At 42.7% G+C, this 132,609-nt stretch overlaps 3 protein-coding genes across 5 annotated transcripts; 2 read left to right on the forward strand and 1 right to left on the reverse strand.

Annotated features, from left to right (window-relative positions):
- The first annotated feature begins 3,393 nt into the window (after window positions 1–3,393).
- On the forward strand, window positions 3,394–80,608 carry dlc1 (DLC1 Rho GTPase activating protein). Of its 3 annotated transcripts, XM_070971169.1 has the most exons (18): window positions 3,394–3,484; window positions 4,255–6,256; window positions 10,359–10,493; window positions 10,841–10,954; window positions 23,295–23,328; window positions 64,104–64,175; window positions 65,801–65,882; window positions 67,056–67,119; window positions 69,624–71,299; window positions 72,049–72,228; window positions 73,770–73,929; window positions 75,010–75,217; window positions 75,733–75,949; window positions 76,334–76,448; window positions 77,492–77,707; window positions 78,505–78,722; window positions 78,836–79,009; window positions 79,101–80,608. In XM_070971169.1, exons 2-18 carry the CDS (start codon window positions 4,319–4,321, stop codon window positions 79,198–79,200), a joined length of 5,703 nt encoding a protein of 1,900 aa, XP_070827270.1. In that variant the 5' UTR covers window positions 3,394–3,484; window positions 4,255–4,318; the 3' UTR covers window positions 79,201–80,608. The 3 variants fall into 3 exon arrangements, with proteins under 3 accessions (XP_070827270.1, XP_070827278.1, XP_070827288.1); XM_070971177.1 differs by lacking the exons at window positions 3,394–3,484; window positions 4,255–6,256; window positions 10,359–10,493; window positions 10,841–10,954; window positions 23,295–23,328 and adding an exon at window positions 31,931–32,407; XM_070971187.1 differs by lacking the exons at window positions 3,394–3,484; window positions 4,255–6,256; window positions 10,359–10,493; window positions 10,841–10,954; window positions 23,295–23,328 and adding an exon at window positions 56,954–57,257.
- A 5,649-nt stretch (window positions 80,609–86,257) lies between these two features.
- lonrf1 (LON peptidase N-terminal domain and ring finger 1) lies at window positions 86,258–98,257 on the forward strand. The gene is made up of 12 exons (XM_070977785.1): window positions 86,258–86,999; window positions 89,761–89,879; window positions 90,570–90,692; window positions 92,490–92,687; window positions 92,810–93,023; window positions 93,324–93,429; window positions 93,524–93,638; window positions 93,770–93,891; window positions 93,979–94,137; window positions 94,358–94,520; window positions 94,663–94,815; window positions 96,727–98,257. Exons 1-12 carry the CDS (start codon window positions 86,393–86,395, stop codon window positions 96,883–96,885), a joined length of 2,238 nt encoding a protein of 745 aa, XP_070833886.1. The 5' UTR covers window positions 86,258–86,392; the 3' UTR covers window positions 96,886–98,257.
- A 614-nt stretch (window positions 98,258–98,871) lies between these two features.
- On the reverse strand, window positions 98,872–117,881 carry cabp4 (calcium binding protein 4). The gene is made up of 8 exons (XM_070978954.1): window positions 117,826–117,881; window positions 117,290–117,391; window positions 116,958–117,090; window positions 109,769–109,799; window positions 109,235–109,378; window positions 103,720–103,829; window positions 101,943–102,090; window positions 98,872–99,414 (listed from the first exon to the last, which is right to left on the reverse strand). Exons 1-8 carry the CDS (start codon window positions 117,879–117,881, stop codon window positions 99,386–99,388), a joined length of 753 nt encoding a protein of 250 aa, XP_070835055.1. The 3' UTR covers window positions 98,872–99,385.
- Between the last annotated feature and the right edge of the window lie 14,728 nt (window positions 117,882–132,609).

Raw genomic sequence — 132,609 nt, forward strand, 5'->3', positions numbered from 1 at the left:
ACTTCTTGCATTTTAGACCCACACAAGCAAAGCTAGTTAAAATCCACAGATGATTAAAGACCTTTTATTTTTTAATTAAGACAGCAATGGAGCCCTCAACTGGCTTTCTAAATGCTCTAGTTGCATCATCTACATTGGGGATGTTTCATTCAACAATATTGCGATTGCTCAAGTTCCCACCCAGGCCTCAAACGCTGTTATTTAAACCGGCGTGACTGTAGGCTTTTGAAAAGGAGTCATTAACCACAGGGCATAGCAAGTGACAGCAAAGGATTGCAAGGATCTTGGTGTGGTTGGTTGATGTTATTTTTAGAATTTCAGACGAGATTCTGGCATTTTGTTTAGTTTTATTTTGGTGTAAATGAACCCAAGATCTGTTTTTACAACTTCTCATAACTGCTAGGTAAGTATAGTAGAAAATGGTTATTTAAAGAAGCCTAAAGAAGGGTGCAGGAAAATCTTCTCAAAGCAGTCTTTGTGTATGCAAAGAGTCAAAATGACTCAGTTATAGGAGGGACAGGATTTTTTTTCCCCTGAAAGCGTCACCTACATTTTCCTACATGGGCAAACATTGTGTGTTCTTCAGTGCCCATGATTTAGACGGCTTATTTTTCCAATAATAAACTATATCAGTGAGGAATGTGAGGCTGTTTCCTTTGGGCCCTCACTGCTCCACTTAAGAAGTCGAGGGGTTGAACAGTGGGGGATTATAGGGTGAATCATGAATAGGTCTTTCTTAACCATGTATGCGACCGCTCCAGACATGTGACCAATGATTCTGCATGCCTGTGAGAATGTTCATGCTCATCCTGTGTGATGTGGGACTTAGAGTCTGGCTTGCAGCGATGACTCCTCAAGGCCAAATAAATACTCAAACTTATACACAGCAGATAGTCATTTAAACATATTCCAAAATGGACTCCACATATGTCCACGTAAATTAGCAGAAAAAAAAAAACACAGAATATTTCAGTTCATATTTCATATCAGTTTAGTTCATAGATCAGACTGTTTTGTGTAATCACAGCCAAACGTATGAAGCTTTATGTCAAAATGCTAATGACAAATAAGTAGCTCCCACAATGATATTACCATCAACATCAGTGCGTTAGCATTGCCTTTGTGAGCATATTAGCATGTTTGCATTTACCTCAAAGCACTACTGTGTCTCACAGAGCTGCTGGCGTGGCTGTACACTCTTGCTCAAGCTACATTTTGCTTTAATTCTCCAGTTTTAATGTGTAAGTTCTCTTGTAGCTAACACACATTCAGAGGCATTGCTCGTGGGCATGTGGTTTCGCACATGTTGATTTAACATGTGTTTGCACCTTATCACTGATTGTGACGTAGGACAGTTGCCCTGTGGCCGTGCAGGATGGTTGGATTGGCAGGGGGGAGGCTTAGCCTTTTAAATTACAGGCCCGTGTTGGATGTCTACATGAGGTAATGAATGGATAGCTTGAGTCATGCTCTGTGTCGGCCTCTGCACTTCAATCACCAGCATGTCCGTATGGATGCTACTGTGACTGAAAAGATCTGCATTTCGTTACACTGTACTCAGCGTAACCACAGAGCGCATCATGTGACATGCTGCAGAGAGTCTTGTTGAACTTTGATCTTTCCCCTTGAGTACGAACATCTGTGTCCCTGGAGAGTGAACTTTGATGGCAGTGTACAGTTTCCCACCGAGGCCCCTAAGAAAAGACTCATCCAGAGCCTCACCTCACATCTGGATGACCCAGAGGTTAGAGGCCAGGGTTGCAGGGATAGTTGGAGGGGGTTTCATTCCAGTTCTCTCTTGTGCTTGCATTGTCCCTGCTGCTTTGGTGCATTGCTCATTTTTTGCAACTGACCCTACTTAGAAAATAGTCTTGATAAAATTAGGAGACTTTATAGAATGCTTGAATGGAGACGCTACTATTATAATGTTACAAATTTCTAGTGCATTTTTGTGCTTATGGGACCCTTGAAGGTTTTAAGTGGTAATGGAAATCTGTGGAATATTTTATTTGTTTTACAATGTCTGTCTCAATGAAACTTTAAAGACAAAATGAGCTTATTAACATTTGTCTTGTGTGACGTGAAGTGTAAATATCTCTGGCTTTGCCTTTTCTTTCTGCTGAGTGCCTCTGACAAATGACTATATTAGGAAATGAATTACTGGCATTTGGGTGCTTTAGTGTTTTTTCTTCCATTAGGTCTACTATAAAACAAAGATATCAGGTTGACAGCACTTTTAACAGTATCCCCATCGCCATACAACATTTTGAATGTGATTTATATTTTCCAGATATTCTTACAGAATATTTAGAAAAATGCATTCTCAAAGCGTATATCTGTAAAGATATCATGCCTTGCTTTTGCTTTTATAGCCAGTGTGTTTGGTTAAGAATACTTGTAGAGTTACAAGATGACAAATTTCAAAAAAAGCATGCCTCAGAAATAACTGCCAAAACATGCAATCTCTGTTGGCCCACGGCCAGAGGTCTTACGAGGCAGCCTGTCTGTTACTAATCAAAACCAACTGGTGGGAGCTTTGCCTAGCTTAGTAAAATAGCAAGCCAGTCAGAACGAAGAAAAGTCCACTGAGGAGAGGGGAGAGACAGGTTTTGAAAGAAGAAGAAGCGGAGAGGAAGTTTCTAAAACAGTCAGGAGAGAAAGTACATTAGAGGAGGGTGGAGGGAATAAATGCGTATAGTGTGCTGGGTGAGTTGTGAGACGGGGGATGGGGCTCCTAGGATGTGACTCAGACTCCCTGTCAAAACCAGCGGGGAGGGGACCTGATGAGAAAAAGGATAGAACGGAGGAAAGCAGGGGTGGAGTGGGGGAAAGAAAACCCGGCCCCTCTTACACCACCCCGACTCTTCGGCATTCAGCGTCAGCAAAAACCTTAATGTGATCAAGATGGAAGTTGTCTTTGGACTTTTCTCTGCTCCCCGGCTTTCTGCCTGCCTTTGGGGGCTTCACTGCCTTTCCGACAGTTTTACAGCGGAGAAGCTCACTGGAGTCCAGAAAATGGCTTGCAGAAACCGAGACTAAGGACTGCTTATAAAATAGAACGTATGTCAAGTTCCTTGGAAAGAGATGGATTCATATTTCTCAAGTGTGGACGTATTCCTTTCAGTATATGAATGAAAAGGCAACTTGTGAAAAATCTCTGGATCACTGCACTCCCGCCAAATACTGGATTTCTAATCTATTTGTTGGATTATCACCTGGTGTTTAATTACTGTATTAACAGATACTGGTTTATATTGTGAAAAAAATGTTTCATCACTGGAGAATTTACAAAAAGGAAATTATAACACCTGAAATGTTTTGAGGTGTCTGTTTATGCTATTGTTTGAAGGCCAAGAAGGAGCCACCGCTTTTGGACATTTTTTGTAGCCTTCCGTACTTGACTGATAACCAGGTGCAAGTTCATACGAGAGAGGGTGCAGATGGCAGTTGGTACCATCCAGCTCTTCTCCTGAGGAAACAAAAGGTGAAAAGGTGGAGATAAAAACGCTTGTCATAAGTTTTGATGCAGATTTTAGTGCTCAAGTAACATTTATATGTTTTTCTTTAAGAAGCTGCTCAGTTGACTTTTCTGTCATCTTCAATTTAGTACATCTTTCTTTATGTATCCCTGTGTTCCTTTACTCCTGTACATTCTGACCTAAAATGACAGGAATAAAAAACAGAGCAGTATAGTTTGGTTTGATTCTTGTGATAAGACCCACAGTGTGTATTATGATAATGTTGACTCTGAATTTTACAAACCAGTGTATTTGTGGTGTAAATGACAAACTGGTTTGGTTATACTTCATCATGTAAAGATGTTAAAAGTAAACGAGGGGCATGTACATTTGTTGTTTATTTTGATATTTTAGAATCCAGGCAGCTTCGTTGGGTTTATTCCTGGAAGCTTCTTAACACTTCAGGCAAAAAAAAGCTGTTTCAGATCAAATACATTCAATGCAATTGGCATGCTTTAATATGAAATTTGGCACAGCTCTCCTTGAAAATATATCAGTTTTCAATGTTTGATTGGCATTACTGGGAATCCTGTCATTTTGTACAGATCCAGCAGAGTTTATACTTTCCAGGAAATTGTGACTGCAATATAATTGCACCCCTCTTGAACTTCCACTCACTACTCCCTAGCTGTTTACTTAAAGAGTGAAACATTATCGTCATCTGCACATTCAGTTACTGTAAACTCTTGGGAACACTGGACTTTCTTATCCCCATGTCTCCTCTCGATTGCAGCAGATCTGGTTCTCCATTTCCACCTGCCGTCAAAAGCAGCTGTATGGGATAGCACAGGCTGTCCACCATGCCAGTTGCCATACGGAAAAGAAGTTGGGAGGAGCACGTGACTCATGCTTCAGGATTACAGTACAGCTACGATGATCTGGATCTGGTCTGCTGTCGTGGGGTGGACAGCGAGGGGCCTTGGTTGGGAGCAGGGGCTTCCAAACAAGGTCGACGGACAAGGTGTGCCTCCATGCCAGAGGGATCCCACCAACTGCCCACAGAGGCCCTGGCTCAGACACGAGAGGTGACTCCTTCTGTCATGAATGATGAAACTGAATCAGAAGAGTTGAAGCTAAGGGAAAGCAATGCAAAAGTTCCTCCGGATTTGCAGGAGGAGTCAGTTCATGGCCCTTATGAGTTGGTGGATGCTGACATTTCCCAAAGGGCCTCTGAATCAGAGCATCTCCAAACCACAAACATTGGGAATTCTGGGGAGTCTCACTGTTACTCAAACAGCGGGATGTCTATTGCAAATACTTCTTGTGCAACTGACAACAGCAGTGAGAAAACTATCAATGGTGAAGGTGATGTTGGCACAGAGTGTAGCACGAGTCACAACATCTGCAGTGACGATAATGTCTTTAAAAGTCAGCATATCTCTCGAGAAAAGCAACAATGCATCTCTATCTCTTCAAACAATGGGCCTCCACTGTCTGAATCTGCTGGTGAACAGACTGGCAAACTTCCAAATCATCAGGAAACAAAGGAGAGCCATACAGAGGGTTACTGCAGACCTCCTGAAATCTCTGAGGTCACACTAGACCAGTCCTCTGCTGCTGAACTGGAACCTCAAGCTGACCTCCCACAAGTAGAGGAAGAGACGATTTCCACCTTCAGCTGTGCTGATGCAAGCGTAACCTTACCTGTTGACGTGCTGCACAGTTCAGTTAATATGATGGAGAGTGGTGATGTGATGTCACAGGCTAAGAAAACTGTGGAACCAGTTGTGACTTCAGTGGTTGAAGAAGTATGTGACAAAGGAGTAAGTGAAAGCCGGAGTGCAGATTCTGCTGACAAGCTGGATGGATTAAATGGCCCAGAAACTCTAAATGAAAATACAGGACTTAAACATCACTCAAGAGACACTCGAGGAGGAGGGCAGGATAATCACGACTGCACTGGGGTGTCGGATCAGGCTTGTGGTTGTGAAATATCCTACCAGACATTGTTGGAACAGCCTAATGTTGAAATGACAGCAATGAACGGGCCTCAGGGAGAGGAAAGTGCACTAGCAGAAAGTAGCGAGGAGGCCGCAGAAGTCAGGTATGGGCCAATCACATCGTCTGATATTTGTTTCAAAGGTCAGTGTTGCTCTTTGGCAGTTGAAAAACTGCATACAGGATATTCAGAACAAAACCCCATACAGAGGAGCATTACTCAGTGTGCAGACCAGGATCTGGAAACGACAACATCCGTAAGTGAACCAACGGAAAGCACAGTCGAAAGCTCAGTGTCCAAAGAGTTGGTTTGTTGTGAAGATCAAACTGTAGCTCAGCAGTTGGAAAATAGCTGTTCAAAGCTGGACACTATCCCAGAAGTTAGCCACGTTGAGCCAGATGACACCCCTGTACTGGATCCTCAAAAGAACTCCAATTTCACCCAAAATCCAGATGTTCAGCACTCTCTCATGGGTGATAAACATGCAGCTACTGATCAGCACACTGAAATCCTGCCACCATGCTCTGTAGAGGTCTACGACAAGCTCTCACCAGAGGGACTCTATGGCAACCAAGAGGCCTCTGGTTGTTACTTCAGTGAGTCACCTGCCTCTGAGGTGGCAGATGGTCAGAGGGAACACCGCAGACCAGCAGCAGCAGTCTCTAGTATGGCGGAGACAGATGAGGCTGCACACACGATTATTTATGGTGACACACAACTTGCCGGCCCAGTTTTAGATGGAGCGAATGAACCTGGAGATCAGAAAGAGGACAACACGGTCAGAGTGCGCATGAGAAAGGTAAGGCTACATCTAGTATACATGTGGAAGAGGTGCAGTTGATCATAAGTGATATTACTTTGAATTAAGTTGTCTTCAGCACATTGAAATTAAGTTCTTTTTCAGATCGAACTGACATAGACTGGGCATATACGGCCTACAAATAATTTTTGTCCCACACTCTGGCAAGCCGCTTGGAAAACAATGACTTCACTCTCACATGCTTACAGATCTGTGAGTGGGGGGATCTGTGAAATGTTTTACTCTTTCTCAACCGCTCGTTGCAAAACAAGGTCCTATAAGGGCATGAGACTATGAACACAGAGGGGGTTGAAGCTCAAGTAATCTCCAGGGTGAAAGGATGAAACTGTTTTCACCAGCAAATACTGTATGTTGTACTATTTACACTGTGCTAGCCAGGGTGCTCATTAGGTACAGTAACATGTTGAAAACTTGTTGGAACAAAGCAATGGCCTGAGAACTGACATGGTGTTTATTCACTACTGGTAGTTGCAGTGTTGGACTTTTTGGAATGACAACAAGAAATCCATTATGTACAATGCATGGTGCATTAAGCAGGCACGTTGTTTAGACAAATACCATATTGTAGAAAGTTAAATTCTTGTGATCCGTTCTCATTGAAGACGATCACCCGCTTGTAAGCAGCAACTCTAACAGAGTTTAATATGAAAATCCTGTGCTTGAGTTGTTTTCACAGTTGTATCTTCATACAGGTTTAATGTATTAGTTTTAAAAATTAGGCTGGATAGAAAAACAATGACCTTCAATAATATGATATATCTAATCCATATCTAATTTAAGTTTTGTCACTTATCAAAACACAGCTACGATGCCGAGTGAGTAATGTATGCGACCAGTCACAGCGCTTGCTTCATGAATCATACACTGACACTGGTCGAGTCATGTGATCCCAGAGATTTCCAACACAAATTATTATTGCAGGACTGTTTCGTTATTTCAACATAAATTCTGTGTTTGCGTAAAAACTTTGGTGGCCCTCTTAGTCATGACCAATGTTGACGTCACCCCATCAGCTGCCAAAAGTGAGGGATCACAGTCCAGTGGAGGGACATGGAAAACCAGTGCCGCATTTATTACCACTGGCTCCAGTTTCAATTTTAGGATGACTTTAAACCTTTGGATTAAATATCCAAAAAAACTGGCCCCTGGAACTCAAAAACAGTTCAGCCATAAAAGTGGAAGACACCAGGCAATCCATCTACCATATGGTGATGGCTTGCCTCCTCTTTGACTGCGCCTCAGTGTTTTCACTGTTGGGTGTATTTACATGCTGTATGAAGCCATTTTACTTAGAAATTGTGCTTTAGGGAAGGTTGTGAGAACAGAAAAAGGCAGTAAACATTGCCCCCAAGAAAGGTAACATACTGTATTCAGCATAAAGAAAACAGAGAGGAAGCTCTTGAGTAAATAAAATCACTGAACTGATGTAATTATATCTGATTGGACAACGGCGACAGCAACCTGGAATTATCTCTGAAAAGATATTATACTAACTAATGATTATGTCCCCAGTGAACCATGTTGTTGCAGATTCAGTTTGCAAAATGAAGCCATCTGGTTTGCATAATGGCTTCAGATTAACCTGATATTGGGCTTTGTGTTTATTTGTTTTAGCAACAAGGCCTTATTCTGACCTCAGGGCCAAACTGGCTCAACTGTCGTTTATCTTACAGCAGACGACTTGGCAACATCATCCTCTCAAAGCTTTCCCTGTCTCTTTTTCTGCCCTTCTGTCCTATATTAATCAAATGTTTGTTTTTTGCATGCTTTATGAATGAGATACCTACATCAAAAAAGTATGTAAGCAGTGTTTTGATGCATAATCGTCTGCACTCTGTTAGTGGACAGGTTTGAGAAATGGGATGCAGACCACCGGGTGTAAAAGGGTATTTGAAAAAGAGGAAAGGGGAAGGAGGGGTCTAAGATTTCAAACAGTGTGGGAACTGTCTCCCATCTCAAAAAAACAGGAAGTCGAGAGGAATGTAACAGAAACCTCAAAAGATGGGAAAGAGAGAAAAGAAACCTTCTGAGAACACCCAAACCACCAGAATGCCCCCTAAAAAAGTTTGCCTCTGAGGCGCCTGACATTGCACTGCACTTGTTTTTTACTCTGCCGTTTTGTGGTTGTTATTGCCATCTCGAGCCAGATGCTTTTGTTCATTCAGCGAGGCCTCGTAAAGATGTCATTGTTTTACCGCGACACAATGTTTCATTGTGATACTTTGCCGAGGAGAAAGAACGTAACGATGTGCGCTGCCACGAGTCCCAATGAATGCATCAGTGTGAGACACGTTTCCATGAGACACATGGCCCACGATGTCTGTTTGCTCCCTTAGCAAACCCAATAGGAACTGCTTTTGACAGACTAATGAGGCACTAACTGGAAAATAAATGTAAGCGCAAGTCATAAGACGTTATTAGGGATGGGAGCCAGGCGCAGGGTTGGAGCTGTAGCTTGTTTATCACGATGCAGGTTTTATCTAGGCTCCATAAGCCTGTCGACCTCACACACATTAGCATTAGTCACAGCTCAGCTCGTATGAATCTTGTCATCACAACACACCCATTGTAAACTTGACTAAAGCAAGATCGAGCCACATTTGCCACTTCACAGGATATGTTTATGATTTGTACAAAGCACTCGCTTAATCCTACATAACCCAGTAACATTTCTCTCTAATGTATCACATTATGAACATGAAACATGAAAACTACGCTCATATTCAACATGTCAACATGCCTCTATAACTTTGTACAGACATACAATCACAGTGGCTGTATGTCCCATGAGCTCACCCTCATAAAGTATTTACCAGGGTCTGTTAGCGGAGATTGTAATAAGGTTTGTTTGGGACTAATGAGCCAGCTGTGTGATGCAATTTCTTGGGGTTCTTCTCTGCAGAGAAGCTCAGACAGAGAGCCACACCCAGAGCCAGGATAAAAGACAGAGGCAGAGGGAAATGAAAGCATACTGTGTTAAGAACTCCAGAAAGGGATTTTACAAGTTTTTGAATTTGAGACAAGGGCTTATATTTCCTCAGACAAAACAGGATTAAGGGATAGCAACCAAGGACAGAGTGGTAGGTGGAGAGTGAAGGTGGGCTGGATTGTATGTCATTTAGCTTGTCTTACTGGAGACACACCACCTGAGGTCAGTGTGTGACCTGTTATCACAGCGTTAAATGGGCTAATTGAACGTTGCAGCTTAGAGGACTACAGGGAAAATATTTTAAGTCTTGAAGTCATATGATTAGAAATGGACCTGAGATTATACAAAGTTTAGAAACATTAAATGCACAGGGTATGTAGAAAAAGCAGAGGCAACAACTAAGACTATTTTAAGTGCAGAAAGGAGAAGGATGTAGAAGAGCAGAGGGTGAAAGTGTCAGGATAAGAGTTATAAAGAGTTGAAAAGGAAGAGGAAAGAGAGGTAAGGAGCGGGGAAAGAAGGATGTCCATAGCTGTTTACAGAATAGAACTCCTCGAATTGAGTTTAGATGGACATGGAACCCAACTAAATCAGTTTGGCATTAACTGATTGAGCTACGTCTAAATGTGAGCAAAATAGGGGAATAATGGCAGCGACAGTATGCCTGATGTTTGCCAGCAACATATGGCCTGAGCAGGAATTGCACTAAAATTTACTCCAATTCACGGATTTACTTTATCAGTGGTTAGACCATTCAACAGAAAATATAAAAACTTCAATGAATCCACTATAAACATCCTTTGTACAGATAAAGTACCTGAGTAATTTCCCCTGTCACAGTGACTGAGAAGGGAAGCTAATGGTAACTGGACTGCATTTATATGGCCCTTTTTATGCCTTAAAGGACAAAGGCCTTTACAATTTCCCTCTCATTCACGGCACTGATGACAGCAGAGCTGTCATGCAAGGCACTGGCCTAACTATTGGGAGCAATTTGGGTTCAGTGTCTCACTCAAGGATACTTTGACATGTGGACAGGAGGTGCTGGGGATCGAACCACCAACCCTGCCATTAATAGACGACCAAATGAGTTTCAGTATGAGCGCAGTGCAATGGTGATCTGTTTTTTCTCTGATTTGTATCTTTATTCAGCGCGAGCATGCTCGTCTGGACTCAATGGTGTTGCTGCTGATGAAGCTGGACCAGTTGGACCAGGAAATTGAAAATGCCCTCAGTGCCACCTCTTCCATGGACAGCACCCCGACCCTTCATCGACGACAACTCCTGGTACACACCTGACTGTTACCTTGCTGGATTTGGCTGAAGGTTCTCCTGCAACTGAAACAACTGTTTATTTAAAGCTGCTGTGAATGAATGGCAATCATTCATCCATTCTTTCATGTCTTCCCTCACCTGCTACAAGCTTATATATCCCCTAGTGGCTGGTATGAGGCATAGCCATGTCTGTAGACACTGGGGATCAGTCCTCTGCTGATGAACTGTATTGAGACCTTTGCATTTATAAAATTATGCTCTTGGTCACTTTTTGAAGACACACTGAAATAGAGAAGAATACTTCTCAATGCACAGCAATGTAATGCCTACATTGCCATCTTTGTCTTTTACCTGTGCAGGAGTTTGATTTAGGATCTGTGCCAGCAGCATCACAAAACCCTCCACATGCACAGGTTGCTGCTGTCTCCTCCTCAGGATCTGCAGCAGCCCTTGGAGCAAAACCTAAGAGTGGGGTAAGTCAGCTCTATCATATCAGTGTCAATATCAACCATAATCAGCAGGTCATGAGGTGACACATCTGCAAAGAATACCCATATCCATATATCAATATCTTAGACACACACACACTCACACACACTCTTTACCACTATCATGCTTCACCATTACTCTTCACTTCCTTTTTGGCCTCCTTTACTTTTCATTTGTGCTGTTTTTCTAAACTAAAATCAGCAGGTTTGTCTGTCTCTATTTTGAAGGCATGAATACTATTCGAACAATATTTACAGTTTTTCAAACGATCACAGAAATTTCCTGAGTAATTATAGGAATTCTAAACTTTAATGATGATTTTAAGACTGGAAACATCACTTGTGCATAGTTGTGGCCGTTTTATAGGTTTCTGGTTTTTCTTGATTGCCCATGATTAAAACATTTCAAATGATGTGCATTGTTTTTAGAGCATAGAGCTACTGTTAAACAGCTTTTATATGTCCAATAAAACAAACTTTTTTCTCTTGTGAAATAGCTGTGCAAAAGTTTGAATAAGCAAACACAGAGGACACACACACACACACACACACACACACACACACACACACACACACACACTTGAAGTGATTCTCCCAATTGTAGGAATGTCCCCCAGTACTAAGGGCTTAGCCAAGCGGACGTTAAAACTCTATAATTAGCCAGTTTCAAAGATCTAGACTGCTTCTCCCCAACAAAAGGGTCAGAAGAGGGGGCTGGGGGTGAAAAGTCACGCCAGGGGGGAGAGAGGGGTAGGGGGACACGCTTCAAGTGAGACGTGTGTCTTTAAACCCCTTGCTTGCTCACTTAATGACTTTGTCAGCCTTGCTTTGCTGTTGCCATCAGAATGAGGTCAAAGTGACCAGGCCAGTAGTCAGAAGACTGAGCACTCAAGCAAGCTTTCACAAGCAATCATTTGAATAGCAGTTCAAATATCTATCTATCTATCTATCTATCTATCTATCTATCTATCTATCTATCTATCTATCTATCTATCTATCTATCTATCTATCTATCTATCTATCTATCTATCTATCTATCTATCTATCTATCTATCTATTTGAACTGCGATGAGACAATTCTATCTCATGATGTAGTGATGTACAATGGGATAACCCTAAATGCCGAACAGGATGTTTCTTTTGCAAAATAGTCCTCTTATCTAGCTGCGACCTGTGGAAACATCAGAACTCCGTGATGAAAAGGATGTCTCACATTCCTGAATTATAGCTTTTTTTATTGTTGCATGTCACAACTCTTTTTGCTTTATTTCACTCACGTGACGGTTAATTTAAGGGTCACAGAACAACATAATCTGTGAGGTGTGATGTATTATGTCTGTGGCCAACTGTTTCCACAACCTCCATTCCTGCAGTAACCCAAGGTTACTCACTAAGCTTAGGTAAACAGTGCTTTCACTGCGCCTAATAGGAGGCTTTTTACAGTGGAGGCCCCGTGGTGTGATTGATTGAGGCCAAAGAGATGATGACCTCATGAAGGGGATTCTCACTGGTTACTAGTAGTAGGGGACTATTGAGTCCTTTCACACTCAATGTGTTGTGACGCCCCCTTAATCTTTTTAGCTAGACAATACAAATCCTTTAAATGATGTAAACACAAGGCAGATGTGAGGAAGAAGCAGGGTTTGGGTTAAAGCTTTCATTCAACCAGACATCACAGTTGTTTTACAGGATGACAACATATAGTACATAATATAATCACACAATAAAACAAGCACAGAATAATTACTATCATTTGTTATGGCATAAAAACACTACTCAGTTCTAAATAACAGGGAAGGTAATACTGAGAGTCGAAAACAAATGTCTAACAGTTGTTTCCCTTTAATGTGAGTGTAATCTCATATGTTATAATAGGAAATAATCTCATCCTTTCTTCAAGTATTAACCATTATACTGCAACCCTGAAAGCTTTTATAGATTATACATGGGACATTGTACATTGACAAAGGCTGAACATTACAAGCTTCAGAATAGTAGGACTTTTGGATCACATTAAATTGGAGGATTTCCCCTTTACTTTGTTCACCTCGTGTGCAGACACACCAAACAATCAAATCTCTGAAAACAAACTTTGTACTGTATACAGTCTGTTCAACCCCCCCAATCCAGGCTATATATATATATATACTTAAAATAGTCTTATATATATATATATATATATATATATATATATATATATATATATATATATATATATATATATATATATATATATATATATATATAAACCTCTTTTCAAACAAGAAAAATGCCAGATAAAATAAATAAATAAATAAATCTGACTCTACTACTACTACTGACTCTGTGCTAATTAACTTTTTCACTAGCATTTGCATACGTTGTCTTGAGTATTGACATAAATCCTTAAAAGAAGGTGTTTTCAAGTTTACACAGGACAGCAAACAACACATATTATTTAGCAAGCCAATGGTGAGTGCAGCCCGTTTCAGTATGTGGATCTATAAGAACAAAACCTTGATACTATAGATATAAAGCACTTTGGCTTTGAACCTCCATCTTGGCCATCAGTGAATGTTGGCACTTGGGGGGACTGAAGTCATTGCCACTGCTGAAAAAAGATGCTTATGGGTCATGCAAGTCAAGCACGAGGAACAGAACTGTTACTGGCTGATACAGTCGTATTCTTTGAACTCTGGATGACTACCAGATATGTATTACAAGGCATTAACAACAACAACAAGCAACATAGACCTCCAAAACGAGTCAGATCGCAGAAGAGTGGCCAATCTCGGAGCACATCGACTATCGTCTCATGATGATTTAGCCTCTTGGGTCTATGGCCAGCGTTTGTGGGCTTTTGATGTAACCAGCAGATATGCAGATAACGGATATCTGGGCCAAGACTCCCTTTTCCGTGTGCCAGTGATGGTTTACTATCCAATGAGTAACTTTCAATCTCAGTAACTGGGCATTTCAGCTCATCTCTCAACAGATATCTGCATATGAATGCAGATAAATACAAAAGCTAAGATGTCGTCGGATGGTAGCCAATGGGTTCCGAGATTGCATTTCAGCCAGTGCGCTCTCAAACATGATTGGTCAATGGACTTGGACTACCAACGGAAACCAGAAGCTTCTGATACCGGAATCTTGTCTCCTGCTTACAGATTCAGCATTCATATGCAGATACCTGTTTATAGATTTGAGGAGCGACTGTGTGTGAGTGTTTTGATATGAGTGATGTTTGGAGAGGATGCTGAAGTGTTTATCATTGTACGTTTGCCTTCCCTCCATCTTATGATGGATTATGCAAGAGGTAACTGATATTTGTGTTTTGCTGTTCCCTTGACACATCCTGACACTCAGTGCAACACTTTGGTGTGATTGTACAAAGCACGTACTCGTACTGCTCTGTCTTATATAACAGTGATAAAAGTGAAGTGGTTGTATGTGGCTGTGTACGATGGTGATGATTGGACATTCACTTGGTGTGCACATTGTCATTGTTGTGGATAAGGCATTGGGTTCAAGTGAATAGATTCTTGGCTCCTTGCTAGCATAGCTGGTGGCTATTGTTAGCCTTCAGCAGGTGGCTGTTACTCTTGCATCGAATATGGGGCTAACATGTAGCGGATGTTGGGCCACAGCAGGTGTTTTTCTCTCATGGTGGAGCTGCTATTCTTTGCCCAGAGTGTTTTTGTTGGCAGGTTTCTATTACTTGCTTAGTGTAGCAGGTGTCTTGCAATTTTATTTGTCTAGCATTGTTATGTTGCAACAGGTGTCTTTTATTTGGTTTATAGACTGGTGTGTATCTATTGACTTGGCTGTATATTATATTTAACAATTAACAGTTATTTTCAATGTTGATTAATCTACTGATTATGTTCTTGATTAATCGAATAATGTTAAGATATATTTATATATGTGAGAGTGACAGATTTCCTTCTTTGGTATAGTTACTACCAAACTTGAGTAGCACTAGCTTTAGTGATTTTGTTATGATTTTTTAAAGAATTTGTTTAATTGCTTGCCATAGCAGTATGAGCTGTCATTAATTTGTCATTACAAACATAATCTATAGTGACAAGCGTTAGCTACGCTTGGTGTGAGAGCCATTTGTTATGTGACTATTTTTAGAGCTCTGTGGCTGCAGAGGATGTGCCAAGCCACAGAGGCGGGTGGAGGCTGCTGACCCCTGACCACCTTCCTCTGAATGTTACAGTCGGAAACAACATATCAGTCACCCTCAGCACGGAGCGTTCCCACCAGAGAGACATACCCAGAATCCTCTAAAGACCTCAGCTACTGAACAAGGTGCAGACCGTGGCTGTCTGTTAAAGTTAGCACAGGAGTGTTTTACATGTCATGCATATGGTGACAGGTAAGGTGCTGCCCCATGCCTACCCTCATCTTGTCTGTCTTTGGTAGACAGTCCAGAACAGGGCAACCTTTGACCCTTTGTTTGGATCGGTATTCTGTACCCACAGCAACAGTGCTCCACACACAAATTCTGTCATCTCCTTTGGGGGTTTTGCTGCTATTTGACAGTGAAAGTACCAATTTCCAGTCTATTTATGTCTGGATTCAAGGGATTACTTTGGGAGTTGATTGAGTTAGAGATATTTTTATTTTGGAATGACGGAAAGACTTCATTGCCTGTCTGTTGGTTATGTATGTACATAGCTCTTTATCTGTCTGTGGTCTGGTGGACAATAGAAGTGCTGTGGTTTGCGTGCTAAGGTCACGAGCAGATCTCTGCTCTGTCCTTCCTCTGTGTTCCGGTTTGGCAGCCTCACAGTCCCCAAACATCCTTTATCCAAACCACACCTTCTTAGTGTCCCACTCAGATAAAAGACTCAATATTTTGCTGCTTTCACTGCCTTTAATTTATCTCTACATTCGCTCCCACCCTCTCTCGTTCCTGTCCTTGGTCAACAGTCAACACCATGCGTAGCGGGCATAATTATGTTTGCCAACATTCCATGCACATATTTGGCTTAAAGACTGTAGTAGGCCATAATGAGTCAGCGAGCTATGAAACCAACCGCCATTCAGTGTGACAAGGGGTGCCAGTAGTGGCTCTGGTCATGGCCACGCTAGCCGCTTTGTGTGGTGTCATTGTCCCCAAGGTCACTCCTCTGCTCTGCACAGCTGTAACAGGGAGACAAACACAGACCTGCTGTGGTTTAAAAAAAAGAGGGTAAGAAAAAAGAAAAGGCTTGTGTTTGGAACAGGATGTGGAAAATGAACTTCTCTCAACCCCCACAAGGAAATCATGTTTTTCCTGTCGATTCAAAGCTATAGCTATGGATAAAGCACTCCAAGAACTGGAGAGAGAAGAATATACTAAATGAATATAGTTTATATTTTTTGTGCTTGGCAGGGTATAATCAGAAAACAAATAAAATAAATAAACACAATCCAAAACAGCATGAAGCCAAAACATGCCATGATGAAATGTATTAAAACTCTCCACATGTATCAACCAGACTCAGTGTGCATACTGAACATTTTGTCAAAATCGATGTGAGCTATGATGTTCTTAATTGTTTCACAGAATGAGCTTTCTGTTTAGCATCTTTGTGGAAGTCACACATCACATAAATCTCTGTGTGTACACTCGTGTGCTCAATGACAACACACTGTGGGACGACGCCTAAATCACATCAGCTTAATCACTGGTGTGATTTATGGCCTCCATATGGTTTTTGGTACTTTTTTAAAAAGTTAAGTGAATCATGGTTTTTCATCCAACATGAAAACATCAGTCCACTGTGTTTGTTGCTAACGAGCACTAGTTGGTAGTGCTGAGGGCACGCACAGAGTCAATGAAGCGAAACGAACATCTATTACGTAAAGGAGACAGTAAAAAGAGCAGCGAATAGTTGCAGGATGATGGTACTTGTTGACAGTAAATCTTAAGGATGACTGGAAAATGCAGGCATCTGGAAACACCCCTGCAGCTTGCTGATAATGAAGAGCCATAAATCACAGAAGGAACAAACAAACTGAATGCACTCTGAGACACACACACACACACACACGCACACACACGCACACACACACACACACACACACACACACACACACACACACACACACACACACACACACACACACACACACAAATTCATAGATGCTGAAACATGTACACAGGAATTCATTGTAAAACCAGGTGCAATTTAGGTAACACTTATTCAGGCTTGTGATTTAGGGTTTTAATTGGGACATTTGGCTTAAGCATGTGTTCACATTTCTGTTTTGAATGTGTTTTCATTCATGGTTGCCTTGAAGTTACATTACCTCAGCCAGTATACACCTGAGTGCCTCATTCCATTATTCATCTTTGCCCTCAGTTTTAATGCCTAAGGAAAACGTGGGACCTACTCATTAAAGGGATTTTCAAAAAATATGTAGAGCTAAATATCTTATTGTGGCAGGTGAAAGTGTACCTGTGCACAATGTGTGTCAGCCAACGCTCTGTTGACCAGCTAAATGCCGTTCCCTGTAAAGGAGGCAGTGCATTCTTTAGTAAATGCTACAAAACTGTGACCCAGCGAGGTCTCGCCCACTGATCCTCCTGATAAGTCACTAAGATGTGTGTCTGCCGAGGGACTGCTGTGGGGCCGCCACAGTCTTCTGCAGAGGACTGTCTAATCCCTCTGTGTTGTTAACCCACTCTCCGCTCTCTCCCCAAAATGTCAGCGGCTAATCCACAGGCTAGCATTGTTGGTGCAGTTGGGACAATGAGTCTTATCCCTATTAACTCTGGTCCATAAACTGCAAATACAAACTGGTGGTGGGCAGGGAACAGGTGACACATTTTGTCTTTTAATCAAATATTCTATAATGGACGATAGTCTGATGCGTTCGTCTGTGTTTTTTTTTCTTGTGAAATTGTTTATATAGTGTAACATAACATATTTTACATCACATTTGTTGCTGTTTGATGAGTTTTCAGTCAGTGCTGAAATGATGTATTGTCCATATATTCTGGAATATATGGACCTACCAGAAGTAGAAAGACGTTATTTTAGCCACATTCAGCTGTCTTATTTATTGCAGGTGACGCTTTGTGCGCGATTCAGTCCAGATCAGACTTTACTGGGTGTATAGTTAGAACCACAGAGTCTCATTGAGGACTCTGGTCTTATGGTCCGCATGCATGTAAACATGAACGGTTTTCATTTATGAAAACCTGTAAGAGTGACATTTGGTGATGACCTGTTAGTTTGCTTTTTGGGAGGAAGTTAAGAGTTATTTTCTTGTCCAGTGACAGATTCCAGGGGCCAGTCAACAGTTCACAGTTTATGCTCCAGGGGCCCAGCACTAAATCCTACCAGACACTGCCTGAAACCAGAAGCCTGTTGCTTTGGCCTACTCTTGTAAACAAAGGCAAATGTGTGTGTGTGTGTGTGTGTGTGTGTGTGTGTGTGTGTGTGTGTGTGTGTGTGTGTGTGTGTGTGTGTGTGTGTGTGTGTGTGTGTGCGCGTGTGTGTGCGTGTGCGTGTGTGCGTATGCGCACATATCCACTTTTCTCACTCTTTCATTTAACATCACCCCATACAGAAATACAGAACATATCACATGACTTGAGGTTGAGTGAGAGAACGAGGCCTCAGCTGGCGGTCAGTGTGTGTGTGTGTGTGTGTGTGTGTGTGTGTGTGTGTGTGTGTGTGTGTGTGTGTGTGTGTGTGTGTGTGTGTGTGTGTGTGTGTGTGTGTGTGTGTGAGAGAGAGAGAGATTGAGTGCACAGTGGATACGGTAAAATCATTAACTTCGTAACAGCTGAAGACTGAAAGTGCATTGATTCATGTTGTAGATTTCACCTGAGCTTTTCATATCTTACTAGATGTCAGGACATGGAACTGAGATGTTTTCAAGTGTCACCAAATTTTTAAGGTTTTCTTTTCAAATAGCTGTTAAATCCAACATCTGGACACTAATATACATCTTCTGCAGGAAATGTTCCAACGCATCATTACACTAAGTCATCGCATCACTTCCTGTTGACACACTCCAAGTGTGACATATGGAAACTGTTAAAAATGTGGAAAGGGGGCACAGGGGAGAAAATATGAGGGTTTGGGGGGATAGGACATTTCCTCAAGGAGAAGGCTAAAATGAGATTGTTTCCCACGTTTCCTTGCACATGTGCACTCAGGGGTCGACAGAGCGTGCAGAATAAATTCTTTTATAAGTGCAGGGCAGAAAGAGCACATTCATGCCAGTCAAAAAACAGAAATGAGCTCCAGATAACATCTCCAAAGGCTCTGGACAGGCGTGTGCGTGCGCTCACACACACAAAACATCTTTCCTCCCTCTGTCACAGTTATATGTCTGGTGCTGGAGCCGCCAGTTTACCTGACCGTAAGGCATCTGCACCAATTTAGCCATTTGCGTTAAGTGGTGGAGAAAAAGGTTTGGGTTAGCCTGAGCTCCCTAATCCTTGGCCAGCACCGACCATGGGTGGTCACACACACACACACACACACACACACACCACACACACACACACACACACACACACACACACACACACACACACACTCACTCTCACACACACATACTGCAGCTGCAGCGCAGGAGGGGGCTGGGGATGAGAGGGTGGCGGTGGGGTTGAGAGAGGCATGGATTGCTCGGATTTGTTGTGCAAGAGCCACATGCCAATGGCTTGCTTAACATCTTTGACTAACTCACACAGAGAGGCTTGTGCGTGCAGCTGTACACAATGTAGGGTCCGTCACTGAAAAACAATTAAAAAATGATTTGTTAAAAGGGATGAGTATTGAACCTCACTGCTTTTTTTGGTCCCAACCAAAATGTGTCAGCAGCGCTGAGTGTCGAGAACTGCTACCAAATATTTAGTCAGTTTCACACTCTTCTTTACTTCTTCTGTGAGGGAGTCAAAACAAACTTATTCTGTGCAGTCAAAGTGTGTTCAAACCCTCAGAACATTATTTTAAATTTGAGTCCAAAGATACCAAATATGTTGCATGTGGTTTGCATCTGCAATGATGAGCAAGACATGTAGAACATTTCCATCAAAGAGATGTAATAGCCTCAAATGAAAAAGAATCTTGACGTCAAAGGTTTAGATCAAAATGTTTTGTCGAGAAATCACCTCCACAAAACCTTCTTATAATAAGCGTCAGTCTGTTGCTTGCTCATTTCTACGTACACATACAACATTGTGTTTTCAGGGTTTTTTTTTTCAAGATTTCTGAAACAAGTAAAAGCTTTTCAGTTGTAAACTGAAATGATTAGTTGTAAAACCTACTTTCCGAAGCTTCTTGCTACAATAATGACGATAATGACCCTGCAGCAATTTATCATGCAGGCACACATGCTTGCAGGCCACTACACACACACACACACACACACACACACACACACACACACACACACACACACACACACACACACACACACACACACACACACACACACACACACGTGTAAAGCAAACACATACCTCACCCCCTGTGCCCCCACACATCCCACTTCCAGTAAATTAGTGGCAGTAAATGAGGCAGCTGACGCTTGTGTGCGCCGCGGCCTACAGCTCCCCAGTGGACACCTGACACGGCCCGGACAACCCCACACAGGGACAACCTGCGCTGTGGCATGCCAGGGGGAGCGCAGGCAAACATCGGGAAACTATGCGAGCGTGGTGCTATGAAAACACTGGTACTAACTGGTACCCATTCATTCACATTCTTGTTAGGCTCTCTGGTCTCACACTCACATTTATTCAACTGTAATTGCTATTATGAGGGAAAACACTGCATTGTGTGAAGGTGAGATTTACACTGTGTATAAGTGACTTCATGGGTCATTGACAGGAACCCGTGGTGTGGTGTTTACACAACAGGAAGGGTGCACACTGGTGAACTGAATGTCTTGTTAAGCAGAGAACAGACCTCCCATATTGATTCCATTATTCAAGGCCAGTCTTCCTCCGACTTCTTATAAAAATACAGAAAGTTATAGATTTGTTTTTTTGTTGTTTTTTTATTAAACATCTCTGTGCCACAACATAAGATACAAAATATTTGGAACAAAGGCACACATGAATTGATCCAGTAATCTCTAAATATGTGATGACATATTTCAGTGTCAGGGCAGAATTAAAATTATTCTATAGTCTTGAATATATATATGACTGATAAATACAGAAAAACAAAAAAGTTGTCAGTGTTGTCTTTGGCAGAATCTCGCACTGTCAGCAGTGTTTTGCACACAGGGGAATGCAGCAAGGACACTGTTTTAAACAAAATAAAGCTAAAACTAAAGGTCTGTTTCTGCTGATGATTTAGTGACAAAAGAGTGAGTAGGGGTCTCTGGCTGTGGCTTCTCTGTGATTTGTCCACAGGGGGAATTTTACCCACTTTGCGTCTGAAACACCTGAAACCCACAAAGTGATTCAATTTTTTTTTTTTTTTTTTTTTTTCCCCCCACGCGTGCACAAATACACACTCACACATGGACAAATACACACTCACACATCAGACATATGTCTGAGTAGACAGCTCACCCACTTCTTCTAAGGAACCTGAGCAAGACAGATCGGGACCAAGACAACACTTTATCCAGCGTTAATCAGCCAACATGTTAGCAAAAGCAAACTCGCGTATGAGAGCAGGCATTGTATTCGCTCTCACCAGACTCTGTCACGCTTGTTGTAGTTCATCATAAGAGCCCCCTTGATATTTGAGAGGCTTTTTGCTGATTCATTCTGTTTGTTTCACATAGTACAACATGCTCTTATCGTGTAGACGTTAAAATGATTAATAATGACACTAATGCTCTTATCTTAAATATAGGTATGTTTACCACAGAATGTACATTAAAGAAGAAATTGCCTTGAGCTACAGAACTTCACCTTAATCAGATTTGAAAAGATTTGACTCTGCAAAACATAGGTATAAAAACATGTTGAAGTGTTGTTGGTGGTTATCCATCCATCCATAGACCAGGTTGCAGTGGGCCTGGACCGGATCTCAGGTGCTGGTCTGTTTCTTCTTCTGTGATATCCCAGAGCCTTGTTGTTACTGTGAGGTTTCTGGGCAACCAAAGGAGACTCCAAGGAAGCACAAAAACCCAGTACAATTAAAGAAATGAGATATAATCTGTTTTTATGAGCTGAGGTGCTGGTAGATGGATTTTAGTACCTTTGGAGAGAGCCAGGCTAGCTGCTAGTGGTAGCTTCATATTTACAATACAGTCATGGGAGTGGCATCAATCTCCCCACATAGATCTTGGCAAAGCAAGCAAATAAGTGCATTTTCCCAAATGTTGAAATGTTCCTTAAAGATGATTATCACTGTGGTTTTGGCTGTGTTGAATCTGCAGGGTAAGTAGCAGCCAAAGGGTAAGCAGGCTTTAAAGTAGTCACAGCAGGGCACAGCTAAATCATTTTAATTAGCCCTGAGGGGACAGAATAAACACAGAGGAGGAGGAGGCATTTATCTTAATAGGAATATCAGAAGATAAAGTAGATATTTACGCACTGAAGGCAATGTGGACAAAGGTGATACTTTTTATCGAGAATGTACCTTGTCCTCCTCGTCCTGTCTGATCTGTTCCAGGGGAGTGTGGATTAAAACAGGTCAGGGTGTTGAGGTCAGCCAAGGAACCTGAGGTCAAAAGTCAGAGGCAAGAGAGACCTCTGCATTCCAACTGACTGCCCCCCCCCCCCCCCCCCCACACACACACACACACTCACACACTTTACCAATGAAACAGCTGCTCTATTTTTACCAGAAACTCTGTGTTGATGCAGTTTCCCTAAATCCCACCACAAAGCCAAAGAAGGAAATCCTACGTGCACAGAATGCTGAGAATCTACTATGGCTACAGAAAGTGTTGTGATTTTATCAGTGATGTCTACGTGAGGGTTGGATCAACACTAGATCAGAGGAGAGTGTGCTGCGTGCTCTGACTTTAAATGATGTGATATTTGTTCAGAAGTCTCTGGCGGGTTAGTTATCTCTTCTGACTCTTTGTAACAACGTTTTCACATCAGAAAACTATGCTTATGGAGCTTTAGAAACCCCCTTCTTGATATGGCCAATGTGTGTTTCTATGATTGTTTTATTGGTGTCTTGTGCAAAGGGACTAAATAAGTAGCTCACACAACATCATTACACTGAATAAATACTGTTATTTGATATTTCCCATTAATGTTTCTTAATATTTTTCATCGCACAAACACATTGTTGAACATTTATTTAGGACTGTTTAAAGATTGCTGGATGGATGAAGAGATTTTACTGTATGAGTTGAAAACGCATCGAACCTAAGTTACCTCAGCTGATCCCTTTTCTCTTCTCTTTCCCAGAGCACCTCTACCGTTCCTGAGAAAGAAAAAGCTGGTGAGTCCTTGCTGTTTTTTCATCCTCGTGTTCAGTTTAGATCTCAACACTCTAGATAATAGCATTAGCTTGCTTTTAGCTTTATTTCTTTCTCATTTTTTTGTCATGTGTGCGTTTGGAAAAAGCGTGCGTCTGCAGTTGATATGTCTGTGTCTGGTCTGGTGTCATGTGAAGAGATTCTACGTGATGGTTTGTGATTGATAGCCTTGTCCGGTGTTCACAACATGAGGCAGGAGAGGAAGGAGGGAGGGGCTGAGTGGAGGAGGACAGGCTCTGCTTCCATGAGACACTGGATGCGAGTGTAGATAAGATCCTAGACTCATCTCCTAAACCATCAAGGCCAGTCGCCTTTCAAAGATAACAGCCAGACTGGATGTCGTGTCTGATGCCCCAAACTTTTGACCTGTACTTATTTACCCTTTGCCCCCATTTCTTACTTCTTTTGAGAATAAACAGCTAAATGCTTATAAATCCATCCAAATACACAGCATAGCACACATGCACTCTTGTGACTGTAATGTTTGTATACTATAGGCCTACAGTTATCAATCCTCATGACTTCCTCCTGATGAACAGCATCACAGTGTTGATATCACGTTATGTCATCACTTTGCAATGCTTGCCATCATCCACTTTGCACACTTTATTATGAATCGATCTTAAGAAGAAACTCAATCTGTAGTGACTGCCCCCTCCATGCTGGCTCCGACCTCTCTGTCAGCAGTCTGCCGGTAATGCACAGGGTCATCAGAAAACTATGGATGGACAGACCTACTTTCAGACAGCCTGCAGGGGAGCAGTGTTCATTAAACACCCCCCTGTGTCGTCAGTCCGCTGGTAAACAATACCAGCGAGGTGGTTCGATGTGGGGACGAGGCTTTCATATTGCCCCCCGCTGACTCAAAGCCCGCTGGGAGTCCTCACTCACTCTCGCTCTGTCTCTCCTTCTAATTACCGCCACTTGCTGAAAACCTTCCTTGGGAAATGTGCACAAACTGTCAGCATGTTTGTTCGTGTGTGTGTATGTGTGTGTGTGTGTGTGTGTGTGTGTGTGTGTGTGTGTGTGTGTGTGTGCATACATGAGCATGACTACTTTTTTGGCGAAAGGCCCACTCCAAATGTTTTTTACAAGGAGGCCAAAGCTTGCAAAAATGCACAGCACCAACTGCAAAGATGTCAAATGCTCTTGGTCATTTTTCTTTTTTTGAATCAGTCTGACTTCCTGTAATCAAGTTATGTAACCTCCATCTCTGGGTCTGTGTGATGGAACCCAGGACTCTGGAGGGGGGGTTGGGGTACAATGGGAGTTGGCGGAGTTTTGGGGGACTTGGTGGAGCACAAAGCCCAGTGTTCATTGTGACACTTCAAAGCCCCCTCTGTATGTCCACCATTTAAGCCCCTGGGAATGACACATTTGTGACAGTGTTACATCACACACCATGCCCTAAAGGCTCCTGCTGCACCGCCATGAAAGACAGCTCATTCATGGTTAATTTTACTATCTGTGTGACAACGGAAGCACACCAGCGATCAACAAGAAGTTTCCACAGGCCCGCGCTCTCTAACTGCACAGTTGATGACCTCCCTGTGGCGTCGGGTGTACCTTTAGTGAGTGGTCAGCGTCACGGCTTTCCTCTGCACAAAGAGGATGTGTCTAAATGCAGCAGAGTTACAACTGACAACCTGGTGTTTAGATGTGTTCTTTATGGGGCTCCTGTGGTGCTGCACAGCCTAGCCTGAGCTTCAGGGGGGTGTTTTTTCACAGAAATGATGCAAGTCATATCATACTGCATACCATCTGATGACGATAAGAACAGTCATGCAGCAAGTCATGCATGACTGTCCTTATCATCGGTTAAGCATGGTCTAGGAGATGATGCATGTGATGTGATGTCTTTGGTCTGTTGTTTAAAACAAACTCATGAAGCACTAAATGTGGCGTCAAGAAAGCCAAAAAAAAATCGATGTCATGCTTTCTGTGCATTGATTATGTGAATATTTTCAAGGATTAGGATCAATACGTAAAGGGAAAAAAACCCTTTTGTAAGCTTCTTATTTGAACATTCATAACATTTTTTTATGACGAATTGATTGATGAATTGTTGATATTTTATGACTATATTTACGTAGTTAGGTGTCTCAATATCACCCTCCTGGAGTCTGTTGTGGTCAAATCATGCCTGTTCATGTTGACTAAACAGACAATGGAGACGTCAGTTAGGCAAAAGTGGGGGTGGCTCATAATAGAGAAAGGCTTGACTATCACATGGAAGTTGGCCTCAGTCCACACAGGCATAAGAACAGGTGTGAATGAATAGTTCTTGTTGTTGTAGCTCTGCAGTTTTACACCGCATGATCATATCATCATAACAAACCAGAGTAGGCGTTTGAACTTTAAAATTGTGTGGTAACTGTCTTTTTCTCACCTGATAACATCATACATTCATTGTTCAGCTGTGTCCCTTAAGTAGGCACAAATACTATAGAATTTACTCTTTTACAAAAAAGAGAAATTGGTCCTTAAATGTAACACATATGGTGCTCTATAGACCAAGCACAGTGTTTTTTTAACCTGTCATCAACTTTACAATCATACAACTGTCTTGAATTGTCCAATAATCTGAACATGTTAAACTAATTTTTCTGCACATGGCTCTGGTTTTGCTCAAGCTACGGTCAGTGATTGACATCAACTTTTCAACTTCTGTATGCAGCAGAAGAATGCAGACCACTTCTCTCTCTCTCTCTCTCTCTCTCTCTCTCTCCCACCAGTGTTTGAGCTTGTCAACACCACACTTTAGAGATTCCTGGCTCTAAGAATGGTCTATCTTTTTGTGCCCTTGATTGTAGCTGAGTTGGAGGCACCTTGCTGTGCCTTCCTGATCTAAATATAAACCAGTGGGAATATATAAACAGAACACAATGATGGGCATCCAACCAACAGTAGGGTTAAATCCTGACCTTTTACCTGGACTCATAGACTCATAGTTTACAGCACTTGATGTAGGTGGAGGAAAGGAAAACCGAGGAAAGAGGAAGTGGTTTAGCTCCCTCAGTGGAGTCCTGTATGTGAGGGGCACTGTGACATCAGGGAGTTGGTGGTTCCTGTGAATAACTTGTCTCATCATTTCTGTCTGTCTGGCTCTCCTTTTTGTTTCCTTGTTTCTCTTACCTCCCTCGTTTCCTCTCCAGTCACCGTTCTTCCCTTCTTGGAACTCCAGTGACAAATTCATGTTACTGGTATTTAAAGCTGGTGATACTGGTAAATGCAGCTGTGTTTTTTTTACTCTTCTTCAATTGTGTCTGAGCGTTGACCTCTGGGGATCCCAGAATTTCTCATCATATTATCACAAACTGTGAAAAGTCCCCTCTGTTGCTGCATCCGTTTCACCGTTTCTTCAAAAGAAACAACACAATTTTTTGTACCCAAAAGACGTTGAGTCACCACATTTTGAGACATGCTTGTATTTGTTTCACTGTTGAGAGATAAGTGAGAAGACTCTTTCATGTCTGTTGGTAAATATAGAAGTAGAGCCAGCAGTTGATTTGTGCTGTTTAGCTTAAAAACTGGAAACAAGGGGATACAGCTAGCCTGCCCTCCTCCAAGTAAAAACTAAATGACCTACTAGCACCTCTACATTTTTCTAATATAAAATGTGTACCTCTACTATACCAGAGATGGAAAAATGACCTGTTATGGTGATAGCCAGGTTAGCTTTTCCCCCTTGCCAATCTAAGCTAATTGTCTGCTGACTCTAGCCTCATATGTAGGACAAAAAAAAAAAAGAGAATTTCCCAAAAAGTGAAACTATTCCTTGAATACAACTGGCATAGAGATGTGATTGCGTTGTGCTCTTCGGCATCTGACTTGATTATCAGGGTAAACGACTAACAGAGTCCTTTCAGCAGCAGCACAGATGGTGTCTGAAAATCCTTGCTCATCCACAGATCTTGTGATTGGGCTTTTTGGCTCTGACAGACCACATGTGCAGTCTGCAGAATGAGCGCGTTTCCACGCCAATTTTCACGTAGTTCAGAGAGCGTCACAGTGAAATCAGCTAGCATTCATTCTTGTATCCTTTGTACCCTGCAGCGACACGCTCTTTGAGGACATTGCTCTCATTTGAGAAGATGCTTTGACAGATGTAATAAAGCTCCCTTTGCCTGGAGCTGAGTCAATAATAGCTCCTGACTGATGTTCCTGTTTCTGTTGCTTGTTCCTGCTCTTTGATTGAGTCTGCCTTGTCCCACTTTTTTTGCCACCCCTCCATACACAGTACATGAGTGTTGTGCTGTGTTTGTGCAAGGTCACATTCCTGGCCTCCCCCCGTCAGTCTACTCCAGCTTCAACCCCCCCCCCCCCAAACAGCCCCTCCTCTCCCCTCCCATTTGACACACTCTGCCCGGCTTCCTGTGTGGAGACTGGTACTGTAACACGCTGGAGTCCATTCCATTTATATTTCACACTTCCAATTCAGCTGTGAAAGCAATTACAGGTGCAATCTGTTCCCCTTGGAAGAAGATAATTCTACTTTCTTATCTTAAATGTCATACATGCATGTACTTGATATTTTGGAATATTTTGGGGTTGACAGGTCTTTCTTTGGGAATCCATCTCCCTCTGAACAGGAAACCACTACATAAGGGGAATTTACAACAGGAAGTCAGCTTGCTGAACTCCCAGAGTAGCAAAAACAAAAGTCTCCCCTGTGCCAAAGAAAGAAACCTTTAGTCATTGCTCTTACTTTAGCTTTATTTTTCAGCAGATTGGTATGTGTTTCGTCACTCACTGTGCATGAAAGGCAGGTATTGCTTTTTATAGAAAATTGACCATTGTGCATTTTGTTTGCATATGGAAGCTGGTCAATTAGTAACTACACGGATGTTGAGAAAGTAGGAGTCAAAGCATTTTATGACAGCTGTATAGATAAGACAATAATATACTGAACACAAAAAGTTGTGGATTCTTACAGTTTTTATTCAGTTTTTATTTCCATCTGCAAGAAATGTCAGTCCCTTGTTTGTCATTGCAATATGGATTTCAGTACAATTTGATGGAAAGCAAGGTGATGGTTCATGGAATGGCTGAATCACTTTTTTGATAAAGATCCAGATGCAGATATGGGGATTTTTATTTTTTTTATTATTTTTTTTTTTTTACAAAGATTTCTTAACATGGCGAGATTTTTTACATTTTTGCTACTTCCTCATGAAATACTTTTCTATGCTGGCTGCTCCAGCTTTATCGCTACATGGGAATAAGATAAGATTAGGGAAAGATCATAGTTATGGTCCATAAAGCATGGTTAGGCAACAAGAACATTAGATTAATGTTAGGAAAAGATTGTGGTCGTGGTTAGAAAAGGGCAACTTTACTTGCAGGTCTACTGTGGGCTACATGCCTATCCAACACACAAACCTCCTCACCACATAAAGGACGCACTATTTCCTGCAGCGGTGCTGAGCATTGGCACAGGACTTAAATTGTAAGATGTGGAATCATCATATGGATGTAATTCCTCGGGATACGGGGCTGGAGGGCTTTGTAGTCAAACGCAATGCTGCACAAGAGATATACTAATGAGGCCTGTTCATACACATAGAGGCTTCCTTTAAAGTGATCAGTGCTGTCTCAAGAGTATTATTTTCCTGTACTTAGCCACAAATAGCTTTTGTCTCAGTATATCACACTCTGCAAATAAAAAGAAGAATGTGTCAGGAGCAAGCCAAGCAAACAAGGAGTGTTTTTCTGCACAGGTCCCTCCTCGTTCTCATGATTATCATTTTAACTTGGTTTTATTACTGACCTGTGCACATGCTTCTCCTGAAATGATCCAGCAAGAACTTTCATCCGTAACCAGGGGATTCTAAATCTCCCAGTGTCGATGGGGGGAGATGCCAGCGCTGTTTCCAGGCTAATGAATCAGTCCTGGCTCAGCAGGCTCTGTCTCTCCCTGGCTGGTTCATTCCCCTCGTCTGGGGATCGGGGGGAGAGACCATCTAGAACTTGCGGGGGGCTGACATGTCCACTGTTTGGATAAACTTCATGTGGGATATTTCGTTTTGATATCTTGAGGTGTCTGGTTGTATGATATCAAGGTGCGACGGTTTCAGGGAGTCAGGAGTTGTATGAAAGTAGGGCAGACAGTATGGCTGAGGGAGTGGAAGTTTGATAGCGGAGACCTCAAGCAGATGGTCACATCAAAGGGACGTGCACACAATTACAGTCACACTTGGGGCACACCCACACACACATGCTTCAACATACCGACACATTTTTGGCCGTGCTGTAAAGAATAGAGTATACTGCATTGTTTTTCACAGACGTTTTTGATGATAGACTCTCACACACTGTTTAGATACACTGTTTGAAGTCCTCCCAGAAACACCCCCTGTCCTCGTTTTTCACCTCCCCTGTCTCCATTTCTAGGTCAGTGTGTTGGCAGGTAACTCTCTACTGCCTCTGTTCTGTGGAGTTTAGATGTAGGTACAGACTCCTGGCACACTGTACACTTGTTTGACAGAGGGGGCATTTGGCAAGACTTTTCCTTCCTGAGGTATGAGAACTCCATTGTTTTCACCCTGTCCACCCCCCCCTCCTCCACCCTTCGGGACATTTTCCGTCATATCCAGGTTACAGTCTGTATATTGCCCCCTTATCACAGGTACAGAGACGGAGAGAAGGAAAGTTCACTGATATGTTGTTTTGATACAAAAACTGACCCAGATGGTTTGCATTTGTGCATCTTGGAGTACGCGCACACTCACGCATGCACGAAAATCCTAATTTGATTCAGATGTCATTTGATTCGAACAGGTGTGTGAGGGAGGATACTAAAAACGTGATACTTTTATAGGATGTTTGTTTTCCTGTATCCCATCCTAATCCTCATTTACAGCGTCGTTAAAGAGGTCATTCCTCAATTGCAGAATCACAGAGTAAAAGGTTGTGAAAAAGCAAAGACGTGGGAATCCAGCCTTATCAGTCACAGTAAACTTCAGGAGGCCGTAAAGTCACTTGGCCGTGATGAGCACAATGCTGTCAGCAGGCTGCAGTAAGCCAGTGTAGGGTACATTACCTTCACTTGCTGGAGCAATCAGCACAATTGGCTGACTTTCTCAAGTGTGAGCTTAGTGTGAAATACAATGGAGGGCAATCTGGAACTCATAATCTCGTACTGCTTACAGCTACATGCATATATAAACTCAGGTAATGAGTCACCTGCCATACCTCCTTCTTCGTCTTTTAAACAATTTCCCCTCGGGGATCAATAAAGGAATTCTGATTCTGATATCCATTAGCAGTCTAAAAGACACGCACAGTATTTTTAAGTATTATATTTTTAAGTTCAGAAAATTTCACTGAGTTTTCTGGCTGCTTGGCAGCACCTTATGAAACTGACATGGTGAGTGTGTTAGCACATCGTTGTCTATTTACTCACCCAGCAGACATCACCCAACAGATGTCCTTCTTGCTAATGTAAATTGCTCTAATTTGGTCTCCACCAACTCCTGAGAAACATAAAAAAGGAAAAAGGAACTGCAGAGTTGGCTGATAATTATCTTTGGTTCATCACCGCAAATGAGCTTCTCAAACTGCATCGTATGTGTATTCTTGTGTGTTTGACTTAATTTTGAGAAGCATGCACATAATGGCATTCATTTATCTTCTGAAAAGTCTTCTTAGTCCCCATCAGATGGTGTTGCAGTGTTACAACAGCTACTCTGCTGTTTATGAAAATGTCACCCACTAAGTCGCCGATGACTAAGCTTCTTCGCAGCCCCTGAGAGCTGTGCTTGCTTAATAGAAGCCAAATCAGCGTTATCCGATCAACTGCGGTCTAAGTAATGTATTCCATTGTGTTGTTTGTGTCCGTCTCAGTAGCTTAAGTTTTGTTACATAAGGTTTTACATTACATTCCTTTTTCTCAATAGCTCATGACATGACATGTTACTTGTGTTTGTTTGTGTTTGTGTGTGTTTGAATGTGTGCACTGCATACTCCCCACAATAATGCATTTACAGTAAAGTCATGTCATGCGTTGGGCCATTTCCCATGGCTGAATGGCTGAGGAATGTGATTATTGGCTGTGGGGAATAACTGAGAGGTTTCTGTGGTGCAGGAGGAACCAGTGAGAGCACAGTTTTAAATCTCAGCATTATTTTTTTTTTCACTCTTGACATCTCATGTCCTTTTGGGAAATCCCTCAAAAATAATTCATCATCAACCATTTCTGGGAATTGTGAATTGTCCTGCAGCTTTGTCTGAGTGACTCAAACATCATCCTGGACCCAATGTTTTTATCTGCTTCTGGACAAGGATAGGTGGATCTTTATAACAAGCAGGCTGCCTGGGCAGTGGGTTATATAACTGGCATTGATGCTCTGTGTCTAGACAGGAAAGGGCAGGTGTAAACAGAGTGGATGAGAGGAGGAAGGTGAAAGAAAAGTGAGGCAACAAAAAAAAGGATGCAAGATTTAAAAAAGGACTGGGAAGGAGAGATGCTAGTCGTGACTCTAAAGCACTCAGATATTCAGAGAGAGTGCTCGCGCTTGTGTCAGAAAGCACTTACTCACACTTACACACATATATATACTCACACACACACACACACTGGCAGAATAGGGTATGAGAGCATTGCAGCATTGGCTGGATGTGTCCCAGCAGTTACTGCACTAATGCTTGCTGCAGCAGACGGGAGCACACAGTCCTAGAACAGAGCAGAATGACAAAGAGGAGGCAGAAAGCAGACCAGTACAGAGGATAGAATAGAGAAACTAGTCAGATTGCTGCTGAATACTTGAACATAGATATCAGGCAAGATAACAAACAGGAGCAGTGAAAAGAAGTGGGATTGACAAGGCACACAAGCACAATAATCGACCCGATCAGGAGCAGGAACAGGTGTACGGACAAGGTAGGAGTCTGACGTTGATACGTTTCAGTGGATGCTAATCGGCATGTCTCGCTCCATGAGGCTGCTGCTGCTGCAGAGGTCCTTCAGTGACCACCTCAGGTCCTCTACCTCCAAAGCCCTAGATATGCTCAGCAAGACAGCTCGAGAGAGTCGACTGGCAGGTGAGTGACGAAGGCAGCGACTGACACAGCAGGTGTATGCATGTAGGAAAATTTGTGCGGTACGTGTACGTGTTTGTTTGCCTGTGATCTGGATGTGATTGCGTGCATGTTTTGTTCCAGATTTTCCTCCAAGCACGTGAAGTTTCAGACTCTTTAATAAGGTACACAACAGGATGGGAAAATTGCATTGTCATCGTCTCAGAGAGAAGACAGGATACACTGCGAGGCGTTTGTACAGTGAGCAGTGCTCCTCACGAACAGATCAATAGACAGCAGTTAATGGGGATGCTGCAGCACAGGGAAAGAGGTTCAGACGTTTCTCTGTCCATTTTATAAGATCGTGATTGTCAGGTTTGTGTCATATTAAGGTTTTTCTTGTGCTTTATGTGACAGCAGGTCTATTTGGGTTGGCGGATGTATGTGTGTGTGGATACATTTTCATTGCAGGACTTTGAGATAGCAGTGTTGGCGTTTTCCCTTTTACCTGCTTTCTGCTTGAAAACCGGGATTCATCCATGAATAACTAATGAGCTGGTTGTACACATGCATCAGAATAGACTCCCTCCTCCCTGGCAAGCTTGCTTCTAAATAATACAGATAGGCCTCTGTCATATAAGAGCAGCAGCAAAGAAAATGGATTAACAGAGGCGCTCTTGAGGAATGTTGGTTGACATCATATAAAAGTTCAGGCCACTTCAAAGTGTTTTTAAGAGAGGTGTGATCCTCTTCAAGGTCACGATTGACATGATTGGCTGCATCATCTTTGAAATCTCAACACCTTCCAAGTCAGTACAGGTGCTGGTGTGCCTCTTTCAAAGGGGGTAACACAATTTTCCCTCTGTATCCAGAGGTCACTGCCCTCTGGCCTAACCTCTCTATTGAAGTAGAGAGCACCAGGTGATAAATATCCACCAACAAACACTGTCCAGGTCACACTGTCATAACATAGCTCACTGTCCCACATGAAAGAGGGAAGACTTGAAAAGTGGGTCAAAGAATTATGGCAGGATCTGATTACAGCTCTCTTGACGAGCCACTAATTTCTCCTCTTTTAATTTTCCCTCTTTCTGCAAGATGTTGACAATGTTGTGGCTTTGACAGGAAATGCATGTGTGGTTAAACCATTATGACTGTGTGTGAATTCATACATGTGTGCATTCTTGGCCATAAAGTGCAGGAACATCATGTACTGTACCAAGAGAGCTCAAGATGTTCTTAGCCAGCATGTTTGTATTCACATGCCATCAACCTCTAATGAATCCGACAAAGCTTTCAGTGTGGAAGATGCCTTAAATTATGAATCGTAATCAAATTGCCTTTCCTCCATAACCTTTCATGATGGATGATTATAGCATATAATTCTACCAATTAAATATGACCCAGTTTGGCACCCTGTGAAAAATATTCCAAACCTAACTGACTTTTCTGGTGGCGAAATGGTCTTGCCTTGGAAAAATCAACTTGGACTTAATATTTCTGTACTATAACACACGAAGATGACATTATTGTGATATGTGATCCTTGATGACACATGTGCAAGAGGTACTGTAATAACACTCAGGGCATGCTTTCAAGGACTGCACGTCAGTTCTATGCAGCGTCACGCATCCTGAAACCCAATATCCTTGTTGACATTTCCCACCCTTGTCATCCCTATGATCACATCACATATTTAAAGCATGTTTATAGCTGAAGGGGACAACATGCGCCTGAGAACGCCAAGTTTATCCACTGACAAGATCCAGCTGTCACTCACGGCCTTTGTGAATGCTGTCCATCGGAGACGTCATCAAGACGATCACTGCTTTGTCACTCTATTGTCCTCCTCGGGAGCCCCCTTAAATCAGTCCCCTTTCAGGATGGAGCTTCTTCAGGCAGCAAAGGTGTATGAATGGAATTTTAAGGGGCCAGTGCTTCGAGCAGGCATCTTTTTCTGATCCCTCCCTTTAGGCCAAAGGTATGAAATTCCAACACGACAGTAACAGATACTGTAGCTTTGAGGCTGTACACAAGTGTGGACTTCCAGCCTTTTCATCAGCTCATGATTAATCGTTCTGAGAATTTCAGGTTACCATAGAAAAAGTCTCTTTCTGAAAATGCCTAAGCCTTTAGACGTGTTCTGTGATTCATATACCGCTGCTGCGAGATTCAATGCTTTACAACCTTGAACACAGGGATGTATTGATTTGCAGGAGGTAGGTCTAACATGGACATTTTGACGAGGATAGAGTGTGACATGAGTGGCATGCCTTCTGGTCTGTTTTCAATGGCTTTCGCTAAGATTCAGACAGGTCAAAGGGCCTCTGGATTCAGGCAGATAGCAAGAAAAAATAAGAAAAGAAACAACACAATCTGCCATCATACCTGCCTGCAAAATAGTCTCACTTGAAGACTCAAGTGAAATTCCAACTTTGCTGTCGTACAGATCTGAGATTAGGACGTTTAAGCTGAGGAGGTTGGTTTAAGTTGTACAGAGGAGAGCATCATGTAACTTGTGGTTTTAGTGTTTGTTCATGGAAATCCAGAACTGCAAGGACTGTACAAAGATTCAATCTTTCTGACATGTAGTGGAAAAAATGATTACAGGGTAATACAGTGCATCATAAAATGGACTGTTTCACAACAGTGTTCTTCAGGTATTACTCAATTCTGTGGGGCCCTATGATTTGCACAATGCACAAAACACAGAGAGAATTTGATCATAAAAATGGAAGCGTGTTCAAGCTGCATGTGGAGGGAAGATCAGTTTGATCAAACATAAGCTTGTGATACATTAAACGTATTGATAATCATTCAATTTTGAATATTTTGAATACATTTTATTCATCCACCACATGATTATTCATTCTTTATGATGACGAAATGTGCTGAAAGCATAAAACAGGACAGGAAACATGAAACTTGGGGAAAAATTCAAATGGACATCATAGGGCCCAAGATGATTAGGTTTTAATGAATGCACACAATAATAAACACAGTAGGAAATTCAGAAACAGGTAGATGAGCAGTGGGATTAGAGACAGCACAGAGTGCATTGTAACTGCTCACTGAATTATGTCAACACCACTCAGCACATGAATTATTTTTCTCTTTCGTGTTACTTATGCTGACATGTTCTGTTTTTCTCCCAGCTGGCATTTACATGTGTGCTCACCATCCTGCCTTTGCACTAAAACATTTCACCTGACCTGAATATTGTGTAATAGTCTCTCTAAATGTCATCTTTACAGAAAACGCACGCTTTGTGTCGAGTCTCATTTATAATGCAGTGCTGTTTCTGTAGGGTTGCGTTGTGTGATGTAATCATGGATTGTATCAAGGTGAAGGTTATATCCGGTCTCCTTTTACAGTCCTTTTGGCTGGCTACCTGAGAGGCCTAATTAGTTTATTATGCCTATCACAATGCTACCAGGCTAATGCTATTGCATAATAACCAGAGGTTTGTCAATCAATCCATTTTCCAAAGATCTGTGCAGGGAGGTAATAGGCCTATTATGTTGGTTAATTTCATCTTGGCTTGAAATGTTTCAGATAAATGTCTAGATATTACACTTCTGTAAACATGCCTTAGGCTAAATGCTCTGTTGAGAAAACGACTAAACCTGTTTTGTAGTCGTAGTTATGGAAAATACAGTAAGGAAATCTTCATTGGATTAGGGATTTGCACTAAACTTTGTCATGCTGCTTCGGTCTGGCTCAAGTTGAGGAATGTCAAATGAGTGTGAACATGCATACAGCTGCTGTTTTTATGTAATGCTGCACCAATATTCACGTGTATTGAGTTGCGGAGTTTGCACTGCTTTCCCTTTAGCATTAACACAGCAACCAAAAATATAAGTGGATTTTCTCTTAATATCAGCTGTTGATGCTGCTGCATGTTTATCCAGACATTGATCTTTTAATAGTGAGAAAAACAAGAGTTTGGCTCTATACCCTGGGTATAATAAGCAGAAACATCAAGCAGTTTCTTCCATGCCCTTTGAAAGCAGCTGCTTTGCTCTGTCGTGGGCTGTCAGTTCAGTTGGCTTCTCTCAAGAGGAAACTGATGTTATGTGGAGACTTTGAGGTGCAGTTATGCATTGTCTGCCGTGCTTGTTTGTGTGGTTCAATGACAGCCAGTGACAATCAAGTAACATTTTTACCATTCGCTCTCAGAGTGCACCAAGCATATAGTCCGAGTGGGTCATTTCAAAGTTTGCTGGTACAAGCAAATTGATAAAAATCCACAGTGTAATAAGGAAGTCTGACCCATGTCGAACTGGAAATGGAAGTCTATATTGTTAAACGTAATTAATGTCTCCTCAGGATGACAATATCCCTGCTATATTTCCGATTTACTTTCACTGTATAAACGAGGAAACAGTGCAAATAAGCCTACAAATTAGTAGGTATTTAATGTGTGAGCTTCCTAGTAGTCGTAGTAGTACTTCCACAGTAGTCTAACACATGCCATGTAATTGCAGTGTCTACGCTTCGAATCTAGCCAGGTATTTGTTGCAAAGTGCTTAACAAAAAGGTGTGCTGGTTGAGCAATTTGTAAGTGAAAGAAGTCAGCTTTCATTAAAGGGGTTTGCGTAACTTGACAGCGGCCTGTGTGTGGGCCTTCACCAACTGAAGCGAAACAAAGGACACAGACTGTCTGCATTTGCGCTTAGTCTTAGTGGAGCCACAATTTAATGCCAAAATGAATTCCAAAATTGCTCTGCGCTACCAAATCTGCATTACCACATCCCCTGATATACACCGCTCCATTCATCTTGGTAAGCACAGGTGGGTCCCTTTCAGACCACAGAAAGACTACGCAAGCACAGGCAGACAAAAACCTGCTTTGTACCAGATGAATTTGGCAATCTGCAAGCATGTAACTGACTGGATGTACGTGATTCGTACAAAAATGACTCACCAACCCCGAAACTACCTGACATTGCCATCCACAGAGCCTTGTGTGCCCCAGTAAGGTGAAAACTTGTGCTGGTTTGGTCAAGGTTTTTCAACATGTGCCTAAAACATCACTTTCAAACCTATACTGCAGCTGGGACAGACATGGGCATAAAACACTCTTTTGCCAAAGCATACACAGTAAATAAAATTAAAGGCCTCTGTGAAAACATATTTGTTATACCTGAGTGCCAGTGCTGGAGTGTGAGTGTGTATTTGCGTCCCTACTCCCTACTTGTGCATGAATGTGTTATTGTTAAGTGGCAACCAGGCTTTTGTGTTAGGCTTAAGGGTGGGCCAGTGGGAGGTCCATAGACGTGTTCCGGTCTACTCAAGCCCTGCCTACTGTTAAACCACACAGATGTCCTGGGTCCATTGTGGCCCTACAGGATTCTACAGGGACCCAGCAGGGCCATTTCATGCCTCAAGGACGCCCAAAGACGAAGTCAAAAAGGGCACACCACTGTGACATCAACAGAAATCTCTTTGAATGAAAACGCAGGAGGTGACCATGTGACAAATTAGCTTCAACAAGATACTTTCACCCCAAGAATCGACAGAGCTATTAAAGTTTGATCAGGGATTTAGTTTAAAAACATGAGAATTAACTGCATATAAACACAAATATGAGATGTGTGCGTCCTCTACATATCAGACTTGACTCTTTAACCACCCATGGCTGCCTTGCTGTGCTGTTGAGCTCCAACTCATTATCCTCAGCCTTCATCCGGGTTGCGACATATACATTTGTGGTCTCAGCAACAATTAAAGTGTTTGTGGTTTTGCTCCCAACATGTGTATCAAGTCTGCTGTAAGTTCTCACAGCACATCTGTCCCTTAAAAAGAAACATTTCCCATCTACATCCCGATGTGAACGTGAGCAAGTGAGACCATAACAGTCCAGTAATTATTGAATCTTTTCTTGTTTTCCACAACAGATCTCCTTAAGATGTTTTCATCGTGTTGATGTTCCAGTGCTTTAATTGGAGCTCAGTAAATCACTCATCAGGCACAGCTTGTGATGTTCCTTGTCGCCACCATTTCCCTTGTTGGCACGTTTCAGTATGTCTTCACATTCAGGTCAAGCTGCTCAAATTGTACATCTATAAATAGCACCCTCCTTATTATTTTATCAAGGCAGATGAACTGCTCCACTGTCTACTTTTGTGCCTGCATGCCATGCTAGTCATGTGGATATGAAAAGTAGGCCAAGAACAGTGTTTCCTGTCATCTCTGTTTGTGCCAGAGATTTTATTCAAGTCCATGTGTGCCTCATGAGTGAAGTGTGCCACGCTTGAACAACTGCAAGAGTCGTAAAAACAGTGTTTGCGTGTAAGTGAGTGTGAGTGATTCAGAGCATACCTAAAAGCATGCACAGACTCTTTTGCTGTGTTTGCATGCATACGTGTGCACTATAAGATTACAGTCAAGCTCGACTAGACATGACTATGGGATACGTGCCAGGGACGCACTGTGTCTTCTCTCTGTGCCTCATCGGCCTTTTCCTATCTCTGTCTGTTTTTCTATTTGTTTAGCGTTTTTTGAATCCACCACTTGACATCAAAAACATGTCAGTAAAAAGTAGGTGTTGAAATTATGTTCGTGGTTCAAAATCAAGACTTTATAAATACAGAAATTATGTGAAAAAATGAAAGGCACTATGTGTAACCATTACAGTACAGCATCGAAGTTCATTCTTGTCCTTGGCCATCGTATTTTGACTAAGCAGTACAAACTGAAAGTCTACTTACTACCTTTGCCACAGCCTTTAGTCATTTGACATTATCTTCATCAACAGATGAGTTTGCTCAGTTGACACGTGAGCTCAGTGGTTGATATTTCATCCATAGTGCTTCTTCTCAGCCATGCTGGCTTAACGTGAAAGTTAATTATTGGCTTATGGAACAATGCTTTGACAAAACAATCCCAACCCAAGGATCACTTACAAGCTTTTGCCCCAGTTTGTACCTATTTTGTACATTGTAGTCAAAATGTAGTACACCATTTAATCAATTTGTAAAGCGACAATTGACTTATTATGTTGACTAATACCTCACACAAAGCACAAACTCGCTTTGCTTTGTCTCATTTTTTTACGGCAATATGTAAAGAGTCAACTAGCTTTTAATCCACAGTCTCTGAGACGGCAGTTTGGCTCAGCCTGTACATGAGCGATGTGGGATGATGTGTTGACAGCTTTGGACTGTTTCATCTTTCCCAGAAATGTAGCTAGAAGTGATTTCTACATTAAGCACAGTCTATATCAACATAATAAATAAGGCTATATGACCTTTTGAGAAATGTAAGGTTTGTAATGTCTTCAGATTTCCTCAGTGCAATAAATTATCACATTGTTTTGTGTGTGTGTGTAGTGGAAAAAGACTTTACATCATTTCTGCTCCAGTGGGCTCATGTAAATTAACCATATTGTCCTCTTCCAGTTTATTAGCTTTGGCCAGATTCTTCTGACTGATTGTCCTGCTGTTCTATAGGTGACTGATAGTTGCTGAACTTAACATGTTGGTGTGACAGGGTGAACGCTTTTGAGATTTTTATGATTGAATTGGAGTCCTTCAACGCTGTTCCTGTTCACTGATTTAAAGCCCCCTTGTTTCTGCCCCTGGACACTCACAAGGCTGCTTGTTTCGAAGACTGTGGAATGTTTTGCTAAACCCAGTGACTCCAGCAAACTCACGCCAAACTTGTTTACTTTGCTTGTTCTGCCGCGCTCCCTCTCCTTCAGTCTTTTCTCACTTTCTCTTTTTAACACATGAACGCACTCAATGCGTCTTTTGACTCTCTCATTATAAAAACCCCCCTCTGTTTTATTGATCCAGCAATCTCTGATTTGTTTCGTCTTTAGTAAAAGTCTGACACTCAGAGAGATGTTTGATCCAGGCTCTGGAGCTTGCAACTTAAAAGCCACGTCGCCCAATTTTAGCATGAGATTCTAGCATTGCAACAAATAACCATCATTTATTTAATTTTTTTTTATAATTATTTTGATGTTGGTTTACTTTATTATGCGAAGAGAGAACAGCGTCAGGACCCGCAAAAGGCAGAAGAAGACACAGCAGAGGTCCTAAGCCAGATCTGAACCCTCATCATTATGATCATGTAGCTGCAGCCTGAGTCTGCTCATTCGTGAGCAGAATCCTAATCAGTCTGTTCTTTGATTTCTGTTTCTGTTCGCCCTAATCATCACTTGAGTGGGACGTCTAGCACTTTTCAGCAAGACCACGAGTAGACCACTTGATGCACGCTCTTGACTTCTCATTGTCCCATTCGCTGCCGCCGCTTTACTCCTGCAGCTGGAACGTGATGTGATTGTTCAGCACAGGACTTGGGCAAACACTCGTCTCCCTCACAGACCCAAACATCCAGATATAGCAGAGCTGGAAAAACTGGCCCTCTATTTCAAGTGTCCATTGACATTGTACAGAGACGAGGAGCAGTGAGCCGAAACTCACAGAAGTCCTGATCTGGCAAAGCTTGGGATTCCCAAAGTGGTGCGCGCAAATATTTGCACACATTGTGGAATTTGCTCCTGCCTCGGCGCTCGAGAATGTCTGATTTCACACCGCAGACTTCCAGGCCGGTCCACTCCTACACCTTTCCTCCCTCCGTCAGCAGAAATGCTGTGAGTGCTGTTGTGAGCAGTGCTGCTTTGTTGGCAGAGACAGAGCTGTCTTTATTACCTTGAGTTACTGTGTGTGGCGCGCCTCCCCTGCTTCAATCAGTGCTACTGGTCTGATTGGTGGTGCTGTAGCAGAAGAGAGTGTGAGAGGTTAACGATGTTCTCTCTTGCCAGCTCTACTCATCCACCGGTTCCCCTCAAAGTTGCTGTCTCTCCCCCCTTCTTTACATTGTGTACTCTAAAGAGTGCTCTAGCAGCTATAGGAACGGACAGGTTTTAAAGTTTGCCGATGGTTCTGTTTTAACGTTTCTACCGGCGTGATGACTTTTTTACAGACATGTCATTGAATCTGTTTTAACCTTCTGTATTAATACTTGGTTTCCAATAAGAATAGAGTTGGAAGTCTTGTCAGAATTGCCAGTAAGATTTCAGGGAGGTTTTTGGTCTTTTATAATAGGCAGGTCCTTTGGAGGCCTAAAGCTATATTGGACTGCCAGGACCACCCACTCCAGAGGGAGTTCGAGCTGTTCCCCTCAGGCTGCCATTTCAGGACACCTGTTCAGAGAGGACTAAACGACTCTATTCATCCCAAGTACTTTTGATAAGCTTAATAGCAATTAGCACCCAGGCTTTCTTTGCACTACCATGGTCCCTTTTGCTCAGTTGCACATTTGCACATACTTTGTTAAGGACTCGAGACACAGAAAGGCCAGGACCCAATATGCAGAGACAAGAAGCTTGGGTTTTTTAATTTCCAAACACAAAGTAACAAATAATACAAGGGGAAAAAGCTCCTAGGCAAAAGTAAAAGGCGACAGAACTAAAATCTCCACACGGGGAAAAAAATAGCACTAAACAAAGTTACAGCGACGAAGGCTGGACGAAGTAATCATCTGTCGACGAAGGGAGAGCGGAGCCAGCTTAAGAAGCCGCATGCTGATGAGCGCTGATGCGGCTCAGGTGCGTCTCGGCGGCGCGGCCGGAGAAAACTCAACCCAGCTCCCGTCTCGCTCTAAACTGCTGAGAAGAGAAGTGAGAGAGGAAACACAAGCGAAAACACAAAAAACAAAGTGACCAAAGAGCACAGCCGTAACATACCTGGTATGAATTTCCATTTTCTTGTTCTATTCATGTGATTTATTTTTGAAGCTGTTGTTGATGCTGTCCATTTATACTTACTCTGTCATTATGTGAACCCTCACTGCACAACAAATCTCCTCTCGTGCGACAATGAAGATAATCCTGGACTTTGAACCCTACACCTTAACTAGCTAAACTGCAGTATATGGGGGAAGCCACCCCTGAAAAAAGCATGTGGCAATTACGTAATTGGTATGCATTCATGTGTATCAGGACCTTAAGTGAAAATGCTGTCAACAAAAATCTAAATATGATCATTGTGTGGCATGATGAATTGTGCACCTGTTGGCACATCCTCCATGTACATCCTCACCTGTGAGGTTGAGATCAGAAGATGACATGGACAGACGTAAATCAGAATCAGAAATCAGAAAAGCCTTTATTGCCAAGTATGATTTTACACATACAAGGAATTTGCTTTGGTGTCCATATGGACTGCATAGAAGTTGTACAGGAAGATATTTCTGCATATTAAGACGCACCAAGCAACCACATTATATTAGCTGTCTTTTTTTAAGGCAGTCAAGCTCAGAGTTTCAGTACCTGATATGCTCGTGATGCAGTGTCTAGCAAGACTGGTGATGTGAGACAAGCAGAAGATGATGGCGTGACGACTCGTCACTGGTCATTAGTTGTAAAACAGCCACATTCCACAAGAATCCATTCCAGATGGGTACTTACAACAAGTTTTAGTGCCCCATTAAAATGGTCTCATCTCTGGTGACTTAACTGCCTCTTGGGGTGCCTGATCTCATGGTATGTTGTTTGTTTACTCTCCAGTGGGCCTTCATTTCCTGTGAGTCTGCTGCTTTTTGCGGCTCGACAAGGTCTCAGTGGGTTAGCCATCTTTAATTTACTCAGTCCACAGGGGATTTTGAGCTAATCCTGATGCTCTTGTTGGTATTTTTGACCCTTCAAATGCCATTGATTGGGGACATTCTCTTACAATTTTGGAGCAATGAGTCATGATGGAGTCTTCTGATTTAGAAAATAGAGCAAGTGCTAATGCTACGGAATGATACCAGTCTCAATATGGAAATTAAATCTTGCCAAATGAGAAAATAGAAAAACAAGATTTTCATGCAAGTTGCAGTCATGAGATTATCTTACAGATCGAGTAATAATAAGGAATACGAAATTCTAATTCTCTCAATTTAAAATAGTGCCATGTGATTCATAAACACTACCAGATGTCCCTCGCTGTGTGTCTGTCTATCAGTCAGGTGACAACGAGCTCAACTGCCAAAATATGAGAATTCCAGGAACCAAACAAGGATGGCTAATTATATTGACAGGGCAGTGTGACACCCGCAGCCTTCGCATGAAATGAAATCTACTTACATGTGATCATAGGTCAGGGTGTCATCCCAGTGACACACTGACCCATATTCTCACGTGTCATCACACAAGACACCCTGTGAGTGTCATCATCCAATCGTCCTTTCAGCTACATTTAAGCAAAACAGTTTCATTTAATGGGAGCACGTACACACAAGTTTTCCCCAAGCACAGACAAGTGAAATTCCACACAGCAGTCTTAACTTATCTGCACAGCTGATTCAAAATATTAATGGAGATTTTTATCTCATCCTCAGAATAGATGTCTTTGTTTCCAGTGCAGATCACAAGATTGCACGAGTCGCAGAAGCTGGAAAATATAACTTACACAGACAGTTGGGCTTGAATGCAGTCTTAATCAAAGGATCATGTTTTCCAGTAAAGTAAAAGTATTTGAAGTCCAGTCTTAAAACTCTTAATAACAACACTAATGACTGAAAACAATTTAGATAAAGGACAATAGGACTCATACTAATATGTTTTCTACCACTCATCCTGAGAGTGCAAATACAGAAGTTGCCACATCAGTGAAATGCTTTTGTGTATTTGTGCAGTCAGGGATGTGGCTGCATGCCTAGACCTCTCCTCACATATTGTTATTGTTCCCAGCACCGCACAGGTACTATAGTTTGAATTGTAGTGCAGTGCTCAATAACAAGACAAGAGTCTACAGCCATGGTAGCAGCTCTATGAGACTCTGCTTAAGCACAGTGATGCTTTGAGCTAAATGCCAATGTCAGCATGCTAACATGCTACCTTTTTATATTACAGTACTAACGATAAAGTGCTGAGTCTGGTGGGAAAATCATTAGTTGTGCAGGTGTTTGGTCTTAAACCAAAGTTCTGGACTAATTGAAATGTTGACCTGATGGTGACGTCAGTCAGGATTCATCCTCTGGGAGCTGTAATTCTTCATAATTTCATGGCAATATATCCAACTTTTGGGTTGCCAACAGATAGACTGACATTACCGTCTCAAGAACCATGCTGCTAGCCTGGCTAAAAATGGGATGATAAACATTGGCTATATGCAGATGGAAATGGGACTGTGGGTAAGCGAGATATGAAGAGTGAGTGGATGTGCCAAAAAAATTGGGAAGAAGTGATTACAGATGGGTTTCTGGAATCCTGCTTTGCAATCAGCTATCAGACCACGTCCATCTCCTGTCTGACCTGGTTCTTGACTCCTTATTTTCTCTGCACTGGAAAGTGACTGGTATTTTTATTTATGAGGTGGCTGACAGCCGCCCTGTGTCCTCGGGCAAAGACATTTTCCTTTTTCCATCTCCTTATACTTTCCACTCTGCATTTGTCATTGTGTTAGGCAGCGCTTGAAGATTCCTGACAGTTGAGACCATATTACAGACAAAAGCAGCAAGGCTAAGAGGACCATTTCCAAAGCGACCCCTTTAACCTCACTGTCCTCCAGGCATTTGGTAGATCTGATAGAGACTGTTGTAAATACTGTGGACAAAACCTTTGCTGGCAATTAGATGAGATAGTTACCGAAATGCGAGTCCGTCAGAGAATAGTCTGATCATCTGTAAGTACGAATTTGGTTAAAGGGCCAAGAAAAATGTGTCCACTGTTCTGGTGAGCTTCTGAGGAAGGAGTTATGGATGCCTTCGGGCCCCTGCTGATCCTTTTAAACGCCTTTACGAAGAATCTCAAAGGAAAAGCTTGTCAGGACAACATTGTGATCCATCACATGTTGTGTTCTAGACCACCACCAAATTGCATCAAGTTGATCATACTGCTGTATACGCATGAATCTGTTTCTGTGGCAACTTTTGAGGTAGCTAAGATGTTTATTTCCTATTTTAAAGAGTCATGAGATGAGTGTCTGGTCCAGTGCTGATAGGGCCAATCTTGATTTTGTGACTTGAACTGCTTATCCCAACAGAGACCTCCAAGAAGTTTCAACATAATCTCTCTTTAGACTGTCTTGAGACGCCCACTTAATGCCCTTTTCTCCGTCTGATCAAGAGTTGTTCTAGGTGACCTTTCACCTTGTAGTCACTTAGGGATCATAACCCCTTTGCCACCATGAATGGGTGAACACAAGGCCACAGGCTGAGTGTTGTCACCCTCCGCGTCCAGGCCAACCTTCAGTTTAACTCCTTACAGCTGGTATTAATACAACACCGGAGCACTTAGCATGAGCATGTTGAGTAGGTGACACTTTGACAACTTAATGTCTTTTGTGTGCACGTGTGTGGCTGAGGTCAGGGTCAGCGAACATAATGTTCGTCCAGCATTTCTTTCGCTAAAATGCCCTGACAGGTCACAAAGCTGCCGTCTAGTCCATCAAACCCAATGTTTTTCATCCATTGGTTGGAAAGCAAAGCAGCAGGTCCATAATGTTCTGAATAACAGATTCCTGTGTGTGCATCTGTTTCTTTCTCAAATAGCTTTCACCTGAAACATAATGAATGGTAAACAAGTTGAGTTTTTTTTTTTTTCCTCCTCACTTGTCTTTCTGCAGGGTCAACATAGCTGTCATGTGAACCACTTGAGTGGCTCTTACCAGTATGTGCACACTGAAACGTGAGCTAGAAAAGCCTGTCTGTCTGAAGCCTCATGAGCGTGACAGTTTTGAGGATCGAGTTCAAAACCTTCGGGTGAATAAAGCCAGAACACAGTAACACGGCAGCCGCTTCTCTTTATTTGCTTGTCCTGTGCTTGCCTCATTGCCTTAAAGCCAATAACACTAAAAGCAAGTATACAAAGGGGGATTTTGTCTTGTTTTTTTTTATGGTTTTTAAGGGCTGAAACATTTTTTCTTCAGACATCGACATGGTTTGATCTCTGTTGCAATATCATCTCTTCACAAGTAGAAAGACCGTGTTGTCGTCTGAGAACACAGAGGTCATTGTAAAATTTACAGTTGTTCGTGACTTGCATGAGCGTCATGTGACTTGACTGTGAATGCAGATACTAACATTTTTGTAATTTAACAGTGTTTTCCCTCCCTTTTTCCTTCGCTTTGTGCCATTTGTTGCAGTATCTTTTAGATATGATACATGGGATCAAGAAATTTGAACTGTTTCTTTAAATGCCCTCCTTTTTGTCACCATAGAATCAGCAATTGCTACTTTGACAACTAAAGAAAGCTTAAGTCCAATCCATATCCCAATCTATCTCAGCATGGATTAGTCATTTTAAAAAATGTAAACACATTTTTAGCCATGCTTGTGGTGCATATCCGAGGATGGAAATGTCAGTTGGTCGGTCAGTCTTTTCCAACTTGTCATCAAGCCTCAGCTAGCCCCTACTTAAGCAGACAGCCTCAAATTATCACAGCTGCTACCAGTGCACTTTAACACCATGGAGGTCTGGTCCATTGCTGTTCATTCTATCTATCAAGAACACAATATTTTATTCTCATGCATCTGTCCTGTGGATTTGAACCGCTAAACCATGAGAATTTCCTGTATTTCTGCTCGTTTCTGTTTTAAGTTTCCTGTCCACTCCTGTTCCTTCTTTCTCAGAAAGATGGGAGGGGGGGCTGGGTAAACAGATAAGGGTCAGCATGAGAGCCAGAGCCCAATCTGTTGGGCATATGGAGGTTCTGTCTCTGCTGCCAACCTCCAGCTGGACAGTATTAGTCCCCCCAGTTGCTCAGGGGTTGAGCTATCTTCCCCAGGGACCGATGAGGAACAGAGGGATGAGGGGGGAGTCGCAGGTCTGACTGCGGCTCCTGTTCATCACCCAGAGGTCCCACCCTCAAACACATCAGTGCTGTCCATTAGCTCCAAAAGTAAATAAACGTCTATATGTTTATGTGTAGGACACAGTGACAGAATGGGTGAATGAGGGTTCAGGGCATCAGGGCGAGTCACATAAAGTGTTAAGATGTTTTTGAGTGACCAGAGAGAGTAAGACTCAGACATTTAGCATTTCAGCACTTATGCTATTATCATTGATGCTTAAGAAGGAAACTCGCTGAACTAAACTGAAGGTGAAAAACAGAATAATTTCTCAGAACTAATAAATACTTCAAACAGCTAGTCAGTCATTTAATTTGACCCTTTAAATGCACAGACCTGAGTCCCAGTTTTCACATTTTCTCTTTTTAAGAAAAAGAAACGTGTCAGAGTCCATTTATAACAAGTTTCACTCCACTGCATACCTGCAGGGGTGCTGCCTTCTCCTTACACAGCTCAACACATACACTGACTTCCTTTGGTTTATTTATATTTGGCTAAATACACCAGATTCCTTAGATTCCTGCACAGTGGATTTGGGTCACCTGCGTATGCATAAAGACAAACATTTCAATTTTCCAACTGAAGTAAGGCTCTTCATAATCATATCAAAAACCTGCCTTGTTGGTCAGTGCTTACAGAAGCCTACCTTTAAAATATGTCAAGCATGCAGATAAACTTGGGTATATACCTCGCTTTGCTCAGCCACACACAAAAACCTATTTCAAGCCTAAATCTAATTCCTGCATGTGCGAGGCATTTGTCTCCTCAGTCTCATGTCCATCTCTGGTTTAGTAGGTCAAGGTTGTCAGATGAGAAATTAGTTAATATCCTCTGGCTGATGGTCGCCTTCCTGCTGTAATTTGTCAGCCTGGAGCTGAAGGGAAGAAAATTACTTGCACAGAAAGAAAAATGAGAGACAAAAAAAGTACTTTGATCTCAAGTGTTTTACCTGGAAGAAGAGATGACCAGCAGTCATTGAAAGTATTTAAGTGACACTATATTTCTCTTATTTTGTGAGGTATATAACCTAGCGAAGTGTGTCATGGGCCAACCTTTGCATTAAATGCTAACTGTGAGATTGCCACAGACACGTCACACTAATAGTCAAATAAATGGAATAATTATGAATAACATGAGCCACAGTTACCAAATGTATCCTGTTTTGTTCAACAGAAATCCATCCATCCATTTTCTATGCCGCTTATCCCTTTCGGGGTCGCGGGGGGGGCCGGAGCCTACGTATCTCGCCTGTCAACAGGCAAGAGGCGGCCGATCGCAGGGCACAGACACACACCATTGACACTCCCACTCACACCTAGGGGCAATTTAGAGTCACCAGTCAACCTAATGAGCATGTTTTAGGTCTGTGGGAGGAAGCCGGAGTGCCCGGAGAGAACCCACGCATGCACGGGAAGAACATGCAAACTTCACACAGAAAGGCCCGACCCGGGAATCGGGAATCGAACCTGCGACCTTCTTGCTGTGAGGCACGCGCACTACCTGCTGCGCCACCGTGCAGCCCATATCCAGAAATGTTTGATAAAATTTACCAGCAATGAATCAGAAATCGAATGTATTGAACAAATCAAGAAAACATGTTTTACATTGTCACAAGTAGATTTTAAGTGACTAGGTTTTTCATCCTGGCTCATGTAGTGTCAAAACACAGTTATTTCCAATCACTGGTAGTCTGATCAAGGTTTTGTGCAATGAAGACAAGATGAGAAATTGATTTTAGGCACTTGTCATATTTTTGGTTTAGGATAGCCACAGTGTGTCTGTATTTTATCCCTATCCCTCTTTGATCTGCAGTAGCACTCTCTCATCTTATCTTCTGTAAAATAACACAAGACACAGGAGCTGCACGAAGTTGGGAGCTGGAAGGAATCATTGAAAGCACAGCCTGCTCGGATGCACTTTTGCAAAAGAGCCCGTGGATCAGTGATAATCTCCCAGCTGAACCTGGTTTGTGTTTGTCATGACAGCCTAGATGTGTGCATGGTTTGTCACGTGGCTCACCGGAGGTCAGGGTTCAGAGGAGGTCACGGGTCACTGCAGGGAAGACTCAAGCATGAACTTCCTGCGTTACTCACTGACTGATTCTGCACAGAGAGAGAGAATGGACATATGGTACTTTGAAATTTGGTCTTCACTCCACACAACTCTGAGACTCCATGACAGGAATCCAAAACAGGAAAGAAAATAGAAAAGGGAAGAGAGTTCTGCACTTTCTATTGTCAAAGGTGTTATTGGACACCTCAGTATGGGCGTGCACATGGAGGCATATATTTAAAAGATAATAACACATCACTCACTTTGAAAAGACTGGCCTGCATCCACAAAAACATACACATCTGCACTAATTTTTTCACCCTGATGTCAAATCTCTCCCATCTCCTTGGCACGTCCAACATCCATCCACGCCCACCTTGTTCCTCATTACTACACACTTAAACCCTCCACAGTGTTGCTGCAGGGCTCGGCATCTCATTGCAGCTTAAATCTTACACCCAAGGCCCCCATGATTCATTGCTGCTGAAAGGTAGTTGGCATACATTTGACGCCCATGCCAGCTCCTCCAGTCGTATGCCAGCTCCGCCTTTACCCAGAACAATTCATCATGATGTCAGATGATATCACCAGACATTACATTCTTCACAGCTGCTGTCAGTACATTTTTGCCCAAGAAAAACTATTTGAAACTTGTCATCGCTTTAATGAAGTTATATCAGACACTAGAGTCCATAGGGATGCACATGAGTAGGGGAGATGTCATTGATGAAACAATCTTACCTCACGGTCTTTTTGCCAGGTGTGGGCTGAAGCCTTCGATCACACTGTATCACATGAGCTTCACCAGCAGAGATGTTCAAATTTCCATTTTTCCTCAGCACTTTCAGGATTTCTTGTCCATATTGGCTTAAAAAAGTAGATGTCCTTTAGATATTATACATGGGACCAAGAAATTTGAACTGTCCTGCATCTTTGTTGGTGTTTTGTGAACATTAAAGTCATGTAGGATAAATGTGACCTGATCTTGTCTTAATTATTCTGATGAAGTTGATGAGCCACAGTGTTCCGTTTGGAAAACCAGGCACTGTGGAGCACAGAATCAGTCCAAACAGTGATTATTAGACCTCTCTTGGTTTGGAATAGGAATTCTCGAAACTTCCAGGCATTACGGCACTCGTGTTCACTTCATGGCCATATGGTTGGCATCATTAACCACTCCCAAAGTATTCTCTTGGTTTCCCAAGCAGACCTCCACCCCTTGTAATTCTTACAAAATGCAGTCACACACACAGTAACTCTTTATGTGTTGAAATGCGATTTGTCCAGCGTTCGAGCCTGTAGCAATAAATCACCTTGTTTCATTCACTTTAGACCAGTAACATCTGCACTTTACCATGAAATGTTTTTGAGTCTTAGTGGTGGCGGAACACAAGTTCTACAGCATTTTGAAGTTGGAATAGAGATTTCCACTTATTTGGCATTTTACCTGTAACGTTGCTATTGTTTGCTGTGTGCCCTCTCAATCTAAGTCTCCTACCTGCTAGTTTTTTCTGCAATCTCCTTTATTGGACATGTATGACACTTCTCCCAACCTGTTTTACTCTGTTTTTATTTTTTTTTATCCTCTTTTAATGTTGCCTTTTTCTTTTCTGTCTTCTACCAAAACCTTTAACAATTGCCGTCTGGTTCTGCTCTTCCTCCCTCTCTCTCTCTCTCTCTCTCTCTCTCTCTCTCTCTCCCTACAGCAAACCATCACTAATCTGCTTTCCCCAGGCATGACTAATAGGAAAAATATGAGCAGTGATCTGGAGCAGTGTGTGTGTGTGTGTGTGTGTGTGTGTGTGTGTGTGTGTGTGTGTGTGTGTGTGTGTGTGTGTGTGTGTGTGTGTGTGTGTGTGTGTTTTAGTCTTTTTTTATCTTGATCAGCACATTAGAGATGGCTGCTGATCAGTGGATTCCCCTTCAGAAAAATGTCTTTAAGATGTGATGTACTGGATTAATATGATAAACTACAGTGTGTCTGCCACCACTACCACATGTTGTGTTCAGTATAGAGACGGTGATATCAAGAGCTCTCAGGTTTCTGTTTGATCACAGGTGTTAAAATGTCAAACAGTTGAACAGTGCTCTGAAGACTGAAAGACCACTGAGGATCTAAAAGACCTTGGACACACGTGTATTTAACATGTGTGTGTTTCTGTGTTTTAACTGTACATCTGTGTGTGTAGGTGTTAACTTACACACTGTTTGCTTTACCATTTACACATTAGTGTTGGCCAATAATTCTCTCTGCCGTTGTCCAAAATGCAAGGATGAGAGCAGAAGCCACATATGGTAGTGCTTTACAGGGAAGCAGTGATTTAACTCCTTTAAGATGTCAGCTGTGCTCCGAGATTTACAGTGAACTGAGTAAAATAAATGTACCCAGCAGATACTTCCCACTATTAGTTTTACTCACTCTCATTGTTGGCATTAAAAAGTATACTATAACTATAAACTTCCAGGAGAAGGCAAGAGGACATGGACAGTGTTGCAGACTTTAGTTGGCGATCAAGTCTCTGACACTCTGATTGTGTCGTAAAATGCCAACGAGCCAGTGTGCATGCATACAAGGTGTATGTGTGTGAGTATCTGGGTATTCGTGTGTTTGATGGACAGTGAGACTACTTGACATACCTTGCAGAAGTGCACACGTGGCACCTATACCATCTGTACTCTTGTTTTCTAAGAAAAAATGAAGATTCTATCCAAGCAGTGTAACTAGCACGTACCTTGAACCTGAAGCTACCTGAAAGTTGATGCTGTTTATTTTGTTTACAACATGAAAACCTGTGCACAGGTTAAACTAATGCGCATGTGCAAGTGGACTTACGGTACAGACAAAAACCACACACAGGTCTCGATCACTTAAAAAGCCATCATCCCTGCGCAGTGCAGATCTTCAAACCCTTCCTGCAATGGTTCATTTTTCCTGCTTTAATGTTCTTTTGTACTCGTGCCATAATCTAAACAGATCCTTACTGCTGTGGTTGACACCTAAATCACTGATAAATGGATGATCCAACGTAAACTTTTTGTGTTTTTGAATCCCACCACCTGGATGAAAAATGCATGGTCGTGCAACACCGATCCATTGTTTGCGTAGGTGTGTGTGTGTGTGTGTGTGTGTGTGTGTGTCAGTCAGCCTCCTGTCTCTATTGTGATCGTGGTCAGTCCATCAAAGCCCGGAGAGGGTGTCGGCGAGGCATTTGGTCCGCTGTCTGCTTCACACTTCCTTTGTTTGTGTGTGTGTGTGTTTGTGTGTGTGCTGGCCCAAGCCTCTGCCTCCCTGCACTTCCTCCTTGCCATTGTGTGCATGGAAGCATGTGAGCTCTCTCTCTCTCTCTCTCTCTCTCTCTCTCTCTCTCTCTCTCTCTCTCTCTCTCTCTTTCTCTAATCAGTGTCTTATTAGACTGATCCCTTCGACCATGGATGAGCTATTTCTGGAGATTCCTGTTATGAAAAGATTATTCCCCTCCCTCCTGTGTCTCAGTCACCCCCCCCCCCACCCCCCCTCTCACACACACACACACACACACACACACATAGACATGCACTCACATCAGTTAAACTAATTATCTCAAACAGCATCAGTGAAAGGCAGAGGACACACTCATGTTTCAAAGACAGTGGTGGTACCTTGCTTCTTCATCATATATAATCACACATTAGCGCACATACACACACACAGTGTTGTGATAAATATGTAGCGTTGTGATATACATACATGTCCCTAACTTATTATTTTATGACCTAGGTATTGGCTGTGACAGGCATCTTTATGGCCACAAAAAAATAAATAAATCAGTTCAGACATTTACACACACACACACACACACACACACACACACACACACACACACACACACACACACACGTTCTCTCTAATTCAGGATGGCCGCTATGACCTTTACAGGACCATTATTTGGTTATCTCTTTTTTGAGTCTTTGTTGACACGGCCTTGGGTGTTTGCGTGTGTGTTGGTCTGACACATCCGTCTGCTGACCCTCACCTGGCCCCGACGTTTGGGGTTAAGAATGGCAGAAGAGGGGAGCGTAAACCCCGAGGCGAGCCCAGAGGTGGGCTCTTCATGGTGGGGAAAACTCTTTCATCTGTCTCTCACTTTTCTGTTTTCTCTTTACTTCTTTCGGTCTCCGTTTCACAAGTCTTGCTTAAAAGTCTTTCTTTTTCTTATTTTTCATGTGCACTTTCTGTTTTCCTCATCCAGCCCCTCCCTCTGCGTCTTAGGGTCAGAGGTGACACTATAAAGTTTACAACCTACAACAGTAGCTTCACCCATCAGCCCAGCAGCAACAGGTTGAGGGGACTGCACATTGTCCTGACGGCCCATTATTCCAAATCTCCAATTGTCCAAAAAAAATGTCTGAAAAGACTTGCCCAGTGTTCATCTGAACAGCTAGTGTGTGTTGCTTGGTTAGGGTTATTAGATTAGTTAGAATGAAATGCCATGGGCAGAGTAGGGGCGGGGGGGGGGATCTTGGTGGAATACAGTTGGGAAGAAAATTGGAATAATGGGCCGTCGGACCCAAGTTGATGGGCATACAGCCAATTTTATTCAAATCAAATATTTGTGGTTTGTTTTGTTTTGTAACACCTGGCCTTTTTTTGTCTCAAAATAGAACTGATAATTTAGAACAACTACAGATGAGTCATGAGATAATCAAACTTCCTTCATAATATAATATTCCTTTTTAAGATGCCTGAAAGGTAAAAGTGTTTATTTGTATTCCCTTTCTGAGGAAAAGTTGCATTTAATGCAGGCTTAATCCCATGTGTCTGCCTGCTGTTACACTGATGCATCTCCTCATTTCCTCTCTTTTGTCCAAAGCCCTCATTATACTGGTGTGTATTTGATCTGTATCTGAATCATAAGCCAAACAAGCGCCTGACTCTGACGAGCTTTGATGAATGAAAATTGTAGACGCTCTAAAGAGACACACTCATTTGCCCCAGAGCGACTGGCAGCAGCGGCAGTCTGCTTGTCTGATCTCTCTCACTTTACCACACACATTCATCAACAATCGCTGGCATTGTTGCGTATTTATCACCGCAAAACAACTTGAGCGCGTACCCCCTCGATCCTGCGCAGGGTTGTTGACCCATCTCAGCCGAGGGTAGCTTTGGGTTGGGGTTTTGGGTGCAGCCTCTGGGTGGTCGGGTTTTGTGGCTCAGGGATTTGGCCTTGTTTGGTAATCTCTCTTCATCTCTCCTTCCTCTCTTTGCTTTCTCTCTCGCTCTCTCTCTTTCTCTCACACACACTAACAGACCATAATTATCTTTCTCCCTCCCGTCAGGTTACAGATTAAGGATAAAAAACAAAAGAGGTCCTCCTCAATTTTTCAGCTCATGAGATCTGTTTTTTTTTTTCTGTTGACGTATTATTTGATATTTATACAATGATATCAGTGCTGATCAGTTGACAGAATACTTATTCTTTAGATGAATATGCTTATGGGTAGCAAACCTCGATACTGTTTGAGTACCAAAATGTGCCTCCAGCATCAAGTATCAAAAGCTGATACCGAATGCTTTGCCAGATTCAAAGTGTTTACTCACACTTTCATTTGATTTTATAAATCAAACCATTTTCAGATCTAAGCTGTTGTGACACTGCCTCTATTAACCCTCAGGTTTTGTTGATACTGGCTTTACTTCTGTTTGGGTTCCCACAGACCCCAATGCTGTATGTGCACCAGGTCTTCGCTTCAAATACAGAACCAACAAAATATGGAAACTGCTATAAATCATTGCTGTTGCACAAAATATACATGTATATATGTGTGTCGTTGTATAAAGTTTTTTTCCCCTGAAGTCACCCAGAGACAAATAAATTTACAGTATGTAATCCTACATTGTGAAGTATGTTTGGAGTCAATTAAGCACTCAAGAGGTCTAACTCTCTTCTGTCTCTTCTCTTCTGTTGAACAAACTGTTATTAAACTGGAAAACAATAAGAGATATCCAAATACACTTATTTGGGATTTGGAAGGTGTAGTGCTGCATAAAAAGTACTGTCAACACCAATTACAGATATAAAGCGTATGAAAATCCATTGCATTCATTCGGGTTTTACAGCCAGAGTCTCTGAGACCCCAAACAGAAGTAATGCGTCATCTTCTGTTGTGGAATGAAACATGTTGTCAGTTCAAAATCATGTTTATGAGCTATTCTCATAAGATTAGAAAATGTCATGAAGTATCAAGGTGATAAGACAATGTTAAATATGTTTTTTTTATTCATTTAAAAAAAAGAAAGACTTGAGCTTCTCAGGCCTCCTAAACAGAACATGAAACACTGATGCATTATGCAGATATATATGAAAATTTGATGGATTTTTGAGGCTTACATATTTAGTTTAGTACACCAAAAACTTCAATTGACTCCCACCCACCCCTCTGAACACCAGTGCTGCACAGAATCATGTTTTTGCTCACTTTATTAGCTGGCACGATCTTTTCAGGGTGAATCACTTGTGACTCCTCTGTCAGCTGGGACCAGTGTGGCAGCCAACAGCAGACTGCACAGTTTGCCAGGATTTTCTGCATCATCCTTCCCCCCCTCCCTCACAGTCCAAGTTTGGGATTACATGTATTTCCCTGCCACATGGTGACTAGTCTGGCTTTCGCTTTTCACACCATCTCAGCGCCTGCCTGCGTGTCACCATGGCAATAACAGAGAGCCGGCTGATGCCAAACGCTGACGTAGTGCAGGAGTTCTTGGAAAACTGGATGAAAAGTCCCAGAGGACTGAGGAGCAGAGGGGGAAGACTGGAAAACTGAACTGGCTGCTTTGAAAAGGAGTCATGTGTGATCCTTCCCCACACAAGGACACAAATCCATGTAAATCTGAACAATTTCAGCATCAAAATACTAAAATAATTCTTTTAAAATACCTAAATAAACCTCAAAAATACATGTTCTGTTTGGGGGGCCTGGAACAAACTAGGCCTGTATATTCTCAGGCTATCAAAGAATCCTGATTTAGATTCATTGTTATAGTAATTACTGTTTACAGTAATTACATTGACTTTCTTTTTTTGATGCTTCGAAAGTGTAGCACCACCAACGCGTTTACATCATTATGACATCCTAAAATGTGCCCTGCAGTCAGGACTGAAAGTGTTGTTATTGTGGAGTCAACCTGACGTGGTGTACGTGCGTCAGGCGCGCTGTGGGCAGAGGCTCCACCAAAGGTCATTACCATACCTGCAGCAGCTCCCTTTTCACTGCGCGACTTACGCCTTTCAGACTAATCTCGCGTCACAAAAGATCCTCTCTCAGTTGTCTCCAGTGTTTATTAATGATATGCAAATTGGGTACCAACCTCCAGAGAAAACTGCAGCCTGTAAGGGGAGGTGGGTGAGGCTCAGACGAGGCAGGAGCTCAAATGAACAGAGGGGAGCCCAGGTAATCACTTTCGATTAAGCATTTTTGAGGAACATCCAAAATCCGTTCATTAAATTTGTAGCCTTACAAATAAAAACATGAAGTTGATGGTGTTCAGATTGAAAATCAAAGCAGCCGTTTTGGTCTCACAGTTAGTTATTATAAACCCATCCCTTCACGCCATCATCTGTTGAAGTTGCTCTGAGGGGATCTGTGCGCCTCCAGCTCTCCATCAGCTGGGGAGCAGCGGAGCGGGGTGGGGGTGGAGCCAGGGCAGAGCTGCCCATTCCAAAAGCTTGAATCACTCCACTCTCCATTCACATTCCGGCTGCGGAGCGCTTCAGTCAGGGACCCACAGCGTTGGAAGGATTTGAAGATTGTGGAATTCTGTTTTATCGCAGCCAAAACAAATTATAACCATGGATTTACTGTCCTGCGCAACGGTCGGAGGACATTTGCCTCCGACTTTGTAGTTTGAGTTTTCTTTACGCTGGATTTATCATGCGGGCTTCGCTGTAACAGTGGAGCGGACCTGACCGGACAGTCGTAGCCCGCCGGGGCGCAGCCGGGAGTTTGGTTTTATGCTGAGGCTGGTCGCGACCTTCACATTAGAAAATGATATTAACACGTAAGTCAGTTTTATAGCCATTACTTTAAGTGTTTGGAAATGAGTTGCTTTTGATGGTTTTCTGTTTGAAGTCAAAATGTGTCCATACAGTCAAGCGGTTTCCTGTTGATCCAGGAGAAATGGAGCTTACTTGTAGGCACAATCAGTAGTCTACAATGTGCTTCTTATTTACTTTATTTCAGTATTTAAGACTCTGCATGTTTGCTTGATTTTTAACTTCAAGTAAAACACTTTTAAAGTTGTCTTTTAGGCGCAACGCTGCGGGCTGTCAGATAAGAAATGTCCGCGCTTTGCGCATAACTCCGCGTCCCCAGTGTCCTCTCTCCTGGTCACAACTCGCCCGTTTGGTTTACCTAGAGGTTGTCGCGCATTACGCACGACCCTATGGAATCTGCTTTTCTGAGCTGATACAAATCTTTGTTGGTAATCTCCACTTTTACGCACACTCTAGAAATGAGTGATCGGCGCACACGCGGCGTTTTGAATTGGATGAAACTTAGATCCGTGTTTTGGAAACAGGGTCGTGAACTGGAGTACGTCTTATTTAGTGTGTTTTAAGATTATAGCGAGGTATCGTATCACCTGCGATATTTCTACCATCTCAGTGCCTCCAGGTTGTTTAACTCCCTGCGCCTTTTGCCTGACTGCCGACCTTTTGCTAATGGGGGGAAATTTGCGGGGATGTGTTGTGTGGCTGTATAAAATCAGCCCCGTGCTGGCAGGCTCAACAGGATTTGTGGGCTTTGGCTCTTTGTCTCAACTGTTTAAACTGTTTGTTCCAACACATGGCTCCTTATCAGCTGCCTCAGGTCTGGAACAGATATGAGCTCGCAGGGGTTGAGTTTGAGCCATATAACCATGAAGAACGTGCCCAAAGACACTCACAGACATCGCAGTGAAAGCTGGATGAACACTGTCTCCAGTAACCGCTATCCCAGAGATTGTATGACACTGACACCTACTTCCACACACATTTAATGAGTGCCTTTGCAACAGGAGGGCTGTTACAGAAATACTAGGAAACACATTTTGTTGTTCTCACTCTTACTTCTTCAGTCAGGGATGGGGCGAGGTGGTTCAGCAGTTGGTGGTTGTGCAAGGAGAAAAGCAAATAAAGGAAACACACTTCATCTGCACTTTGTGAAACAGGAAGTGAGCAGGGGTCTTATCTGAAAGATTTAGACCCAGCTGGCACTGTTTCTCCATGTCCTGTGAGGAGACACATATGTTCGTATATTTCTCTGCTGGACGTATACTTTGGTCGTCCTGGGATCTGTTTATGAATGGATATTATCAACGGAGCTGTCCCAGCAGGTAGGCTGTCATCTGGCTGTGGAAAGCTTATCAGAGGTCACCTGATTGTGCTGGGGCTCTCCATGTGAGCATAAATCGTTTGTCAGGGAGCGCAGGGCCCTTTGGAGTTAGCTCTGCCATGATCTGTGTGGACCAGCTGTGTGTTTGCATTCATATGTGTCCTTGCAATCGTGCCTGCGCTGGCTGGTGGTGGATGACTGGAATGCACCATGGTAGTAACCTCATTATTCTTTCCTGTGTGTGTATGTGTGTGTGTGTGTCAACGGGGCCTAGCTAGAGGCCGGCCAGATGGTGATATTCCTGGCATCGTCTCACTCAGCCAACAGCCAGACCCTCTCAGGAACACCAGCTGTCTGAACCGTGGAATCGCAAAACCCAATACCCATCAGGAAGAAAATCTGTTATCGTTGCATTCCAGCAGAGTACTGGAAGGGTTTTACATTGGTCACGTCCAAAAAGCGGCTGTCCCCAGCAGAGGTCGACCAATAGTGGATTTTTAAATGCCAAAGTGATAGCGATTGCTTGGAGCAGCAAAAAGCCAATTGCTTGGCAGATATGACACACCTCCACCCCTGTGACTCAACACTGTTGGAGATGAACAATCTTTGGCTTCATTAGAAACTTGACAACTGTTGAACTGAACATCAAACTAATAGTGGAAGATCTTAGTGGGAGCAATTATGATTTTTTTTTTAGCTATTATTTTCCCCCAAAGTCTGTGATTCTGCTTGAGATGCCTGATATAATAATGTAGGAAACAGAGCTCGTCTGCAGTCCTACCACAAAGGTGCTTGCTCTGCTTGTCACACAGGATCTGGTGAACGCTCGTTCACCACTATCAGACCCCAGCTCCACTGATACCGATAGTTTTTAAAATATCTTAGTGGCCAAACCAATTAATCAGTCAACAGGCCGTCTGAAGCTTTATTCAAGCTGTTAAGAACGTTCGAAGTACATTCATGAAATAGTTTCACAAAGTGTCAGATTATGAGCCAACTAGAAACACGTTCTTCAAGTTGTGTCCTTGTCACCATCGAGGTGAAGGACGAACGTTGGCAGCATCCATGCTCCTGGCTTTACTTGTTGTAGATTACTGCTGAGCCACAGAGTCTGGCCTGGTTTATCATATCACTTGTCTGGACCCACTTTGCAGCTCCTTCAGAGAGACCCAATCAGACCTGGAGCAGATAAGAACCCCCTGCCTGCCTTTTGGGTTCTTTTTACAGGCGGCACTTTGAGACCAGGCGATGATCGGGTAATTCCAGATAAGCCACCTCAATTCACAACAGTTGTTAGTCAAGCATTCTTCTCTCTCTGCCAACTTCAAAGACGCAGCCACAGTGATAACTGTATTCAGGCTCTTGACCTCCAGTTTGCCATATATGTAGCAGAGCCTTTGAGGTGGGGAGCAGCATCCTTTGTTTGCTAACTGCTGGCAAACTCCCACTGGAGCTGAGCATTCAGACTCGGCCAAGCCAGACCCTGCTGCCTCCTGCGATGGAGGGAAACTTTGGTCGGCAATTGTGAGAATTTCCTGCCACAGGAAAGGAGAGAAGAGAATGGCCGAGCAGAGTTGAAGTATGCAGAGGGAGCAGAGGAGAGGAGGGTGAGCAGGGAAAAGGAAAGTAAAGACGCATGGATAACTTTAGAAGTCGACGCCGCTAGGCAGTGGGTGAAGCTTAACCCTGACTGGCCGCTCACAGGTTCAGCTTTGGCCAAATTCCAGGGGGAAAGCTTCTTGTGATCCATATGAAATCTCTATTAGCATCAGCTTTGCTCTTATTAGTCATGTTATCTGCTGGTAATCGCTCTCATCTGCCTTTCCCACTGAGAAGCACTGTGTCTGACTGTATTGTCTCTGCTCATTCACATCATCAGCAGTATTAACTTGTGGTTCATGATTTGTCTGCATTTCTGTCCATAAAGCAATACATTTAGTTAAAAATGTGTCTAAATTATCAGAGAATGTAAGTTTTAGTCCATTGAACCTGTCCTTCTGAGGCTAGTTCGTTTTTAGCCACATGTCCATCTGCCTCTCTGTCCCACCTAATGAACATATTTCAGACATCCCGTGTTGTCGTCTCAGAAGGACCAGGAGTTCTGGTCTCGTCTGTCCGCAGATTCACATATTAACATATCTGTCTGTCTGTTTGTTTGTTTGTTTGTTTGTTTGTCTGTCTGTCTCCAAGCCAACCAGACCACTACCAGTGACTGTAATAAGATGACCATCAGGAGAAAGGTTTGGTTCAGCAGAAGGTTACCTTTTGCTGTCAGGGACCTACATGTGGCTGAAACCTTATGTTGCTCCTGTAGCTCATAGCCTGCAGCCTTTGGGGTCAAAATTTTGTCAAAAGTCTGACAAAGATCTTGTGGACTTGTCTGTGTTTTAGAATAACTACATTTATCTGCACTTGCTTTCATCCCTAACTTCACTACATGAAAAAAAGCTAAATCTAAACAAGGAATGTTGACTTGAATGTGCTTTGCCAGAAATTGCACTGCACATAAGGACATGTGTGGTCAGCTGTAGCATAATTAGTCTGCCAGGGCATGTAGTATTTTCAGTACTGTGGTTGGCTCTGAGTCTTTGGTGCTGGCCTGAGTCCTTTCTCATTTGTCATTTCTTGTGCCTCAGCCAACTTGGCACATGTAGACCAAGTATCATCGTCATTATGGAGGGAGTGAACTCCAGCTTTCTATTTGAGGACAGCTCAGTGATTGAATATATTGAAGCGCTTGCTGTAAGTGGCTTTGTAGCTGTCCTTAACCATGAGGACATTTGGTAAGTACACACAATCACCGGAGCCGGTGTTTGTCTTGGCTGCCTCTCCGCCTATTATCTGGCCAGGAACAAACGAAGGCAGGGCCTTGCAGCCGGGTGGTCGGCGGCCACTGCAGCGTCGCTCGGCTCTCTTCCTGTGAGGGAAGCAGGAAGAGGAAGTGAGGTAGTTCCCTGGCGAGGGCTAAGGAATTGTGGTGGACAGTGAGGGAAGACAAAAAATAAAATACACCCACGAATCTCAAGTTATTGAAGCAAACCGAAATGTAAAGGATTGGGAGGGGTGTTGTAGGATGACATTTTTCTGGCTGGAGTGCCTGGGATATTCTTCTAAACCTCTTTTATGGCTTTGTTGATCCAACTTTATTTTATTCCAGATGCATACAACTGTATGTGTGTGCAGCTCTATTGTTAGGTTGTTTGTGCCAGATGCCCCATGCCCCTGTCCACTTCCTGCAGCCAAACAAAAGAGAGAAAAATATTCTTGCTTCACCCTATGAATGAATGGAGACAAAGTGTGGCGCAGTGACAAATATTATTCCGTTTTGTCCATATGCGTGGCGAATACTGTCATTATTTTGCTTCCGAGGCACACCAAGCCCACATTATGTCACTGTAAAGTTGATTTGACACACATTCTAGCCCAATGGCGTGTGTCACTGGATAGCTTCCCTCCAAAGGCACTTAATGGATCCCATAGCCCTCTTTTTTGGGGTTTGGGGGTGGAAGGCTAACCATGTGTTTGTATGTCTAATTTGCATTTCAATAGCTTTACTGTCTTCTGAGTGGTTTGTCTTTAAACATGAGGTTGGCCTTTGCAAACACACACAGACTTGCATGTGCACACACACACATAGATACACAAGCAAACGCAAGAATCTTTAGCCCTACGCAGTGCTCGCTTTCAAGAATGTTGGTATAATTGCTCTTTGGTTTCGACGTTCCTCTGGGTTCACTAAGCTCCAAAAATATCAGGCTCAACACACCCACCAAACACACCGCTTCTGAGACATTCCATTTCACATCTGCAGGGAGAAATAGAGCTCTTTTAGTTTAGTTGTTAATGTGTTATGTGACACATGGGTGCACGCTCGTGTCACCGCGGTTTGTGTGAAGAGTGCTGGCCCCTGCAGTGACGGAGGGGAGACCCTGTCTTGGTCGTGTCACACCTTGTTGTTAGCGGGTTTGTCTGCCGTCTAGGCTTGTTGTTGGTATGTAAATGCTCGTATATGGTTGCGCCCAGACCCTTTGCAGCAGTCTTCTTGTGCCCTCTCTGTCTGTCTGACAGTATTTTATGGTCTTTTGTCTATATAAAGTCAATTCCCAGTCATTAATGTCTCACTTGTTTGACATTGTTTATTGCACATGCATGTCTTTATTATCTCAATAGTTCTCCACCAAAATATTGAAACGTCCTCCGATTTTTTTCAGGCACAGTCGGTTTTCCTTTTATGCTTCTGTTCTTGAGCTTGTGCTAAGAAAAAAGAACAATTCCTTGGTGTAATTTATCCTCGAAATGAGGTGGAACTGCCAGACTGATGTTTCGAAGATAAAATAAACTGCTCTGCATCTCTTCACCGGTGGTTACTATTAGCTCAGTCACGCTCAGCCAAACATAGCACCCCTGTTAAAAGCAAAAAGGACGTTACTACATTCTCTAAATGCAGGGACTGTACTATTCGAAATTTGAAACTCTTTACCATCCTGCCTGAATTCCAGCCTTCGCGCACAGTTCTCGCATTGGTAACGAGATTAGCAAGTAGTTTCTTTTGTGTTTTGCAGTCATTCTATATGTTGTCACTTTCGTCCATGGTTATGGTGTCTCTTCCTGCCTTTGTTCCTCTGGTTTTGGTTTACAAGTCTTTCTCAAGGTTGTGCTACATTTGTGCTTGCTGTCATTCTACTAAAGAGGACATTGTAAAGTCAGTTCCTTAAGGCCTGGAGACATGTTTGTGTCTGCCTCCTCCCTACAAACCTCTGGCTGTGGGGGTGATGGAGCAATTGAGGAGGTTTGGGTGTTTGCAGCCATTTGGCATATGTCAACTAAAGGGCTTTCGCAGATAATTGGGAGACCCCGCCATGGCTCCTCTGACAGAGTGGGCCTCAACATTCTGTCAGTACTTAGCATGAGAAGCCCAAATGTCACACCTTGTGTTTAAAGGGGGTTATGGAGGAGTTTGTCTGGCAGTTATACTGTCAGCTGTAATAATGGTATTGATGGACACTTGAGAAGCATTCATTATATGTATGTTAAAATGTGTATGTCCTGCTCGCATCTTAATCAACCGAGGTTCATTAAGTTAATGTTAACATTAAAATGTCACCAAACAAAACCACCAAACAAAAAACCACTGCCTCACCTGGGCAAGGAGCTTAAGTGGCACACACTCAGTGTGTGAGGGGGTTAACACTATTTCCACGAAGGATGCTTTGAGCTCTAGCTTTAGAAGAATGTGAGAGGAGAGTGACCGAGTGTGAGATAGCTTACAAGGTCAAGGGGTTCACATTTGATAAGCTGCTGGCATGTTGGAGTTCCCAGTTGCAGAGTTTTGCCTCACTTTGATAGTTTGACAGGACTGCCTTTTTCAACTGACCATTCATTTACACTTAAGTGATGCAAAAAAGCCTTTGTGTCAGGTGATGTGGCATGTTTGTCTGTGTGTGCTTTGATAATATTTTCTGTTCAGGTGGGTTGAAGTGCCCCCCCAACACCTAACACGCCTTCATATTCTTCCACTTTGTGTCCTCTGCAGAGATTGAAGCCAAAGAGGCCTGCACCTGGCTCCGAGCAGCAGGGTTTCCACAGTATGCTCAGCTTTATGAAGGTAAAAACCTCTATGAGACTCTACCTGCCCACTGGTTTTGACATGAGAGAGCCACAGGTATACTGGGAAGAACGGCAGAATCAGACAGATTTTAGAGGTTTTGTTTTTAAATGTCAGCAGGCTAAAAAAAATCTGAACTGAAATCAGCTTGGCAAACACACTCATCCTAGATATTTCATAACTTATGATGTTTAACACATGTGACCATGATGTCCTTTGCCAAGCACACAAAACACCAACATGCACACACGCCTGTGCAGATATAAGGTCAGGGGGTTCGCCACACACACATACACACACATAACATAAAATTCCTGAGGAGTAACGGGTGTGCTTTTTCTTAACACCAGTACTTTGCTGTGCTTGTGCAGTTAAAGTCACACAAACCTTAACTACTATATTCCAAACATTAACTATGATGTAATTTCTATAGTAACTCTTTGAGGACCAAAGGTCTTTCTTACTTTGTTAATACAAACACAAAACATGTTGTCCAAACCCTCTTAAGTTACTCATACAATGACAAATGGTTGAGAGGGAAAGCTTTGCCTGACCCTTTAGTTTTAAATACACGCTCACCAAAATACATCAGACATTCTTTACACTCCTTGTAGCTACTCCAACTATGCTACGGCATACCATGGATGGACCAGTTGGCCTTATGTAACTACAGGACGATGACAGCAGGCCTAAGCTGCCATTGTCAGCAGGTCATTGCTTGTCGCCACTTAACCGTAAAAGGTTTCCTATTTGAGCGGAAAGCTCATTGTGTTTCTGCACAGGTGATGAGGCTGTTTTTACACATACATGAGCAAAACACTAAAGTGCCAACCACAATCAATCATTTTGCAGATTTTACACCCTTGAGGTTTGTCACCTGCAGCCGTCTCCATGCGAGTAGGAATTTGTGCCGATGCATGACACTTTTTTCCTCCCCTTGTGTTCGTGGGACAATCTATTGTCTGTGCTGTCAAGACTATTGCCCCACTAAAGATAAGCAGACTGATGGGCCTGTTGCAGTACAGTTGGCCAAAGGTGCCTCCCTTGAAAAGCATTTTCTTATCATCATTGCCCCCCAGGGGTGTAGATGCAAGATTCCCATTTCGGGTTGGGTCAACGCATTCCAGACAACATCTTAAAATCAATCCCTCTATCCATCCCCATACCACACTGTGGTGCTTAACTATTCTGCATGATTTAAGGCATACTTTATCTGCATGCCATTGGCAATGCTGCAACTCAATAACTGATCCTGTTAATGAGGTAGACTTGGGGAGAAAGAATGAGACCGACAAAAGGAAGTGGGACCTCTGAGCAGCAGTGGAGTACCTATTGTCATTCTTCAATCGATCCCCTGTTTTCTCCCTCTGTGCTCCACATCCCCCCTGCCTGCCGGCTCTGAAAGCTGCAGCTGTGTTTGTTTGGTCAGCTAAGACACTACTTCCTCTTTTAGCTTTTCATCGAGGCTGTATGCGGGGGGGAGAAGGTGGGACGGAAGGCCCTGGTGGGTGTTTGAGTGGGTGGGTGTTTTTTAGGCTAGGGGTTGTATCTTAAGTTTTATCTGAGCATGTTGATCCAGTCAGCGGCACAGAGACACCCACACTAATCTGACTCTCTCTGTTTAGATGCCCAGTTTCCCATTGACATCTCCTCAGTCACCAGAGACCATGACTTCCTCGATCGGGACGCTATCGAGGCTCTCTGCAGGTGAGATTACAAGTCATGCTGAAGCTTTTGTACTTCATGCACCATTCTTCTTATTCATCTCCTTTCTGCACTATCTCTTTCCCTCCCCAAATGAAACCATGAGGGCATGACTTCAAAAGGAGCCGTGCTTTGGAAAGTTGCAGGCGAGATGAAAGAATGACACGATAAGCACCTTGGAGCCATGTACTGCACCTTTTCCTCTCTCCATTGAGTTTTTTATGCCCATACATTCTTCTCTCGTTATTTTCTTTTTTTCTGAGGCTGATAAGTGTTTACCTCCATCATTAGAGTCTTTTGTATCATCCTGGCAAGCACATATCTCACTCCTGCCTCTCACTGCAGCATTGCTATGGTCACGCAATGCCCTGTACTTCCAGTCTTTTCATTGTTGCAGGAAACATAGGAAATTCATTTTCCTCCACAGCTGGGAAATGAATGGTCTCAATGCTTCAAAAAGACATCTTAGTTTGTGTGTATGAAGAAGTGCTAAATGTCAGTTTCATCGGAGAGGACTGGGTTTGCATTGACGTCGGTGCCCCTGCCATGCTATTTAGCATATGAAGAGGAGGTTAATGGCTCTTTAATGGAGTCGACTCCTTCATCAAATTCTGACTCTCAGTAATAAACCACAGCAGGTGTCCCTCCATACATCTGGAAGCTATCATCTCAATGTCTCCTCTCTTGGCAGCCTTTCCCCTCCCCACAGCCCCAACTATCCTTCAATTCCCATCCCGTCATTCCTCCATTGTTACATGATCTGCTCTAAGAGCTCTCCAGAGGGTGGACTCCACCACCACCCTCGCTCCCCGTCTCCAGGTGGCTGGAGGGATAACCTTTCTGCCCCCCCCCCACCCCCCACCAACACACACACACATACACACACAAGTTGTCGTCGCCACTCCAGCAGATTTCATTCTCCTCGCTCTCTCCCTTTCTTTCTCCCTCTCATTCTCTTCCCGCTCATGTGGGGATTATCCTTCAGCAGCTCATTAGCCAGCCTGGGTGCACCCAGAGCTCCCCCTCTGTCTTTCTCTTCCCCTCTCCCGTTTTTCTTCCTGTTTCATCCTTTCTTCCGTCATACATCCTCTTGGTGATGAGAGGTTTGTGGGGGGCTAGTATATTTTAAAGCCCGTTTTGAATTTAACCAATTTTTGCATGTGTGTGTGTTTGCAGGAGACTGAACACCCTAAACAAGTGTGCTCTAATGAGACTGGAGATAACACCGCAAAGAAAAAGAGTAAGTGCACACACATTAATGGCACTCCTTTCTGAAAAGCCCCTTTGCATGTCTCCTCAACCACAACTGCATTTCCTCACCTCAGCCATCAGTTCACTCTTGGCCACGGGGCGCAAAGCTGCGTTTCTCTCATCTTGTTTAATGAGAAGGCACCTGTTGGCTTTATTTCTATATCAAGTGGGCTGTGGGGACCCTAGGGGGAAGGAGGATAGCTTTAATGTCTAAATGAAGGGGCTCTTTCAGCAGGACCTCCCCCTACTGAAGGCGTGCTCCCCTTCTCCCTCCAATGCTTCCTCGTACTTCTGGCTCACCATGAAATGAATTAGTATCCTGCTTTTGTGGCTTTCTTGCAATATGGTACATTTTTCAGTAGCTTTTAGGAGAAACGTAAGTCCGTCCAACACCACACTCTTAGATCTCACCGTCACAGAAACAGGCCTCTTGGAAAGTGTTTTTCCTCTTCGAAGAAAGTAAGATCTTTCTGTGAATAACCCAGTTTTGAACCATGCACGCTTTCAAACAAACTAGAAAGCCTAGACTGACTTACACTTTGTGAACCTTAATTCCCTAATGACCTTAAGTGTTACATAGTAACATCCTTGTTCTGTGTGTGGTGCTATTCATCAGCATGACCTTTTCTGCAGCACCTTTCACTCAGGAGTCAACAGAGGAGAGTAGGAGAATCAAAGAAGTTACTTGGTATCTTTGTGGGACGACCCCCCCCCCCCCCATAGACAGCTTAGGAATGCATTGATCTCCTTGTGTCTTAACATTCCCTCCTTCTTAAATCTCCAATCTTGTTCCTCCTGATTTGTTCTATCTGTCTAATCGTAATAATGAATACTTTTCATTCTCTGGAGTCCGTGTGACGTTCAAAGCGGTCACCGTTGCCGTAAATGCTTTGGTGGCTTGATGGTTTGAGGATAAGATATCCGCAGAATGTTGAAAAAAATGTGCACAATGCTTACTACCGTTATCTCACATTCCAACTAACATAGCTTGAGAAAAAAGCCACAATGGAGTCTACAAATGTCACGAAAGTCTCTTGTCCTCTTTAAATCATTGACTTTAATAAAATCCCTGTACGTAGCAGCGAAAGATTGCAATTCTTTCCTCATTTTATTTCCACTGCAAAACACACAATTGATGATCCCTGTACGTGGAGCCCACGTGAGCAGCAAAACAGGAATGCTGGTACTCGACGAGTGCAACGTGGATTTTGTGGCTTTGAACATTTTTCTACTGGAATTTCTTTAGTCAAAGTGCTAATTTCCTGGCATCTTTGTAAAGGCGGTTCTGATTATTGTTTAAAAAAACTCTCAAGTCAGTTTATTTCTAACCTTTTTATTTTGACAGATGCGAAAATGTTTGCGTTTTGGTGAGTTCAGATTATACGGCTTTAGAAAGATGAAGATATGGAGGTGTTTAAATTGTGGCCTCTGGTTTGGTTTTATGAGGTTTGGTTCTCTGCTTTGATTGAGAAATATAAGTCTCCTTTGGAATCTCCAGTTCAGTGCGTGTGTGTATGTATCTCTGTCATGGATAAGGAATATGGATTGACAGTAGCAGTGACTGATGTGTCTCACACTCAGTGTGTGTGTCTGTGAGTATGTACAGACAGAGGGGATAGAGACTGCTGAGGGGGTGTTGACCCCAGTCTGGCCGGCTGCATTGTGAGCTATGGGGGTCATAATGGAATTTCCTGAAGTCCCTCCAGGGCCTGAGATAGATTAACCAAACTGGGGGTGGTGTGTGCATTCTGTGAAGGTGTATACGCTACATGTGACTCAGTAACTCTTTGTCTTGTGCACGTATTGTCCATGCAGTCAGGAAGTGACTTGAGACGTGTTTACAGGCTGACCGTGGAGATCTTTACTTCGTCGAGGCATATTCTCTTAACCACAAGACCTTAGTGTAACATAGTGTTATGCTATTGTCTTGTTAGGTCATCTACATGTTGTATATCTCATAAGAGGAATATCATTATCCATCATTAGATGTTCTTATGTAAAGGCTCTTGATTTGTGAAGGCATTTGACAGCCGTCGCATGTCAGTATATTCCATATGCTTGCTTAGATATTATATTAATCCCAAAGGAAGTTTAGGAATCCAGTAGCTTATTCAGCGCACACAATACAAACCAGTGCAAACCAAACAAATGAAGTAATAACAACAAAAGCGATAAAAAGGCAATAAAAACTGCTTGACCCGATACACTATTTACAAGCAGATGAGACATGATAAGCTAACCACCACAACAATTAAAAAGGGAGCTGAACATGAATGTGCAGAGGGCAATGTGCAAGCACAAAAATTATAAAATAAATTCCATAACTCCAGAAAGTTTCCTGGACCAAGGTGAGGAATGTTGGAGAAGAAATGGAAAACGTAGCAGCACATAATGTCTAACTCTAACTGTTCCCTCTCCTTTCCTCTCTTTTTTTCCTCTCTTCTCACTGTTTCCTCCGCCCTCTCCCTTATCCCCTCCTTCTCCCCTACCCAGAGTGAGGACTCAGATGAGGACGAGCCTTGTGCCATCAGTGGCCGTTGGACCTTCCAGAGGGACAGCAAGCGCTGGTCTCGTATGGAGGAGCTGGAGGTTTTTTCCACTCTGACCCCAAATGCTGCCACGCCCCTGTTCCCAAAGGACCAGGTATCGCAGAAAGGCAAGCTCGCCCTGCATGAAGGCAATAGTTCAGAGAGCGTGCTGACGGACCTCAGTGAACAGCCTGAAGTGGGCTCCATCCACAGCAGCGGGAGTGGGGGAAGAGGAGAAGAGAAGAGCCATGCTGCCACCCTGACAAATGAAGCTGTACCTGCTGGTGCCACTCGCGCCAGCTCTGTAGCTAGCATGTGTTCGTCATCGGGCACAGGCGGGTCAGGATGCGCTAATGAGGACTCGCTGTCTGATGGGATGCCTCCATCGCCCCTGGAGACACTCGGGCAGTTCACCTTTGATGTGAAAGCGATGGGTGGACGAGGAGGAAGCCTGGACAGAGGCGCAGGTAGCGGCAAAAGCACACGCTCGAGAGCTAAGAGTTTCCTCAAGAGGATGGAGAGTCTGCGGCTGCGCAGTGGCACCACCTCCAAGAGAAAGAAGAAGGGGAGCACCGGTGGAGGGAAGATTGAAATCAGTGGCCCTGTCATCAAAGAGGGTCTAGATGATGACAAATTGCGGAGGCTCAACTGTGTGGACATCTCCAGTATCAACCTCAACCAGAACCTCAATCACCACCGCAATCCCACGCAGACCATGACACTTAACAGGAATCGCTCTGTTTCCTACTCCACTCAGACCAGCAACGGCAGCACTGGAAGCACTGGGAGCAGCCAGTCCGAAGCCAGCAGTGGAAGTGCAGTGAGCACTCCGAGCCCAGTGACTCGCGCTCGCAGCCACAGCACGGCCGCAGGCTCGAGTAAGAGAGGAGGAATGTATTTGGAGGGTTTTGATCCTTTCAGCATCCCTCAACAAGCTTCAGATCGACAGCCAACGCCCCCACCCAAATCTGCTCCACCCATCCCCTGCCAAGCCAGCAATGGGATGACAGTTGCTGAGCAGAACCGCAGGAACAACTTCAGTGTTCGAGACAACAGCAGACAAGTGGAAGAAGAAGAGGAAGAAGAAGAGGAGGAGGAAGAAGAGGAGGGTATGATCTTCTTCTACTTACCAGAAGGTCACAAGCCTGGAACCTTCCCCAAAGCCCTGCAGGACGGGAGTTCACGCAATAACAACGGGAATGATAATGGGAACTCAGTCATCCTCAGGGGGCGGCAGAGCAGACGCCAGCGTCGTGCCTCTTCGGGCTCCGTCGACAGCCGGCTCAGTTTTTATGACAACGTCCCCTACACCGAGAGAGAGGAGGAGGAAGAGGGGGATGAACGCAAACTGGAGCAAGTGCTGCAACATGTTACTGGCCTGAAGCGGTTCGCTAACGCCTGGCCAGAGGCTGTGGCCGGTGAAGAGGAAGAGGAGGAGGAGGATGAAGAAGAAGAAGGAGACTCAGACTCAGCACTGGACTCAGCCTCCCCATGCCCATCCTCTCCTCTGCAGAACCGCCTGGAGGAGACGGAGAACGGAAGTGACCAAGACAGCACAGGAAATCCGCTGGGAGAGGGAGAGGAAGGCATGAGAGAAAGAAGAGATTCTGGTGTCGGGGCGTCTCTAACCAGAACCAGCAGGTCAGTAAAGAAAATCGAAACTGTCGTATACAAATGCAGTATAACCATTAAAGGGTCAATTCACCAAATGATGGGAAAAAAACACCTCCATCCCAATATAATGGTCTCAAAACTTTTCATAAGGACTGCTTCTTCTGTAGAAAGCAGTTCCAAAGAAAGTCTTCCTTTTTACTTTTTGTTGTTTGAGTGAACCGATCCTTAAAGAGAAAACTCTAACTCAACCAGCTGCTTCCAAGCATGCTCATGTGTTTCGTCTTCTTCTGGAAAACTCCTGCCAAACATTACCTTGGTGCGTGAAAAAGCTGGAGGAGAAACAAAACAATAGAAAGACAAACACTGAGGTACCAAGAAAACAAGAGTTTTCTAAGAAAGTGACAGCAAAGGATGAACAGGGGGACACGCTGAGACTTCTCTCCTTACGTAATGGTGCTGAATACACTGGAATGCTGCTTGGTCTCCATGGGGACTGTTGCTGTTCGTTCAGGAATCCACAGGCAGAATTACATTTGGGCGGGTGTGGATTTTTAGTCTTTAAGGCAGTCTCTTGATTGATGCGTACATAAATCCCTGTAATCCCTAAACCGATCACTTGGCTCATGAAGCTGCAGATACTGTGTGTGGCTGTGTTTAGTTTATATATACACAAAAGCATGAAATAGATCCCAAGACTTAAACTGCTCCTTTTTAATCAACGTTCTACTCTTCACATCTCAATTTGTGCTCTCTCTTTCTCTTTCCCTGCACTCCAGGCCTCAGAAACTTCGCTGGCCGAGCTTCCAGAACTCCCATCGGCCCAGCTTGGCCTCGGCCCAGCTCCAGATTAGCTGCCAGTCTGTGCTACAGATGAATCTGCTCCAGAAGCTCTCCCTGCTGCAGCTCACTGCTCTGCTAGAGAAACACACCCCTACGAACAAACATGGCTTCAGCTGGTGAGTGGACTGGGGGCGTTTACGTAGGAGTTTAAAGCTTGTTTTTCATGTCAAATGCCTTCTGCGTGTGGATAATTGCTCCCTGTAAGCGATGCCCTTGAATGTCTCCATTCGGCCATCCAACTACTACCCCTCCGTCCCACCCGTCTTCCAATCCCTTCCATCTGCAGGTTGTTGTATAGCGTGGTGACGGCTGTCCACAGAGGTTGGGTTTCACATTCTTTTCCCAGGCCCGTAATTGCTGGGAAGGGGTGTACATTGTCTTTTCCTCAACGGGGCAATCATGGCAGTTCACACACATGGTGTTAGGAGAGCTGGAGGCTGGAAAGATCAGTCCTGAACAATTATTCCTCCACCACAACTCCTTCTCTACCGCTTCTAAACTATTGGTCTGACCTCATTTTATATGTAGCTCATGATTATCCAATGACACCGAATATCCTCCTTATCCTAACTTGTGCCTCCTCATTTTATCTATATTCCTGCCCCTTTCTCTCTTTTCTGGAGGGGAATACTGGGGACAAGTCTATTAGACATGCTGTTTAATAGGGAAGCCCTGAACTAAAAGCACCATTGACCAGAAAAGTCTGGGACATTCTTCACAGTTGAAATATATAATACCGACAAGCATTATTGTGCAAAAGTTTTGTGGACTGAGCAAACATTAGCGTTAGTTTCCCAGCATTACCTGAAGTGTCCAAACAACTAAAAATGAGAAATCACATTGTTTTGTTGTGTTTTTCCACTTGCACTGTCCCTTCCTTGGACAGGAATAGAAAGCATTCTGACCCCAGCTTGTCTCATGACAGGCTGAAAGATCACTGAAAGACAGAGGCCACTTGTTGGCCACCGGAGGCCCACACATATTCAGAATTCCGGGCCGGGATCATAATATGCTCTTTTCCCATTTTTCCCAAACTGCGGTCCGGAGAAGCGCTCCGAGTGTTGTGAACGCCTGCTCTTACAAAGACAAGCTTGTCCTGAGTCATACATAGCGTCTCTCCGCTAAACACACTCACACCCATGCAGATAGACACACAGCCATAAATTTGCGGGCACATTCTTGTGAAACGGTCGGAGATGCATGTTTCAACTCTGGGGTTTGTGGTTGCAGACTTGGTGTTCACTTGCAAGTGCACACACGCACACACACAGAGTAACAAATAGTGAGACAGACACTTGGTGCGGATGTATAAAAACAGTGGGATCCTCCCCTTCTGACACCCCGGCGTACTACCACCCCCTCCCCCGTTCTCCCCTCACCCTGTGTTTTCCACCCCTCTCATAAACCTGGAGACAGGCTTCTGCAGCTTGGTTTCCTCCTTGCACACACATAAAACACACACACACGTAATTTGATTCAGTCTTGCAGAGTGTTACATTAAACCTGAACAAAATGGAAAGGCATTGTCTCCATGGGATCCGTCTTGTTAGTCTAAATTTTGATTGAAGTGAATATATGAGTGCTAAATTCTTCTCAAAATCCACGTCAATGCGGCAGATGTTGATGAGTATTCTTTTCCCGTGTGTGTATGTTGCAGGGCTGTGCCGAAGTTTATGAAGCGGATCAAGGTGCGCGACTATAAAGACAGGAATGTGTTCGGTGTGCCACTACAAGTCATCGTCCAGCGGACAGGACAGCCCCTCCCTCAGGGAATTCAGCAGGCCATGCGCTATTTACGCAATCAGTGCCTCGACCAGGTAACATAAAGTACACAAGTAAACACACACATGTGGACAGCTGTGTACATAAACCTGTGCATATACAGTAATTGCAGTGTACATATAACATCAGAATTCCTGCCAGTCTATCATTAAGCGTAAAGTACTGTTTTCAGTTTCCACAGCAAAAACCTTTTTCTTTAAGGTGCTGAAGTTACATAATATCAGAATTTCATGACATCTGCAATCAGTCAAATACTCATCCATTTCACTGCACGTTACGTAATATAGAGCGGGGAATCGGAAAAAACCTGATACCCACTTAGTCAGTGTGTGTGTGTGTGTGTGTGTGTGTGTGTGTGTGTGTGTGTGTGTGTGTGTGTGTGTGTGTACAGTTTCTGTCTGTCCCCCTTTTCTCTCTTCTCTGTCACACATTCGCTGAAGCGGCGAGGCCTGGACAGAGTCAGAGCGTGCAGCTGTTAAGTCACCTGTTAAATCCAGAGACGTTATGAAAGATTCATCTCGGACTGTGTGCGCACATTCATGTGAAAGAGGGAAGAAAAGGGCAGTGTGGAGTAAATGGCCATTAATGGAGGGCAGAAACAGAAAACAGAGTGATGGTGTTCTTTTCGAAGCAGGACAAGGCGCTTCTGTTTGGAAGTGGTGAAAGCTCATGGAAAATATTCCGGCTGGACAAGTCAACGGCCTTTTTCTCTTTTCCTCCCCAACATTGCCATTTCATACAGCCTCATAAGGCCACTGACAAGGTCCTACACAGCATTCAGTACAAGAATGCCCGCTGGGTGTCACAGAGCTTCTTGTTAATACAGTCAACAGGATCTGTTGTGATGTAACCATATTGACTGTAAGCTCTGGATTTAGGGATCACTCGAGAATATTAGTTTTCAATGAACAGTCTGAAGCATTAAAAGACATTTTTTTTTCCGATGTGCTTTGGGAACATTAACCAATTTGATACGCCTTAACAGTAGGATCAAACATTGTACTCATGGTAATGCTGAGACTAACAGGAGAATTATAGTTCAAAGCTGACTTACCAGCTTTCTGTGCTGTATTCATGACGTAAGTCTCTCTTTGTCTTTCACTCTTTTTTTCCAGGTGGGTCTTTTCAGGAAATCAGGAGTTAAATCTCGCATCCAAGCTCTTCGTCAGATGAATGAGGCGAGCGGTGCAGACGGAGGAGGGGTCAACTACGAGGGCCAATCGGCATATGACGTCGCAGACATGCTGAAGCAGTACTTCAGAGATTTGCCGGAGCCCCTCCTCACCAGCAAGCTGTCAGAGACCTTCCTCCAGATTTATCAGTGTAAGAATACACACACAGGCCTTTGCTTCACACACACACACAGACACACATCTGTGAGATGATTGCATGAAGAGCTATTGTTTTAGAGCTGTGGATGCCTGCCTGTCATGGAGCAAGAAATTGTGAAACCGTAAAGAAGAAAACAAACAAGATTAGTGCAGGAAATACCTGTGGAGTGAAGTGTTTAAGGCACTATTGGTTCATCCGTCTGTGACTCATTGTTAATGTGGCGCTCAAGTTCTGCTCCTTTATGATCGCATTAGCTGCATTAGGAGCTGTTTATACAAGGTGAAACAGAACCATTCCTGTGCATGAAGTATGAAACATATAGTGTACACACACACACGTAGGCTTATATAACACACTTAGCTGGAAACAGATCCCATTGTAAATCATTCCTGGCAGGCAGAGGGAAGCCCTTCACAAACAAAAAAAAACGTGAAATAATGCAGCGTGACACTAGCTATTTGTGGTCATTTTCTACACATATTAACAACGAGCCTCTTCCTCTCCAGACATGCCGAAAGAGCTCCGTCTGCAGGCGGTGCGCGCCGCCGTGCTGCTGCTGCCTGACGAGAACCGCGAGGCGCTGCGGACGCTGCTGTGTCTGCTGAGTGACGTGACGGCCAGCGTGGCCGAGAACCAGATGACTCCAACCAACCTGGCCGTTTGCCTGGCCCCGTCCCTCTTCCACCTCAACACTCTGCGGCGCAAGGAGAGCTCCTCGCCGAGGTGTGTGTCTGCTGCGTGTGCGCCTCTGCACCACTGTAACCATCAGCTTTATTTTGATTGCCATCACAGATGCAGTTATAGTATTAGCTGCTTACATAACATGTTATGTGCAGTACAGTCTCAAAACAGGAAAGGGTCGCTCTAAAGAAACAAAAGAGCAGGATACTGTAGATGGAGTTGAGAGAGGAGGAAGGGAGAGAGACAGAGGAAATAGAAAGATTACATAAACACCTTAACCTAATTAAGAAACATATTTTGCTCCGCATTTGGCAGAAGGAGGTTCGTTCCTTCTCTGACTTCCCCTGCTCTCCCGCTGTCTGGATGTTAGATGCTTTTACTGATCTCATTGTGTCCTTCTGTCTTTTCCCCCCTCGTCGGCCAAAGGGTGATGAACCGGAAGCAGACACTGGGAAAGCCGGACCAGAGAGACCTGAATGAGAACCTGGCCGCCACTCATGGCCTGGCACACATGATCCAGGAGTGCAGGAAACTCTTCCGGGTCAGTGGCTAAAAACACAGGAGCTGAATGTGTACTCAACGGCTCACTCTTAAAGCTAAAGCGTGAAAATGAAAAGTGCGTGATGGCTTTGTGTTTGCTGACAGAATGAATGTCACCTCCGGCTCACTGTACCATGTACCTTGTGTCCCTGTGTTTGTTCTATAAACAAACATAACCTCAGTTACATAACTCGTTGATCCCGTTCATGCTATCATTTGCTCAAAGCAGTGTCAAGTAAATGTGCCAACCATCCTGTTTTAAATGCCCCCATTAATGCAGAACTGTAGACTTGACTGGGTAAACAGGAAATAATCACCAAACTGCATTTACTAATCCACTTTCAATTCCTTTCAGCCTAAAATTTTCCCCGGTGCAGCCTTCTCTGACATGCTACAGTAAATGCTAAAAGGATGCATGCTGTGGATCATTAGTGTTCAAAGTTTAATTAGATTGTGGGAGAGGCTTCCTGTCATGTTTACATTACACAACAAACAAACTCAATTACCTCCTGAATTATTTGCTTTTAATCACATCTCGATTTGCTCATGAAGGTTCACAAAAGGAGTAAGAGCCCTGAAATTCCCAACAGAAATTGGCCTCCATTTCAAAAAGCATTTTATTATCGAATGGAAATCCTTCTTCTCAGACAGTAATATTGTTTATCTTCAATTAAATCTGAAAGATAGCAGGTACGAACAGACAGAGAGACCGAGCTAAGCTAACAAGGAGATGAAAAAAGGATGTAGTGTTTTCATTTCTAATTGTGTTGCATCCTTTTGCAAGTCAGGCTTAATAAGGAGATTAATGCAGCCACGATGGAGATGTCTGATAAAAACATGAAGCACAGATTTGGTGCTGATCACTCATTTTTGAGTGGAGTTGAACTTTAATTTGTTACATTCTCACCAAAGTTTTCTCACAAAACCAAACTGTCAAATCAAGCACGTTTAACCATCATACACCCAGCTCCTCATGGCTAACAGCAACACATTGAGAAGGTGAGGACAGACCCTCATTGTCCTCTTGCTCCTCCCGTCCCACAGATCCCAGAGGAGATGAATCGCTGCAGGAACTCGTATGTGGAGCAGGCGCTGCTGCCACAACGTTTGGAGGACCTCGCAGGGGAAGAGGCCGGTCAGGGAGGGTACAGGGCCTGCCTACAGGAAAGCCTGGACGCCCTCCTCAAAGAGGCCAAGGACAAGTTCAGAGGTTATGACAGCTGCTCCACACCCGAGCACGCCGAGCTGGCCTGTCGGAAGGTAAGAACAGCTCGCTGCAGTTCGTCTTTTTCACACGCCATCTGCTCAGTGTGGCTGCGTTCAGAGGGTGAATATTATGCAGTCATGAAAGATGAAATGATGAGAGAAAAAACAGATCATCCGCCAATCTGTCTGTGGCGCGTAAACAAGCCGCCACTCACGAAGCACACGCTGTCTTTTCAGCTATCTGCGTTTCCTGTCTTCTCCTCTCCCTCTTATGTCTGCCTCTCCAAACTTTCTCCTGCTTCTCTAAATATCCAGTGGAAAACCAGCAGTTAGGGTTTCCTGTATAGAAACACATCCGTGTGAAACTGGCCTGGCCCTTGGCTTTTCATTCCCATCCCAGTACTGGACTCAATCCCAGAATGACATCAGCTTGACATAGACACATACACAATCATGATCCCAGGCCGACATTTCCTGTGTCTAGTGTGCAAAGGGCCCTGTGTGAAGTTATCTTTTCTCCAGTTTGAGGGTCACAAGGCGCAGAGAGCGTGTTCGTTATCATCTGATGGCAGAGTGGAGCAGCTGACTTGGCTAAAGGGCATTGGGAGGATTTTGAAACACAGCCTGTCTGTTGTGTGTTGAGTTATGGCTGGAGTGCCACGTCTAATTTCCACGAACAGGACTGATAGATATCCAAAAGGAAGCTTCACCACATTAACCCCTGCCGCTCAAATATATGATGTCAAGTGTTGAATATACAGTATGATCTCACAAGTATTTAACTTTCCACGCTGCTAATTTAAAAGAGAGTTGTGTGTGACTTAATGGGGCCTTTCCATCTGTTTCTCCAGGTGCATGATGGCTTCCCTCTGCGGCTGTGGAAGGTGACCGTGGAGGTGCCTGCGAGTCCCGAGGAGGTTCTGACACGAGTGCTGCGGGAGCAGGGCCACTGGGACGAGGACCTGCTGGAGAGCCGGATGGTGGAGACCCTGGATGAGAGAACAGAGGTCTACCAGTATGTCAGGAACACCATGGCTCCACATCCCACCAGAGACCACCTGGTGCTCAGGTACACATCCCCATGATCCTCCTCTTCTGCCTCGTTTCTCTCTTTGTCTTCAATGTATTCATTCTCCTCTGATTTAAAGTTTTTTAATCCAAACTCTTCACTCTCTCGACCAGAACATGGGTAACAGACCTGCCAAAGGGCGCGTGTGCACTGGTGTGTACATCTGTGGACCACGAAGGCGCACCTGTTGTAGGCGTTCGGGCCAACGTCCTCACCTCACGCTACTACATCGAGCCCTGCGGAGCCAACAAGTCCAGACTCACACATATTTCCAGGATCGACTGCAGGTGAGTGAACGCATGACGGGAGCAAAGACATTCGATGTCTTTTAGCTGCTGGCACAATGAGCTAACACCATGCCTCTTTCATTTTCTTCAGGGGTCGTTTCCCAGAGTGGTACAATAAACTGTATGGACACTTGTGCGCCGCCGAGGTGGCGCGGATACGCGATTCATTCACCGTGCCCATGGACAAATGAGAAAGCAGCGTGCAATTTGGGCAACAACAGACTTAACAGCTCCTTCGAATTTGGATCTGACAGAGGACTCGGAATGACTCATTCCACCCATTCCAACCGAGAGCTAGCTGCGGTCCAAGCCTCATCATACACATATTTCAAAGACAAATCCTGGATCCTGGATTGAAGGACTTTTTTTTTTTTTTTGCTCTGATTTCGTCATGCTAGCGTTTGAAACTGCTCTGTTGTGGCTCTCAGTATGCTATAAGAAGACTCGTGTGGCACAAACATTTATCTGGGCCAAAGGACGTGACGTCGCTGAGTCGGGATGTGAGGTTTAAACTTTATCCAAAGGGTTCTATTGCTTCTGAGAAGCAAAAGGGGTTTCAGTGGGTGTGTGCGCGCGCGAGTGTGTGCATGTGTGTTCAAAGCAACAAACGGCTAATAAATACATATTCCTCTCACTGGTTTCCAGTGGCAACATAATGTGTACATACAGTATTGTGTTGACGATAATGGTTTGTGTCTGTCTTGTGTTACCTCTGTCCCTTTTTTTCTCTGTTACAGCAAAGCACAGGAGGAATAGTAGACAATATTATGGTCAGTTGATTGATGAATCCATGGGTGAAGAAAGATGTGAACGTGCTGGTAATATGCAGACGGAGTAGAGACAATAGGGAGGATATCGTGAGATGATACCGCAAAGGGTTTTGGTGTTGAAGCAGAGGGAGACAGATGAGAATCGGTGGCTGGCTCACCAAAAAGAGAAGGAACGATCGAAGAAAGGGCCTCATTTACTGACATACGAATAGAGGAATCAAAATTCATTGAGCCTCGATGTTTTTTCTATTGGTTGTTTGGAAGATGCATGGGAAAAAATTGTTATTATGCTAACAGGCAGGGTGCAAAAAGCCATAATAGCTCGTTAAAGAGTCTGTGACTGAGGCTCAGTGTTAGAGACACAATCACACCAACAAAACCACATTTTAAGACCAACACATCTGCAATAATGGACCAAATTTGTGAAAAGTTTTGAGTATTGAGTTATTCCTCTCCTCTTAAAAAAGCCAGAGGTAGTCCAGTTAAGAGCACAGTCAGTTCACTTGTTTTATTGTTGCAGACCTTACATCACTTGTATACATCTAAAAAAAAAATAAAATAAAAAAAAATGCACGAGAACAGAAAAAAAAGCAACGCACTGTTCGAATTTGTGACAGAAACCTCTGGCTACTCCTATAAAAGATGAGAAATAAACAGAGAAAAAAATGGTCCTTTTATAAAGGTGGAGATTTTACAGGTTTTACTGTAAAGAGGAGGGCAGATTGAATGTTTGTGTGATTTCAAAAGGAAGGAAAACTATCTTTGTGTAAGCTTCTTTCTCTGTGCTGTGTCGTGTTTATGAAAAGAAGTAAGAGATTTAGGTCCTCATAACAGTCACGCTTCAATCTGAGGGCTCGCATTTGTCGTGTTGAGTTGTCGGATTAATTCACTAAGCCATTGTTCATATCGTAAATGTTTGTACCTTTAACTGTGTCTCTGCCAAATAATAACGCATGACAATGACAGTTAATTTAAAACAAATATATTTATACCTCAGATATATGTTTGTTTTGTATCATTTTATTTTATTTTATTTTATTGTAAATGTTAAGCTTTGTGTTACAGAAATGAACAAATGGTTTATCTTTTTTATTAATATTATTTCTGTACAGGTTAATCAAAGTGCACTATTAAATGTATTAAAATAAAAATAAAAAGTTGTGTCTTGAGAGTTATGTAATGATGAGCATGCAGGAGACTTTTCAGGCCAAAAAATGTGGCTCTACTCTTTAAATCCCTCATAATCTCTCCAGTCACTTGTTTACACTGCAGTTTATTTCACCTCCTCAGATCCAGACTCACCTCACCGCTACCTCTCTGCTTCATTCCACACCAACATATCCAAGATTGGCCCAGAGAGGCGTGAGCTGCGTGTGGGGGGGTATCAACTGGCTTGGAAGATGGTGATCTCACTCGTTGTCTTATTTCTTACATAACAGTTTCATAAAGAAGACAATGGGGTCCGTTGTACCACGGTTGGCCTGGTCTAGACCCGGCAGACTCAACAAGGAGGGGGTCAGTCACGCGGCAAAGAAAGGGGGGTCCAAGGGTCAGAGTGGGGTCTAATGTACTCCTTTGTGTTTTTAATCACTTGACAAAACAAGAAGTCTACAGCAGCAAGATCATCTTTCCGTGTGCTGTACATGTTCACGCTTTGCTCTTACGCAAACACTGGAGTTATTAGGATCTATAAACTGTATTTACATAGCTCGAGGACAGGTACTTTCCAGCCGTGTACAGTGTGACAGCGGAGACAAGCGTTGACTTGACTGTGAAAGCCCACCGCCAAGACAATGCATACTTTTTTCCTGGTGGACCGTGAACACTTCACGTCCTCTCCTCTTGAGTGCAACGCAGGAACTAGAGATTAGCCAGAGACTCACACACGTAACCACAGATGTAATCATGTTGTGGCCTTTGAGTTTGTTATGCACACGCAACAGATTTGTCTTCACTGTTTGTTTCAATCATATAAACCTCTACAGGCAAATTCTGCATCTGTCTTGTCTTATTTCTTGTCTTATTTCTTCTCTGTGCGTGTGTTTGAAGGTGAATTACTCAACTGTGAGCACATAAATTTGTTTACACAGTCACATTCTGGGACTCAGCTTCCTTATGGGGACAAAACGTGAATCCCCATAACATGAAGTTAAGGTTAGGTTTAGGTTAGGGCAAGCAGTGGTTTTGGTTAGAGCAAGTCTCTGTAATGTCCCCAGAAGTGATGGAAACACAGCTCTGCCTCTGTGTCTGTGTGTGTGTGTGTGTGTGTGTGTGTGTGTGTGTGTGTGTGTGTGTGTGTGTGTGTGTGTGCGTGTGTGTGTGTGCACTCTAAATGCTGCCATGTTTTTGTGTGTACATGTGTAAGTATTTTTGCTGGGAACCCAAACACCTCTGGGAGATTGAGCAGGGCCAGATAAGGCTGACCAAGAGTCAGCACCAGGGGTGCATTCCTGCACGGTTGTTTGAGAATCCGGCGCAGAAGGTTTCCCACATTGATAAATGAACACAAACGTGCGAGTGCATATGAAGTGAGTGCAGCATTTATGAAAAAAAAAAAAAGGATTCAGTATGAAGGTTACTGCTGGATTCATGCTGGGTGAGGAGCTTGAGCTCTCATTCCATATCTCATTTCTATAGAGAATATCAGCACCACTCATTTGCTCAACAGCAGGTTTCAACCAACTGCAAGGCCAAAGGGTGATAAACTCATGAAATCAAGCACAGTCCCATTTTTCTACTTTGGCTTGCACGTGCTCATTGAACAGCTGACACCACCAGGCCTGACCTGCATCTTGCAGATCCTTTTATTTCCTGCATCACACCATGCAGGTAAAGCAGAGCTCCTCCTGGCATCCACACTAACACAGGCAGTAAGTCGTCATGTTTGGTCACAAATCCCACAGGATGTACACACACTGTGGGTCACATTTCTCCATGCGGACTGGAATCCTCTGATGGATTACTTCTGGTATTGTTGTGGCAACAGAAACGGTATGTCATCCCGATAGTGCCGTGTTTTAAGAGTCAACAGGGAAAAGAACAACAGTTTAGTCACACGTGCTTCTGCAGTTGACCTCATATCGTCTCTCATCATATCTCGATTTCTCCAGAAATTCCAAAGTCAGGAAGTTTGTAGGCGGGGAAAAACAGATCTGTGTTCAAAGAATTAGGCTGGTGTATCCTTATGTATGAACAGAATGTGCCTGTAAAAACACACCTACACACACACACACACACACACACACACACACACACACACACACACACACACACACACACACACACACACACAATCTAGTTGTTTTAATGACCTAATCGCTGAGGCAAATCCAAATCCCACGGATATGATGTGGCAGCATGTATGTTTATGTTTGAAAGCACTCATCAGTCAGATTGAAAACGGTTCAAAAACAGAAGGACTAGACATCCTCACAGTCACAGTCTGTACCACCACACACACCATCCAGCCTTCTCTGTGTGGAGCTCAAGATGTTGATCTGCCTTCCTTCAGGTATTTTTCTTATTTTACCTGTTTGGCACAGAGAGATTAAAGGTGTGGAGCCCATCCAGCTGACACTTTGTTGAAGTGTCTCAGACCAAACACAAGAGGTCACTGGACTGGACTGGAAGTCACAACTAATGTCTGTTTCACAGTCCAACACTGCCCTCTGATGGACATGCTCACCCTCAGCACAGACCTGTCTGCACTCTCCATGTGTTACACTCCCTTCAACACAGAAAATCAGCGTAATGTGCTAAGGCACACAGTGTAATTATAAGAATACACAAGTGACACAAACACAGGAAATACAGTTCAAACGACTTCTGGGTCTCCTCTCACCTCAGTTTTTCAGCTTTCAATAAAATCTGTCCAAAAGATTGTTTATTTTTTTGTTTCATGCATGTAAAGCACGTAGCTGTATTGTCATGAAACATACACATTGCCAGCTGTGTCTATTCTTTTATTAAATGTTAGTGCCATACACTTCTGCAAGAAGCATTTTGCAAACCGTTTAATTTTCCAGGAGCGCTTCTCTATTGGAATAATGGCACATGTTGACCGCTAGGGGGCAGCGTCCCTCCACAGTATACAAAGCTGCATCAGGTTCGCGCCCAAGTTGGCCTCAATCGACTACTACTGCAATACACAACGTCTGTCCAAGGTCGCCCAAACATCATAGCAAGACATACACGACTAAATGAGCATCAGAAACAGTGATCATTTCCTCACTGTGACTTCAGAGGACAAGATTTTGTCCAGTGTGCCTGGTTGAAGGTCACAACAAAGCAAACAAATTTTACCTCCAAAGGCTCTGACGTTCACAAAAGCTAACAGCTGTTTGACACATGTGAACAACGCTTGCATAAGATGTTTTAATGTTAGACAACATTATTTTGTTGTTGTGTTATTTCACTATTTGATAATTTGATTTTCTGCTGGTCTCTATTTGGTTCACCAGGATGTCATAACAACACAGCTTTGATTTTGTTGCAGTTAGATAACACTTTCCATACTTTCCCGCAGTGATGATTATCTCAAACTTCTCAGCAGGTCATGTGTTTCCTTCAGACCGAAGCTGTTTTTGCGCCGCTCACATGTAAAAACACTAAATCCGGTTTTGTTCTGAGTTTGTTGAAGGATGTTTTGGTTCAACCCAAATTAAGGTGTAATAAATGAGACTTCTTCATGGAGGGAAATAACATATTTATATCCTCAACCTGTTGGCAGCCTTAACACACCATCATTGTCTAGAGTTCATTTGCTTTTGTAATTTTAATTTTGTTATTTGACATCTTACAACCCCAATTCCAAAAAGGTTGCGACACTGTGTAAAGCATAAATACATTGTAATAGCTTGCTCATCCTTTTTTGACATAACCTCAATTCACAACAGTACAAAACGGCATATTTAATGTTTTATCTCCTTAATTTCATTGTTTTTTGTAAATATATGCTTACTCTGAATTAGATGAGGCAACATGTTTCAAACAAGTTGGGGCAGGAGCAACTGAAGACTGAACACCTGTTTGGAACATTCCACAGGTAAACAGGTTCATTGGTAACAGGTGAGAGTATCATGATTGGGTATGAAAGGGGCATCCTGGAAAGACTCAGTGGTTCATAAGAAAGGATGGAGTGAGGTTCACCGCTTTGTGAACACATGATTGTATGAAGGATATCAGTACATGGGCTCAGGAACACTTTGGAAAACTTTTGTCAGTGAACACAGCTCGTTTGCAAATGACTGCATTCTGTTTTTGTTTTTTTTGCACAGCGGCCCACATTTTTAGGAATAAGGTCGAACTAAGTTTAGCTTCTGTGCTGTAAAAAGCAGAAGCAGACTGGACTAGATGACAGGTGATGATGGGGGGCGACAGACAGTGCAGTATGTCCTGAGAGCGTGTCCGCAGTCAGCCTCTCCTGTGTCTATGTGGGATTGGGTCCAAGGACCAATCAGTGATTGTTGACCTTTACATGATGTATATTTTTCCATATTCATTAAAGATAAATAGAATAGGACACAACTTTATTTTCAAGCTGAGTGTTAATATCCTTCTGGCAGCATGAGCACATGTGACTTATAACACAAGTGGGTAAACTTTTTTTTCATATGGACACATTTGGTCTATTTGCTAATGATTGATTTTTACGGGTGAACCCCAGAATAGCTGCCTGTATGTGGAGCCCACATGTCAATGCAAAATTATACAAGGGTAAAAGGTCAAAATGGCTTTCATTGCTAATGGCCTGGGGCTTTGTGAAACATGCCTCAGTTTCTGTGTGTGCTGCAGGGTTTAGGACCGGATTAAAGAAGTTAATACAGTTGCATGCACAGCTTTTTTGATTTGGCAAATATCCATTAATTATGCAAAACATTTGATAATGATCATCACAAGTCACAAATGTGGACACGCTAGTCACTCCAGGTCAATAACATCTGATTACATTACATCTGATCATTATTAAACAGGTCATTACACTGATTTTGTGCAAAATGTACTAACAGAAACAGGAGCTGCACACATATTATCAGGGCAGCAAAGAAAATGTGAAGGTTACTGTCACATGTGATAAAAAGTGGTAATAAAATAGGTTAGACCCATCTAGGGAGGATAAACCAAATTACATAAAACTGAAACTAGACGGTGTTACAAAATCTTATTACACAACCAGTTATGAAGGGGATCTCTGAGTAAGTTTTCTGACTGCTTTCACAAAGTGCAACATCCTGATAACTAGAAGAATGAGTCGCATCTTGTGTTTCTGTTAGATTTTGCTGTTTCATGTCACAGCTGCAGCCTGGGGGAGCTTGGAGGGAGCGGAGTCGGGTTCAGACCGGAGCCCTGTGATCTGGCACAGTCACTCAACTTCACTACGTCTCTTCCGCAGTTATGAAACTTTCGAGCGCACGTTTTGTAACCCAGACGTCCTGACCAATCACGGCACGAGTTTGCTGATCACGTGACGCTGTTTTTTATGTAACAAACGGGGTGTCTGTGAGAAAGTCGGTTGACTCTACTGTTCAGGACCGCGGCGGCCATAGAAATGCATCGGCACGCTAACAGGAGAAAACCTATATAACATTTTCTTTTCCTTTGTTTTGACGCTGCCATGTCGCTCCAACAGCAAGTGGAGGACGCGACGGAGGAGAGAAGCGCCTTCTTCATCGGCGCCGACTCGGACGCCTCAGGAGAAGAGGAGGAGGACCACCATCAACTTATCCTACAGAAAGCTAACGCTCTAGCATCGGAGAACTGCCTCAGAGAAGCCATTGACTGGTTTTCGGTGGCTATGCGGTATGGCCCCGTGAGACCCGAACAATTAAGCACTTTCGTGGACTGTATCCTCCGCAACTTTAAGAGGAAAGCGGATGGGCCAGACGCACTCTCGGGTGAGAGTCGGGACGCAGGGGACAGTCCTTGGGAGGATATGTTTGACTGTCCCAGCTGTCATGGCTTCTTAGGTGAACCTGTTACCATAGCTTGTGGACATTCGTATTGCAAAAGGTGTTTACACAGACGCCTGCTCTCCAAATGCAGGCTGTGCAGTGAAACCGTCACGGGCGAGCAGAAAGCGAACGTGATTCTGTGCGGACTTTTAGAGAAATGGTTCCCGGACGAGCTGAAAAGGTCTAAAATACTGTGTGAAGTGGACAACCTGTGTAGCAGTAAACGCTACAAAGAGGCTGTGTCGCTAGCCACCGATGTTATTCAGCGTGGTAAGTGTTGTGGAGATAACCTTACATCCATGTATGAACGAGGGTGGTGCGCGGTAGTGCGCATGCTCAGCGGGGATGACGGGAACATTGTGTTATTGAGACGTTACTTAATTAACTAAGGTTTAACCTTCAATGTGAGACCATATCAGTCTTTCTTTTTCAGTGGGTCAGAGGCTTAGTAGCGAGAGTTCCACTAACCAACACTTCAAACCGTTATTATAACCCTGTGTTCTGCTGCTTCCGCTCCCCTCCCATTGGCTGAAGTGTAACCATGTGCGTTCTGCTTACGAAATTCCACCAGCTGAGCATGCGCAGTCGGTGAAAGTTGCATAAGGCAGGTCATGACACATATTTGGGTAGGTTTTGTAACTCATAAAGGGGGGGGGGGGGGCATTTATATTTTGTAATGTTGTTTGTATGTTATGGCTGTTACGAGCCACTGTTTCTTAACTGTTTACAATGGGAAAAGAAAAGGGCTGTTTGTGGGTCAGTTTAGGTGGCATGGAAAGGTTAGTGGCCCAGATTTGACACTGAGTTCAGACAGTGGGTCACATTTTTGTAACAGATTCCAAAGTTATGCAATGTGGGCAGAGGGCAGATGATTGGCAGTTAACAGTCTGCCATCATGCAGGTTTGTGGTTGCATGTGCAAATCCCAGTACTGGCTGTACAAGTTGTGTGAATAAAATGAGAAGTTTTACTTTTACATACAAAAGCAACAGTCTGATGAGCCCTTGAGCAAGGAAATAAATGCCCAGCTGTTCTTAAGGAGATGATCTTGGAAACCAGTTGGAAACTGTCTGCATGTTTACTGAGCAGTTCCTGGATAAAGGAACGAGATAAGAGTTGTTATGACGGCCTGCCTTCCAGTGGAACAAGAAAAGTACAAACTTAAATGATATGATGCATTATGGTTATGGCGCTAGCTTGCATTTTAAATGGTCCTTTTATTTTTAAATCCCAAATCACCTCAAACCTTGCCCTGGAAAAATCATGGTGACTTTCCTGTTATTTCGTTAGTTTAGGCTATTGTAGTTCAGAGGTAATGAGCTTTAAATGACATCCTCTTTCACTTATTTATTGTCATGATGTGGTGATAAAGAGCTCCTGTGTGCAGCAGATTAGATCCACATCTGATCTCCCACACCCTGACTTGTGGTCTGGAGGTGTGACAGAATGGCTGGAAAATTGTTCTGGGACTTTAACCTGTTAATGGAAGCTTACAGAGACGTCCATGGTATTTGGGTCAAGTGATGTAACACGTAACCTTGCTGTGTCCCTGTTGACCTCTGTTATTCAAACTTAATCTACAAGACATCTTTTGACGGATTTCACCGAAACCTAAATTACTGCATTAGAAGAACCTGGCTGATCCTTACACTAAAGGAATGCTTAACCACAGAGTTGAGAGTCTAACTGGAACTGAAACGCTACTTGCACATTTGCTGAAGGACAAGGATTGGCAATTGTGGTTGCACAACCTGCAGTGTTCCTGCATTGTTTTACTCAGGTGGACCACAAAACGGGTGAACAGAAGCCCACTGGTAATCAATTGGTTACAGTGCATGCTACATAATTGAGATATCTATGGTTTGGTTCTGGCTGGTGACCTTTGTTGCATGTCATACCCCCTCTCTCTCTCCTCTTGTTTACTGTTTGCTTCTTCACTGTAGACTGTAAGTTAAATTGAAAATTGCAAAAATAAGCTGAAAAGGAGGAAAAAAAGGCAGTAATACATGAGATATAAAGTTTAAATGAGGGGAACTGGCAGGATCTTGTCAGAACAAGACTCTCACTTGACATTGGTCTCAGTGCAGACCAATGTCACTGTTGTAATGATGTAGACAGACCATCTGCATTTGACAGCACTGGCCCTCAGTACTGCAGACATGCTGAAAGGAGGGAGTCAGACTTCCAGATAGATTCAGGTGGTATGATGTCAAGACAATCCTACCTGTGGTCCTGTTCACATAAGCGTCTGCCAAACGTCAGAAAAATGAGCCAAATCTCATGTGTCTCAGTGAGAGGCAACTAATTGATTGTGTGTCTGTGCTGAAAAATTGCAACTCAGTTAAAATTAAATTGATTGAACTTGTGATGGAATGCAGGTGAACTTAATCCACTAGCAGAATCAATTTGCCGGTAATTTCCGCAGGATAGACAGCTTCAAAAGGTTGAGATTTGCTCACAACAGATTGACTTAGTCGAGTAATGAGATGAATGCCAAATATCAACAGGAATGAAATAGCTGGGCTTATACTAATTATTATCCCAAATGATTCAGCCATTCCTGAAAGCGTTCAGAGCTGGCTTTGTCTTCTTCTTTCTAAGTACATGCCAGGATTTGTAGCTCTTGTGCCCCCTTTGATGTGACCTTCCAGTGGGAGCAGAAGTGTAAAGCCCACTGATCACATGCAGCTATTTCAGGCTTATGAAACGTATTTTCTTTTGCATTGTTAGCAGAACATTCAGTGACAGTTAATAGAATTTGTCTTTGTTGTGTGTTTATATAATTTACGACCTGTATGACTTTAAAGCTCTCTGTTGACATAAACTATCTACCCACGGATGTAGGAAAGGCTCTAAGTTTGTTCAGTATCGCATCGACTGGGAGTCTGTACGATAAGTGTGGTGTTACTTAAGCCACGTTTCATGACATTTAATAATCCAAAATTTGATATCCTAAAATTTAAATATTTAACCTTTCCCTCCTGCAAGTAAAGAATGTTCTCCCCCTCTCCATTTCCTCGTATCTCCTGCAGATCCAGAGACGACAGCTGTGGTGCGACTGTCTCGAGCGGAGGCCTACATGGCTCTCAAACAGTACCGCCTGGCTTTGGAGGACACAGAATTTTGTCCCGGATCAAGTTGTTCTGCTGAAGTAGGTCACCGATACTGCAATCATTTTTCCTCCCATGCGACAGAAAATTAAGTTTGTATCGAAAATTTCTTCTAGCTGTCTGGCATGTGTTCAATCTGGTATATTGGTCAGCCAGCCATTACTAAGAAGAGGTTTATATTAAGACTGGCAAAACCACAGAAAGGGAGCACCTCATTTCTTGTGTAATTGGATTATTACAAGATACACCAGATAAACATAATCATGTTAACTCATTCATTGGCTTTGTTATGGAGTAAAAGTGTTTTGGATGCATGTCTTGGCAGCTGAATTTACTGAATCATCGCTGTAGAGTACTTTCTTTGTGGTGACGTGTGTGTTTACAAGGCATGTCTTTTAGTGACCCGTGCTGTTTTTAGTATTATATAAAAGGCCTTCTCTTTGGGTAAATAAGTTACAAAAGACTGAAGAACATTTTCTAGTCCACAACTGAGAATACAGTGATTAAGGTCAAAGCCGATATTTTTTGTCTGTGGTGCAAGCACTTGTTGCATTTAGTAAAAGCAGCATCTCTCGCTTGTGTGTAAGAAGTTGAATATATGTTCTGTCTGCCTTAAAACAGTTCAGCATGATTTTGAATCCAGTGTTTCTTGAGGTGCTTGCATACATGCATAAATGCTGTTGCAGAAGTGTGAATTTTCTCTTTCTGTCCTTCCTTTTCTGCCCGTTCAGGCTGTGTTCAGGAAAGCTATGGTGCTGCATGAGATGGGGCAAGTTGACGAGTCTCTCCAAGTCTTCCTCCGCTGCCTGGCTGTGGACGAAGACTTCCCCTGTGCTAAAAGACAAGTGGAAAAGGTGAGAGAATTTAGGAGAAAGGAGTTGTGATTCGTTTGCTGCCAGCGTGGGAAGAGATAAAGACAAACTGTTAGACTCTGTTTTCAGTCTGAAGTCTGGCAGTGAGCACTCAGTGTTTATGAAGTAGGCTGGAGGAGCTAGCTAAATTGGACCATTGCTTCAAGGAATGTAGGTACACAAGTGTCTTCATTGTTTTTATAGTAAGTATCTGCTGTTATACTGCATTGACTTAAATGAACCTGCCTGTTTTCATGGCATGGATCTGAAGCTTTATGGCTTAATAAACACTTTAACTGGAAGCAAGGGAGATGCTGGTTTTATGGGTACCCTGATGACAGCCCGCCTTGTGTTGCAGTCTTTTTAATAGCGTTTACGTTGTCCTCGATGCAGAGGACACGTGTGAATGACAACTCATTATATTGATCTAAATCAGCCGATTTAAAGTTGTTGCAAATTGTTTCTCAGACAAAGGGTGCAAGTTAGAAACATATATTCTGATTACATACAGTATAAGAAATGTTAAGTAAATGGGAAAACACGTTTTCATGAAATAGATCAGAATGTAAACTGCCACTCTCTCTGCAATTCTCCATTCTGTCTATTGGAATGATCTGTAATGGAATTGCATAAGTTGTTAGTGGGTCAAGTCTTGTGACTCTGTAATGTCATTAGTGCCACTGCACAGGCAGAACACAGCATTGTGGTTACATAAGTGGCACACAGTTAACTCATGTATGCAGGACTACATACAGTTTCAGAATAATATAAAACTTAATTGCCATTCTGTGATGAAACTGTTGTTTTCGGTTGCTCATGCTGCTGAAGTTTTGTGTAATCGTCCCTGAGTCATCGTTGTGTAAGGAAGCATACATCATCACATTACTCATCTCTAGCTTTCACTTGATGGAAAGCATGTGAAATTGATTGCACCTGGTGAAGATCGTCAGTCGTATTGACATCAAGAATGAATTCCCCATCTTTCTGATTGTGAAAGAGACACGGCTCAGGCCAGACATCACTCCACAACTGTGTGGGAGCTGGACAGCGTGCATCAATAGATTGTCAAATCAAGTTTGTGTAACATGTAATCACACTGAGAGTCTCAAAGGCCTTCCCAGTACCCATATAAATGAATGCAATTGAAAATGACAGCCTCCATCCTTGTGGCAGCGCTCGCTGTACATATGTTTCAATTGATCTGTGGAGGAGAGACTAAAGTTCAGGCTCTAAGCTTGAACTTAACTGTGAAGAAAGTTTGATGGCCTCTGCTACTGGGTCATGTACAGTTCAAAATGAGGTCATGCTGATAACTATTCTGGACGTAGCACAAGGCAACTCTCTGGACTAAGTTTGCGTTCTCTTTTTTCTTTTTCTTTTTACATTATCATGGCTGAGTTTTTCGACTTTACAGTATTATGCAGTTTAAATCTTTTGTCAATAACCCCTTTATGCAGAGAGGACAAAAAGTATATTTCCTTCACGCACCACAAATATGTACTGTAATGGCAAATTCAAAATAAGGATTTTTTTTCATTGAATGTAAGTTAACTTCACACTATGTAGAGTAATACATCAGTGAACGCCAACATCCAGAGCTTATATTAGAATTTGATCTGACACCATCAACAAGACCAGACTCGACCTTCTTGATTATCTAAGTAAAATATGACAAATATGCATCAATCGACAACCCCCATATTTATCCCACCCCTGTGGAGGTCTGATTTCTTAGTCATAACAGAGTTAGCTGTCTTAACTGATGCTGACTTCAAATGATAATCCAAGTGGTTTTTACAGATCCTGTGTGACCTGCTCTCCCCGGCTGATGAGAACGTCAAGGTCGGTCTGAGGGAAACAACACAGAACACGTCACCTCACTTACGCAGTAAAACCCTTGTGGCCGACGCACAAGCTCAACCACAGAGCCCGGTCCAGAGACAGCACCAACACCAGGTCCGCGCCGCCTCGGCACACCACCATCTGGACAACCAGCAGGTACTAGCACTCAGAATAATGATATCAGCTAGTGTGTCAGCGGATTTATTCAGTGCTTCTGTTGCCACATATGTTGAAGGAACTATCGTCGTCTTACCCTGCTGTCGTCTGTCATTATTCAGAAACGCTGGGAAAGCCTGGAGCGGCCCGGTCTGAGTCGAGCTCATTCACTACGAATTCATGGCTCTAGCTGTGGCGAGGAGGGGCTGAAGAGAGTGTGCTCTGCTCCTCAGCTGGGGGACCAGGAGAAGGGGAGCCTGTTGAAGAGGAAGTTGTCAGTGTCAGACACAGAACCATGTGTTGTGGACAGTGGAAGTAGCAAGTATAAAAAACAAGGTCAGCAGCCAGTTCCCAGTATATTTCATTTAAATTACCAAATGAAATCTTCAGACCAGTGTCTTATGTAAGAACTCAGAACATATAATAGTTGTAATGATGCATAAAATTCAATCTTAATTGGACGCTTAAATACAGATTTTTTTCAGAATAATGTGCTGCTGTCTTCTGCTGTGTATACCCTCATATTAATCCAGATTATTAATAAATTATTAATAATTAATAATATAATGTGTTCCAGTGACCCACTTAGCACCATATTCATGTCAGAGATGCTTTCTTCTATCTGGTTGACTTCAGGTGTGGTGAAAAGCTTGAAACAACAAGCTGCCAAAGCAAAATCCTGCAGATGTGTTCCAGAGGACCTGCTGGACCCCAATGACTTTGAGTGCTCTCTCTGCCTGAGGTAAGGCCACACACTACTGGGCCACTCACAATGTACACTTTTAAATGAGTAAACACTCGGAATAATAAATGTGGCATCTCTCTGATCAATACAGGTTATTCTATGAGCCTGTGACTACACCGTGTGGCCACACCTTCTGTAAAAGCTGTGTGGAACGCTGCTTGGACCATACGCCCCAGTGTCCCCTCTGTAAAGAGAGCCTGAAAGAGGTGAGCCAACTTTCTTGACATGTTCTGAAACCAGTGAATATTAATCGTCTTGTCTGGCTAGCATCGTGCTAATGAAAATGTGTTCCTTGCTTCCTGTTTCAACCATTCAACTCATACCCTGCTCTCTCCAGTATCTAGCATGTAGGAAGTACATGGTGACGACTGTCCTGGACACCCTGATCAAACAGTATTTCAGTGAAGAGCATGCAGAGAGGACTAAAACTCATTTGGAGGAGACCAGAGAGCTTTCTGAGTGAGTGTTTCTGTCACTGGCCTGGTTGGCTCAAATGTTGATCATCAGAGCTGAAGGAGTCTAAAATTTTCCTTTCCCTCTCTGCAGCCTGACGAAGAATGTGCCTATCTTTGTGTGTACCATGGCTTACCCCACCGTGCCTTGCCCCCTGCATGTCTTTGAGCCGCGTTACCGCCTCATGATTCGCCGCTGCATGGACACGGGCACGCGGCAGTTTGGGATGTGTATTAACGATCCTCAGAAAGGGTAAGCGTGCAGGCACCAACACATGCAAGCAAGTGAATTTGTATTGAATTACACCATATCTAGAATGTCCTTTTAGGATATTATTTTAACATATCAGTAAAATCCACTCTGATATCAATTGAAATAATGGTCAAGCAGGCAGTCTTTTGTAGATCTTCGCTGATGTAGAACTGCCGAAACTCGGATGTATAAAAATAAACCATTCTGTCCATCCCTGCAGTTTTGTAGATTATGGCTGCATGCTGACCATCAGGAGTGTCCACTTTCTGCCTGACGGACGTTCAGTTGTGGACACCATCGGAGGAAAACGCTTCCGGGTCCTGTCCCGAGGAATGAAGGATGGTTACAGCACTGCTGACATTGAGCACTTGGAGGATACCAGAGTAAGAACCACGCTGACTGACGTTTGTTAATATGTTGTCTTTTTATAATCATACTCCACCAAAATCCATTTTTATATAAGTTATCATTCATTGCCAGTTCCTTTCCAAGCAATGTGTTTATTAATTTGTTTGTTTCTATCAGGTGGAGGACAGAGAGGAGCTAGAGAGACTACAAGAGCTGCATGATGCTGTTTATGAGCAGGCCCGCGTCTGGTTCCAAAACCTTAAGATCCGCTTCCACAACCAAATCCTGCAGCACTTTGGACCAATGCCAGAACGAGAGGCTGACATCCAGGTAAACACTCAGCACATGTGGTGATGTGCCACTTCCTGCCCAGATTAGTTTATGTAACTATATGGAAAACAAGCTTAAGGATTGTGATCTTTAATTACACAGCAACTATACATTGCTGTATAGCAACTGTGTGCACGCCTGAGTCAGAGCTAGAGGCATTATTCGTCTTTGAAATTTAGTTTGCCTGAGGTGGTTCCCTTTCATTTCTTAGTGCCCACAAAAATGCACAGTTTGCTGATATGTTAAAATGAATGACTGCCGTTGGCCTTATTTATAATACAGCATACAATGAGCAATGTGGCAGACTACAATGAGAGCAGAGCTTGAAATGATATAGAATTAGTGAACTGGAAAATGATACCTTGCAGTCAGTCAAATGTCTCTTGGGGCTCCCCAGAGTAGGAGCTGATATGAAAAATAGTATTTGTGGTATTAATAATTTAGTTGTAGTGTCATTTTTATATTGTTTGTCTGGCAGATCATTTCATAAATACACTCTACAGCAGTGAGTTGGCAGCAGACGGGTAGAGCCTATGAGAACAAGAAGTCATTTGTTCAGCTGTCTCAGTACATGTCGTTGTCTCAACTTTTTAAATAACCTGCATAGACACCAGGTGATTTATTATTATTATTATTATTATTATTATTATTATTATTATCAGAACCTAAATCAGCTGAACTCTACAAAAGCACTCATTTTCTCCCGCTTACTGCAGGGTTTGCGAAGCTTCAAATTGTTAGTCAAAAATTGGATCATCTCATGACACACTTGCATTTTTGGGGAAACCCACATTACCATGGATCCACCTGCCTGAGAGGCCTTAATACCGGAACACAGTTGTTGTGTGTGCTCAGCTTTGGCTCCGGCTTGCAGCCTGCAGCGCTGAAGGGGATTAAAGCTCCACTCTTAGGACAGCCACAGGGCGGGGTCTATTGACAATATAGGCTAAAGAGCTTTATGGGTACTTCACGCTTAATCCCACCTGCCCTGTTGCGTCAGTAGAGCGTCATGAAGAGAATCCCCATCTCAACCACGTGCACATGCACTGAAAGAGCAAAGCACTGACCATGATTTTTGTTATGTAATCACTGACAGTCATTCTTTGGTTAATGTCACCTGAAAGGTAAAATGTAGCACAGACACCTAAACATGCAGTCCGGACATGGTAACCTCATTCACGTCAGATCCTTATAAGTGTTAAGCACATTTTGTAACTGGCTTAGGCTCTTTAACTCAAAGAAACTAGGATTTTTCTCAGCGTTGTAACTCAATGACGCAGGCGTGCATTCTTCTGGCAGGTTTGCATAAAAGTTCATCTGTGTTTTAACTGATTTCAGCTTAAACTCATTACAATGTAAGTGGACATGCTTGAGTAAAACGCACATAGCTGAAGGCTGAAACTGAAGCAGCTGCAGGCCTGTGAGAACTGCAGAAATGCTGGTTAAATCCATGTCTAGTTTTTGTCCACCAGGTAGTTTGGGTGAATGGATTTCATTACAGCTCTGACAAATCAAAAGAGGGCAGAGAGGAAAACAATGAGGCTTTTGTCTGTTAAATGAATTTTCTGAACAAGAATGTAGTGAAACGAAACTGTGAATGAGAGCGATGCAGGTATTGATTGTTGGCCTTGGTCCTGTTTTCTTTCATCCAGACTCGGCTGTGTGATGTTTCACACGCATGACAGAAAAGATCAGGGGGTTTGGAGAAAATATTTTCACATTTTCTATATTTAAAATTAATTGTGCACCGCTGCTTTCAAACACTTCTCCTCTTCAGAGACCTTGTAGACAGTAAAGTGACTCTCAGACGTCCTTGATGTGGTTCAAACAGTGTCACAGAAATTATATTATGGGTCTTGAGAATGATTTTTGGTAAAGCAAATGTCTTATACTATTCCTCCTCTGTTCTAGGCTACTCCTAATGGCCCAGCCTGCTGCTGGTGGCTCCTGGCTGTTCTGCCTATCGACCCACGCTACCAGCTCTCTGTCCTCTCCATGACCAGCCTCAAAGAACGCCTGGTGAAGATCCAGCACATCCTCACATATCTGCAGAGCATCCCCAACAACTAGAGCTTCCCCTCCTCTTCACCACAAACATTGTTTGGACTTTGAAATATTATTCAAGCAACCTTGAATCAACATCGTTTGTTTCTTTTCCTGTCCGAATCCTTCGACCGCTCATTTTGTATTAAGCCTACACAACACCAGAGCGAAGCTGAAACATCCTTGAACTGTGTGGATCACTGAAACCATGAGGCCAAACCACCTCAGGGATTCTTCCAATGACACACATCTGTGTGAGTCTGTCAAAAATGCTGAAAAGAATAACACAAATGTCACAGCAGCTAATGCAGTTCATTTTCATTGGAACTTCCCTGAATGAGCGTTTGTGAGATTTCTGTTAATATGCAGGACGGTGAGGCGAGTCTGGCAAATAAAATCCTAAATGCTGACAGTCCAAAAAGTGATGTGCTTTAGAGGAACCACTGAGGAGAAATTTTTTGCAAAACCAAGTGCAACTAAAATCTGGTAGTGTACCAAACACTGACCGAAGTATTAACGACCTCTTCCGAGCCTCACATTTTCTTTTTCCTCACTTCTCCCACATTCTTACCCTGCACAGCTTCCATTGCTGCCTCTAAGTTGTGGCAAAGGCCAATCTGTTGAAAGAATGAGACCATCTGTGTTTCTTAGTATCATTTTCCACTATGAGTTTCTTCCGAGTTACCATGCAGAGATTGGCCATATCTCTTTTAACACTAGGTCAGATGGCCTGAAATCTCGTCTTGATTCTACGATGATGCTCTTTCTTCTTCTCACAGCTAACCTTAAGTCGTATGCACTTCTTCCAACATCTTTGTTTGTCACGGTCCTTTGGAGATCCCGCTGGAGTGATGAATAAGTGGTTCTTGTATTAGTTGTCTCTCCTCGAAACCAAAAGATTCAGCTACCCAGTGAAGTAATTTAAAACTGAATTAATTTATAAGAATTTGTAAAATTTGTACATTCTGACCATGTGTTTGTGTGAGAATAGGGGTTCTTGCAATATTCTGACAAAATGACACAAACAGCATGTTTACAGCCAATGGGTTAGCATTATTGTTTATTCAAAGCTACTCTCTGTCTGCTTGGAGGAGAGAGGACGGTACCCACAGTGCTTCAGTTGGACTGCATTTGCCTTAAACCATTTTGCATTGTGATTTGAATCACAGGATGTGTTGGCTTGGTTACCATTCCTTTTTGCAATTGTATGAAGTATGTTTTAAGTGTGTGTTTTTTCCCTCTCAGTTAGTGTATAATGTGTATAAAAAAATTATTTTAAAAGAAAACTCAAGGCTGTCATATGTAAACCATCTGTAAAAAGGCTTTTTGGACAGATCTTGCATTTTGCTCAGATGTTTTAAGTTATCGATTTGCATAATAAATGCACTTCTTTTTTCAACTTAAGCCTAAGTGTCCAATAATTCACCAGTTAAATAGAAGATTTTGAGCAATCTGTAACAGCGGCCTGGAGCTTTTACCTCACAGCAAGGACCTCACTTAAAAGCCCTGCGAGCATTGGCTCCAAATCAGATAATCAAGTATTTTTTGACAATGTTGAATATTCATGACTAATTAAGCAGCATCAAAGTCAAAAATAAATAAATAAATAAAAATTAAATGGATTAATGCCTCACAGTTGTATGCCTCTGCTAACAAAAGTTGCAGTTTACATCCATGCCTGTCCAGACTCATATGTAATGAAGACTTTGAAGGAATTCAATAAAAGTTGTATTTTTTTTTTGGTTGACATTTTAGTAAAATTAGTGTATGAATAATTGAGTTATGGCTCAAAAGCTGTTCAAAGAGGTCACAGTGACCTTTGACCACTAAAATCTAAGCAGTTCAGACTTCAGTCCAAGTGAATGTTTGTGCCAAATTTGAAGACAATCCCTGAAGGTTTTTCTCGGATATCATGTTCATGAGAATGAGACGCATGGATGGACGAACAGATGGACAACCAGAAAACGTAATGCCCCTGGCTGCAACTGCTGTTAGCGCACAGGCATAAAAGCATCTTGACATATTATTTATTTGGAGCTTGAACTCTCAAGAGCTCAACTCAGTATTGTATGGGTGTACTTTTACCAGATTTGATTGACAGTTACCAAACAAACCACAGACAGACAGTCGGATTGGTGATTTATGTGCAAAATGAGTTTACATACACCAGTTCACCACGAACCAGAAGTGAAAATGTAATGGGCTGAGAAATAAGTGGGCAAAAAGAAAAAAATTCATCTCATTTTTGAGCCCTGAAAGTCTATACACTTCTCAACCACAAGGGGGCGACAGAGCAGCACTATTGTTACATACAGTTTGGCGTTTCATAACTCACCCTTTACCTTCTGCGCTTACTCAACTTTTATTATGAAAATATAAACAGATCTCTTTGACTCTATTATGTTTTTACAATCTGGCATTTCAAATCTGTAATGATGCTGAAAAGGAGGAAGAAGAAAAAGAGTTCATGGGTTGATGTACAGTTCATGAATCCAGCGTTGTCTGCTCCATCTTCTTCCATCAGAGGTCATCTTGCAGAAAGCATCATAACAAACTCTGCAGAGCGAGACAGAGACAGCAGCAGATCCTCCGATAAGGACTTATGACACTCTAATATCATAAAAGGACAGCATGGGATACAGCCACATCATGATCAGCCCACATGAAATTGTACTGGAAAGTAACACAGCTCATGGTGTGATATAGTGACAAAATGTTTCCATTATCATCAAGTTAATGAAAAATTGAGGCATTTCTGGGGTGAAATGTCAAAGAAAAAAAAGGAGACAGGATACAGGAGCATAGCGTAGAAAATGTAAACATGACAGTTTCATTTTTCCTGTTGTTGAAGTGAGGTAGAATATAGGGCTGGTTTTCTGGATAGGTATTAGCCTGTGTCCTAGATTTAAAAAGGTTAACAGCTCCAATATGCCACCTACCAGTTACCAGGCTGTGTTCATCTCTCCTTATAATTAGTAATCACTTTGATTACCACTTGTTTCAGCTCTTTGTATCCATTATTATAGATTCACTTGTCAGTCAACACAGTTATTGACCAGTGCTGTCAATGAAACCAAGCACAAGATAGCTTGGGGCAGGTTTCACTAAATCCATCCAATCAATCACATCCCATTGACTTCCTGAAGTGCTTTGCTCTGAAAGACGTCTGATTGTAGATGAGAATCTATTGATTGACTGAGTACTAAACCTTAATTCCAGATTAACCCACTAACATTGTCTCTTGAGGTACTCCTCTACCCCTTTTCTATAAAAGAAGTAAACCGAGTGGAACAGCAGCTCAGTCCTAGCCTTGAGTTTGACCTGACACCTGAATGTTCAGAACCATCTTCTCACTTCTGCCACAGATGCTTGTTTTCTGCCCATGTGGCGAAGCTGGACAGATGCACTCCAAAGCTGCCCCAGGGGCTAATTGATGATAACGAGGAGCACCTGCTTATTGATCCCCTCCGAGACTGACACGCCTATTCATATGTTCCCAATAATTGTAATTGATTGGATTGCTGAGACAAGACAAACAGGATCACACCTCTAAGCCCTTTGTCAGCTGCAACCAATGAGCACACTATTATGCATGTGGTGTTGATACCACTTACGCATGTGCACACTGATGTGTGTGCGTGTGTCATTGTGTGCCATTGTAATGCTTATTTTCTTTCAAGGAAACGCCTGGTAATGACATTTTTGCAACGTCCTTGGAGTGTCCAACAGCCTGTGTTCTTTGTGTAACATGTGACAGCTGTCCAGGCATGTCTATTGATTGGCTTAATGCACTTCTGATTAGATTGGATTGGCCCCTCCAGCCAACCCACCTTGACTTAACCATCCTTCTTTTCCCATCTCACCTTTTTCCCACCTCATTTCTTACACATTTCCCCTGTCTGTCCCCTTCACCCTCAACCCATTACAACTGGATTCACTGACCCCTCTGCGTTGTCCTCTCTGGTTTGGTCTTCCCTCCTGTACATCAGCAGATTCAAACCTTTTTGTCAGATCAGTTCAAGTAGCCCCTTCATTGACACATCTGTCAATTATGAATGGATTATAAATTGTACCTGATGCTAGCTATTCCTACTGGATTGGCAGAAAGCTGCTACGATTATCTTACTATACTATATATTACTGTTAGCTAACTATTTCCCCAGATTTTGTGTTACTTTTAGCTCATAGGTAACTACGTCAACCGTTTCTTACTTTTCAGTGACAGTTTCAGCTGTCTTTAGTTTTAGCCATTTCAACTGTTTTCCCATTACCTTCATCTAACTATGTCAACTGTCCATTATTTTTAGCTAGCTATTTAACTCTAGACGCACTTAACTTTAGCTAACTAGTTGAACTGCTTATCAGTAGTTCTAGCTTACAATTTCAATTGTTTATCCATCACTTTTAGCTCACAGTTAGCTATGCAACTACACAACACTTTTAGCTATTTGGATGTATAATCTGTATTTCTAGCTTTTAGCTAACTATTTGCTATTTCAACTGTTGTTCCCATTACCTTTAGCTACTTATTTCAACTGTTCATCCATTACTTTTAGCTAGCTATTTAACTACTCATGCCTTTTAATTAACTATTTAAACCCTTAAGAACACTTCTAGCTTACTATTTCACCTCTTTATCCTTTACTTTTTGGAAACTATTAACTATTTGAACTGGTTGTTGTCACCTTTAGCACACGATGTCAACTTTTTGTCCACTGCTTTTAGCTAGCTATTTAGCTACACATTCCTTTTAATTAAATATTAAAACTCTATAACAATACATTTAGCTCATTATTTCAACTGTTTATCCATTAGCTAACTATTGTAAGTACTTTGCTACATGAATTATTTCATCCATTACTTTGTGTGAACTATTTCGATATTTCGTTGGCTTTTCATTGCATTCCTATAAAACTGTTGAAGGCTACAAGTACCCCTGCATGAGAATTGCTACTGCGCACCACCCACCCTGTTGTCTCAGTGTTTAATCATTGTTTTTTATTAATTGTTTTAATGCCCTCTCATGGCATGCCTGAAGTCCACTCCTCTCCCACACATTCCTCCCCAAGTCCCCAACCACTCACCATCAAAGTCGATGTTGCCGTCTTTGTTGAGGTCAATGTCAGCGAGGATCTCTTCCAGCTCTCCTTTCTTCAGCTTCTCCCCCAGGAGGGTCTTCATGCCCTCCTTCAGCTCATCAAGCGTGATCTTTCCATCACCGTCACAGTCAAACTTCACCGTGTACGGTTAGTGGAGATTAAGGAGGTGGGGACATGAACATGGAGTGAGTGAGGAGAGACAAATAAGGAGATCATAGGTGAAGAGGATAAGAGATGACACAAGGTGCAGAGGAAGAAAAGAGCAATTTACATGTTCCTGCGTTAATAAGGAGGGTGGAGATTGAATACAGCATGGAGTCATGAGTAGATGAGGAGAAATAAAGACGAGAGAAAGTTATTCAGAGACAGAAACAGACAAAGAGGTTTAATGTTCAGGTGTTACAACAAAAAAATCATTTGAACCTGGTTACATTTACAGTCTTAGTTACAACATGGTTGCACGAGGTTCCTGGAAGTTTGAAAACAGCTTGAGTCTGCAGATGGGGCAATGCTGACTCATGAGGTGTGAAGCGAAGTGAGAAAGACTTCTGAAGTGACTATGAGCTGGATGAGTTGAAAATATATTCTTGTTTGTTCTGACAGTAGGCTATGCTCCGAAGTTGCTGAAGTTTGTTCAGAAGCAGTAGAGTTGAGAGCTAATTCGTTATTCTTGACAAACGGATTCAAATGTCAGAACATGTGAATTTCTTGCCGATGACAGAATCAGGACTTTGACGATGACTCACGAGTGATAAAGAAACTCCAGATGGCAGAAATAGAGGATGCAGTTAAAAACTTCAATATGTCTGACTTATCAACAGAGCAGCATACACTTTTAAAGCCTTTTATGCAGGGGAATGATACTTTTGGTGGCTTGCCGACAGGCTTCGATAAAATCTTGATCTATAAAGTAGCCACACTGGTTCAGGAAGAGATTGTTGGAGATAGAAACGTTCTTACAAAGCTCACTGTGACACCAGTGCAGATCAAGATCAGTCAAGGGTGGGTTATTTAATTGACGCTGTGGCAGCTGATGTCAAATTCTTGCCATACTTTTCATAGGAGCCAAAAAGCAACCAACCTAGATGCATGAGGCTAAATTTAAAAAATAGACACATTAATCTCAGTCACGTATCGTGCACTCCAATATGTTGTCAGTTCTAATCATTACGAGCACATTATCAGCGTGTCTGTTTTGCAGTAACCATTAAAAACCTATCATGCTGTAATGTGTTAAATGGATGGACCCAGGTGTGTGAAGCTGTGCTTGTAAATAACATGATCACCTCATTTGTTTTGCTTGGTCAGACTACGTCACCGCAGGGCTTGGCTTCTGTGGGCAATCAATGCAGCACTTGTGTACCTGACTCTATTGACATCCAAGTGAGCAACTCAATAGATATTTCCTCCAGAGCAATGAGGCACCGCAAAATATGAAATAAAATAAGGATGTCCGATGGCCACAAATTAATAAGTGAGACAAATATACAGCAGATATCATGGTTCTTTGGGATGGCAGGGACCAGGCTTCCCAAAAACATCATCAATATAAATATTTTCCCTTTCCCATAAACATTTTTCTTCTGCATTCATAGCCAGCTCCCTTTCTTCCCCTGGACTTGTTTACAAGTAAGAGTCATGCACTCTTGGCTCTCTCTAGGGAAAGGTCCTGTTGCACACTTCAAACTACTGTCATAGCACCAGGCCCCTTTCACTCGCTTGAAGTCAGACTTTATAGAGTTTCTGGCTGGGGACGTCTTACCTGTTTGAAGGCACTGCGCAGCTCCTTCAGCCCGACCATATGAGCCGTCTCAGCCAGCATCCTCGGCCCCATTAGCTCACAGAAATCATCAAAGTCTACATGCCCACCCCCTGCAGAAGGACAGAAGGACACACACATACTGTAGATGCAGACACACATGCACAGGTTGACCAGCACCAAGTAATACCCTCTGTGCCTACCTGGAGTGTCTATGTTTGACATGTGGATTCATGCATTAGGCATGAGAGTGTCAGAGGATAGTAGCGTGTACAGTAGATCTATAGTGTAATTATCTACCTAGAAACAGGGATGGAAGCATTCAAATTGTTTGGCCACTTTGGGGCGGAACAAGCTCAAAGCCCAACTTTGACATCTTATCACCTTTTAAAGTCATTATGGTGAACGTGTTAGCACACAGCTGCTTTTTTACACATGCAAGAGACACGAGGCAGCATTAGCATTAATTTGGAGTGATGTTTCTTGGTAATTATGTTCCTCCAGGACCATCATTGCAACTGACCACTCACGTTGCTATGACGTCAAAGCTTTGTGACTCAGGGTTAAGACACCAGAAAAATATGCACAGAACAAGTTAGCCTTTCTAACAGGAGGTTAACATTGTGAAAGGGTCTATCTTCTCCTAAACCAAATACTTTTATTACCTAAACCTGACCAAAATGCAATGGACAGTTGAAAATAATATATGAACTAAGTCTAAATATAACAAGTTGACAATCACAGTAAGTTGGACGAAGCCCACAACACCAAAAAGATGATATCAGCTAAACCGTTTCATACAACCTAGCAAAGATAAGGCCTATATTCACTGTCCTTTTAGCTTTGTGTTTGGTTCCCACCAATTATGGAGAGAAATATCTGTATCTTTAGCTGCTAAATGATGCTCTGTGTCCATCAACTAGTCGCAAACCTTGCCTCTTTTCAGAATAGACTGAACAGGTTAGATTAGTGGGGTTTTTAGAGCTGTCTGAAACTCCTCTAACCACACCAATCCAAGGTTGGAACTGTTTCAAACAGTGATTGTCCATGTGTGAGGAGCTGAAACAGTAAACAGGGTTTGTAGTTCATGAACACCTTTCAGGACAGATTGTGTGGTTACCATTGAATTAAAACCATTATAAAGTCTCCTCTCCATGACAGCCAGCTTTTCACCGCAACTTTGACTGTAACCATTTGGAAAAGCTGTAAACACTTTACATATCGTCTGAGCTGCAGAAATGTAAATGTACTGCCAGTGAGGTAGCTATTGCTGTCAAATAAATGGAGAAAAAGCTGTAATATTTCCCTCTAAAATTTAGTACTAAATGGAAATATGACTACAAACACCAGTACAAGCACTGTACCTCAATATTGTACATCAATACAGAACTTAAGTAAAGGTAATAATGTTGCACCTGGTTTTATTACCAAGCTGGTCTGTGAAAAGTTTATGAATGCCCTCAGTGCATGGAGACATTCAGCTATGTGCTCATTATGTTTCCTCCAAACATCTTCGAAAAAGCTTTGTTTTGTTTGATCCCCATGGTAATTATCAAAACAGAATGATATAATGGGAAGGCTCATGTTATTAGTTGAACAAAAGGCAGGCTTATTTGATAGTGTACACCAATAGGCTTGGCCTGTTTTCATTATCTGGGCCTTGGTGGGTCTAAAGACTACTTCAATAAACCCTTGCGGCCATTTAGTGGCTCACAAAATTTAATCAGTGCTCAGAGTCTCAGGACTGTTGAGGCTGAAAACCAAAGTGTGGTAAGCTCTGCTTGCATGGAAAGCACTTTTAATGGTGCTGAATCATGAAACTCATGAATTGTCAAGTACTAGTTAGAACAGCAGCTGAAGGGTTCTGAAATAAAAGACCATTAATCTATGATTTTTGAGTTAGCAAATGATTTTTATACTTGCCTCAAGGTGCAGTATATTTTTTGGCTGACTGGCTTTACCCTTGTGGAGCAGCAGTCTGTGGGGGTTTCCTGACACCGCCTTGAAGAATTTCTGTGCCTTAACTGGGTCAGTCTGTAATCATGGAGTAGAAAAGTTCTCCCAAAAGTCTTAGGAGATTATTATTATTTTTTAATTGATAGTGCAACGCTAGTTACATAAAAAAGAGTGAATTTCATGGTATTAATGGCTCTATAGGGATTACGCTACAGAGATTAAGTGTCTGCAGCTCTTTCTACCTTATGGGTCAAATTAAGGCATCACTGAACAGATGAATAATTCATATTACACAGTATGAAACATAGCATAAAGCATAAAATGCTGTAACCGCCACCAAATCCCAGATGCTCCGAATAGTTCTCTTATAGTTTGGTGGAGATATACAGTGTTTTTCTACACAGTTTGAGGCTTCACATCTTGTTTATCTGCTTGCGCCAGCTTTGGACTGAAGTTCTAGTGTGTAAATCTTACACTTCAAATCAGAGACACCATTTTTATGCTTTAATGTTATATCAAGTGGTAAGGCTCAGCCATCTCTCTCAATCCTGGTGCTCAAGATCTTTGCTGTTGTCATTCTAACCATCTAATCATGAAATTATTTACACCTGAAAGTCCAAGTGAGTCTAATTAAGTTGCTAGTAGCACAGAAGCCACCTGCACTCCAGTCCCAGAGGATCAGAGCTGAGAAACATGGCTTCACTGTCTCCAGTGTGATAATTTGTGCCAAAACATTTACACTGTGGACTGTGAAAGTCCAATATTTGCCCATTATTAGTCTTATTGTGCTGGGGCTCAATGCTATGTTACACATGTGTAAAGTGAGCCTGAATTCAACCTATTTCTCAAAGCAGGCACCTTTATATGTAGAAGTCTATAACACAATATATAGCATTTGCTGCCATGAACAACAACAAGGGTTGGTTCAGCCAATTACAATTGTTACATTTCCCCAGAAAAGAAAAACTGAAGGACAGGGGTCGCAAGTGGGAAACTAACAAAGACAGCACATAACCACGTCAAAAAAAAACAACAAATAGGTGGACAGAAATATGTGCCCCTTGAAATTCTAGAAGGCAGTGGGATAAACAATCCCTTTAGCTACCCACTGAGTCTACCAAAATGATAGATAAACAAAAGAAAATGGGCTCAAAATGGAACAAAAGTGGGAGTCACTAGATAGAGGAAAAGGGTGGACTGGAAAACACTCTTCAAAATAAACAGTCAAACTCATTCAGACCAAATTAGAACACTGAGAGACAACTGAAGGTGTTGTTTCTCCAGAGACACACAACCAACCTGAGGCAGGGAAACCCAGCCTCCTTATGTAGCCTCCCAGTCATGCTGATTGGGATCAGCATCACCTGAGGGTTAAGATCACAGGTGCACCCACTAGCTCCTGATGAGCATGAGGCCTGTGACCTGGATCTTTCCACAACACAAGAAATAAAACTAAAGAAATAAATGATCTCTAATGGCGTCCTGACAGATTTTAGTTGCCTACATTTTGAGTTATCTGTGTCTTTTTGCCTCCACACTAGAGGTTATTTTTTTTGTTTTTGTGATGCTTACAGCATCAAAGAAAGACAAGATGTTCAGCAGCGGCATCCAAAAAAAAAAAAAAAAGGTCCATTATCCACAGAGATTTTGTCAACAGTTAGCATAAGAACTAGATATCATTAGGAGCAAGAAATGTTTTGGTGAAATGATAACTGTAGTGTTGAAAGAAGGTTTTGGGGGAGATATCAGAAATGCTCCTTTTCCTCTCAGTGGGCTGGAAGGGCCTTGCCATCTATGGCTAGGTTTACACTTAGGGAAAACACATATCGTTAGCCTCATAGCATAATTGCCAGTCATTTTTTGGCCAAATTGAGATATCTGCCTAACTCTACTCTCCTGACACTGCTGCTTCATCCTGCCTTATCGCCCAAAAAACCTTAAAATATGACTTAGGCAATTATGCTATGAAGCTAACGATATGTTTTCATGCAGTTTGGCCTCTTGTTTACAGGCAAACAGAATTTTTTTTATGACAAACGATCATTTTTAAAAACTCCGGCCATGGTTATGTGTTGGCGTGTCACAACATGCGACTGAAAATACTTACTGAAATACTTAACCTATGTTTACACTCGCGCCCATAGGTTTGGCATAGTTGTGATGGCGCTCAACGGCATATTTATCCGGGTTCATGTAAACGACAACATTTTTGAAAACAATGTGTGGCCGATGTTATTTTTGAAAATAGAGGGGCCAAAATATCCATTTTCCAAAATGCCCTGCTACGTGTAAACGTAGCCTTTGTCTGATTGACAGCAGCTGGTAATCTGGGCTCTACATCTGAAAAGCAACAGAGTAATGAGACACAAACTAAACAAAGTTGCCCCATAGCTCTCAAATAATGCCCAGAGGGTTTTTGTTTAAGCAGTGGATTTGAAAAGTAGGGACTACACCAGCATCTAAATGGACCAAAGTGACATTTGCAGGTATGTTTACATTGTGTTTAATGTGCTGCAGCTGAGCAGCTCTTTAACTAACCAGGCTGCACACTGGCATTAGCAGAGCACTTGTCCTGGTGAATGAAACAAGCTAAGGTGCAGGATGTGGCATGTGTTCACGTACGTAAGTTAGACTTTAGCAGGAAAGCTAATGTGGTTGTTCAAAGTGTGGCTTTTGTGTCATGTAGCAGGCTGCTGTCTGGCCCAGTGTGACCATCTGCTTTGCCTGTGGTAGAAGTGTGAGTGATATTACTGCTTTGATTGGCTGTACAGAAACAAATTCTCGTCAGTGTGGATGGATGTTCTGTTCTGATTTGTTTGTTGTTCGTTTGTAAGAGTTGTAGTTGAACTGAGCAGAGGAGTGATTTAATGCGTATGAAATGAACTTTTAATTTGTAAGGAAGTCAGTGTGCTGTCTTTTTCTTCCAAAGGAAACATCACACCACTCACATGGTACACACATAAACACTGAAAGAATACGTCTGTGTGCTGCATGTGTCTCAGCCTTGTGCGTCCATTGAAGGTTTATGTAAAGTCTTGGCAGACGCACATAGGTTTGTTCAGGTTTTCTGGCCTTGCTCTGACACTGAGTAGGTGTTACATGGACTGGTTCTCCAGGCTCATAAAACAATGCAATGATGATTCATCTTAAACTTCAAATACTAACCAAGCACAGATCCATACTTGATCATTCAGAGAAAACAGCAAAAACAAACACACCGTCGTCAAGAGGAGAGAGAGGAAACTTAGACCTCAGCTAAACATACTACTTCATGCAGACTCACACTCACACACCCATGCACCTGCCCTGTTAGGGCCATTAATCAGTCTGCTAAAATGTCATGAATGTCCCCCAAAGACGAACATCAGTCCCTAACAGGCTCATAGGAAAGAACGTGCCCACTCCGTATACAATGTTTTTGCAACACACACAGACACATTACTCACACACTCAAGCCTGCTTACTTCAGAAACACCCATCAATCATGCGCACATGCTTTAACTACTGAGGAAGAAATGAGAACCCTACACACACACACATAACCAGACAGATAAAAACACACATTTCATCTTGATTTGCTGGATGATCTCGATGAGCTCCATCTCTGTAGGCATGTAGCCCATGGTCCTCATGCAGTCTGCGATGTCTTTGTAATGGATGAAGCCATCTGCATCGTAGTCAAATTCCTTGAAGGCCTCCTGCAGCTCTGACAGACAGACAGACAAATTACAGCGCTGGCAACAAACCGTAAAGTAGGGTAGGATATTTTTTCCCATGAGTCAAATACACACATACACACACGGTGTGTACAGATACTAAAAGCTAGATTCTGAATAAAGTTTTAACTTATCTGTAAGTTGTCGACTCCAGGAGACAGAACTACAGCTAGCTCTTAAGAACAGCTGCTTATGTTATTTTAATTGATTTTGTAACTCTGAGTCACTGAAAAACATTTCAAGGCGGTCTGAGCCTTCAACCTCTTGCATGAATCATGAAGAGGAGCAAGCTTAACACGCAACATGCAACTGATGAAGCTGTGCAATTGACATGCAATTTATCATGTGTTTGCGCGGTAATTACACCAGCAACATCTTACCATCTAACTCCTCTGGCATCAGTTCCCTCTCCTGTGGACCGAGCATCGAAGGGAAAAAAAAACAAACAGTGGAAATAATTACCAGACAGATTCGCGGGATGGGATGTAGAATCAGGGTGGCTTTAAATCAGCAAATTCTCCTGAGAAATACCCCAGTGATAATCTGTTTTTGACTACCAAATTAGAATAACATGCATATCATGTCAACACTGCTGCATGCTGACAGTGAACTCTAATGGGATTTCAACCGGCGACATGTCTTTCTAATTTGCAAAATGACAAAATACCACACACTCACTGCACGCACGCACGCACACACACACACACACACACACACACACACACACACACACACACACACACACACACACTCTACATCTGTGGCATCCTGAGGGAGACACAGCGTAGGCTCCGTCTGTGTGCATACAAATACACACCCACGCACGACCGGGTGTCAGTGAGTTGCACAAGCCGCGCACCGTCGCGAAGACACAAACATACATGTGAAGACGGATACACGCACGCATACTCTTGCCTACACAGACACAAGACATATAATTTGCATATAGCCTTGTGTGTGAAACGTTCAGTATTCTCTGCCTTGTTTTGACATTTGCTCTGGGTGATCTCTCTCCCCCTCTTTTCTCTTCCTTTTTCAAGTGTTTTCAGAGAGGTTGAGCCAAAGCTAGAAGAAAACCTCCACATACGCAGACAGTCATTAGAAATAATGGATTGCAGTGAAATGTATGTGTGCAGTTTGTTAATATATTCCAATGGTCGCAGACAAGTTTGATAAAAGCACAGAATTTTGTCGTCAGTTGCAAAACCGTACAAATGTGTATCCTCAGGCAAGAAATAGACTTTGCTGGCCATAAATGTGCTCATATTTTAGCAAAAACCGCCATTCATCAATCCTTGAAACAATGTTCTAATTAGCATATTTGAAAACATTTACTGACTTGAATTTACATATGTAAAGCTTCTACATTAAGACCATGAAATGAAATTAATCATCCTTTAAAACCAATGAGACATTAGCAAGATACCTTTTCTTAAAAAGTCATGCTCGTGCCAACATCATCTTGACTCTAGGGCCTGCCAACAATGTGCATCACAACACAGAAACTTCAACACATCCACAGGGGAAGCAGGAAACATGCAAACGCAGTCATCTTCGCATACGGCAGCTGAGGCTGACATATGGAGATACTGCTTAGCACAAAGACGACACAAGCCTGAGGATGTCTATAAGTTCAAAGACACAAGACTGACACAACATCTTACAAAAGCTCCCATAACTGTGAGTGCAAATGTGCACAGATTCGCTGTGGGCTTGTTTTTCCTCACTTTCATGCAGCAAGGATAAAACAGTGAGGCTCAATACAATTCAAAAACTGAGATAAAGTAGAGGTGGAAGAAACAAATGGTATCTGCCAATGTAGAGAACTGGCATTTTCCTCTGATATTTCTTTTACGTCAGACTTTTATTCCACCGTATTTCAGAGGGAAATGTTGCCCTTTTTACCTCATCACATTCATCTGATTGCTGCAGCTACAACTTTTCTGGAGTTTTATGTGCAAAACTTAGTCTAAAAGCCCCAAAATATGTTGGATTGTTCCAGTATCATTTGGAGGAACATTGAATGTTAAGACACTTTGAATGCATCAGCTTCACGTTCTGAAGAATAAGTGTTTTACCTTTGATCCTTCAGTCTTTTTAATGCTAATGCTCAGCGTCTGTGCTTTTACATCTTTATACAGGAGCCTTGCTTTTAATCAGGTGTCTGCATTTCTGTTACTTTTATTAAGGGAAATGATTTTTCAACCTTCAGTTGATCTTTTTTACTGCTGGAGAAGAGAGAGAGATAAAAAGGCAAATCAGAGCAGCAATGGAACTCAAATGCAAAGAGAAGTGTAATATTTTCTTCCTAATACATGTTGGCACTCAGGGTGGCTAATACATAAATCATACAAGGTCATCCTGCTCAAGTGCACAATAGCTTCAGGAAAAGGAGAGGCTCCCATGGTTTATTTGGACGCTGCTCCGCATGGCAGCCGTTCAAATGATTATTCACTGCATAATATTGCCAACAGAGTTGAAACACAACTGCAATGCTAGGACGCAACTGCATGAGTTATCTCAGTATACGTGTACTCAACCTCAGATACTGAAACACTTATGATTTATATAAACCTCTTAGGTTTTATTATGGTTTTTGATGCTGCAGCATAAAAAAAATAAAAAAAACAACCCTCTGTTGCCCAGAGTCCAGAACCGCTGTTTACGCTGCACAGGATCCTCCAGCCTACAAGGGCATATTTAGATAGCAAGGTCAACACATTAATTGGATTTTTTTTCATCCAGAAAGGATTAGACAGCATGCCCTAGACTCTCAATTCATCCGTCAGAATGAGCCCATTAACAGTTAATTTCATTCTGTCTGCCTTCAGATGGCCCATTGAGCAGCCTACTGATCTGTAAGCATGGACGCACATGAGAGGTATGTGGATACTTCAAACAAACACATAAGGTCCTCACAAAGACGAGACACTCACAAATACAGTGACAGTACACACATACATCGCTCATTGGCGGGTACAGTCCATTTTGCTGCACATCTTCCGCTGTGGCTCTGACATGTAAATGCATCACTTGTTTTTCTTTAGCTATTTGTCTCTGCTGGCCCCTTCTTCAGTTGGATCTAATGAGGGCTGACAGTGAACCTTGCTAAGGGGGTTATTAATACTTGTGTTGAGGCAGGGATTAGGACTGCTGCAGGATGGATGGTCTCCCTTCCTCAGTGTCACAACAGCAACCAAAACAGTGTGTCCGCTATCCTGTGCAGACCTCTCTACCTGGCTACCAGTAAATTCAACCAGGGGACTGTCACAGTAAAACAAGGCAGATCAGTCATGGCAGGTGAGGTAGTAACTCTGGGAGGGATGTGTAGCTCAAGGTCACTGTGAAGCGGTTTTCAGTTCCCGTAAAATGCATTAAAACAATGAAAGCGTCCGATTAGTTATTTAGAACTCTTGTTATGAAACATCTTTAAGGCATTCAGGCGCACAGCCCGGTTTGGCGTAGATTTCTGTTATCTTTTACAGTAAATCCCTTTCCTGTGATGAAGGCATTTAAGGAAAAGCCTTTGGCTCTGCTTTGAAGTAAGGTCCCACCAGGGTCCGACATGGTTCCACAATTAAAAGGATTTTTTACCAGTTTCATCCTATAAAATAGTAATAAAGATAATAATATACTACCGCTACTACTACTAGTACTACTACTAATACCCAATAATTCTAGTGTGTGCTTTATAAGAACTAAACAAAGACTAAAGCAACATATGAGGAACCACAACAAAATAAAAGAGGGGGAAAGTGGGTGCAAGCTTTTGATCTGACTAATGAGCCCCATTAGTCATAGTCGATTATACAGTAAAAGAGTGGGCACAAATAAAGGTAAATGGGGGGGGGGGGGGGGGTGGGGGGGGGGTATTATTTTTATGAAATAAGAATGAAATAAGGATGAAAGAATGAGTTGCACATATGTTCTACTTGTATAAACATTACAGTGTATATCACAGTCCTCATCAAATCTACCAAGTGCACCACAAAACTAATTGCAGCCGAGAAACATTTACTTTCTTTGAGTAATTAGATTTATTTTCACTGGGAATTGATTGCCCATAATGGACAACACCGTGAAATTTTTACATTTATTTGCAAGAGCATATATTTTGCTAGAGGAAATTGTTTCGAGGATGTACCCGACCATATTCCATTTTCTTTTACATTGTGAGGAAATGCTGTTCATTAACGTGTGTCTGCAACATGTTCACTGACAACACATTCCATTTGTATTCTGCCAAAAATATCCAATCTTGCAATACAATATCTGCTTTAGCAGTTATTCAACTTTGTTTTGATTTTGTTTAATCACTTGCAACACTTGGTTAAGGTTTTGGGTCTTAATAACTGAACACAGATCAATTTTTGTAAATTTTAATGGTACAGAAATGTAGCATTTCATTTACTCAGGAGACGCTGAGAACAATTTATTACTATATTAATGTAATTTCTAAGAGACAGGCTTGTAATGGGTTCATAGCGCACATGCATCTCACCCACTGGCTCATTAATTGGCTGAGTGCTCAAAATGCTTGCGCTCAAGAGCAAGCCTTTTTCTGCAAAACCAGTTGTACCATGTTGCTATAGGGTGTATGTGTTCTTGGGAGTGTCTCAGGAAGTGATCTGATGTATATGACACATGTAAATACCTGAAGACCTTCTAAGAGATCTTGACTTCAGGACATAATGATGTTGCACTGAACTGTTCTGTAAATGAATGATTGTGACCTTCTGCATGTGAAGTTTTTGGCTTTAAGGAGTTTTGCAGTCATGAATTATTTTGGGTGATACAGGACGTTTGGTATGTCTGACAATTATCATTACCTGGATCTGATCCGTTTGATTTTTCATATGAAAGAACGAGTGCAGCCAAAGTCTCCTATGGCCGTTCTTCCAGTTTCTGGGAAGACCACATTGATCTCTGTGATGACACATGATGCATGTTGACTATGCCTTCATGGGCTGGGACCATGTGTCTTGTATCAGGCTGTAAATCATTAGATCATTATGCAGCTAAACGCACACTGTAAACGATGTTCTCTATATAAATCAGAAGTTATGCTGTTTAAGGGCAGAAATTAAGGTGCCATTGAGCTGGAACATTTGTTGGCTCCTCTCCACCTGTCAGTTGCCAAAATATTCAGTGATGCCCTACAGAGTCTGGGATCAGGTATCAAACATGAACGCTGGCACAGTTTAACTCGAACCAGTCAGGGCCCAGTGTCCCGGCAGCTCTTTGTCTGTGAAGTGGAATTATTGGAGCGACTTCTTTTGAAAGGGATTTTTTTGGGTAGATTTAGAGGATGAAGTCACACAGCCCTGATCAGATGGTTTCATATTTGCATGATTAGAGGTGGGTAATGATATTGACTTTCCACAGTTCGACTGATTCTATAACAGCATCAGTGCTTTGCAAACAGGGTGCTCATCTCGAGACAGTCATCGCTCACTGCGAGCAGCTACAACCAGTGTTTGTGTTTTCAATCGATGGTCACCACTTACAATCAGCTGAACAAATGGATCAATTTTGCAACTGCACTCTGTGCAACTTTAAAGTCAATGTTATGTTATTTTTTTCAGTGGTGACTCAGTCTATAAACCTCCACTCTATCGATCTTTCTTTAGCACTTTGCTTCCAGCCACCTCTCTAAAGCCCTCGTGCCTGCCAGAGACCCACATGTACAGAATTAAGTAAATTATCATCTGCATAAATACAAATAAACCATTTAGCCACATCATTGTGAAATAACAAATGAAGTTTTAAATCAGTTCACAAAATGTGGTCTATTGTAGGTCATTTCCTATTTAATTCCAGCAGTTTTTGTTGTGGCAGTTACTGTTACCGGCTTTGGTCTGAGCCAGTCACATAACTGGCTCTGTCCTGCTTGTCCCTGTCATGGTCCTGCCTGGGTTTGTTGTTTTCTGGGTTTTTGTTGTTCTTTGCATTGTGTTTCCCTCCTGTTTCCCCTCCATGCTTTCTCCACACACCTGCCCTTCACCAGCCTCATTATCCCTGCCCTGTTCTCTGAGTTTTCCCCAGCCAATCAGCTCTTTTCCTGTTCTCCTGTTTCATTCCCCTCACTTGAGCTTCTCCACCCATCCCTCCACCTGTAACTCATCCCCTCATCAGTTTAGTTTGTATTTCAGTCCAGTTTTCAGTTCACTCTTTGTCGAGTCTTCTGCTCTGCTTGCCTGCTCCTACGTCTCCATTTTTGGTAAATTCAGTGAAGAGTTCTGTTTTAGCGTTATAACGACATAATATTCAACCATTTTATCATTATAAAAGGATAATATTCCACCGTTTTATCGTAATAACGACATGATATTCCACCGTTTTATCGTTACAACGGGATAATATTCCACCGTTTTATCATGATAACGACATGATATTCCACCATTTTATCGTTATAACGAGTTCATTTTCCGGTGAGGTAGGATGTAAATCCAAACCGGAAGGTCCTCTGCTGCCCTGAACACCACCGACGGAAGCCAGGCCTGGACGTGCTCTCCTGCAGCTGCACGCTCGGTAAGTTAAGCATGTTCATGTGCTGGTTTGTACTTTTGTCAGGTTGGTTTGACATCCTACCTCACCGGAAAATTAACTCGTTATAACGTTAAAACGGTGGAATATTATGTCGTTATCACGGTAAAATGGTGGAATATTATCTCGTTATCATGGTAAAACGGAGCGAAAAAATTATGTTGATCCATGGCCTTTAAGGGCTTCTGTAGTTTATGACCGTCTTGATCCACAAAGTTTTTGTGGTGAGAAGTGACGTTAGAGTTGACACAGTTGACTGGCAGCAGGAGAAGTCCCTCATGCTAAAGTGACATGTTTTGTTGACTCATCCATTTACAAACAATGATTTGATTTTAGATTTGTTTTGGAACATGAGACTCATTCACATTTAGCTCTCTTTCTCTCTTATTCTCTAGCAAAATATAGCGAGCTGTGTTTTCCATTTGATTTGTTAGCTGTTGTGTATATTGTGTTTTGTTTGTTTTAACTTTACTGTATAGTAGATGCAATGCAAGTTAATACAATTTTGGACCACTCTTTACTCTCTCTGGACTGTTTTTGCGAGTGCCCCTAACTGACGTCACTTCTTCTTAGCAGTAAGATTACATTAATTCCAGGGTGACTTTTCCCCGATATCCTCACTCTGTGAGGGTTTGCATCTTTGTCACCTTTTCCACTTCTGATGAGTTTGGATCCCTGCACTTGAACACACCTCATTTTGAGGCGCTCGCTGAAACGACCGACAGTCTCTCAGGAACAGGCAGGTGAGTCAGAAAATGACGCTGAGAGCTTTGGGTGTTGACGTGTATTGATCTTACAAGCAGTTTAGGCCTGTGACATCATCAGTTTAATTGGCGCATCAGGTGGCACACCTGCTGTTTATTAGATGCTGTTCCCTGACACCTGCTCCTGATGATGGTTTTTATAAAACAGGAAGCTTGAAATGGCAACTATGTTGCCTTTTGGGATAACCTAGACACCAACAAGTGTGTCAAGGCTGTGGCAGCGTGCATGTGAGTATGAGTGGTGATGTGCTGTGCTGACCTGTCCAAAGAGCTTATTGAGGTAGGAGATGTAGGCAGCAGCCACGGCTGAGCTGTTGCTGAGGCTCCTCTTACTGTTCCGACGACCGTCCTCCTCACCAGAGCCCTTCCCCTGGGCCGAGGGCGACTTTGAGCTGTGAAGTGTGCCGAGTGGTGAGAGTTGTCGTCATCAAAGCCAGGCCTACTCCCCCCCCCCCCCAACTTAAACACACTAAACACACTTAAACACACTTAAGGGCCTTTTGGGTGATTACTCCATCTAGCCTCCCTTGAAATAAGTGCAGAGAAATGATTGGAAATCAATGTTGATTAGAAACAGACAATGGTAATAACCAGAATTTCTTGGAGAGGCTGAGCTGGAGGGCCTTGCTTTTGAATTTCCTTGTAGCCGGTGTTCTGCCAGCGGCTGCACCCCTCCCTCCTCGTGGAGACAAGCTAGGAGACAAAGAAGCCTTAATCAATTCAAAATGCACTCAATGCCTCAGAATTAATATTTTGAACTTTTTTTCCATTCTAGTGATAAAAAGTGATAAAACACTGAACTCTGTGGCCTGTCACATGGATGCATCCTAATGTTGAGGGAGTTACGGTGGATTCAGGCTGCTGACAGATGGCTGCAGTAATGGGAGACAACAGTTTGAATTTTTGGTTTCATGGACTGTATTACCCAGAAACTCTGGAAACATGTAAAATCTCTCCAAAGCATTCATCACTGCATAAGAAGTACATCTGGGGATGCAGGATCTCACCAAGTACAGGTTTAAAGCTCACAACCTCACCTCTTCACAAAGCTTTTAATTAAACTGTTAATCTGACTGTATCCGTTCCCTGTTACTTTTATCCACCAGTTTTAGTTAGATCCCACTGACCTGGCAGCAGAAGGTGGTCTGCTGTCTGATCCTCCTTTCCCACTTTTCAGAGACATCCTGGATGGAAGAAAAAGATGAATGTGGAAAAGGAAGAGAGAACAGTCAGAGTCCAAAAGGCTATTTTGAAAAACCTTGTTATTCACCAATATTAAAGCCGAATTAATAACTTAACACCTCTTAAAGTTGTCATACAGTAGCAAATGTGTTAACAAACATTTTCCCATTTCCCATTAGACAGGGAGCATCATTAGCATTCATTTGCAGTCATCTTTCTCACAACCAGTGCTGTATTCGCTCTCATTTTAGCTGTGGTTTGCGGTTTGCTTGAAATATCTGGCTCAAAGCTCTTCAGAACACACAACATATTCACCCCTTCACACACACCGATGACACAGCAATTGAAGCAATTTGGGGCATAAGACGAGATACGACACGTGGGCTGGAGGAGCCAGGCATTGAACCAAGGAGCTTCTGATTGGTGGACGACCCGCTGTACCTCCTGAGCCACAGCCACCCTCGTTTCTCAGGGATCATGTAGCCCTCTGCATACTGAAGTATTTATTTGTCTCTATATTCGTGTGTGTGTGTGTGTCAGGGCAAGGCAGAGCAAAGGTGCTTGGAAGTGTGTGTAGGTAAGGGGGGATTGCATATTGCATAGGCTTATTTGTATTCATGCCAGTTTTTATGACTGTTGGTGTACTTCTGCACCTTGACCACCCGAATTTACTTTGTTTATCTGCCATTCAGGCAGGCGTGTGCTGTGGATTTATCTGAGCTTTTCTTACTAAAAAACAGCAGCTTGACTCGTAAATCGTAAATGTGTGGGCTGTAAAACTGAAACAATTATCTTAAAGATGCTAAAACACTTTGTCGAGCTGAGGGGAAGAGCGGAATGAGGCAATGATCAATGAGTGACCCCTTTCGCACATTTTTACAGTTTGTAGAGAACATGAGACTAAGGGTGCTGCTTAAACTATTGCGATTACATCTTGAGATAGAGGGAGGAGGAATCACTCACACCCATCATTTACTCTGGACAAGAGGACACACACCCAACCAATAAAAACATAGCAGAAATGAATGGATCAAAGGAGCAGAGAAGAAGAATGGCGTGAGGAAGATGGAGAAGAGAAGGATGAGTGACAAAATGTAGGACTTAAAGAGGAGGAGGAGAAGCTTATTGGTGTCTGTTTGAGAAGCAGATTAATGTTCTGTCATGGACCTCTGTGGTTCTGGTTATCAGCGCCTGATGATGAACGGCCTTACTTGGCACGAATGCACTATAAACATAACGCCTCACTCCACCATCTCACATGCCACGAAGATGGTGTGAAGAGATCTGCTCCAGCAGTCGCTACTGAGAGCCGCGTGGACCACGAGGATTGTAATGAGAAGAGACATGAAGACCGGCCAGTCCTCTAAATTACACTCGACCGTTTAATGTGCCTCGGCCAAACGAGCCGGATTCCCAGCTCCCGCTGGGTTGAACAAAACGTGCCACGACTGAGGAGTGATTGCCTGTTTGTCACACTTTCACACAATCAGTGTCCATGTGATAAATGCTGATTGCAACACGCTTGGAGCATGTTAAACTGGACGGATGGAGAAGGGAGGAATGTTCATGTTATCACATGATTACAATCCGGAATTCCTTGAAAATGATTTATAGTATCTGCGTGTACTACACTTGTATTATTACTGTGTTTATGCCCATAGTACAGTAATGGTTTATTCATGCAGTTAGAAACTTAGCAGACGATATTTTATGCTTTGCAAAGTTCAGAATGTTTACAAAATCTTCATGGACACACAAACTTTCTCACTTTCTCACACACATGCACACACACACAGTTGTGTTTCTATAATTTCTGGGGACATTAAATAGACTTATATTCATTTTGTGGAGGCTTACCCTAGCCATAAACACTACATGCCTAACCCTAACCCTAACCCAGGTCACCATAAAATTTTATGTATTATAAGGAAGGTGAGTCCTCAAAATGTAGAAAAACAAGGCCCCACACACAGTTTGTTTTTCCATCACTTTCTGGGACATTACATGGACTTACATTCATTTCCTGGAGACTTACCCTCACTATAACCTTAACTTCAACCTTAACCAAAGTCTTCACCCTAAAGTTTACATGATTTACATTATGGGGACCACCATTTTTTTTCCATAAGAAAGGTGAGTCCTCACAATAAAAATGTGTAAACAGATTTAAGTCCCCACAATATGAGTAATACACACACACACACACACACACACACACACACACACACACACACACACACACACACACACACACACACACACACACACCTGTTTCTTACACTCCCCCAAACATTCACATTGCACATTTGTGAGGAAGCAAGATATCTGGATTTTCTATAGTGTTGGTCTCACATTGTTTGCCTGCTTTCATCTTCAGTGAGCACAAACTCCCATCAGGGTAAACAAACACACCCACACACACACATGCGCGTTTCACTACACAAGCCACTGAGCAGCACTGTGTGTGTGTCTGCTGCTCTCCTCCCTAAGTGGCCAATTGCTGTCAATCACTGAGCCGACACAAGCAATTTTAGATCCTAATCATGCTAATTGAAGTAATGAAATGGAGGGCCAGGTGGACTGGGCTAAAACAAACACAGCTAACACAGCTGATGATGGAGAGCGCGCTGCACAGGAGAGCTGTGATGTAGCGGTCGGAGCTGAATGGACCTGGCTGGAGCATGAGGGGTTACGCACTGAATGGATATTCTAAATATATTTCACAAGAGCCACTGGACTGAAGGGCACTGAGATTCATTGTATGTGTCACTAGACAAGACCCATGTACAATACAGAAAGACACAAAGCAGGCAGAAAACATAAAGCACTCAGACATCATTATGCCACCAAGGCTGCACGACCCTTTAAATCTGTTATTTCATAGGATGAAATGTTTTTCTACATCAGAATGTGCATCTTCACAACACAATAGTGTCATATGTAGTTTAAACATTTGCATTTTCCTGGATCACTCAGAGTTTATATGTGCAAGTTTGGTTGCAAATGCATTTACGAGTAACAGCAGTTTTAAATAGAGTGCAACCATAAAAAAATCCAATTTGAATTTCACCAAAATGCTTTGTTTGCCATTGCTTTCCAAAACAACAGCATTTTCTGCATCTGACAACACTGTCATCAGGACTACCGTCGACAAGCGTGCTCCTGAACTGTTCTGCCTCCTTTATGGTTGCGATTTGCTCCGGTTTAGCCTTAATTCTTACAGCCACCAGAAGAAAACAAATGAGTAAATGCTGTTGTTTTTCCTGTGAGAACAGAGTCAAAACATTTGGGAACCAGTTACTGAAAAATGCATGGCATATTAATAACAAATTAATAACTCTGTCTGAGCTGCCAAATCGGGTGAAGACTGGAGGACATTCACAGAAGATGAATGAAGAAAGTGTTCAAATGATGGACATTCTGTAATCTATAATCTATCACTGATTTAGCATTACAGTCCTATAACACTGACGGACTCATGATGGACAGCAGTCAGAATCGATGCAGCAGAAAGTAATTTTTATTCCATGCGTTCTCCTTCTTCGTCAATATCTGGCACCCACGTTATCCAAAATGCAATTTGGGTGTGTAGTCTAGTCATAATAACAGCAATTCTAGTAGTGTCTAATGTAGCCTCAAGCAGCAAGCCTGAAGCAGAAATGGGTAGCAGACTGTGGAGGTCTGGTAAATACTTCTCCTAACTCCACTCCCCCAGATTCCATTTTCAAACTTCTTCAGCCCCAACCAATGCTGAATCAAGTGACATGATTTATTTTCACATGTGCAGTTGTATGCCCCGAGACCCATGGGCGTAGCGGACGCAGGGTACACGGGGGACATGTCCCCCACACTTTCCGTATCTGTGTCCTCCGTCCCCCGCACTTTTTACAGTCATTACAACCACTTAAGTCATTTTGGACATGTTGAAACGCGTTTTTCCGAGCCGCCTGTAAATGCATCATGAGTAGACACAGCTAAAAGGTGGGAAACAAACACCGCTGCCCTGTGACATCAGAAACAGACGGTGCTTCATTCAAATGTGTTCAGCAAACCAACGAAGAGGCAAAAAACTTTAGACAGTTTTTTTCCAAACAAACCGTGTAAGTTGAGTAATGGTGTTACATGTAGATAATGTTTAGCTAAAACAAAGACATTCTATATTATATATTATTGCCTATGAAAGATGACAAATAGATGTCAATTTAGTTAGCTAAGCTAGCTAGTTATAAACCCACTCCTCCTTAATTTCTGCACAGAACATGTGGTCACTATTATTTTGCACATATTTTTTAATCTTTATACAATAGAAAGAGCAGTGTGAGGGAGGAAAAAATGGTCCAGAGGCCAGCAGCAGGGATGGACATGGAGGGTCTTCACAGCAGGTGAGGAGAAATTATAACTTAAGTCCTTATAATGTCTCTGTTATGACTGGCTGAGAGAAATACTGATAGCATAAAAGGGATTTTGAGGTTAAATTCTACTACTACTGTATTCCTAATTCTATTTCAGAATGTTGCTTTCCACATAGTTTTTGTAATCTTTATTGCCACAATAGAAAGAATGCCCCAGGGTCATTCTGTGTCAGAGTTTGGCAGCTTTAGATTTTAGATTTTGACTTTGATAGTGGCTGCACGGTGGCGCAGCAGGTAGTGCGCGTGCCTCACAGCAAGAAGGTTGCCGGTTCGATCCCCGGGTCAGGCGGGGCCTTTCTGTGTGAAGTTTGCATGTTCTTCCCGTGCATGCGTGGGTTCTCTCCGGGTACTCCGGCTTCCTCCCACAGACCAAAAACATGCTCATTAGGTTAATTGATGACTCAAAATTGTCCGTAGGTGTGAGTGTGAGTATGAATGTTTGTCTGTCTTTGCATGTGGCCCTGCAATCGGCTGGCGACCGGTTCAGGGTGTACCCCGCCTCTCGCCCATTGTAGCTGGGATAGGCTCCAGCCCCCCGCAACCCCGAAAGGGATAGGCGGTATAGATAATGGATGGATGGATGGATGGACTTTGATAGTATATCATTTTTAAAGAACTAAAGTTTGTGGTTATGTGGTTCTTTAGCTGCTAAGGAGAGGTGCAATTGAATGAGAGAATGATAAATCACTCAATAGACCTCCGAGCAATTTGTCCCCCCCCCCCCCACACACTTCTAAAATGAATGCTACGCCCCGTCCAGACCTATGAACAGAGTTTGATGTGTAAAATTGGTGGATTCCTCTTAAACCATTTTATGTTTTTTCCATATATCTGTTCACAGAAAATTGTCAAAATGGAAAAACTTATTCCTTGGCACCTAAATTTCCACTGAAATACTGTATGTTTTTTGAATGTTTTTTTTTTTTTAGATACTCTACCAATTAACAGGTAAACAGACAAGCAAATGGGAACAAAAATGAACCTCCCTGGCAGATGTAAAAAAAAAAAAAGAAAGGAAGAAAGAAAGGAAAAGCACAGCATGCATGGCAACAGACAGACAAACATGCACAGCTCCACTCAGCCTGGCTGTGAGTTCAGGTGGTGCTTCTCTTAGTTTTTTCGTATTACCTTTCCATTCGCCTGCTGTCCAGTCAGAAGACAATCAATCCCACAGGGCCAAACCAGCCTGTGTCTGATCCATAAACAACCGATAGTAATGCAGTCTGGTCTGGCACTCCATCTTATCTTCACCTATCTTAGCACCTCTCCCCTACTCCCCCCACCAACCCCCCAGCACTGATTTCATGTCACGGCTCTGAAATGAGACTGTCGCCTTCAGTATTGGTGCAGATAGGAGGGAACAGAGGGCGAGAATGAGATATTTTTCTCATTCGCAGACATCTTTTCCTGTCTCCTCATTTGGGAAAATCTCCTTATTACTGCCGTGTATAAATCTTGTCTAATTACAGCCTCTTCCTCCTTTGCCGGGCCTGATAATCTCACATTGGGGCTGGTTTGAATAAGTCTGTTGATGTGACTAGCGAGCAACGAGGGCACAAATATTGAACCAAAACACATAGAAACAGTGAGCTGGCCATCTGTCGGCTTGTACAGCAAAATATACTCGAGATCCAGATAATCAAATATTATTAAAAAGAGAGGAGACGTCTGTCAGTCTCATCAGAGAGCCAGTGGCTGTCTCAGTGATCTATACAATGCTTGCCTACTACAATTGAAGCATAGCTGATTCCAGTTGTTTTGAATTATTCAACACTACTGACATGCCACTACAAATCATTACAACAGAAAAATACACAAGCTTACCTTACCCCAAAAGAAAGGAAAGAAATAGAAGATTTTATTCTATGTTTATGCTATTTAGTCAGATTCTCCTCCTTGTTTGTCTTGGCTGATGATGAGGATGCCAATGATGTGTATCTCTATTGTATGAAGCCTTAGCTAACCTGAGGATTATATAATGAAGGCTGATTATCCAGCTAAATATGTCGGGATTAGAGATGTAGCTGTCTGCCTCTGTCCTCAAGAACAAAAAGGGCAATGATATTATCTTACTGCAGATATGTTGGGGAGGCAGATGAGCCATTCTATGAGTCTGGATGAATTTATATTTCAGTCTATTTTGGTTGGCTTTAGATTCTAGATGTGGAATCATTATACCTTTTTAACCCAGACTGATACAATCTGCAGGTCCATTATGATCATTACAAATCCATGTTTATTTCAATTTCTAAGTTTCAACAATGTTCATAAAAACACAAACCACTTTAATTTGATGAGCAGGGGGAAAATATGAAGTGAAAATAAGTTCAATGAGCCTCTGGAGGGGAGGGGCATGGTAGAAAAAGTAAAGTCATACTGTAGGTGAGTCAGTTCCTGGGCTTTCTGTTGCTGGAGGAATGCCACATCAGGACACGGTCAGCAACCTGGACAGGGGGAAAGGCAGCCAGGAACATCTCATAAATAAAGTCAATATAATGTATAAAACAAAATCTCACAGTTTGGAAAGGTGTGGGGAAGCACAAGTGAGCCTGGTGGATGCAATGAAGCAAAACTTAACTTAATGGTGCAGCTATTAAACCATCGCATCTTTGGAGCTTCACTGGAGCATCAGGCCAAAGTCCTCATGTCATGTTATTGAGGAGTCAGCAAGTGGATGAAGAATACAGCAAGTGGATGAAGAATATATACAGTGCTGTATATATGGCAGTGAGTGTTAAAAAGGAGTGGAGAATTTAAGGTTCAAAAAGTTAATTAACTAACCGCTGAAAAAAATGCAGACGCCTGTTTAAGCCTGAAGTGACGAACCCACATCCTGATACTGTACGTGGGATGCCAAATGTCACCAGTATAATGACAGTGGAATCACTCTTTTTGGTTTAAGCTAAAGAGGCTTTGTAATGCTGACGTGTGTGTGTGTGTGTGTGTGTGTGTGTGTGTGTGTGTGTGTGTGTGTGTATACTGTACATATACACATAACTGAGTGACAGTTCTGTCCCTCCTTTCGTCACAGAGTGTTTCCTCCCTTGATTGACTGCTGTTTGTTAGTTAAGTCAGGCAAAGCATGTAGAGGGATTTCATGTCCCAGGGGCCATTTTCAGTTCAACGCCACACTGTTTTTTGACCGACGACTTATCCCTAACGCGCACGTGTCTTCAGCGCGTGCATGTTAGTAGCGCGGTGTAACTGTCCATGCAAACACTGTTGTCTTCTCCTTGGCATTTTGCTTTGCTCTGCAGTGGTCAGTGTCTGAACTTTGTCACACTTCACTGGACACAACCTGCTGCGTGACCTACAACTCTTGTAAATGTCACACCTCGCTTTCCAATGTGGAAAAATGCTAAATTTATTGAATCTTGTCCGCCTTGCCGTTTTAAAAAAAAGATATGCTGTGATTTTACAGATGCATGAGTCGCAGGGTCTACTGAAGCTACTTGTAACAGGTGGATGACAGTCCAGTAAGTAGAGCAACAAACTTTCTTGCACTCGTGAGAAAATGAAAACTGCAGGTAAGGCATAATCTAATTTTGATGCTTTCTCCCCGTCTCTGTTTCTCTCGCTTTGTCTTCCTCCCCCTTTCTGCCTCCCTCCTGGACCAGCGAGGCAGTGCTGCAGTGGGAATCTGTTGAAAAACGTATTCCCCTGCGCGATCAGACCCTCGCCACGCTCAAATATGCTTAGTGCATCCATTCAAAGCCCTTATTTAGCGCTTTGCTTTTTTCGAAGAAGTGGAAACTTATTTCACCCCTTACCTTCACAGAAAAAGACAAGGTAGTGCAATAATGTTGTCGAATTTCATGCACCAGTCAGCTCCCAATGGAGTGCAGACCTCTGAATTGTTTACTTAAGTGGAAATCAACTTATTTGGCTTGGCTAGGATTGGCCGGAGGCAGTGGTGCAGTTTTGAGCGTCATGTTGCCAAATCTTGGAAATGCTAATTATAAGGTCACATGCTGGGTAGACGCAATGAAATTAGGGGCAGTTTTCCGTCTCTGACACAGGGAAATTACATTAATTTAATACTGCTTTGCTCTGCCACTGACATTTCGATGGACACGCACCTTTACAAAGAGTGCAAGCAGTTATTATCGAAGACAACATTGAAGAAATCCACTGCACTGAACCAAACATTGGATGACCCTGATTATAAGACCTGAAAGTCAAACATGAAATACTTCCATTAAAGCATAATGTAAATCCCACATTTTGTGTATCTTCTCTATGACTCACATGCGCACCCCTTCTCCTGGCAGGCTCTTGGAAGCAGTCACACAGATTGTCTCAGACAGACACTGTCTTCTTTGTCTTTTTGAGCTCCTCATCATCTGTGGCACCGGCAGTTCTTGGCTGCTTGGCAGAGGATTCGGTCGACGGTGTGTTTCTGCAGTTGACATCAGGAGATGCTTTCATTTCTGTTGCACCCCTCATAAATTTATTTCCTTCATGGCAGTAAAACACATTGCACAAGCCAAGAGAAATTCCTGTATGTTGAACTTGGGCGAACGAGAGACTTTTAGGGCTGACTACCTCTAAAAGACACCCAGCCTAACAAGTATAATGTTACAAACAACCCAAAATGCAGCCATTTGTGTAGGAGGACACTCTCGATTATCAGGTGACCCCCACTTTTTCCAAATGCAAATTTCCAGAAAAAAATATCAACTTATATTCAGAACAATATGGGGGTTTTAAGAATGCTTTCTGAGCCGTGTGGCACCCCACTCTGTCTGAACGTATGCACATGCTCATCATCAATAGGTACCAGTCCATTAAAAATAATTGGACTCTGTGTTTAGGAACACATGCATGTGCTCTTTGTTTGTGAGCAAGAATCAGAAGATGAGGGTCTGTTGGAGGGGTCTCATGGTTAATGGTGTGTTCACTTATTGGTGACTGATAATGTCATATCAGGGACTAATTGCTTGCACTGTTGCCTCATTAAGCACCACATGCCGTCCTGCCACGGGGCACTGGCTGCACACCTCGCTACAATCGCTGCTATTTCAAAACGCCCCCGTGTCCCTCCGTCATCTCCTGCTCTGCTGTGCATTCTCCTGTCATGTACTGCATTTACGCCCCTTTTATGGTGCAATAGTGGGGGCCATTTTTCTCCAAATTATGAGATGACTTGGGGATCTGAAGGTTTAGTTCGTGGATTTCATTTCCTGCTGTGGGAATTGTTCTGACATCCTCATGCAATCCACCTTTTCATCCATCAGACCTGTCAATTCCTCCCTGCTTGTCTGGCATTTTTATTTCATGTCTCTTTCTACTCTTATCTCTCTATCCTATCTTTTTTTTTTTTTTTGCAAATTCTTTGTCTATTTTCTGCTCTTTTTCATTTCATCTCTTTTTCTCTCTGTCTTATTCTCTGCAGTCACCTTCACACTCCTGATCTGGAGCAGTTGGCTCGTCTCTCCCCTTCCCTCTCCATCCATTCACCCCTCCATTTCGCACATGCCTACTGCCCTGCCTCTGGGCCACACTTCCCTCCACCCCTCTCCGCTCCATCTCCACCTCTCTCCCTCTTTTATTTATGGGAATATGCTGATGGGGCAAACCCAGGTAAAGATAGGATGTTTGTAGTTCCACAGGGCTGCGAAACAGAAATTGAAAGTGAAAACGAAGTGAGGAGGCGAAAGAGTGAAAGTGCACACACAATTAATCACGGAGCTGTCGTTTATCCTAAAAAGCAAAGCCATTCATCAAAAGGAGCAGAGGAAAAATAGAGGAACAGAAGAAGAGGGGAAAGAGAAAATATGTATCACAGTATGTATGCAGGATAAAATTAGGTCAAGTGGAACATAACATGGCTGTGCTTTGCTTCAGAGCGGGCTGGTTGGAGATCAGCATCAGCGGGTGAGTGATTTAACCGCATGGGAGACAAAACAAGAAATAAGACAAGCTCAAACCTCATGAGTAAGATGACTCGCTGCGCTTCAAATCCAATGCTTGTTTCTAGCAAAACTAGGGGCTAAAATGCTCTATGAAAACATGGAGCTGAGATGAAAACAACATCGCTTCAGTGTTAGAGGGACTCGTGCATTTTGTCCCGGAGCACACATAAACCGAAAAATGGCAAGAGGGACAAGTATGAAATAAAAAATAATAAACAGAATTTAACCTGAGGGAATATCGTTCTGTCAGTCTGTCATTTTTTCTGATAGGGGTCATTCTTTGTTTAGGCTGGGCTTGTCACGAATCGTTCGAGAAATGAAAACTTGTTCAGTGACATTGTGTGTGAATTTAGATTAAAAAAAAAAATAAATAAACACATCTGTTCTTTTTGTGTGTGCCCCTGCCTGTCAGAGTTAAGGACGAGTCACAATAGGGTTAATGGGATCTGTCTGTGTTAGAACAGCCCCTAAGAGAGGGAAAGGAAGACTGATAAAATGAGGGAAAGGTGAAAGTGGAAAGTGATGCTGGTGGTAGATGATAGCAGCGATGGGAGGGAGATGCCTCTTGTGTGAGGCCAGAAGCCATGCGGGGCTGAAGTTGGAGACATGGCGCATGGTGAGAAGAATAATGCACCTTGACAGAACAGCACTCTCTGCCAACACGACCAATGATTTCCCCCGAAGCAGAGTGATGTGGAGCGCAAGCAGCACCTGTGACACCAACTGCCACCCCGGGGGAACGTCAACAACTAGCCACCTGTTAAAAAATGCACTCGCCAACATCACACTGCCTATTCAATTAATTCAGTTCCTTGTGATTGACGTCACTTTGAGACTGCGATGACCGCCTCTTAACGATCTTAATGCCATTCAACCAATTAGTCAGATACTCGAGGAAAATTAACGAGGAGCGATCCCCTGGCGGCTGCTCACTGAGATGCATGTGCTTTACTTAAAGGGAGAATAAGTAACTTGGAAAGTGCAAATAAAACAGTTTTCCTCTTATAAATGAAAAGCTGCAGTCATAAGTCTTAATTCACTACAATCGGGACTTTTGTTGCTACTGTCTTACTTGTTCTGGTATTAGCATTAGCTTAAGGTCCGGCTAATGCAAACTTAGCAAACTTTAGTGCGTGTAGAGCAGGTCCAACTCCAATTTTAAATAGTTAACACGAACATGAATTAAATCAATCAGTCATCTCCAATTTCCTTTAAAAACATTGCTATTTAAATGCATTGTAACTGTAGTCTCTAAAGGAAAGTGTACCAATGCAGTGAACGCCATCAGTGCACGAAAATGAACAAAACACATTTCTTGTTTTTAATAAATACAGTTTTGACCGAGCACACAAGCCAAAAAAAAAAAAGAGAATATGCTGTGAGCTATGTGCTGATTTCTTGTCCAAAACGAGTTTTCAGTTCATCTGGACTTTTCGCATACAGACTCTTGCAGCACACATTCTGCACTGCATTATGTAAGAGGAATAACTCAGGAATTCAAGATATGCCTGCACATAACTTTCAAGGACAAGTGTAGGATAGGGCGAGCAGTTCCTTTGATCTCTATCAGGAAATTTATGCAATTTCCCATTTTGGTCTCGTCTGGTGCCGAACGTTGAAAAATTCAGCATGCGGTAGTGCTACAGTATGTAAATAGAGGTTTACTTAATCTCAGAGCTAATGGCTGGCTGAGAGGCTGGGGAGGCTGTGGTTGTACACTTAATGGAAAACCTGCACTGCTTTGTGCGGTAGTAATGGGAGGAGATTATCTTGCCATGCAGAAGGACTGGATGAATGCTCCTCCACAAATTGGTGTTCCCCTCTCCCTCTTTCCCACCAGTCTCTCTCACTCTCTCATTCTAGATGTTTATTATTTATATTATACTCATGAGCGATGTGGATGCTTTAATCATGCTGACAAGGAGGCTGAGGGATGTATGGCCTCTGGATGGATTTTTGGTCTGCTCATGGATTTCATTTTTCGTTTGCTCTTTCTGTTATTCGTTGCTGAGGTGGGTTTGATGATTTTTTTCATGCAAACAATGCAGGCTTACTAAATAATATTTATCTGTCCCTATCAGTCCTGCTCGATCATCAGACTTCATTCTTCTGGGTTGAATCTCACATCCTTTTCTGTCTTTGGATGCTGCTGACTATTATTTACTTTTGTCAGCTCATGGGCAGTGCCACTGTGTTAAATATCCATCTACCTAATGTTTACCCCTGAGAAAGATCAATACTGCAGTGCCATTGTCCAGACTTCATTCTTCAAGCACAATTGATTGCGTTTCTTCCTCAGAACTGTCCTGGACAGGGTAAACCAGACAAATCCATGTGGTTTGGTGTCACTGTGGATGGAAAACGGTGTCAATTAAACCTGCGCCTGTCGAATGTACTTATTACTTCACTCACCGCTATGTCAATCTGTGGTTATGATGTTGTCTCTTTTCCTTTCACAGAACACTGAGTGAGTCATTTGAAGTCACTTTTGAGTCACTAGTGAGTCACTTTTCAACCTAACTGAAAAATAAATTGCTCAGGGGTTTTGGTTGGAGGCAGGTGGAGACTTTACCAGCTAGGAATCGTGTGTAAATGGGAATGACTCTGTATTTTGACATTGCATCATTTTCTTTCCCGATGTGCTGTGCTTAATTTCACAGACCTTTTTGCTTGACATGCTCAGTCAGTAATCACCCTTCACCCAAATTAGCAACAAAAATACACAGATAGATTGTCCAGTCTGTATTTTTGGATGTAATCTAGGACTGTTTCTTTACTAGAAAGTAATTCAATGAAAATTTGTCTTCATTTTCCTTATAGTCCGTGCTTATGATGGTTTATTTCCTAACTAAAAGGTCCAAATTCTGTTTAAAAGCCTTAGCCACACTGCCAGGAATGAAAATCTAGAGGCGAAATACTGAGTCTAAAAATACTGGCATCAGCCTGAAAAATACCCACCATATCTGCAGAATGTAAACAGGACATGACCTCAGTGTCCTCAGTCGGAGCTCCAACCCTGACAGGCTACAGGCTACAGGCGACAGGCGACCACTAAGGCCAATTGAGAATTTTATCTCATTTCATTTTCATTTCAGAAAACCAACCCTGCAAGAAAACATGAGAAATCTGAAATTCTGTTTAGGTCACCCCTGACCTAAACTTGTTGAGACTGCAGTAAGAGCCCCCTTGGTAGACTGCAGCGTGTTTCTTGGGTGGCCAGCCACATGGAGAGCGTGTGAGAGCTTTGATGGTCAGCAGGTCAGCTGTGAGAGCTCTGCAGCTGTCTGATAGCTGCTGCTGCTGTGGGTGGAGTAAACGCTCACCTATCCACATTTGTTGTTTACCAAAGGGATGAGCAGCTCTGCAGAAACCAGCATCACTGTGAGAGAACTCCTCTTCAGCCAAAAACAGCGGTACTCATACTTCAGCAGCACTTCTGCACTCATTTTAAGCCACTTAAAGCATGTAGCCCATGTCTAAAGCACCTATTTATAGTTTAGAGTTTGGCATCGGTAGACTGAGCATTCATTTATCTCATTTCAACTCATTTAGCCCTCATGTTCTTTTTGCAAATTAATGAATATGCAGTGTAATGGCCTGTTAGCACAATATTGATGAGGTGATTCTGATAGTAATAAGATGCGCAAAGTAAATCAAAGTGTTCACAACTGGATGAGCACATGCATCCGCATGTATTTACCTCACATCTTCCTCCAGATGACCATTATATTTAATTGACCAGGGTTGCTGTTGTTCATCTGTTACTTTTCAGCCATGGAAAATTACACAGTCGTCAGTTTGTGCTCTGATGGTTTTTCTAACCAGAAACACGTCACTGACATGTTTTATTCTCTGCCATTTCTAATCAAAGGAGCTCTCCTGTTCTACTTGACAAAGGGGAAGTGCCTTTTTAGCTCATTTCCCACAAGTTTATTATGTCCATTTCTAATCCTTTCACGTTTTTCGGCTTTGTTCACTTTTTCTTTTTCCCTCGTTTGAGACTTTTCCTTATGAGTAATAATCAACCATTTTTTCGCCTTCCTCATACCTTATTAAACCCCATATGTAGAAAAGTATTTAACTGGTAACCCTTCCCTTTCCCTTTGATGACAAGAAATCTACACTATGTTATCCTACTGATGCTGCTCATCTTTGGGATCAATTAGACCCCAAATGGGTTTAACTCCCTTTTAAAACTCTAAAACTGTGTAAAATGTACTATCAACATCCATCACTGATACACAGAGCAGTCAAGTTCATTGTGTTCAACCATACAGAGTCACCCCAAACAGAACATCAGGGATAAGCACTCAGTATTTGTCTTGTAAACGTGCATCCATTCCCTCTCCGTCTCCTCCGCTCAGTCTTGTGTTCCAGCAGTAGTTTGCCTCAGTGTCATCCT

This window comes from Chaetodon trifascialis, chromosome 2, assembly GCF_039877785.1.
Source record: "Chaetodon trifascialis isolate fChaTrf1 chromosome 2, fChaTrf1.hap1, whole genome shotgun sequence".
Classification (NCBI taxonomy): Eukaryota; Metazoa; Chordata; class Actinopteri; order Chaetodontiformes; family Chaetodontidae; genus Chaetodon; species Chaetodon trifascialis.

Coding starts and splice junctions, on each gene's coding strand:
- dlc1 (XM_070971169.1), top strand. CDS start 4,319: ATGCCAGTTGCCATACGGAAAAGAAGTTGGGAGGAGCACGTGACTCAT. Junction 64,176..65,800: donor GTATGCTCAGCTTTATGAAG/GTAAAAACCTCT, acceptor CTCTCTGTTTAG/ATGCCCAGTTTCCCATTGAC. Junction 72,229..73,769: donor AACAAACATGGCTTCAGCTG/GTGAGTGGACTG, acceptor TGTATGTTGCAG/GGCTGTGCCGAAGTTTATGA.
- lonrf1 (XM_070977785.1), top strand. CDS start 86,393: ATGTCGCTCCAACAGCAAGTGGAGGACGCGACGGAGGAGAGAAGCGCC. Junction 87,000..89,760: donor CACCGATGTTATTCAGCGTG/GTAAGTGTTGTG, acceptor TATCTCCTGCAG/ATCCAGAGACGACAGCTGTG. Junction 89,880..90,569: donor GATCAAGTTGTTCTGCTGAA/GTAGGTCACCGA, acceptor CTGCCCGTTCAG/GCTGTGTTCAGGAAAGCTAT.
- cabp4 (XM_070978954.1), bottom strand. CDS start 117,881: ATGTCTCTGAAAAGTGGGAAAGGAGGATCAGACAGCAGACCACCTTCT. Junction 102,091..103,719: donor TGCGCAGTGCCTTCAAACAG/GTAAGACGTCCC, acceptor TACACGGTGAAG/TTTGACTGTGACGGTGATGG. Junction 99,415..101,942: donor CGGCAACATCGACTTTGATG/GTGAGTGGTTGG, acceptor CTCGCTCTGCAG/AGTTTGTTATGATGCTTTCT.